At 47.1% G+C, this 143,353-nt stretch overlaps 1 protein-coding gene and 1 non-coding gene across 3 annotated transcripts; both read left to right on the forward strand.

The window, feature by feature from the left end:
- Positions 1-20,066: 20,066 nt before the first annotated feature.
- MRTFB (myocardin related transcription factor B) lies at positions 20,067-110,477 on the forward strand. 2 transcript variants are annotated; one of them, XM_012927508.2, is made up of 15 exons: positions 20,067-20,305; positions 68,713-68,778; positions 69,840-69,895; positions 71,012-71,087; positions 75,294-75,455; positions 76,569-76,747; positions 86,797-86,934; positions 91,577-91,824; positions 97,435-97,561; positions 99,049-100,041; positions 101,443-101,589; positions 103,107-103,259; positions 103,479-103,616; positions 107,054-107,114; positions 109,848-110,477. In XM_012927508.2, exons 1-15 carry the CDS (start codon positions 20,152-20,154, stop codon positions 110,345-110,347), a joined length of 3,198 nt encoding a protein of 1,065 aa, XP_012782962.2. In that variant the 5' UTR covers positions 20,067-20,151; the 3' UTR covers positions 110,348-110,477. The 2 variants fall into 2 exon arrangements, with proteins under 2 accessions (XP_012782962.2, XP_036348693.2); XM_036492800.2 differs by lacking the exon at positions 20,067-20,305 and adding an exon at positions 52,166-52,459.
- A 21,249-nt stretch (positions 110,478-131,726) lies between these two features.
- TRNAT-CGU (transfer RNA threonine (anticodon CGU)) lies at positions 131,727-131,798 on the forward strand. Its single transcript has one exon. It is a non-coding gene; the product is annotated as a tRNA-Thr (tRNA).
- Positions 131,799-143,353: the final 11,555 nt, after the last annotated feature.

Here is a 143,353-nt window from a genome sequence, read left to right on the forward strand (position 1 = left end):
GTTTTGACTCTTTGAATTAGCAAGAGTAGGGAAAATAATGCTAAATATTTTTGTTATAAAATTATTTGGTTAAAATAGCTTAGAGCAATTCACTCTGAATATTTTAATACAGACATTATTATTCTTTTATGACACAGTTCCATAGGCTCTGGGATTTCCCCCAAGCCCTCCCCCCAATATTGATTTCCTCTGTATTATTACAATAGTGTAGTTCATTAACAGTCATATTCCATCATTGCGGGCATGGACCATACAGAGAGTCCAACATCTTATTGTCCAGATCAATTTAACAGTTTCATTGGGAGTCCATCTTTGATCTGAAAGTAGAGATGGCAGAATATCATCCCCTTAAATGAAAATCCACAATATGAAATCAACAACAGGAAGAAAAATGGAAATTTACAACATTGTGAAGTTAACTAACATGCTGCTGAATGACCAGTGTGTTAGAAAAAGCAAGTTCTTAACCAAATCCTGTAACTGCTTCACTGACATCTCAATTTTAGTTTATACATAACCAACTGTTGTAAGCCTTAAAATGGTTGTAGGGTACTAGTCAGCTGTCTCAAGTCTTTATTTTTTCAGTAGTTTATAGTATTCAAGCGAGATTTTACTGAACTTTGTGAGTTTTAGGATAATGCAAACAGGCTTATAACTATAACAAGCCTCATATTAACACTTGAGGAGTAGAACAGTTTTAAGAGGGTGCACAGAGAAATCCTCAATAACTTAGTGAGGAGTAACTGATCTTTGTGTCCTGCCTAGTGAGGTATATGAGAATCCAAGCTGAGTTTTCCTTGTCTGTTCTAAGCTTTCCTTATTAATCTTTCACTAACATAGACAGTTTTTTAAGTCAGTGGTACCTTATTAAAGAGAAGAGAGATGGCCAAGTTGTCCGTGTCTACTTAATGTGAATGATTATGCTTGGCTTCTACAAGAACATAAAGCTGTTCTATAAACTTCTGTCAAGGCTCTAAATTCACTAGGAAATTACCTAGGAATCTGTATGTGAAGGGTGTGTTAGAAATGACACACTGCTCTGTGTTATCAGCAGTCTGCTAAGAACACCAAGCATATTCCATGTTTTGCCATGGGACATGGCTCGAGATTGTCATCATAAGTGAGCCAGGCAGTATCTCAAGTTCTGTTTCAGAGTTGGCCAAGGAGGGGAAGAAGGAAACAATAAGGGTCAGTGTGATTTGCCCTTTAATCTCAGAATCATTTTAATGATCCTTTGAGTAGGGCTGGTATCTTGGATCTCAACTGCCTTGAGATATAATAGAAACTTCATCACCAAGGCTGGACAGGTAACAGAGTCTGGGCTGGGGTCACCAGGAAAGGGTAGGGCAGGCTTATCTTCAGCGAGGTCCTGGGTCAGAGCCAGGCAAGCAGCTTTGAAGTCCGGTTGGCTGAGAGCTAGCACTCCTCCTGGACAGGATACGTGCGTAGGTGAAAGCCAGGGGGCAGCATTCATGGTGTCATTTCTGACAGCAGAAGTGGGGCAGCTGTGAGGGCAGCTGGAAAGCTGGAGCTGGATTCTCAAAAGGCAGCAGAGAACGGTGGAAAGCTGTAAAGACAGAAGAGCCTGGGCCCCGTGCTGCCAGCAGGTGGTTTGGTAACATTGGACACATCACTTTCACAGTTCTGTCTCCTCATTTATAGAAGAGGGTGTTGGAATACCTTGATCCCTGTCGAGTCTCAGAGGGCTATGATGCAAGAAGTTCGCCAATACAGCCCCAGGCCTCCTGCCTTAGGTTGGTGACTCCATCCACTCTGGGAGTTTGGGTTGAAGCTTATCTACCGGCTGTTCCTGGCTTTGCCCCTTGTTTTTACCATCCCATGGCTGACCCAGACTCAGAGAGATTTGCTGCATTGAATACTCCTTCATCTTGGTCACTTTAACCTTTCTTTGCCCAAGTTCCCCAGGAGGACTCTTCCTGCCCCTTCCCACTCCCCTTCTCCCCTCTTCTCCTCTCCCCCTCAGCCCCTAGGTCTGATCCCTGAAATACTGCTTTTCCCACCCTTGCTTAGCAATCACCAACCCGTTGTGGATTTTAAGGTCTGCTGTAGTCCCGTCCCACTCTATCCATCCAGTGTTTTCTCTCTTTCCTCATATCCTGCAATACAGTCAGATGAGTTTCATCACTGTTTCTATGAGCACTATTTCTGCTTTTTTTTAACCTCTGAATTTTGTTACCCCTAAAATACTTTTTCCTTTGTAGTTTGCAAATTGCAGAAGTCAAGAGGCAAGACAAGTGGGATAACGGAATGAAGATTGAGGATGGGGAGGAGGGTGGAGTTAACCTGCAGTGGACACTATGATTGAGAAGCAGGAGAGAAGGAAATGTGGATATTGAGTGGTTGAGAAAGGAGGTTTTAAGGAATCACACACATTAAGTGATCCTTGCCCTAGTATAGTAGAAGTCAAGTTCATTGGTTCAGAGGGAGACTGACAGAAATAGAAAATCTTCAGTTGCTGTTGACCTTAGGTTGAGTAAAAGATGTGAGAAGTGAATGAAAGATGTACTGAGAATCCTTGAGAATCTAGTTTGCCTTCGTTAATATGAACATGGACTCATGATTTTCTGGATTTGTTCAGCAGAGCATGGCTTGAGGGATCTAGTTGGAGAACTCAGAGTTGGGGATTGTTGAGTAGGCTGGTTTCCCCACTGTGCCCTCGGCCAGGTTCTGGATGGGTAAGAGCCATGTGAGAGCAGGAGAGGCCTGGTTAACTTGGAGGAAGGTGGCCCCAGTGCCACAGAGAGATAGCATGTCCATGCCTCTCCTGCTCTGACTTTGCCTCAATCCTCTGTCCTAACACCGCTTTCCTCAGCTCAGCCTGCCTTGGTTACCTTGCTTCCATATGGCATCGGAACAGACCATCTATAGGCGTCTGCCGCTGCCTGAATGTGTGCCTGCATGCTCAGCTGTCCTTCCTCTTACTGCAGGTGAATGTTTTCTATATTGAATGTCTTCCCTCCTTCCCTCAGAGCTTACTGCACTGACTTGGTGTCCTTCCACCCCATCCAGTTTTCCTTGTTTGGGGCAGAAATAGGTCAGTGACAGTGAGACTTAGTCAGCACTGAAGCTCTACAAGCATGTACAAAGAAGTGATGGTGCCAGTGAGCAACCACAATCACAGAAAAAGAGGGGCCAGAGATAGTAAGAACATTGTAGGGATAGTGATGGAGTGACCCTTGAAGGGCTGGTACGTTGGGGAATTCAGACTTTACAACAAGTGGGCTGGCAAACTAAGGAGTGGTGGTCATCTTGGATGATGAGAGCAGGTGCTTGGGTCAGGGGATGATCATGGGTGTGGCTGAGGAAGGGGAAAGGCGTGCTAAAGATCGGCCCTGAAGAGGGAAAGTGGTGGTATCTAAAGAAGAATAGTCACTGTTGAGCTTCAGGGAAGAGGCAGGAGAATAGTTTCGAAACCGTGGTGGAGTACAGTGATGGCGCTTCCCCAGTGGCCACGCTCAGTAGCCCATGGGTTGGAAGGTGTGGTCTGCCATGGCAGTCTCTCCATGACTCCACAGCCGGAGTGGTCACTTGGCAGTGCAAGGCAAATGTTTTCATGACATCTCACCCGAAGGCCGGGGGTGCCTGCTTCAGGCCTTCCGTGGTCCTCTCCTTGCTTCCATCCAGGTGTGCTGGCTGTTGGGTGGACATAAAGTGCACCAGGAATGTTCTTCCTTTGAGGCCTTCACGCTTGCAGTTGCTGTTGCCTCAAATACTGTTTGTCCAGAAATCTTTGTAGCTTGCTCCCTCACTTCCTTCACGTCTATGATCCGGTGTCTCTTTGGGCTTCTCTGGTACCCTTTCTGAAGTGGTAGTCTTGTCAGCCACTCAGTCTTTTTTTCCATCTGTATTGTTGTTATGTAGCACTTATTACTGGCTGACAGTGCTTATCTGTCTTTTATGGGCATACTTAATGGTGTCTTCCATGAGGGCAGAGATTTCTGTCTGGGTTGTTAAATCTTTATTTTTTAAAGATGTATTTTATTTTTATTTGAAAGGCAGAGTCAGAGAGACAGAAAAAGATCTTCTGTTTGCTGGCCCACCCACCAGATGGCTGCAGCGGCCAGGGCTGAGTTGGCCCGAGGCCAGGAGCCCCTCCCTCCCTGAGTTCCCCTTGGATCCAAGAACTTGAGCCATCCTCTGTTACCCTTCCCAGGCCTGACCTGCTGCCACAGGTGGCACCCACCATGCCTCAGCACCAGTCCCATCTTTATTTTTTTAATACTGCTTTTGCCCAGACACCTAGAATACAATTTGTCCTAGCTGCTCCATTTTTGATCCAGCTCCCTGCTGATGTGCCTGGGAAAGCAGTGGAGCCTGCCTGAATGTTTAGGCTCCTGCCACCCACATGGCAGACTTGAGTGGAGCTGGATTTGGCCTGGCCCAGCTCTGGCCTTTGCAGCCATGGCTGGAATTCAGTCTGTCTCTCTGTCTCTCTCTCTCCCCCCACACCCAAGTCTGTTCCTGGTAAATAATTTTTTTATATTAGTCAAGTATTGAATGACTGGGCAACTTTAACAATAAATGAATGGATGGATTAGTCAACAGATTCAGGAGGCACACTGGAGAAGGAAATGTGCTCATGGTAGGTGTTACAGAATTCTCGATCTAGGGTGGATTTAGGATGTAATTGTTATTGTGGGAAGTTGAAGTGGAGAGAATGGAAGGTTCCTGTTTGCTGAGGAAGTTGAGTTGTTGGAACAGTGGACAATTAGAATTTCCAACTTAATCCCCTAGAGTGATGACAGGAGAGTCCAGGGGAGAGGGAAGCTGCTCAGCCATCCCGAAGACTGAGGCCTTCAGGAGGGTTCGTGGTGTGCTGGGGGCAACAGATGCTTAAACACACACACAAAACACTGGGGGATGTTGTTTTTAAAAATCCTCTGGTCAGAGAGACAAAGGAGTAGGTGTGTGGTATTGCCCCATTAAACTTGGTCTTCCTTTCCAAATTCTTCTGGGTAAATTTAATTAAACATGAGTTTTGTTAATTAGTAGGTCTCTTGAATTTTTTTAGAATAATGAATACTACACATATAGAACTGAAATGTGTTAGCACTAGTTTTTAAAATGATGTGACTCTGGCATAGGCTCTCAAGAGTCTGTTCATAAAAGTGGTTGCTGTGGGTTGCGAGTTTCTTTGGATCTTTGGGGTGCTAGCATTTGCTTTTCAAACTGTCTTAGGTTCAAAATATAGAGTATGATTTATGCTGATGTATTTGTGGTTGGAAACTTTAGTGTTGCCAAAGTCTTCTCAATTGACATCTGAATATCTTAATTATGTTTCTGGTAAATTTGTTATTTTTAAGTGCCCTGCCAGACCATAGTGCCTTACAAAGTTGGCAGCATGCTGCTGGTGACCTAATTTATTATTTGAACTCATTGTGAGTCTAAATGTTTCCATATTCAATTATTGATTTTTACTCATTTGAAGTGCTTTTTAGGTGTGCTTTGTCAAACATTGAGGGAATATGCTTCCCCCTGACCCAGGAAGCAATTTGAAATATTTTTAATCCTCAGTCCCATATTTATTCTACTTGTTTTCATCCAGGAGACTTGTCTGGCTTCGAAGAGGAGTTCTCCTGGGCGATAGCTCCTTTCTTGCCACTTTCTGCCATCTTGGTACTGGCACCAAGTTTTGCTTCCCACCCTCAGCTTTCGACCATGACTTTTTCCCCGGGGTGTGGTTTCAGTGGGCCAGTGGTTTCTGATTGCCCTGTAGATCTCTGTTGAAATACCACCTTCTCAGGGAGTTTGTGGGTTCTTTTCTCCCAGGGACACTGTGTGCCTCTGTTGGAGATGCGATCATTGTACCTTCCCATCCTAACCCTTTACCCCTTGCAGTAATTGCATGCCTCCTGTCCTGGTGTTGCTTTACATCGGTAACCTCAGAAGCCACCACCTTGTCTGACTCATTGATCACTGTGCTTTCCAGAACCTAGGATAAATAGTGGGTGGCGTGAAGAAAGCTCTTGATGGCTACTTCTTGAGGGAAAGGATGAATGAATGAGCGTGAGCCACAGGTCCCTCTTCTTGACACCACAGTCCTGGCTCTTGACCACTTTCCTCTGCAGCACACGTGAGGCAGGTGTTTGTGGTGCTTGACGTGAGTTTGGAAGGGATCTGGTCTCCTCTGAGAGCAAATGGGATCGTACTTACCATGGCTGGGATGGGGACCTTAAATCTCACCTCCCAGCTGGCTTTATTTGGAATTATTGGGTCTTATGACCCATTATACATACTTGCTCCTCCTCTTTTTCTTTTTTTTAAGACTTATTTATTTATTTACTTACTTATTGGAAAGCTAGATTTAGAGAGTGAAGAGGAGATAGAATGATCTTTCATCCACTGACTCGCTCCAAAGGTGGCCACGGTTGCCGGAACTGAGCCAATCCAAAGCCAGAAGTCTGGAGCTTATTCAGAGTTTCCCATGTTGGATGCAGGGTTCAAGGTTTTGGGCCATCCTCGACTGCTTTCCCTGGCCACAAGCAGGGAGCTGGATGGGAAGTGGAGCAGCTGGGATATGAACCAGTGCCCGTATGGGATCCTGGCACAGGCAAGCTGAGGACTTAACCACTAGGCTACCACGCTGGGCCCATGCTTTTTCTTCTGTGTGACCATCCCAGAGGAGGAATTATGAGTTAAATAAATAAATTTGTGCCAGATGACTCTTATAGTTCTTTTCCCTAATCTTAGCACTTAGTGTGTAGAGATCACATTGCCAAATTTATAGATCTTTCGGGCAGTGTCCCTCAAAAATCGGTGTTTAGTATTCACATCTGTGTTAACCTGGAAGCTTCACAGGGTTGTTAGTAAGAATAATGACATATGCAAGTGTTTTGAAAAAAAAAAAATCCGCGGCCATTTTGCCTGATTTAGTGTAGCATTACCAAAGCATGTACTCCATCTTGTTTGTGTGTGTGATCCCTTTCTGAAATCCTGCATCCCAGCTGCGTTTTAGAGTACAGACTTTGCGGAAGAATATAATTTGATATCCATTGAAGTCAGGGCAGTTCCTTAAAATATTCACATTAAGTGAGGAAAATGGTCTCACGTCTGCTTAGGTGTCGCTTTAACTGACCGCAGATTTGATCAGGTGGGCCACAGCTGGATTGCCAGGAGCTCTGGGAGTGTGCTTTGGGGCCAGGCAGTTTCCACACAGTTGTGTGGTAGTGCGTATTTTGCTTTGCGGATTGTGCTGTCTCAGCACCCCTGACTGCCAGTCCCGGCCCCGGCCCCGGCCCCGGCCCCGGCCCCGGCGCCAGCTGCAGCCAGTCTCTGCCTCCTGGGACTCAGGGCCTTCCTCGCTGGGTCTCCTGCCTCCTGTTCCTGAGCAGCCAGCCCCAGAGTGATTGGGAGACATTGGTTCTTTGCATGACCTCCTTCAACTCAAGAGTCACCCAGTAGCCACAGCTCATTGTGATTGGACTCAGTTTACCTCTCAAGCCCTTCCATTGCCATGCCCCTCCCCTCGCTGCTATAGCCATGGTTCTACTCTTCCACAGCCCTCCCCCCTCTCCTGTTAACTGTACTTTTAGTCTGCAGTAGTCCTGGCATCCTGCCTGCATCCTCACTTTCCTTTTGTTACTAACTTAGTTTTCAGAGGTTGAGTTAGATGTCACTTCCAAGGAAAATTGGCCACCTCTAATTCTAGATCAGATCCCTACTTTTGTATTTGAATAGCATCTTGGACTCCTTTGGTCACTGTGATGCCATGACACTGTTAATCCCCTAGAGCACTAACTTATTTCGGACATGCTTATCTCAGGCCAGGCAGTGGGTGTAGTAGGTTATCTGTCGATGGTGACACTGTCAGATCCATGTCCATTCCAGCTTCCCGTGAATGCACAGGGGAGCAGGGGGTCACAGACCTTGCCACCCACTTGGGAGACCCAGATGGAGTTCTGCACTCCTGGCTTCAGCTGGAAGATTTCTCTCTCCCTTTTTCTCATTCACGGACTCATTCTGATTTTCAAACAGATAATCATAAAATGTTTATTTCATGATTTTGATGGTGGTGGTGAGGAGTTTAAAATGCTTATTTCTTAAAAAAGCAAAGTGACAGAGAGATTTGTCCCCTAGGCTTCCATCAGCTCCAACTTTGGCAGGCTGAAACCAGAACCACAAACTTCTATGTAGTTCTCTCATGTGGGTGACAGGGCAGACTCAAGTACTGCTGCTTCCCAGGGTGCGTATAACAGGAAGCTGGGATGGAAGTAGAGCAGCCATCTGCTGGGGCTGTGGGCGTCCCAAGTGGCAGCTTTCCCTTCTGGCCTGCTTCTCATCTCCTTGTGTTCAATGACCTTCTTGACCTTTGACTCTTCAGCGCTGACATTTGTCCTGCTTTAGCAATCAAGACTCAGCTCTAACTTAGTCCATATTTCTGCACCTCGGTGTTAGTCACACCAGGGCCTTTTTTGTCTGTGGTTGTCACTGTAAGCATCACTGAGTGGCAGTGAGCAGTATTCCTGGGTGTCTCTGTTAGGTGTGAATGAACTTACTACAGACATTGTCAGACATCCTTGGCAGGGCAGTCACCCCTGGGTCTCCATATAATTAGTTAATGAGGTGAGTCTGCGGTTACAAGGAAGGAAAACGGATGGGGAAGTGGTTGGATAGGTAAAGTGTGTCTGGCTCAGCCTGCTCATGACTTGGGTTGAGAAAGTAGCCAGTGATTCTGAGGGATCAAGGTTTTAATGGGTTCTAGTAATGGACTCAGGCTCTACTCCACTGCTTTGAATGACTCACTACTCCTTTTATGCGTTGGATCATGGCCCAAGGGATTCTTTCCTGCTATACTGTTGCAGGCCACAAATCTGATCTTAGAAAGCCAGCCAGGAAGGCTTTGATGAAGCGCTGTGCAGCCAACAGGCCCAGCCCTCCATTGCCAGTGAGAAGGCCATGGTGGATTTCGTCCCTGGGCAGAAGACGGTCCACCCTGCCTTTCCTGGCACGTCCCTTCCTGCCTGCCTTGCCTAGGTTACGCCTCCCTGTGTGGTTGTCCAGAACCTGTTCTGTTCCTTCATGGCATTATTCACATTCTTAGGGTACAGTTATTGTTTGGTGGTGTTAACTCCTTAGAGAAAGAATTGGTATTTCAAGTTTATTTGTGCTTCTCTTATCTCCTGGCAACATGACTGGTGCATGATAGATGATCAATATGAAATTTATGTAAAAATTGAAAAAAATTTTTGGTTGCTGCAAGACCCCATGTTCCAGTGGAGGAAGCAGTGCAGCCACATGCTGGGTCCTCTAGCAAGGCATCGAGTAAGGGCAGTGTTGGCTTTGGAAAGCGAGATGAGAGAAGAGTCTGGACTAGAAACATCCAGGCTGATTTTATGAAAAAAAGACAGACATATAGAAACTAGAGAGAAGAAATGTGATTCAGGACCTAGCTATTTTGGTGTATTTCAGCCTTTTTTTCCTAACTGTACAATAAAGGCCATTTCATATGCTGAAATATTTTATGAATACAGAGAGATACAGCATTAGGTTACTTCCATCTTCAAGCTTTGCTTCCTTTGCTTTACAATCAGGCTAACAGGTGATGTGAGGTGGGATAAACCTCGCACCTGTATTTGTACCTGAGTACTTGTCCCAGATATCTTCCTTTGTTCCTTCTGCAGAACCATCATCTTGAAGTGCATGGGTCTTACTTCTGTGCATGGCATGGCACGTACACGGCATATGTGAAAATAAATGTCTTTAGTTGGTTAGTCTTGAACTCTGTCAAGCATGGTATTACACTGTGCATGTTTCTTTCTTGTTTTGCTCAGTGTATGTATGAGGTACCTCTGTGTAGATTTGTGTGGCAGCCCTTCCTTTGGCCTTCCTGGGGTGTCCTGGGATTACACTGCAGTCTGTTCCTCCTGCGTCAGTGGAAGATTGGATTATTCCCATGCTTTGCTGTTGAACGGTATTGTGCACACTGTGCTAGCTGTCTCCTCCGGGGTAGGCGAGCTGCTGGGACGCCGGGTGTGTGTGTCTCCAGCTTCGATGCTGCCGGTCATTTTTCAGATGAGCTTGTGACATTTCAGTCCCCAGCAGCGCTGGGAGTTGCTGTTGCTGCATATTCTTGTAAAAGTTTGTAAACATTCAAGATTAGCTTGTGAATGTTTGCCAAGTGGGATGGTGCGTTTCTTTGGTTTCTAGGGAATTTAGGACTCATCTTTATACATGTGTGTGGCTTTTTTGGTGGGGGGATTGTTTTAGTTTCCTCTTTGTGATTTGTCTGTTTTTCTTTTATGTTTTTTATTGGATTTTTTTATGAATTCCTTAATCTATACTTAATCTTTCATTGATATTTTGCATTTCATATGTTTCTTGTGTTTCAAGTATGTTCTCCATGGTGAGGTGTTTTTCTGCTTGGTAGTGCATTTTGTTGTGGGGCGTTGTTACTATCAAGTCGTGTTTATCATTCTGTTTATTTATGAAGGTGCTTTTTGCATCCTAGTTGATGCCCTGAAATCTAAGTACTTTGGGATCATAAAGAGATCCTATCATGGTTTCTTCTAAAAGTGCATTCTGTGGGCTGGCATGGCAGTGTAGCACACTAATCCTCTGGCTGTCATTGTACCGCAGTTCACATCCCGGCTGTTGCATTTCCCATCCAGCTCCCTGCTTATGGCTTTGGAAAGTAGTGGAGGATAGCTCGAGTCCTTGGGACTCTGCACCCACTAGGAAGATCTGGAAGAAACTCCTGGCTTCCAGCTTTGGAGTGACCCAACTCTGGCCATAGCGACCATTGGGGGAGTGAGTAGGCAAATGAAAGTCTCTTCGCCTCTCCCCCCACCCACCACAATTCTGACTTACAGGTAAAATATAAAATTAACAAAAATCCCCTAAAAAAGTCTCTTCTGTTTTTCCTGTGTGTGATCTACATGAAATTTATTTGTGTAAGTACAAGACGGGGTGATTTTCCATGTGAATTGCCTAGTTGCCCAAGACGGTGTTACTGATTGTATATGCCGTCTTTTCCCACTGATTTGTAATATCTCCTTGTCAGCATTCAGGCGGCTCAGTCTGCATGGGTCTGGTTTGCTGGTCTTTTACATATTCATGTGTCGTTTCGACGCTGTTTGAATTGCTGTGGCTTGTGTGTGCAGTGTGAAGCCCTGTAGTTAGAGACTGGGGTGGTCCTAACTACTGCAACGTAAGGTCTAGCACTAGAATAGGTGTTGCACTAAGAAGGTACGTGCACCTGATGTTGGGAAGGCTTGCAGGGGGAACTTTGAGGGTCCAAATTAGATGAGCCTGGGAATTGGTGCGTCCTTGGGTTCTGGTAGATTTAACATTAGATGGGGCCAAGAGCTCATCACAAAAGTCACTAGATTTTTTTTCACAGTAGTAAGAGCCTGATGTGTTTTTGTTTGTTTTAAGATTTATTTTTACTTGAAAGACAGAGCTTCCATCTGCTGGTTCACTCTCCAAATGACCACTGCCACAGCTGGGCCAGTCTAAAGCCAGGAGCCAGGGGCTCCTTCCAGGTCTGCCATGTGGGTGCAAGTGCCTAAGGGCTTGGACCATCTTCTGCTGCTTTCCCATAGTAGGGAGCTGGATCAGAAGTGGAGCAGCTGGACAAAAATCAGCACCCTTATTGGGAGCCAGCACCACAGGTAGAGGATAAGCTTACTATGCCACCATGCTAATTGCTGAAGATATTCTTATGTGTGTGTTTCCCATACACTTGAATATACAAAAGTAGTTCAGAAAATTCATGGATTTTAATTTTTTTAATATACACTAAAATAAAAACATTTTTTTAGTTGTATTTGAGAGGCAGAGCAGCCAACAAGAATGAGCTCCCATCCACTTGTTCATTTCCCAAATGCCTGCAACAGATAAGGCTGGATCAAACTGAAGCCAGGGACATGGAGCAATCCTCTCCAGGTCTGCAGCTAGCTGGGAGGGCCTCGGCTGAACCGTCACTGCTGTCTGCCCAGGTCTGCATTGGCAGGAGTGGGGCCAGAGCACAGGCAGCTGGAGCGTCTTGGTGGCCCAGGTCTGCATTGACGGGAGTGGGGCCAGAACACAGGCAGCTCGGGCGTCTTGGTGGCCCAGGTCTGCATTGGCGGGAGTGGGGCCAGAACACAGGCAGCTCGGGCATCTTGGTGGCCCAGGTCTGCATTGGCGGGAGTGGGGCCAGAGCACAGGCAGCTGGGCGTCTTGGTGGCCCAGGTCTGCATTGGCGGGAGTGGGGCCGGAGCACAGGCAGCTGGAGCGTCTTGGTGGCCCAGGTCTGCATTGGCGGGAGTGGGGCCGGAGCACAGGCAGCTGGGCGTCTTGGTGGCCCAGGTCTGCATTGGCGGGAGTGGGGCCGGAGCACAGGCAGCTGGGCGTCTTGGTGGCTGCACTGAATGCTTGCTCCGGTGCACTGACCCCTCACTGCCAGTTCGCCTGAGCTGAGCTGCTCTGATAGTGTTTGCCTGTTTGCTGGAGATCTTACTACTGACCGCTCTGCAAACCTGCCCAGGTGCCTCCAGCTTGCATGACCTCAGAAGGTCTCTGACTGGCTGTTGTGACCATTTTTTGATGTAGTCTTCATTGGAAAACTGGCTCTTAATGTTGTGGGGTTTTTTTTTTTTTTTTCAGTTAAAGTAGCCTTTATTTTATTAGTAAAGCTTTAGGCTTACTAACCAACCCCCGCTTCCCCAGTTTTTATTGAATTGAATAAAGGAAGTGCATGCTATTTTTCAGTGCCATTATTCTTTGGAAGAAAAGCTTCAATTTAAAATGTTTGTCTGAACTGCAAGAGGTTTCTGGCAACTGCTCCTGCTTCTTCCAAGGATGAGTAACATGGCCTTTTTAGATTTTAAACAAGAGCAATGTCACAGTGCTCCAAGTATACATGGTAGTGCTTTTTTGTTTTGGTGACATTTTAACTCTCATTAAGTAAACACTAGTACAAATCAAGTAGCTTAGAGAAAAGTGGCTAGTATTCAAGTTTTTTAGTCCATATGAAGCCTCTGGTACTTTCTGTGACATTTGAAAAAAAAATGTTAAAAGAAGTGTGAGTGGAAAAATGACCATTGTAAAGGCCTTCTTATTATAAGCATTTCACGGAAGACTGAAGGGTATAGAACAGCTCTGCCCAGTCGGAGAGTCTGCAGGGCTAGAAACGTTCTGTTCCCTTCTGTCCGTTACATGCAACTGTTTACTGAGCACTGACATTACATGCAACTGTTTACTGAGCACTGACGTGACCACTGCGACTGTAGCACTAGGCTCTACATGTTCATTGAAACTGAATTACCTTAATTTTGAACAGACACACGCGGGGAGTGGCTCTTGTCCCGGGCACTCCGCCAGCAAGTCTCCTGTGTACAGTTCTACACAGATGTCGGCCTGCCTTTGTCCTCTGTCTGCTGCCTGTGTTCCTCTCGCCTTGCTGCATCCGTCTGGTGTTCGGCCGTCCGTGGCTGTTCTTACCTGCGTGCCCTGTTCTTTCTGTTGCTCCACGTAGGTGTTACATATACACAGTGCATTCAGTTTAGTAGCCACATTTTCCCTTTTTGGTACAAATCTATCTCATTTTTTCAGTGGAATGGCTATATCAACATTTAATCTCCTGGTGGGCAAGTAGGTTGTTTTCGGTTTTTCTCTTGGAATTTTTTAAGTGTTATACTTTTTCCTGTGTGTTCTCAAGATGTACTTTGCTGCTACTTAATAGATTATGCTGAAAACTGTGAAATCTGCTCTTTGTCTTATACTTTGGGATCTGTGGAATTCCCTTAGAATTGAAATAGATTCCTTTAGGATCCTTGAGTGCAACCTGGAGGACTGTTGAAGTTGGCAGCCAGCTTGGCAGTGACATGACTGCTAAGGAGAAGCAGCTGGGTGTCACATTGATGTGTATGCCGGTGTGTGTATGGCACTGGAGCCTTGGTGTGTAGTTCGGACTGAAACAGGGTCTAAAGACAGGAAGAGGAGTTGCAGTACAGACCAGGTGCACCTGCTCACCTGCTGGCAGGTGGGTGCAGGGACCTCTGTCTGCGCTGCCGCACCAGCCAGACCCTGTGCCTCCAGAAGGGCCGCTTTTGTTTTGTGGGCAGCTTAAAGGAGATCAGTCCTTTAAGCTCTAGGTATCTCTTAGATTTAAAAGAAAATGTTAATTACTGTGCACGGTTGAAAGGCAGTGTAGACTACCAAAGAGAATGGCTGAACTTGTGTGGACAGCTAGGAGGGAACCATGGGTATGTGTAGGGGAGCAGGAGCGTTCTGTAGCTAATACTGCAGTTTTGTCTGATTGGTGAGATCTAGAAATTTTCTAAAAGTTTGTAAATCTGCCTTTCCAATAAAAATAAATAAATCTTTAAAAATTTTATTTTTTTGATTTCAAGACTTAATTGTAGATGCTTTTAAGATGGAATTTGTGTTTGGTAACTGAATTTCATAATTTAAGTATGCTGTTAGTTCCTTGTTTGAATTTAGACAGTTTTTTTTCTTCTTTGGTGTTTTCCAGATGTAATTCAGGGGCTCTTGAAAGGGCAGGCACAACAGTTTTGTTCAAGTGAGAACATTTTTTGTTGGGTCTGTTTGGAAAAGCTACCTGCTTGAGTCTGTATTAAACTTGTGAGATTTGATAACCTTTGAGCTCCTTCAGTGTTTAGCGTTCCTTGTGTTTCTTGGTAATCACATACCGTTGCATTCACTAGTGCTTTATGTGACTTAGTCATATGAGCAGCAGGGTAGAGTGGAAGAGCTGTCTAGACGTCAGGTCACTTCAGTCTACAAGTTAGCACTGATTTCAGGACCACATTGGACCACGAGCCCAGTCTCTTTTTGAAAACAGTGCCATTTTTCTCATGTTATCTTGCCTCCATTCAGAAAAACAGGAATGAGTGAGTGAGTAGACCAATTGGAAGCATTCTGTCCTTTGAGTTTGTTCTCTGTGGCTCGTCTCAGTGCAGCCGTGTGCAAGGGTTGATTCTAGGGGTATTGATTGACTGCTTTCCCTCTTGTTGCATACATGGCAGATTTGTTTCATTTTGCAATATAAAATTGAGATTTATAATAACTCTCGGTTCATTCAGTCTGTTCTAGCCAGATTAATATTTTGTCACAGTTTGTCCAGATAAAGCTTGAACTTTACTATCCAGAGACTCCTGTGAACACTTCAATTAATGACTTCTAGACAGTCTTTATTTTTTTTTAATAGTTTGGTGGTAGAGTTCATTTTTAAAAGAAAAGTTTTAAGTAGTTAAGCAGACTCTGAGATGACAGCTTGTAAAATTCAGTCTATATTCCATCAAAAATGTTCCTGAATATCAAGCTAAAAATTTTTGAAAATGTATTCGTTTCACTTTGCTACATTTTTGTGAAGATTTCCTTAGCTTATAATTTTCTTAATTTGGAGGGATGTGTGGGAGTTTAAGGTGAATGTAATGTCAAAGTATAATAGATTAGAAAAAAAAATCTTCGATATGAAGAAAAGGTAATACTGCACGAAAATATTTTAAAATCTATGCCCAAAAGATCTTTCAAATCATTAGCACTAATGCTCAGACTTTGTGTATCTTGCCATTTAAAAGGGCTCTATAGTGCTTGTATCTAGTTTTAATTCAGTGTGAGCAGATTTTATTTTGTATGAATAATTTAAAATGAGAATTCATAGTTTAGAGACTGAGAGTCATGTTTTAATGTTTCTTAGGGAAAGAAGTAATCGCATATAAAAATTAACCAACCTAAAAAATCTTTGAAATCTACTTTATTAATGTAGTCATTACAGCTTTCTTAAGGCTTCCTGACTTTTTATATCCATTTACTTTTACCTTACTTGTATTTGCAGATTTAGAGTATGTCACCTTGTAACATTCTATTTTATGTTTCCTTAAACTGTTGTGTGAATCTCCTTTAACTGGAATGTTTAATCCACTTATATTTAATGTAATTACTAAGATGGAGTTTAGGGCCCAGCACAGTAGTCTAGCAGCTGAAGTTCTTGCTTGTACGCATCAGGATCCCATCTGGACACCAGTTCTAAACCTGACAGCCCCATTTCCCATCCAACTCCCTGCTTGTGGCTTGGGAAAGCAGTCAAGGATGGCCGAAGGCCTTGGGACCCTGCACCCCAGTGGCAGACCTAGAAGATCCTGGCTCCTGGCTTCAGATCGGACCAGCTCTGGCCTTTGCTGCTTTTGGAATGAATCATTTGACAGAAGATCTTCCTCTCTTGTCTCTTCTCTCCGTATATCTGCCTTTCCAATAAAAATGACTAAATCTTTTTTTTTAAGATTTATTTTTTATTTTCATTACACAGTCAGATATACAGAGAGGAGGAGAGACAGAGAGGAAGATCTTCCGTCCGATGATTCACTCCCCAAGTGAGCGCAACAGCCGGTACTGTGCCGATCCAAAGCCGGGAACCAGGAACCGCTTCCAGGTCTCCCAGGCGGGTGCAGCATCCCAAGGCTTTGGGCTGTCCTAGGCTGCCTTCCCAGGCCACAAGCAAGGAGTTGGATGGGAAGTGGAGCTGCCGGGATTAGAACCGGCGCCCATACGGGATCCTGGGGCGTTCCAGGCGAGGACTTTAGCCGCTAGACCACGGCCCCGGGCCCAAAATGAATCTTAAAAAAAAAAAAAAAAGATGGGTTTTAGTTCTACAGTTTTGCTACTCTTATTTATTGTTTCTTGAGTGTTCCTTTTTGGTGTTAATAGCATATTTTTAGGATGCCATTTTAATTCCCATGTTGATGTTATATTTGAAAAACTCTGTATTTTTAGTGGTTGATTAGGGACTGGAGTAGACTATCCTAATTTCCCAGTCTACTAAAAATTGGACTGTTTCCTTGTAATGGACAGAAATGTAAAAAACATTCAATACATTACATTTTATTCTGTATGTCATACTTCTCATGGCCAAAAGAATATTTAGAAAAACTCTCAGAGAGTGAAAACGCTTTTAAAATTTTTGGAGTGGAAAAAATTTTTTATAAAGATTTGTTCTGGGGGCCTGGCGGCGTGGCCTAGCAGCTGAAGTCCTCACCTTGAAAGCCCCGGGATCCCATATGGGCGCCGGTTCTAATCCCGGCAGCTCCACTTCCTATCCAGCTCCCTGCTTGTGGCCTGGGAAAGCAGTTGAGGACGGCCCAAAGCCTTGGGATCCTGCACCCGCGTGGGAGACCCGGAAGAGGTTCCTGGTTCCCAGCATCGAATCGGCGCGCACCGGCCCGTTGCGGCTCACTTGGGGAGTGAAACATCGGATGGAAGCTCTTCCTCTCTGTCTCTCCTCCTCTCTGTATATCCGGCTTTCCAATAATAATAAAATCTTTCAAAAAAAAAAAAAGATTTGTTCTTTTGGGGGGGGGGGGGGTGTTGCATATTTACAGAGAGAAAGACAGAAAAAAATTTTCCCATACATTGGTTCACTCCCCAAATGGCTGCAGTGGCTGGAACTGAGCTAATTTGAAACCAGGAGCCAGGAACTTTTTACCAATCTCCCACTTTGGTGCAGGGTCCCAACGGTTTGGGCCATCCTCCACTTCTTGCTCAGGCCATAAGCAGGGGACTGGGTGGGAAGTAGAGCAGCCAGGATGCAAACTGGTGCTTGTGTTGGGAATCTGGTGCTTGCAGAGTGCGATAAGGCAATTGTGCCATCTCACCAGGCCTGCAAATATTTTTTGTAATCCATCCATGATGTTATTAATAGTACTTATTTTCCATGAATTCTTGAAGACTTCTTGTATTACTTTTTCATCTAGTGTAAACCGCATAATAAGATGTTAAAACTTTTACTTTGGTAATATTTAAGAACAAAAATTAGCCTTTAGTATTCACTTAATTGTTTACATCTTATGATTGCTTTCATTTCTAAATATCTTAGCTTTTCATCTGCTATCACTTCTCTTTTAGTCTGAATGAATTCTTAGTCTGATGAGTACGTTTGTAGTATTGAAGAAAAAATTTGCCTGTGTTACCAGAAGGCATTCTCAGTGGGTTAGAAATTCTGGTGGACATGGTAGAAACTCTAGAATATTAGATGAATAGCTGAACTCATGTTTGCACTCTCTGTCTTTGATATGGTGGGCAGCCTGTCAGATTTCAATGCGGTCCTTTTTGTAAGCTGCATAGAGTCTGCCTGGCATAGTTCATGAATCAGCCAGAAACCTGGGGAAGAGTTTACACACTGTATTTCAGCTTATTTGTTTTGGGGAACTAAATAGAAAGTCAAGAACTAGATGTACACGAATCCGTGCTACTTGACTTTCCACAAAAGTATAAACAAAGGAAGATAATCTTTTCCAAAAAAATGATGCTAGAATTGGCTATTTATATCCTGGTGGGGGGTGGACATAGATTCAAATCTTATTGCCTATACAAAATTTGACTCAAAATGGATCATAAATTTAAAATTACAGCGTAACACTGTATCTAGAAAAAGCCATGGGTTATAAACTTTGTGACCTTGAACTAATCAAAGAATTAGTAGCTACAACAAAAACAAAAATTCATCAAATGGAAAACTGATGAATTGTACCTTATCAAATTAAAGGTATTTGCTCTTCACAAAGCCCTGTTAAGAGCATAAAATAATTAAGCCAGAGGCTGGGAGGAAATATTTGTAAATCACATATCTGATAAAACATGTGTGTTCAGAAAATTTAAAAAAACTATTGAAACTAAGAAGGAAACAAAGTAGTTAATTTTAGAAAAGAGCAGAACATTTGATCAGATACTTAGAGCTGAGAAGACAGAAGGTGGCTAATAAACACTAGCAGATGTGCGGCATCATTAAGCTGAAGTGAGACTCAGGGTTTCAGCCCTGACTCAACCCACTTCTTACTAATGTGCGCCCTCAGAGGCAGCAGGTGTCAATAGAGGTCCTCAGGCCGCCTGCCCTAACTCAGGAGACACAGAGGGAGTTCCTGCTTCCTGGGTTGGCCTGGCCCAGCACTAGCCATTGCAAGGATCTGGGGAGTGAACTAATAGATCTGCGATTTCAGTCTCTTTTATCCTCTGACATTCTACCTTTCAAATAAATGTTTTAAATGTAAATATTTGTAAAAAAAAAAAAAAAACTAGATGATTGCTGTGAATCAAGACGATTGCAATGAAAAAAAAATTGCCAATATGCAGTATTAGTAAAGATGTGGAATAAGTGGGATCCTCAGATCCTGATGGTGCAAGTGCACAGTGGTACAAGCACGTCTGAAAAAGTTGGACTCTTTATAAAAACATTGCTGCCGCGTCATCCAGCCATTCCACTCCTTGATATTTGCAAAAGAGAAATGAATACTTGAAACCATATAAATATGAACACAGACATGTTCCTACCATACTTATTTGAAATAGTCGAAAACTGGGAGCCCTCCCGAGTGTCTGCCACGAGGCAAATGGCTGAGTCACTGCCCCACGGATTGCCGCTGCGTCAGCAGGCAGTATCTTGGCAGAGCACCGTCCTCCCAGCATCCGCTCACAGTTCTCTTGCTGCCCACGTCGAGTCCCTGAGCCGGGGTCTCTCATACAGACTTAGGGTTTTGTTGTGTCTTGGGTACCTAACTGTTTTCTGTGTTAGAATGGACAGAGGCTGTGGCAAGCCAAATTTCAGTGACTTCAAAGTTGATTTCTTTGTCATGAGTGACAGGGGATCTTCAAAAATTATGTGAAAGATGCCTTATGAAAAAAAATTGACATGGTTCTCAAATATTTTCCCAGCAAAATTAATATACCTTTTAACTTTTTGAGGTTGGCACGTGAATTAGCTCAAAGTGCCACTTGCTATTGGATGCCAACTGATTTACACTTTATGTGGGGATTCTGATGGATTTGCAAGCCAGACTGTTTGCATCAGTGTTAGTCAAGTGTCGTCTCAGTTCATCTTGCATTTAAAACCGTAAATAACAATATCTGTATGTGTAATTTTATGGTGCAAAAAATACACGAATATCTTTCAGTTTTGATTTATCTTCTAAGTTTTTTTTTAATGGGAAGCATTAGACAGGAGCCTGAAATCAGCACGGTGCAAGTGAACTGATCATGGCCACACAGCAGTGACATTGGTGCTCATTTTAATACTTTTGTGCAAATTGGGCAAAAATAAACATACTCTCTACTCATGCATTCTTATTTTGGCAGTCTCTTCAACAGGCCAGGTTCCAGAGGTAACTCACACTCCCTGTCGCCAGTGGCTGGAGCACAATGGATCACACAGGGGCCGTGGACCCTGAGGATGAACTGGGACCCTTAGCCCATCTTGCTCCAAGTCCTCAGAGTGAGGCCGTGGCTCATGAATTTCAAGAGCTCTCCTTGCAGTCCAGTCAGCACCTGCCCCCTCTGAACGAAAGGAAGAATGGTGAGTTCTGCAGCAGGTGCACTGCGGAGTTTGAGTCAAAGGTCTCTGTTGAGCGTTACTTACTCCTCTTTGGTAATACATTTTTTTTTTGGTCTATTACATTCAGCATGCAGTTTGTCAGTAAGAACACCTCCATACAGGTGCTGCTGGTTTTAAGAAATGGGCAGAATTTCGCTTTCTGTCTAGTTCTGTTATTATTTCACCTGTCAGTATCTTTGGGAATAAAATTCAGATTTAACTGTCTTAGCACAGATTTCCTGCTGCAAAGGCCTTGGAAAGCATTTTCCTGTGCCACTGCTAAAAGGTAGTTGGGCCAGGGGAGCATGTTCTCCCCTGCCCGCGTCTCCAGTGTGGCACACATTAACGTCAGAACTGGCAGCACCTAAGCTCTCAACGCTCAGTAAGAAGGCAGAAACTTCTAATCTGAGCATTTATAGATAGATAGACCAGTCGACCCATCAGATTCTCATTCTTGAATTAGTTCATCCTTGTGTGCAAAGTGAGAACTCTCTGCTCTTATCTGTTCAGCATATATCCATCGATCACACAGCATCCCAAAGTTTCTAGGAAACATAAATGGAAATAAATGATAGGTACTCAACCTTTTTTTTTTTTAAGATTTATTCATCCAAGTACCGATGAAACTGTTACATAATACAATGTAATTAATGAATTAAAAATAAGATTTATTCATTTTATTACAGCCAGATATACAGAGAGGAGGAGAGACAGAGAGGAAGATCTTCCATCCGATGTTTCACTCCCCAAGTGAGCCACAACGGACCGATGTGCGCCGATCCGAAGCCGGGAACCTGGAACCTCTTCCGGGTCTCCCACACGGGTGCAGGGTCCCAATGCATTGGGCCGTCCTCAACTGCTTTCCCAGGCCACAAGCAGGGAGCTGGATGGGAAGTGGAGCTGCCGGGATTAGAACCGGCGCCCATATGGGATCCCGGGGCTTTCAAGGCGAGGACTTTAGCCGCTAGGCCACGCCGTGGGGCCGGTACTCAACTTTTAACACTTAAAAAGCAATTACAATTTAATGCTAAAATTTAAAGCACAAACATTAAGAAGTGCACAATTAAGAGTTTCAACTGGATTTATACACTTCCCAGTATTCTCTTGAATCTTAGGTTTTCCAAATACATTTTTTTAATTTCCATTTGAAAAGCCAGGAAGAAATGAAATCATTGGCTTTCAGAATGCTCCCGGTCAGTTTGCTCCTAAATTCTGAGTGCTTCTCAATTGCTGTCCTGACTGGAGAATGGCAGACATACTGCTATTTCTTAGTTCTTGTCTTGAGCATTGACTTGTTCTGCCTTGCGATGAGATGTTTCACTTTGTGTCTGAGTCTGGTTGTGGGCATAAGCCCTGGACATTTTGTTTGGCTTGGAGCAACATGTTGGGTGCGGTGCTGTGGCAGCCTCCCAGAGGCTGTGCTGAGCTGTGAGGGCGGCCTGAAGGCCTTCTGTTGGTTAGGACCCTGCCTCTCCCTTAGCTGGAAGCTGAGAGGAGCTGCCCCTTCTGAAACCAGACTAAATGTGATCAGTTTACATAGGCCACGTACACCAGTGTAGCATTTGAAGTCGTTCCCTGGAAGAAAACAGGAGTGGAAGAGGAATAGCATCAGAATACACAGCTGCTCACAGAAATGACTGTAGCAGAGGGGGGAAGTATGTGTGGGCGAGAATTTATTCCTCACAATCATTTATTCATCCTTTATAGCTCACCACATTCTCTTGCAAAGTTTCACAGATAAGCCTGAGTATAAATGAAACCTAGCTATAGCGCAGTCTCCCTTTACATTCTGTTGGAGAGATAAAGTAGTAACATTTAAGACTTTTTAGTTGCATTTTATAAAGCAATACAATAATACAAAAGAATCGCTTAAAAAAAAAGACTATTCAAAAGCCGAAGCGATAGAAAAGCAGATACCGGCCGTTAGCTGCTGCCCTCCCCAGATGGCCTCAGCAGCCAGGCCTGAGTCAGGCCGAAGCCAGGAGCTGGGACCTCCAGCCGGGTCTCCCACAGTGATTGACCTTTCTTTGCTGCTTTCCCCAAGGGTGCTGGCAGGGAGCTGGATGGAAGCAGAGCAGCCAGAGCGTGAACCAGCACTCTGGTGTGGCATGCTGGCATCGCAAGCAAGCGACTTAGCCCGTTGCACCAGTACCAGCCCCGAAGGCATTCCTTTAATGTACTCTCACAGTCCATGAAAACACTCCACTCACTCTACACCTGAAGCCTTGTTGTCAGTGGTTTCCTCACCAGTAGAACCCTATGCCTCATCTAACTAGCTCTGATTTCCAAGGTATATCTCTTCCTGTCTCCTTGGTTGGAATTTTACAGCAGTTTTTTTTTTTTAATACCTGGATTAGCTAACTTTAATACTTTTATATTTCACTCATAAGTATCTTTCACAAAACAGACTGTTTTATTAAAAACCTTGTTCTACAGTTCTGTCATATCAGCAACACAAGTTTAACTTGGCATTGATTGTAACATTTCACAAGAGCGGTTCTGTTGTAGAGTGTAGGTCATTTTGTTGGTAGACCATATCTGCACATGGTTTAAAATGTAATGGGTAGGGCCCAGCATGGTGGCCTAGCGACTAAAGTCCTCACCTTGCGTGCGCTGGGATCCCATGTGGGTGCTGGTTCTAGTTCTGCGGCTCCACTTCCCATCCAGCTCCCTGCTTGTGGCCTGGGAGGGCGGTCAAGGACGGCCCAGACCTTGGGGCCCTGGACCCGTGTGTGAGACCCGGAGGAGCTCCTGGCTCCCGGGTTTGGGTTGGCGCACCGCCGGCTGTTGCGGTCACTTGGGGAGTGGATTGTTGGACGGAGGATCTTCCTCTGTGTCTCTCCTCTGTGCATATCTGACTTTGCAATAAAAAATAAAATAAATCTAAAAAAGAATGTAATGGGTAACATAGTGAAAAGCATACTACCCTCAAAGTCTTGCCCCTTGCCTGCCCAATTATTTTCTCAGAATTAAGAAACTATTATTAGTACTTTTTTTTTTTAGAAAAAAGTAGTACTTTGCTATTTTTAAAAGTTTTTAAAATGTTTCTAACATTGTTTAGCACTTTCAGTTTTAAGGTTATAACCTGGTAAGAATTAATGTCTTGATTTTTTCTCCCTCATTCTCTAAAATATTTTTATTCACTTCATAAGTCATAAGTCCATATATTTAATAATATGGGGGGAATCGCTTGAGGGGAGGGAGAGAAAGTCCCAGATCCTATGGAATTGTATTTAAAAACAAAACCAAAACAATCTTTGAATGTAGTTCATTTTAAAGCCAGTGTGTTTTCTCCAAGAGTCCAATTGGTTCAGTTGCAGTAAATGAGAGTCTCAGATACTGTAACAGGACTCAGATATGAGATAATTCCCTCTTCAGAAGTTAAAAAGCTTACATGAAACCTAAATGTTATAGAAGATGTTGATCAAAGAAATAAAGTTTCAGATACGAGGATTAAGTTCATGAGATTTGTTGTATAGTGTGATGACTCACAGTTAATAATAATGTATTGTATTCTTGAAAGCTAAAAGAAGGGCTGGTGTGATAGTGTACCAAGCCTCTGCTTATGGCACAGCCCACCTCCACTTCCCATCTAGTTCCCTGCTTATGGCCTGGGAAAGCACCAGGATGGCTGAAGTCCTGGGACCCTGCATCCATGTGAAATAAACCGAGAGAAGCTCCTGGTTACCGATTGGCCCAGCTCTGACCATTGTGGCCATCTGAGGAGTGAATCAGCAGTTGGAAAATCATGTGTGCGCACGCTCTCACTTCTGCTTCTTCTCCCTCTGACTCTGCCTTTCAAATAAAAATCTAAGAGAATGAGTAAATATTTTTTAAAAAGAAATGACAGCAATATGTATTTAGAAAAATGCTAAAAGAATAATTTCAAGAGTTCTCAACACAAATAACAGTATTAATTGAAACGTTTAACTCAGTTTAGATACTTCAGAGAGTGTAAATGTTTTTCTTTTTTCTTTAAAAGATTTATTTATTTCTATTTGAAAGAAGGAGAAAGAGAGAAATCTTCTGTCTGCTGATTCATTCTCCAAATGGCTGGATGGGTTTGAAGCCACGAACTTGGAGCTTCTTCCAGGTCTCCCGTACGGGTGCAGAGGCCCGGGTGCTTGAGTCATCCTCTGTTGGAGGATGGCCCTTAGCAGGGAGCTGGATCAGAAGTGGAGCAGCTGGGATGGAGCAGCTAGGACTCAAACCAGTACTCCCATGGGATGCTAGCGCCCATAATCGGAAGCTCCACTGCTACACCGTGGCACCAGACCCTAGAATATACATATTTTAAAAAAGCATGTTGCTTAAAAATTAGGAAAATGTTAAAAAAAAACATGAAACCTGGGTTTTTCAGTTAAGTGAGCAGAGTATATTCAAGTAATTTATAGATCAAAGAACCTTAATTTCCAGACTTTGATTTTTCATGAATGTTGGTTGGGGGAGTCAGTTCTTAATTCAATGTTTCAGTCATCATAGTGAGACTGCCAATGTTGCCTTCCAAAGCGCAGTACAGAGAACTATCTAGATTCTATAAAATGTTCAATTCAGATTTTGGGGGGTAATTTTACTTTATTATTCCTAATAACTAATGGAGATATGTCAGTTTAGGATTAATGTGTACCTCATCTAGTAGTTTATAAATAAACATTGTTTAAGATATTTATTTATTGGAAATTCATAATTAGAGAGGAGAGAATGAGGGCTCTTCTATCTGCTGTTTCATTCCTCAAATGACCACATTGGTCGGGGATGGGTAGGCCAAGGCCAGGAATAGCTTCTTCCTCGTGTCCCATGTGGTACAGGTGCCCAAGGACTTAGGCCATCCTGTGCTGCTCTCGCAAGTTGATTAGCAGGGAGCTGGATTGGAAGTGAAATCTCTGGGACTTAAACCAGTGCCCATATGGGAGGCTGACACTGCAGCTTTGGATTAATGTGCTGTGCCACAGTGCTCCCCTTAATTAAATTTTACAAGAAAAGTGACGGCATTTAAGGAGTGATTCTAGGAATGTCTCTTATTTTTAATTAATATTTATACTGATAGTCACAGTTAGAATGGCAAGTTATTCCCACTCCTAGAGGACATGTTAAAGATGTTGAGTAAAGATGTTTCTGGGTATAGCTAAAGCAATCCTAGAGCTGGTGGCACCTGAAACGGAAAAGGAAAGCAGCCCTTTAAGCAGCTCACTTCCCCCAGCCAGTGAGCCCTTCACAAGTAGACAGAAACAAACCACCTGCCTTTTCCACAGCACAGTACAGGTGGAGCGCAGGGAGGTGGGGCTTCAGTTCAGAATGGTTTTTCCCACGTATTAGATCCATCTTTCTGTTTTCCTATTAACATACCTTCAAATGGTCAGCACTGGGAGTCGTGGGGGCTCTGTCACAACCCCAAGTTGGAAAAGCTCAGATGCCTCCTCAAGCAGGGAAGGGCATGGCTTCAGAAAGGATGAGGGGGCTGGTTTTCTTCAGTTACATTTGGGTTATCGTCAGCTGCTGTAGTTGTGGTCTGGGGCTTGCGATCACAGTATCTGCACTCAGAAGAACTTTGCCTAGCCATGGAACCCAGCCAAAGGGAGCTACTTGCCTTACACACAGAAAATAAGGGGCATTATGTTCACAGACAATCTTTTCCGTGGGTTTTACTTTGAGAGCTTCTCTCCACTCCTCATTAACATGTTAGGTTTACTGTCAGTTCAGTTGTTTAGAAATGCACAAAGGTGGTAAGCATTGAACTTTGACACAACTCTGTTCCTTATACAAATCCACACCAAAGCTACTGTGGCTGAAGGAGATGGTGGGGTGAAAATGTTTGTTTTTCTCTGGGATGATGGAAAATTCTCACAGTGTCTTAAATGGGAAGAAACTAAATATGTGCTGAACAAGAAACGAATCAGGGGGATTCTTGTTCTTGGTTGTAACTGGAGGTAACAGGGATGGAAGATTTTCTGCAAGGTTATCGGAATTAGCTTTGCCAGCACTGTATTTAAAATCTGAAGGACATAAAGATTTTGATAGACTTTAATAATTTCTTTCAGGAGTTAGATAATATAGACTAAAAAGGGAAATAAACTTGAGTATTATTTTCTTGGTCAAATTTTAAATGCTTTTAAAAAAATTGATCTTTGGGACTTGCAGCAGTTCGTACTGTTGTTATTTGAACTAATGCAAAACTGTGTGACTTTGTTAAGGATGAGGTGCTTTATTCCGTAGTGACCTTCATTGAGCTTACTATTGATAATATTTAGTTTCAAAATGTAAATAAGCACCTGTAACTCCATCCACTGTCTCTTTTTCAACTCTGGGGTTCTTACATAGTTAACTTCATTGTTGCTGGGGTTTGGTTTGCTGCATGCGTTGCTGAGCACCCCAAGTGGTGTGTGTATATAGAAGGGAGGACAAGATCTGTGTATGCGTTGACATTCTCCCATTTTTAGCTGACACTGAATTGTGTCCTCATGTAGAAATGCCCTGTGGATACTTGACATTTATTAAAAATAAGACTTAAAACACAATTAGTCATTATCTGTTTAGACCAGCAATGAGACTACATCATTTTAAATGCACAAAGATTCTTGCCTTGAGGGTTTTTTTTTAAAACAAGATTTCTCTAGTTACTGGAGCCATGGGAACAACTATTTCTTATATGGATTATCTGTGTTCACGAGACTGGGATCAGTCGAATCTTGCTTCGTAAGGAGTAAGCCACCTAACCCAACCACAAAGACCTGTTCTGGCAAATAAAGTTTTAAATAGAAGACAAAAGATACTGGCCATCTGTTCTCCTTCATCCCTCAGAAAGAACCTGCAAAGTATATAGAGTATATTGGGGAAAGGTGACCCTGGGTTGTTTTCTTCCTGTGTGGTTTTAGCTTACTTCTTAAGGCATCAGTAATAACCTACCATTCTCACAGAAAGCAGTGAGACAAATGTAATAGAACAGCAAACATATTGAAACTTCGTCTTTGGCTTGGTGATGAATTACTCACCCAGACTAACTAGCAAATGTTGTTAGCTGATGTTTGCATGACTCCTTGAAATCTGTGCTGTTGGCTGTCCTGCGCTCACCTGCTGCCCTGTCATTAACAGGAAGTGTAGTCTTTGGGGAGTCAGGACTGCAGCCTCCTCTGCTGACTCAGGCCGTGGGTGTGGGTAAGTCTGAGCAGCGCTCTGTGTCCCAGTGTGCCCATCGCAGTCTGCGCATGGTAGCTTCCAGCCCATGTGTCTTTCTCCTGGCTGCCCTTCCTCATTACATCATGTGTTCTGAGACCTCATCACTTTTGCCTTGCGCTATTCATTGGGCAGCAGAAACAAAGAACTGAAGATAGCTCCATAGATGTGGGTCAGTCATGTTGCTGTTGAACACATTCCTCATGGCTGTGTTGTTAAACATATATGCCAGCTCTCTCCATTAATCAGACTTTCCCCTGTATTTGAAAGGAATGAGAAATTGGCATAATTTATGTCTTCCTCAGAAATAATGTCTGAGACTATACAGCATGTACTTTTCCATAGTTTTTAGGAGTTGGCAGGTATGTGTTAATATTTTTAGTAGTATCAGACTATACTAAAAGGCAGTGTTTCAGCTTTTTTTTTTTAATTCAAGTTTTCATGGTCTTTGGTCTTTTATGTTGCTGTTGTCGTGAACAAAATGCTAATAGTCAAGTATCTTTTCATCAAGAAACTTTTGATATGTAACCTCTATGTTTAACAAAGAAAAGCGAAAAGGCTGATTCACAACTTGCCTTTGGTTCTTGTGGGCTAAGTTAAAAAACTGACCAGTTTTAGGATGTGAGCACTCCCCAGATGTGAGATTCATAGCTGCAAAGCAGAAGCCCTTCTCTGACAGAGCTGCAGTTAAGAATGGGGATTGGAGACGGCTCTAGCAAACCACCAGCACGTTGTTTAGAAAGGAAAATTTGCCACATCAGAATACTCGGCTCTCCCAAAGTGTTAAGAGATGAAATTCTGATGCTGTAAAAAAAGTATATTTCTTTTTATCTGAAAGGCAGAGCGAGAGCGAGAGCGAGAGCGAGAGAGAGAGAGAGAGAGAATGAGAATGAATGAATACGAATGGATGCAAGAGAAAGCCAGAGAGCACAGACTTGCATCTGCTGGTTCACTCCATTAATGCCCCGAACAGCCGGGACTGGGTTATGCCAAAGCCAGAAACTGGATGCTAGAGTATTTCATTACTGTTGTTACTGTTATCAAACAGATATTCTTTTATTTTAACTTTTTATCTGAGGGTCAGGGAAAGAGATAAGACAGAGTTACTGTCCATTACTTCACCTGCTGATTTCCACAATGACGTGGGCTCAGGCAGAGCCAAAGCTGGAAGCCAAGAGCCAGGAATTAAACCCAGGACCTTTGTTGTGGGATGTGGGCATCTTAACCATTAGTAGAAATGACCACTGTGAGCAGCACTTACTGAATAAGCATTGATAATTCTTACCCTGACATAATTCTTAGATGTTATGCCAATAGTATAATGAAGACAAATCAAAATGTAGGATGCCCTCATAAAAATTGCTGGTATCTATAGATCTTTAGAATTAATCATTCCCCCGTTACATATAGGGAAAATCAGTCTTGAAGATTCTTCAGATGACAGATGAAGATGTTAGTTTTGAGAAAGTCACATGGTCAAGTCTGGCAGATCTTACTCCACTGCATTAGCTGTATTCCATCAGGCCGCCCAAGGACTGCGGCTCATGTTCAGGTAGTGATAATCTTAGATGCACCCCCATAGGCTCTTGGGAGGACTAAGTGAAATGAAGTATTGAAAGTGGCTGGCACACCCTATCTAATTGGTACGTGCTCTGGTTACACAATGTTGCGTGTTTGCCCTAAAAGTGCCGTGGAAAGAGGCAGCCCACATGCAGTTAAAGCACCAACCTGGAACCGCCTTGAGTCCAGATTCTGGCGACGTTACTGCTAGCTCTGCAGATTTGAACACATTATTGCCATCTCTTTTCCTCAGTTTCCTCATCTCCCAAATGAGGATCATATGACTCTCAGTGCTCCGCTGGTTTTCTGTGTGGGTTAGCTAAGAGTAAGTTAGGCCGACTGAATAATACGCACATATGGTTAGGTTCTTCACTGTTACTAATATGCATGGTTTTTTGACTGCAGTATTTCAGTTCGTACTAAGTGAATATAGCTTTTCAGGGTTTCTGCTATGATGTTTTACAACCTGGTGTTTCAGTAGTCCTAACTTTTACTCCCATTTTTCTGCAATGGTTTCTGTTTAAAGAAGTCAAATCGATATGCAGTTGCTTAATGTTTTGTCACAAACCTTCATAGCACCTGAAGAGCAGCTTACCCAGTGAGCACCAAGAGGGCAGACGCAGTAGGCACGGATTTCCCATCAAGCTCGTCCCTCGTGGGCACTGCCAGTTCCCACAATCTGCACATTCCCTGGGCATCAGTCAGTGTCTGCAAGGAAGGATTTTCAAATACTAAAGCATGTGAAAAGACAAACGGGCTGAAACTCAGAGCTCTCTAGGGACTGTGACCTCCAACACAGACGCCATTCTGACATTTTCACAGGCTTCTGGAAGGCATTCCAGCAGGGTCATTCCATCTGGTAAACCCCTAAACAAATCCTCTGTCATCGAGGGTTGATCTACAGATTTTTCTCCTTAAGTACTTGTCCTGAAGAGATCAGTTGATGTAGTTGCTGAAACTCTTTTAAGGTATTTGATGTAAATTATACATGCTATATGGAAGACTTTTAATATTTTGAAGCAATAAAATAATTTTTAGTAATTTTGAAAAGATTTCTTGTTCTGAGTTGTCATCTAACTTTCTGTTTGATTCTAGGAAATCTTATTTCATAATCACCTCTTTTTTCTCATTAGCCCAACATTTAATGAGGAAGTCTGTTAAATTCAGATTCTTTTAAGAAACATACATATCTTAAAACATGTGTGTAAATTGTTTCAGAAATGTGTGAAATGTGTGAAAACAGTTCTAGTGTTCTAGAAAAATTCTGTGAAATGTTGGTGTAATGGCGTTGTTCAAGATGCGATTTGAGGTCATGGAGTTGGGGCAGTGCTATAATTATTTTTCAACTAGTCTAAATGCTACTGTGTATTATTTATTTCAAAAAAGGAGTGCAGTGCTAAAAATAAATAAAGTGGAACCCAAGAGATTGGGAGCCTGGCGCTCTTGAGGAAATGGATAATTAGCTTGTTTGGGTTCGAGTTGCCTTTAACTCTGAGTAGCTTCACAGAGGTCCCATCTGAAGCCTGTTGAGTAGCAAGTACAATCCAGCAGGGAACAGCAGGGAACAGCAGTCAACAGCAGGGAACAGCAGTCCACACGGGAAAGGGCCCCGCTTGATGGGGAGTTATGTGTGCTTTGTTTCTTTCTTGTTTCTTTCCACTGAGTCAATGCCTTCTATGAATCTACAGGTTTTAACCAGTAAATCTGAATTCTGTACAATCAAAAACTTATTTCGGGTCTGATTCTGTTCTAGGAATGTAATACATTTGGAATGAGTTTTAAAATGAGATAGAAACAAGCAAGTTGATTTGGGATCTCAGTCAAGCCCCTTAAAATTAGTAATGCAAATAAAGCTCATTTTATTATATTCTAATAGCCTGCCAGAAACCTGGGACATCTTAAGTCTCCTTGGTTTAGTGAAAAAAAAAAGAAAAAAAAAAAACAGATAACAAAATGCTTACTTATTAGTTACAAATGGTTATTGAATTGGTTATTGAATGTATTGAAGAATTGTGTGACTCTTGAGTGTTTAAAATATAAATAAAATGTTTTTAAAAGTGTGTGTTGTCATTTTTCTCAAGCCAAGAATAATGATGATATTTGAACAATATGAGAAACTGTTGCTTCTTTAATGTGTTTCCTAACAGATTTTTCTGTCTATACCTGTTGCGCTCTTCAGTTTTTCAAGGGGAAATGGGTTTGTTTGGCTACTGTTTGCTGATGAGCTAGTGAAATCTCTGGTGGCCTGACTGTGTACTTTTTTATTTGTATTTAGAGGTAGCATAGCTGACGGATTGTTGGGAGCTGTCAGCCTTCAACAGAAGCAAGAATCCTAGAACTTCTCAAAGTTGGGGTTTCATTTGGTTATCCAAGCACTAGGATCCTTCAAAGATTTGTGGAATTTGGAATGAAAAATAAGTTTATTTTGCTGCAAAAAAATTGAAATCTATATGCATGGTGTTTTCATGATATCTGTTTCCAATTAACATTTTTGTGACTCCCCCGTATATATGTATGAATTTCCCTCCTGCTTCCTTTGCTTTTTTTCTTTTAATTTTATAATCACATACCTCTAAAGAAGCAAATCCAAGTAAAAAATAGAAAAAAAATCACTGTCCCACAGGATTATAGACAAAGTCTGTGGGCAATCACATCCCCAGATGTACTGCTGCTTACTCTAGAAGGTGCCTGTTCCATAATCGTTAGATCCAGTTGGTTTAAGTTGAGTATTTTTACATCCTTACTGATTTTCTCTCCACTTACCACCACCTCCGACTCCCAGAGGATTGTCAAAAATAGGTCTGTACCACCCTTGTGAATTTGTTTTTCCTTCAGTGTTGTTGTTTCATGTCTTCTGGAAGTTCGGTTAGGTGTTCTTTTGTGAGCTTTCCCTGAATCCTTGGTGGTGATCCTTCTCCTGAGGTCTCAGTAGTTTGATATCAATGCTCCTCTAAGTTCTTGGGTTAGCGTTACCCAGGGTATTTTTCCTATGCTTTTAAGTTTTACCCCATGTGTATCATTATATCCGCAGTTGGTTATGTACAGCATATACATAACCAACCAATATGGTTGAATCTCCTAACGGTGATGGTTATATCACTTAGGCTTAAGGTAATTATTGTTACATCTGACATACTGTATGCATTACTGTGCTACAAATTCCACAGCTAAATAGATCAGGTTATCTGACTTCTCAGTTTCTGTGGGTCAGGAATTCAGGCATGGCTTGTCTGCACACCCCTGCTCTGAGGGCCCGCAGCTAGGGTGTTAGCCAGGGCTGGGTTTCTTCTGAAGGTTTCGTTTGAAAGGATCCCCTTCAAGCTTGTTTGCATTGTTCTTAGATTCAGTCCTTGCTGGCTGTTGGCTAGGGGCCACCCTGAGTTCCCCAACGTGGCAGCTGATTTTATTGAAGCTGGTAGGAAGGAAGTGTGCTAGCAGAGCAAATGTGAACATCTTTAATAAAGCCTCCTCAGCACTGCCTGCTGTTAGTCTGTTGGCTGGAAGCAGCTGAGTGAAGGGAAGAGCACTGCAAGGCGGTGAATACTGGCAGGCAGGGTCACTCGGTCCGAGTGGCTGCCTACCACAGCTGAGTATTCAGCTTGCTGCATGTTTTAATTGTCCAGTTTGTCCACACTGCCTTGGTTACTCATTTCTTGCCGTTTTTAGAATTAATCTGCTTTTGTTTTCACAATATCTTATTTGTACATCTTTTGTCCAAGTGTTCAATGCCTTTCTCCAAATGCAGGTCTAATATGCTCTTAATTTGTCATTTAATAAAATATTTATCTTAGACATTGTTCTTTTACCTCTAGACTTTCCATTTCGCTCATTTTTGCTGTGTCCATTTCTCATATTTGCTTTTAAATTCTAAGTGATTGTAACAATTGATTATAGATCTGTTTTTTTTTTTAATTTCTTTCCTTCTTGGGCCTGTGTTACTGACCAATTTTTCTCCTGTTAAGAGAGTCGTACTTTCCTGCTTCTTGGTAAGTAGGTTAGAGATTTTTATTGGATCTAACATTGTCGTTAACACTGCTCAATGTCTAGATTTATTTTCTCCCTTTAGAACTTCAGGCTTTGGGCAGTTGTTGTGTGGTTAAGTTATTTGGGATCCCCTTCTCGGCCTATCTTTAATTCTGTCAGAAAAGATCCAGGTCAGCATTCATCCTGGGGGTGATGCTTGGACTAGGGGGAGCTGAGCTCTTGGAAATCTGCTGAGGGCGAGTCCTCAGGGAGAATGCATTCATGGCACACATTCCCCCGGCGTGGTATGCACTCTGGGAATTACGTCACTGGTCATTGCTTGCCCAGCCTTTCCTGGTCTCACTGTTTACATGTGGTTTAGTTCTTAGCCCCAAGAGACCCGCGCCCGGTCTGGAGGCTAATTCCTGGGATTCTTTCTTAGCACAGGTGCTCCTTTTCAGAAATCTGCCCTGCAGCATCTTCATGTCCTTAGCGCAGCAACCCGAGAACCAGCCTTGGGATCCTCCTTGTACCCCGAGGTATATTAAAGTCAGGGCAATGGTTGGGCTCTTGTGTTTCCCTTCCTTTAGAGGCCATGGTCTGCACCCAGGGACATGAACTGTCCCCAGTTGGTGAAAGCCGTTGTTCCATGTATTTTGTCCAGTTTTCTAGTTGCTTTGGCAGGAGGTTGAGTCCAAGAAATGAGAGTCTAGAATTAGAAACCCAAGGGCTGTGTTTTTGCCCTGGAACAAGCCTCCTCTCTGGAGACATGTAGCCTCGTCCTCTGACCAAACTGTGCTAGCAAAGCCATCTTAGTTTTGGATGCAGCCAAACAGGCAGACCTTGCCACTCCATGTGTTTTGGTGAACGAATTGATGAAGCTGAATTGGGGTGCAGGACTGAGGCTGACAGCCATGGCCAGATTCACGGAAACACCTTGCACTGTCCTCACTGACACAGAATGGACGGAAGATGCCGTGGGCTCCTTGGAGCAAGGGACGTGGCCATTCAGTTGACTAAAGCAGCTTCCACTAATACCTCAGGGAGGGAATGCCACACTGGTTGGCAGCCATCTTTTCATGAATAAAGAGCTGATGGTTATGTTGTGCTTACAGAAATAATGGAAAATAATTTAAATCTCTGGACCTCAGCAGTTGGATTTTGTTTGAGGTAACCAAACATTGTATTTTTCTTCTCGTGTTTACTGACTAGGTTATATTAACTGGAAAAGCAGCAAAGACGATTGTGGATTCATTGTGAGTGGTTGGCCCCTGCCTCTGGGCCTCTGCCTGTAAGCAGAGGAAAGCTTGAGAGCTGGGGAGAAGTGTCCTGCCGTGAAGTCACAAGACACTCTGGCAGTGTGCGTTCACACACTCTGTTTCTTGCTCCGTGTGTGTGATACACTTTTTTTTAAATGTCACATGATGGGCAGTAGCAGAAAGGTTTGATAGCCTGTGATGTTAGGGGGGTTCTGCTTCAAAGCCATGTAAATGTTGAATTCCGTCTCCTTCACATTTCATAGATTGTGATTCTTCCATTTTTAACAGATTTTATTTCTATTTGAAAGAGTTACAGAGAGAAGAAATGACAGATAAAGAGATCTTCCATCTGCTGGTTCTCTCCCCAATCAGCCACAATGGCCAGAACTGAGCCAATCTGAAGTGAAAAGCTTCTTCTGGGTCTCCCATGTGGTGCATGGGCCCAAAAACTTGAACCATCCTCCTCTGCTTCCCCAGGCCATAAGCAGGGAGCTGGGCAGGGAATGGAGCAGCCAGGACATGAACCAGTGCTGCCTGTGTAGGATGGTGGTGCTGCAGGTGCAGGCTTATGCTACTACACTGTGGTGCCTTTTTGCTTCTCAGAGCTTTACAGACTTTACATTGGTATGGATGTGCTGGGATGGCATGTATCAGCCTAATTGTAGGAATACTTGGGTTAAGGTCTCATAGTCTGACCTCCTGAAGTGTCTACTTCCTACTTTGTCCCGGGCCCAGTGGTTCGATTCCTGCCTTGGTCCACAGGGCCACTCTTCGCTGCCTGTGTGAGAGTGTGGGCCGTCTCAGTTGCGAGTAGTCAGAATAGGGAGTTAGGAGATGAAGCGCAGCAGTCTCTGGCAGCAGAAACAGCGTGTGAGGCTCCTGTGTCACTCTGGCCTGGGAGGTGTTTTCCCGTCAGGCTCTCCCATTGGGTCCACAAGACTTGCTAACAGTACACGTGGAAGCCAAGTGAATAAAATACCACTCAGTCAATAGAAGTAAAAAGACTGATTACATTTTTGAAAATTAAGGTTATTGGTATATACTTTAGAATGTGTCATATTTGAGTTTTAGCAAACGAATTTAATATATATTTTCATTTTGTTAGCCAAAATGTTTGGAAAACAATTATTGTAATGTGGCTTAGATGTACTGGTACAGATAACACATTTTATAAGGTGGTGTTTCCCTGCTCTGCTTTTTATAGGGACTTTAATCATGTAAATGAAATCGCCTGTCACTTGTATTTTGACTTTCTTACTTTGTGTCTCCTCACAAAAACACTTCTCACTCCCTTAGGTGACATAGCCAGTCAACACAGATGTTTTTAGAGCTATCTACAAACAAGGTGCTGTGTTGGGTGTCGCCGGCTGTTTCTGCCTGTCCTTCCTCGTTGCCTGTACCGTAGGCCTAGAGCCAGCTAGTGAATAGCCAACTTAGAGCAGAGAAAGGGCTTCCTCCCCAATTAGGCAAAGGCATTGCACCAGTTAGGTGAACTCTGATTGTTGCCATTTTAATAGACCTATAAAACCTCTGAAGATCAGAAAGATTCCATAATCAAGATCACCCAGCTTGTAAGAAATTAAGAGATTGGCAGTAAAACTGCCTATATATGTTGATAAGTACCTATATGTAATGAAAAGTACCACTATAATGGAAAGATTAGTTTTATTTAGAAAACTAAGATGAAAGTTTCTTTAAGATACGATATGGATTTTAATTTATGCAAAGAAAGCAATTACAAAAAGTTATAGATGTAATTTTTATAGCTAAAAGTTAGTAACAATTTACTTTTTGCATCAGAAGGTCCATGGAAGGTTGAAGATATTTTGTAGTTACCCATATACTAAACGGAACCCATCAGATTACATTCTGTCTTAGTTCAGCCAACCAGCATGTGTACAGTGGATGCTGTATAGTTATTCAGATGGCTATTGATATGAATTAAGACAAATTTATTGATGTCTTCAAGATTATCTTTTCACAGTATATTCTCTCTTCTCAGAAACTGAATAAAGTGTTATCTTGTGCTTGGAAGAATTACTTCTCAGCCACACACCTGGGCAGTTCAGAACATAAACTGTAATCGAGGTCATGGTGTCCATTCGTTCTAGCCCAGTCCCTTGGGATGTACTTGACTCAGGGAATGAAGCCATTTTAACTTTAGTGGAAAGGCGTTCAGATAGTCATTTTCTTCTTTTCAACTTTTTAGGCACATATGTTTTCAGATTTGCCAGTTAAATTGTGAGCTTAAATATAAGTTACCCTGTTATGGCAATTTATTTTATAATTAAGTGTTTGACATTTAAAGACTAAAATAAAAGTCTACTTTTACTAGTTCTATGAATCATTTGTACCTTTTCTATGGAAAAATATAAATGGGCATTTTCCTCTTCTAATTTCCTCTACTCATGTAGCAATCTTTTTGCCTGTTCTTTTTTTTTAAAAAAATATATTTATTTATATAGGTGGAAAATTTTCACATATTGCAATGCAGATTTAGAAAGTTCCTCACAGTTCCTCTACCCCTCCACCTGCCTGCATTCCCCACCCCATCTCCTCTTTTCTTCTTTCTTTTGACTTCATATTAGTCAAAAGATTAACCCTCCACTAGGGAGGATTAACCCTGCATTAGGGAGCACCAGCACATGGTGAGTGTTCTCTAGGGGACTTCCTGCCAGCAGACCCCAAGGCCACTCAGGGGATGAGATGACGGTGTTTGGCCGCACCACCAGTGGGGACAACCCGATGGGACTTGTCTGTTTATTGTAAAGCCAACACAACTTACAGCCTAGGCAAAGGGTGGTCCTGACAGTCCTCCCACGCAGCAATGACACTAGAATTGGCTAGAAGGCGCATCTATCCCTTTAGATCCTCCAGTCATGTCACAGGTCACTGTTGTGCACATATGGCTGCAAGCTGTGCCTCAGGTCATGGGCAGGTAGGCCACATCATCTTAATCCAGTCATCTGTTAATGGGCATCTGTTGTTTCCGCAGCATAGCTATTGCAAACTGAGCTGCTGTTAACATAGGGGTACGGATAGCTCTCTCCTATGCTGGTTTCATTAATATATAGGGTAGTGCCTTGAGTTTTAGGACTGTTTTATTTCCCCCACTATCTTGCCTTCACAGTTTGAAGGTCAATACTGGCCTAAGTAAATTATTTTAACAATACTTGCATAATGATGGTTTTTAATTTGCTATTCCTCGTCTATTAGTTGGTATTCTTCTGAAAAGGGAAGTATTTCTCACCATAGACCCACATATACTTTATTTTTAAAAATTGGATTGATACTCTCCGGTACTGTTGTCATTTTTGTTGTACAAATAATCCTAGCTCCAGACACTCTGATCTGTTTCAAGGTTTTATGTAACTTTGACCCATTCCTTTAAAAAATTTTTTTGTGTGTGTGCTTCTCCACTTCCAGAACACAAAATTTCAGCATCACTTTATAGTGCACTGGCCTGATCATGGAGCTTATCATTTCTGTTTGGCCCTCGTTTGAAAACCAGATCTGGGGCTCGGCATGCTCACTGTTGGTTGGGTGTCTGTTTCCACCCTTTTGATTGGCAGAGCGGGGCAATGTTTGTATTTGTTTTCAAGTCGTGATTTCTGGGTCAGGATAGCTAGGTAGCCTTGAATATTGAAACCAGAGGATTCACTTTTCCAGAGAGGAAGACCTACTGTAATTCTAAAGCACTTCAGATGTGTACTCTTCCCAGTGAAACAGAAATAGTAGCAATAGATGACATCCGGTCACCTGATTGATTACAGTGGGGATTCCTGTGTGCCGCAAAGACTTGATGAAGGCTGATGGTGATCTGAGAAGCCGCAGGAAAGTGCCCTGTGGCTGCTTCAAGCTCCTCCATTGTGGCCAGCTGCCAGCTGGTCTGTTCCTCTCCTACCTATTGCTCCTGCGCTGTGCACAGGCACCACACCGCTCTCTCGGGTGGACATGCCACCCTGGTCAGCAGCTCCTCAAGGGATTCTGGTCTGCTTTGAGGCCAGAGGCCAGACAGCCCACAGATTGCAGTACCGTTAACACACTCCAGCCTCGCACAGCCCCTGCCAGCCCTTGTTCTCTCTCCTTGTATACGCGCTCACTGTCCTTCCCTCTCCCCTTCTTGCTGCCCACCTACAACATTGCATTCAGTCACTTCAAACACTTCTCCTGCCCGCCCAGCTGGCCGGTTCAGAGTGTTTGCTGGGCTGTCATGGAAAGCCATGGAATGGTTAACAACCTTGGCTGGCGGTGCTAAGCCTGGATTTGTCTATATTTTCTGTTTTTACATACTTGGTTATAGAGAACATTTTTTTGCATTCCATGTTTTTCATATGCTGTTTTTTGTGATTTAGGCTTCTCTGAGTGTTTTGCTGGAAATGATGTAAAAATACGGTTTTCCTGCAGCTGCAACCATTTGCTTATTTCTCCTTTACCAGAGTTGAAAACAAGGATGAGGACAGAATGACTTTTTTTTTCGTGGGTAAGACTATTATTTCCACATTGTTTCCTTCATGTATCTGGGGTAAAGGGGAATGTTAAGGGAGAAGCCCCACCCAGTCTCCCACCCACCCCAGGTCCCTGATGTGGGGCATGCTCTGAGGGTCTTGCTCAAGTGGTTTTTATAGTTCAACAGTTATGAATTGCTGCCAGTCTTGCTACTACTCCAAGCATGATGAGGTTGCTGAAGAATCCACTGATTGACATACTCCATCTTAGAGTCTCTGTTTGCCCAGTTTTTCACTGCCAACATATGGCTGAGGTGGTTGATTGACTTGTTCTGTCCTCTGTCTTTTCATGGTTAGGGTTCTGAGTCTGGCAGTTCAGTTGGGGAGATCCCAAGAGAAACTTTGTCTGAGGTGTTCCCAGACCATATTCTTGTATGTTCTAGCAAGAACAGGGCCCAGCACAGGAGGCCAAAGTGAGTTTAAAGGAAGAGGTTGTGATAACATTTGCTTTCTTTGCAAGATAGAACCACAACTTCCAAGGTTATACGTCAGTCTTACTTAAAAATTACCAAGAATAGGGCCTAGCAGCTGAAGTCCTCGCCTTGAACTCCCCGGGATCCCATATGGGCGCCGGTTCTAATCCCGGCAGCTCCACTTCCTGTCCAGCTCCCTGCTTGTGGCCTGGGAAAGCAGTCGAGGATGGCCCAGTGCTTTGGGACCCTGCACCCGTGTGGGAGACCCGGAAGAGGTTCCTGGTTCCCGGCTCCGGATCGGCACGCACCGGCCCGTTGCGGCTAACTTGGGGAGTGAAACATCGGATGGAAGATCTTCTCTGTCTCTCCTCCTCTGTGTATATCTGACTTTGTAATAAACTGAATAAATCTTTAAAAAAAATTACCAAGAATAAGGTGACCTACTCCTCTTGTCAGAGGCCGTTTATTTATGGAGTGATCCTTGGTTTGGGCTGGCCTGTTGATTCCTTGGGGTCGATGAGGATACGCTTCAGCTCCAGAAAGCTCCAGAAGTGACGTGGTACCCACTCAGTGTGTGTTGGATCAGGAGGCACAGAATGTCAGCCTGACACATGGCTGGTCATAACCAACTTTGGTCACTAGGTTGAGGTAGCAGAAAAGTACAGTAAGTATTTTACAAGGGAATATTTTGGTGCTACTCACCAGCTCTCGCCAAGTAGTTTTAGCAGCTGCTGCTAATTCTCATCTAAATCACTTGCACAGGTACTTGCTGAGTGGTGATTTTCTAGTCTCATCATTCATTTATTATAATAAATTGTCCTGACATTCTACTTTTTTTAAGATTTATTTATTTTTATTGGAAAGTCAGATACACAGAGGAGAGACAGAGAGGAAGATCCTCTATCCACTGATTCACTCCCCAAGAGGCCACAATGGCCGGTGCTGAGCTAATCCAGAGCCAGGAGCCTCTTCCTGGTCTCCCACGTGTGTGCAGGGTCCAAGTCTTTGAGCTATCCTTGACTACTTTCCCAGGCCACAGGCAGGGAGCTAGATGAGATGCTTGACCATGGGGACATGAACCGGCGCCCATATGGGATCCCGGCACGCGCAAGGCAAGCACTTTAGCCACTAGGCTATTGTACCGGGCTCCTGATATTTTGCTTTTGAAAACCTTCTCTTCCTCCCTCCACTTTGAGATCAGCATGAAATAATGGAGTCAGTGGGTTATAATCCGATGCTGTTCTTACTTGGATTTGCCTGTGATAGCTTCTTGAAGATGGGTCCCTGGGTCTGCCAAGTCGGTAACTCTTGGCAACTCTTGGTCCACCCCTTGGAGCACTTTTCTGGCTTCTGGACAACATATTTCCCACTGCAAGCCTGGATCATCATCTGTCCAAGAAGGTCTGGTTCCTTTGGTAAAGTGTTTATAAACCAAGAGCTGGGAACTAGTTGTATTCATTGCTTCTAGATGGGCTTGGTGGAAAGAAACAGAGAATCCATACAGATACACACGTCTGCTTCTGTCTGTGTGTGTTAGGAACCAGACACCCTTCCTGGTAGCTCCACTTCCACTGCTGAATCACAGGGTTCCTTATCATTTTAGCATTACCCCTTCTCGTATTTGTAGTTCCCTTCTCTGGTGGTAAGAACCTGGTTCCTGTTATCCACAGTTTGTAAGTACATGGACTTTATGGTTTGTAGAGTATATCTCATTAAAGCTTTTGTTTTTGTCTCTCACAAACAAGCAGCTATGAGTGTGCTGCTTCTCCTTTATTATGAAAGAGTAACATTGATACTGTTCTGCAGTTTGCCTTTGTTCACTTTACACACCCTGAAAACTAGCTCCTCAGGTCAGTTCCTGGAGATTTTCTGCACTTTTCTTTTTTTTTTTTTTTTTTTTTTTAGATTTATTTTATTTTTTATTACAAAGTCAGAAATACTGAGAGGAGGAGAGACAGAGAGGAAGTGGAGCTGCCGGGATTAGAACCAGCAGCCATATGGGATCAAGGCGAGGACCTTAGCCACTAGGCCACGCTGCCGAGCCCCTGCACTTTTCTTTACAGCTGTGTTGAGCTTCATTGTATGGCTGTGTCAAAGCCCCGGGGCTGTTCTCTGTGTAGGCTTTTAGCTGGTTTCCTGTACTTCGCAGTCACAAGCCACTTGGCAAATGGTTCTGTCTTTTCATAATGCTGATGTCACAGCCTTCAGGTCAGTCGTAGAGATGGAGGTTGCTGGGTCTGTGCAGTTTTGTTAGACCTCGTCATGTTCCTCTTGTAGGGTTTGGATCAGGGCACAGCCAGCTGTGTGAGGCTCCCTCCCCACCCCCAGCAACAGAATATGTGGTCAGACATTTTTACCATTTGACACTTTGAATTTCTGTGATTGTAACAAGGAGGATATTTTCATATGCTTAAGGACTATTCCAGAATCTTTTGTGCTGAGTGGTTTATCTGCGCATGGCACTGTCACGTTTTGGAACTTGGCAGTTTTTGAAGTTACTGGAATGTTGAGGTTATTAGCCCTATTAGTACTCAAATTGTCTCCTGTGGCATTTGCCTGTTGAGTCACAGTTAGAAGGAGATTCCCTCCGGATTCTGAGCACTCACCTGGATGACCCTCCCTTCCCCCCACCGGCCCACAGTCCCTCCCCAGCCCTGTGGGAGTTTATTTTTAACTGGCAAGACTTCCCCCATCTCTCCCAGGGCTTGCTTTTCTGTGTTGATGATTCTTAGGTGTCAGCTTGTTTTAGGGAAGATTTTATTAAGTTTGTGAATTAGCGAAAACTGGTATCTATATAATATTATCTTGTCCAAGAACAAACATTGTTTCTCTTTTGCTCAAGCCTGCTTTTGGGTTTTCAGCATATGCATATGCATTTCTGTAGTTTTTATCTTCCATCTCTCTCTCTTTGCTATGAATACAATTTTCTCTATTACTGTATTATGATTGGTATATCCAAAGGCTAATGATGTGTCTGTGTGTTTGAATTTATCTGACTTGAGTTAGGTCTCTTAAATGAATAAATTTGTGTGTGTGTATGAGTGTGTTTTAATATTTGGCTAATTTCATGAATTACTTTTGCGAATATGTTTGCTGCTCCATTCTGTGCCTGCCATCCGTCCAGGACCTGATTTATATGAAAGGTAGGCTCTAGACAGTGTCCCACGTTTGTCATAGTTCTTATAGTTATATTTGTGTTGAAATGATTATTTAAGGATTTGAATTTTTCTCTGGTCATTGCTTGAATGTTTGCCAGAAGTTCTATAGAAAATAGTCTTTTTCTAGAAATTCTGTTTTAGTTTGTGCTGTCCATGTGTACCATGAGTTAATAGAAAATGGGTATTCCATGGAACTATTGCTTTTTAGGTTTTTGTTTTTATTAATTTCCAGACACGTTACATTGAGGACAGTATGTTAGCCATGTATTTTGTTTTATAGAATTTACTGAAGGTTTCTTTGTGACACAGTTTGTTATTGTTTTCTGAGAGTATTCCATGTATATTTGTGATGTATCTTCAGGCATCAAAGTATGAAGTCCAATGTGTATTGGTAGGATCTCTTAGTGAATCACACTACTCTGGCCTTATTTTTCATCTACTTTTTCTGGCTTTTACTGGGAGTGCAGATGGATTGTTCTGTCATGGTTGTTAATATTTCCATTATTGTTGAAGGCTTTCAGCATTAAAAATGTTCTCTTCTCTTTTGTCATACAATAGTTGTTTTTATTGAATTCTACAATTTTTTGCTTTCAGGATCACTGTCCCTTCGCCTGCGTGATATGTAACATATCAGCTCACCAGAATCCCGTAGGCCTGTCATTCACTTGTTAAATCATGCCGTAAATATCAGTTATTACTGGTGGGATTTATTTAGAGGGTGGGCAGGTTTGTGTTTTTCAACTTGGGATGTTTAAGGGGTTATTTACTGACCCACTGATGTGCTGTGAGCCTTTAGGACAGTTCTGCTGCTTAGCTATTTCTAAGGTTTAGATTTCATCCATGTTGTTAAATTTAATTCTTCTTTATTGCTGAGTAGTAGCCCCTGGTGTGAACAAGACAAATTGTTTTTTATTGGCTCAGTTGTGAATGCATGAGTGTTTGTTGTGTTTGGCTGTTACAATAAAACTAACCATGAAGTTCAGTTGGAGAAAGCACAGTTTTTGCAAAACCTGATCATATGCCTTCTGTGTGACCAAATCTTTGTACATAGTCGCAAGTATAATTGGCTGTTCTTGATTTATATATGACTTTACTCTTCCTGGTTCACAACTGGGAAATAAACGTTTATCTAGAAATGAATGGATAAGCCAAGTGTGATGTAGTCATCGAATGAATTATTAGTGACAGAAAAGAAATAAGTATGGATGAATGCAGCCACGTGGGTGAATCTGAACAGCTCATGCTGACTTGAAGCCTTGAAGCAAGAATTCTACATCCTGCAGTTCCTATCTGCTTGGAACGTTAGAAAAGCCAAGCTAATATGTAGCAATAGAAAGTGGGTCAGTGATTACCCGAGTTAGGTAGAGCGAAGCGACAAAGGAAAGCTTGTAGAAATAATGAAAATGTCTTGTATTTGAATGTGAGTGAAGTTTCACAGGCTATTCCTCCATCAAAACTCAAACGTGTATGTACTTTAGATAGATGTACCGTACTCTCTAAATTACACCTAAACAAACTTGGTTTGCAAATGCTTGTCAGACACACCAAGAGAATACATGGAAGATAATCGTGGTTGGTAAGTTATTGTAAGGAAGGTGTTTATCCTGGACAACTAAATGTAAGAACTTAGAGAAAAGCTTGACCATGCGAAAATGATTGGGACACTGGACTAGATCTCGTAGAAATGAAAAAGTGAACGAAGTGCCATTGGAGCTCTCAAAGCTCACAGAAGTTACGAACGGATCTCAGAAACGTAGAGAGTATCTCGGCAAGTGCTGAGAGAGCATGGAGCAGCAGGTAGAAGCAGCAGCTGTGCTCAGCCCAGGCCCCGAGAAGTTTACCCTGGAAATGTGGTTGGAATGTGTTTTCTCAGTTCTCCCAAAGATGATGTAGCTTATGTCAGAAGTTAATTCATTATATACATGGATGTCTTTGGGCATGCGTCTTACTTCTCTCACGGAACCCGTAGGCTAATGATAGCAACCTGAAGCCATATTGCCTAGGCGAAATATCTGTGTTTTCACCTCTTGAAAAGTCTGTAGCTGGACAAGGTAACTTAACTTCTGTGGTCCTTATTGTAAAATGGAAATAGTAAAAGGTGGAGTAAACTGAGGAAACATGCAAAACACTTAAAATCTTACCCGTAACTGTAACGTGTTAGCCCATAACCTCATCATCTTGCATGTGATTGCGGTACAGAAGGCTAAGTCCTCTGGTGGCAGGTGTCCTTAGGGTTAGGAGTACAGAGGAGAAAGGCCTGACTCTGAAACAGGTAGCTATTGGAACTCATTCTTGAAGATCATTTGAGTACCATTTCTATGGGCAGAGAGCGAGCAGTCAACTCCAGGCAGAAGAAATTGAGTAAAGACAAGCACAACTCAGAGTGTACTAGAAGACAAGTTGGCAGTTAACCATGCTGCTCAGGAAGGTGAGCTGCAAGTGGTGATGGCTTGCTTGCCCAACTAAGGAATATGGGCAAAATGAAGCAGGTGGGAAGAGGCCCGCCGTCCTGCTCAAGTCAGTGACATGTTTATTCATGGACGCAGTGTTAACTGAGCAGTTGTTGTGTCCCCAGAATGGCTTTAAAGTACATTATTTGCAACTACACCAACTTTGACATACATGCTAACCCATTACTTGTTGAAGTTCTGTGGTTTTATTTTTTTATATATTTTTTCTGATCGTTGTTTTCCTGTTAAAGTCAAGCACAATCTGTCTTACCAAATTGCACATGTCTAAGTGGTATATCTGAATATCAAAAAGTATCTTAACTCTAGAAGGAAAACTCGTCTGGAAACCAAACTGCTGTTTAGAATACAAAAAGTTTATGACCCAGAGATAGGGGTGTGTGTGTGTATGTCTGTGTGCAGTGATGAGCACTGAGAGTTATAGCTGATACTAATGCAGATAATAAGATTATTAATGGAGAAGGTATAGAATGGGCAGTCAAAATCTTAAATTACGAAAGAGATGTATAGGAGAAATGCAAATATATTGGTAGGTGCCCAGGATCCCGTTGCAGGGGTGTAGGTGATCAAGCACAGATTTTTAAGTAGGTGGGAAGACCTCGAGTCCTTAACAGAGCACCTGGACTGCCACTAGCACACCTACCAAAGATCACTTGTTCCTTAAAGGTGGGAGTCGGAGGATGGAATACAGGTTGTATCTGAGGACCCCAATACTGTTAGCAAGCCTAGGGGCCACCACATTACTTGCTGAGAATAGATGAGAGAATGGTAGTGTGGTGCAAGTAACTGAAGCTAGAGCAAGGAAACCTTGCAGAGCTCACCTAAGGGCCTGGTGTGCTGTTGTTGGATTTGGACAGTCTCCTTCACTCCCTCATCTCTTGAGCTACATGCCCTTGTTACTTCTACCTTTGTTGTGAACCCCCACCCCCAGATGGATTCTTTACCCAGTTAGAGGAGACAAATACTTAATCCTGCCTTAAGATAATCCTTTGGAGCCCACTGGTAGTTGGAGGTACCCCCTCTTTCCATTGGAGTTACACAGTGAAGTCATGCTTCACAAACACAAGTAGAGACAGACCTTTTAGAAATGGTTAGTAGAGGATTTCATTTTTACTAGTGAAAAGTTGCCTTAATTATGTACAGCCGTAAACTCATTGTAGTTAGTAGTACTTGTAGTACCTGTACACTAAGAAGCACAAGTGGTGAGCCCAGTGTGGGAGTCTAGTGGTTAAATACTCACCTTGCATGTGCTAGGATCCCACATGGGTGCCGGTTGCTGTCCTGGCTGCTCCACTTCCCTTTAGGCTCCCTGCCTGTGGCCTGGGAAAGCAGTCGAGGACGGCCCAAAACCTTCAGACCCTGTACCCACTCAGGAGACCCAGGAAAAACTCCTGACTTCTGGCTTCGGATCAGCTCAACTCGGGCTGTTGTGCCAGTTGGGGAATGAACCAGCAGATGGAAGATCTTTATCTTTCCTCTTCTCTCTGCAAATCTGATTGCTTTTCCAATAAAAATAAGATCTTTTTTTTTTTTTTTTAAAGTAGAAGCAGCATTTTAGTTGCAGGAATGTGCAATGCCTATAAAAATACAAATCAGTATTAACTGGGACATGAAGCATGTTTGCATGAATGTGATTGCTGCTTGGCACCTGCTCCAGCACAGAGTCTGTACGGCCACATGCCGTGACAATTCCTTTCTCCCTGCTCTGTTGACATCACTACAGGATAAGTATTGCTTTGCCTGCTCTGGGCTTGAGTACATTGTCATCACAGTGTCAGCTCCCTGTATTTCTTCATTATTACTATTTGGCAACACTTGATAATAAAGTTGCCATCTAGACAATTGATGAGATTCCTCCCCTTACCCCACCATGTTTACAAAATAAAAAGTTTTTTTTTAATTTCTATAAAGAATTCATAAACACTGAAGACTCCGTTGTACTCTGAGCTTTGTGCCCTAGTGCTTGTTCTACTTTGGCTGACTGCTTGACCATCACCAGTTACTTGGGGAAGGAAACAGGAAAGGAGGTTTCAAGATTTGAAGGTAATTGGAACTGTTCTTAGAGGAAGCAAAGGAAGAGAAATGTAGGTTAGGGTATCAGCTAGTAACCTGGGGAGCAGAGGACTGTTCAACTTCTGTGTAGAAAACAGTGTTATTCGAAGTGTGTTCCATGCACTAGGACCTGTTACAGTCCAGTGTGCAATAGTCATGGAAATACAGAGTTTAGAAACTGTACATAAGTACCCGTGCTGCACGAGCCTGACTAGTGACTCTCTGTGCTTACCAAGCCGACATGCTACACGTGTCGTGCACAGTAGAAGCACATGCTGGTCTACAGATTAGAAATGTTTAAAGCTTTCCCTTAGTCACAGGCCCTTAGAGAAACAAAGGCTTGTGGAACTGTCTAAGAAAAGTACATGGTGATCAGAAGTGTCTTTGTTAAAGCACTGGACCCTATTCCTCAGGTGATAAGACTGTGCACTCCACCTCGGGTGGTCCCTAGCATACAGAGCGTCCATCGTAAATGCACACTGACTCCCAGTGAGTTCATGGGGTTTTTGTCGTTGTTTGTTTGAAAAGATTTATTTGAAATTCGGAGTTAGTGGAAGAGAGCGATCTTCCATATACTGGTTCACTCCTTAGATGGCCGCAGCAACAGCACTGGGCAAGGTAGGAGTCAGGAGTTTCATCCAGGCCTTGCACGTGGAAGGCAGAGACCCATCCTGTACTGTTTAGCAGGAAGGAGGGTGAGAAGAGGAGCAGCACAAACCAGTGCCCTTGTGGGATGCTGGCAGAGCTGATAGTGGCTTAACATGATGTGCTGCAACGCTGGCCCTAAGTGGGTTGTTTTTCTTTTTTTAGTAATTCCTTTATATCAGTAAAATGTTAACATAGCATTAAAATAAAGTGTTCAAATTCTGAGTTCTTAGTCCTAGTGATTCTTGTATTTCTTAACCCAGGACTCAAACCAGTGCCAGCGCTGCAGACAAATGCTTATCTGGCTGTGCCACAGTGACAGCCCCACTCCTCCATTTAATAATGAGTTTTTCCCAATATCTTTAAAAATCACATGAATTAGTACAATGCTTTTGATAAAGATTTGTATTCACTAGCAGAAAGACTTGAAATACCTGAACCACAGCATCTAAAAAAAAAAACTAAATAAAAAGACATAAGTAGCCATTGAGGAGCAATAGATGCCCAAGAGCTTTAGAAGATGCGCTAACTTGTCATTTAGGAATCGGTGATCTGGTTGATGTCTAGAACGCTTGTCTAGAGCCTGCAGAGCTGCAGTCTGTCTGCCCCGGCTTGTAAAGCTCGTTGTTTAGACGAGCATTGATTGATTCTGTGACTAAAAAGTAAACTGGAAGTATATTGTGAAAAATGAAAAAAGAGGAAAGAGAAAAGAAAGGAAGTACTATATTCTTGGAATTAAATCTGAAATTTAGGATAAGCTTTTAAAAACTTTGTTTTGTTTTGGTACTCTACATACTAGCTACAGCCAGTCAGAGAAACGTGATTTTTGCCTTTTTGAGTCTGGCTCGTTTCCCTAAATATAAAGGTCTCCAGTTCCATTTTGTTGCAAAGCATAGGATTTCATCCTTACTGTGGCTGGATACATATCTGCACACCACATTTTCTGTATTCTTATCACCTGCTGGACCTCGGAGCTGCTGCACTTGTGAACTGAGCTGTTATAAATGTGGTACAGACATATCTTTCATGTGCCGATTGGATCTCCTTTGGGTATATTCCCAAGAGTGAAATGGCTTCAACTTATGGTTGGTCTATTTTCAGACTTCTGAGAAATCTCCAGATATCCCTCCGCCATGATTGGACCTAGTTTTCAGTATATATTTTTTAAATGATGCAATGAAGGACTTTTTTCTGTACATATGTGTGTGTGTGAATAAAATGAAGACATTCTGAGGGATACTCTCTGCCTTCACAGACAATGCTATTTCTTTTTAACAGGAAAAAAATCTCATTTCACCATTTCCCCTTAGAAATTGATCTATAGTCATGTGATATTCTATAGTGGTATTTATTACGTGAAAAAATGAGAAGAATACAGACCAAACACATATTCTGCTTTAAAAAAAAAAAATAGGGTGCCCTTAGAGAAAAGCTTTAGGTGTAACCTGTCCTGCCATTTTTCTCCTAGCTTCACCCAGCCCCTGTGGATTTGGAACTGTAGATAGGGGTTTGCTGTGTGAAGGAACTGTTACAAAACAGTGAGATGTGACCACTGACCAGATCTTCTCTGCATCTCCTTGTTGAGAATTATAAGAGATGCACATCTCAGTGCTGAGTAGCTTATTAGCATTTGTTCATATATGATGCATTACTTTTACATCTTTGCATAATTGAAATAGTGCCCTATTGTAACTACTCTCTGGTTTTTCTTTACTGAAGTACAGCAGCGTCTCAGTGAAGAATCTTTTGGCCAGTGGGCTTCTAGGCTTATGTTCTCCCTGCTGAGTTTGTCTGTAGGTCCCTTGAGCCGTATTTGCTCATGCTCTGGCTCCCTGAAGCATTTCTTGGCTTGTAAAGTTTTCTCACGCTCATTAAATATCTGTGTTTGGGGTTGTGGGGACATCAACTTGATTTACTGTCCATTCTTTATCTTTTGGGTGTAGAGACACATAAACACTGGGAAGCAGATTTACAGCGCAAGTAACTTAATCACATCATTTGAAGTTAAATGTCACTTCTGACGAGACATTTGACAGTGAGCCAGATGACAGTGATACAGCACATAGGGTAGGGAGCAAAGGGGGACCTGCTGGAAAGCAGCGTGTGACAACAGTGGGTTTCTCTTACAGTCTCTGTCTCTGATTAAATCTAAAGAGATGTGGGGCTCAGCCAGACAGCTGCCCTGTGGAAGGGGTGGCTGTGCAGGCAGAGGAAGCCTCTGTACAGCTTGGACTGAAGTGATGGCATGGTGGGGTGTGCAAGGTGGCTGTGAAATGGGTAGCGGATTATGGGAGACCAGCTTCTCATGCTAGGAGAGGGAGCTGCAAATGTAGAAGAGGGAAGTGAGAGTGAGCTGGTGTCACTGGGGCAGGATTGGAAGCATCAGGAAGCACTCCTGATTTCCATAAGGATTTTTTAATGCAGTATGTTTGACTATAGTTATATATTTCCATTTGCTAATACTCAGAGATGTCAGAGTGTGTGTACACATGTAAGTTCACGGGTATCTCCTGCGGCTCTGACTACAGGAGAAGGTGGGAACAGTGATGCTCTGTGTTAGCATGTCCAGCAGTCACACTTTGGTGCCTGGAGTGGGCAGGTGCAAGATGAGCCCGTAATGGCTTGTGCCACAGACAGAGTACCGGCGGATTGATAGGGCCATGAAAAGAGACTGGGAGTCCCAAATCTGAGGTGATTTGAACATCAGAATAAATAACAATTGTAACACATTATTAGCCCATTGAATAAAAGAGGAAATATGAGTCTTTGTTAATATAAACAGGTAGATAAAATCCTCTCTGACAGTGTGTTAATATTAAATGTTGATGCAGATGGTTCCAACTTACAACAGTTTAAATTAAGATGTTTTAATTTTATGATGAGGTCAAAGGTGATACACTTTCCGAAGGAAGTAAAAACTGACCTTCAGGTTTTGAATTCTTGCTCTTTCCCTGGGTAGCTTGTTCTCCTGCCAGATCTGCCTCTAACAAGCTCTGTAACTGGTCAAGGTGTGTAAATGTAATGTGCAAATCATCAGGGTAACAAGGATTTGGGGGAATTAAGGAAGTAAACTGTATTGAATGATCTGACTTACGGAGTGCCCTCAACTTCCAGGATTCCTTTCAAAGTGCAGGCAGCAGGCTCAGAGATGCCGCAGAAGGGCTGAGGGGATTTGGGCGTGATAAGCTGGGGGCTGCTGTGCAGAGGTTTGGGCGACCCAGGATGAGCTTAAGTTGCTTTAACAGGGCTTTCAGTTGACAAGAAGCATGTCAAGTGTTGTGTAATAGTGTCCTCCAGAGACACTGGGGAAGAGAGAGCGCGCTGGCCTCTGAACCAGGCCCATCAGTGTGGTTGGGGAGAACTACAGAGCTGCTTCTGGCTGGGAACACGTGAGCCTTTCTTTATCTCAAAAGAGGGTCTTGTTGGGTGCACAATTAAAGTGAATCAGCATGCTTTCTTCTGTCGAGAAAATATGCCTCCTCCCAGTTGACGTGGGTCAGATTAATGGTGCTCTGTTGTTGAGCTAGGACTTATCTAGAATTCTGCCACCAGAAATTTTCCTGGTGCTCATTCTTCTGCTCTGATTCACTGACTCAGTCGTACGATGTGTGTGCTTGGAACTCGTACAGTCCCATTACCCTGCTGGATGGTGGTTACAAACCAGGGATCAGTGCGTGTGCCCTGGAAACGGAGTCTGCAGCTGACTGCTCAAACTGCCATGGCGGGAGTTAGAGCGACTCTTTGCAAAGAAGCAGCTTTCAACCATTTTTAAAAATTGGATTGCTGGGGCTACAGATGCGTTTGGTGCCTTAGGAAACGGGCTGCCTCCACCTTTTCCTGGAGTTACCAAGCCTGCAGGTTGAACAGCACATCGTGCGACCTGAAGGAGAGGTGCCTGTTGTTCAGGGCTCCTGTGAAATGAAACTTGGGCTGGCCTGCTTGTCCTGAAGTAGAGGCTCTGCCGTTACTAAAAGGGCAGAGACTTGCCTTTTAAAAAATCATGATGAAGTTGACTATTGGCCCACTAGTGGCAACAAAGGAAAACTGCTGCTGTGGTCTGAATTGCTGGAGAGGGCTGCAGTTTCATAGTGTGTCTCCTGTTGCAGAGTGTGTGGGCTGCACCAGGGAGAGCCCCATGCAGGGAGAAGCACCCTGCATGGTAACTCTGGAGGCGATGCCCGTGTCTTCCTCCAGATGTGCTGCAGGCATGTTTATTAAGTGCAGTGCCTCTGCTTGAGTCAGATGCCCTGGACAGCGTCTGTTTAGCTGGGGAACTTAATGAGGAATGGTGGTGCTTGGCTGACGGAAAGAAAGTATTTCCACAGCCTGGGGCTGTGTTTATAGAGCTCCCGAGAGGGACCACAGGCAGCAATTTGTCTCCTTAGGTATCAGCCGAGACTTCTCTTTTAACAACTAGAGGATTTATTTTTAACTGCTTGACTCAGTGCTTGTCAGATGATTCGGACCATCAAACTGCAGATGGAAGAAGCCGCCGCTCGCGCGTGCGGGGGAAGCTGCAGCGGCAAGGGGAAGAGGGGGATGGCTGGGAAAAGGGGAGGGATTTGAGAATCGTGCCTCCGAGGCCCTGCCTCCCCGTGTGGGAAGAGTCCAGGGCTTCCAGCAGCAGGAGTGTGTCTGCAGGTCAGGCTGGGGAGGAAGGCTGATGGCGGCCTCCAGCAGCTGGCAGACGTGATTGCCAGGTGGCAGGGGTGCTGTGAGGAGCTGCCCAGGAGCCACGGAGCGGGCTGCCTGGAGCTCTGCCTCTGCTCGGCCAGCGCTTTTCCTGCTTGATGCCGCCTGTGTCCGCAAGGCTTTCACCATGATCGATAGCTCCAAGAAGCAGCAGCAGGGCTTCCCAGAGATCCTAACCGCTGGGGACTTCGAGCCGTTAAAAGAAAAGGAATGCCTTGAGGGAAGCAACCAGAAAAGTCTCAAGGAAGGTCAGTGTGTCTGTGGACTAAAGGCCAACTGCCAACTTCCTTTGCCTGTCAGCCAGGCTGAGCGCTGTCTGTGGGCTTACCGTTCTGTGTCTGCGTTCCCCCGTCCACTCCTCGGCTGCACCTTCTTCGCCTGAGAGCTTGTGTGGTTCTCTGTAGCTGTTACTAAAGATTCAGTACGTGACACAACTTGGGGGGGGATGTTGCATAATTAAAATGGTAAAGGGACTTACGCCTTTCCACATTCTGGTAAAATCTATCTAAATTTATTTTGTATGTTTTCTCAAACTTTTTTTATTTGCATCCCCACTCCCTTTGGAGAGGCCATTTCCTTTTCAGTATTAGAACACTGGTTTTTTTGCATGTGCAAGCACATAATTCCAGGAAAATTGATTTTTTTCAAATCATCCTGTTTAACCAGGAAGATAGCAAGCCCTTAATTTAAGCCTAAAGTGATGGGCTAGTTTGTTAGAATGCTTATTGCATCTTTTTACATTTTAAAAATGACACTTTTTTTGAGCAAGTGAAGCATAAGGATACTGTCAGTACTGTTAGTGCCAGCGGCACAGGCACCTGGCTGACCTCCGCACGGTGCTGCCGGCGGCTGGATGGCGCTGCCTCCTGCCCCCGCTCACTTACTTGTGGCGCTAGTCTTCCTGTAGTAGCTGCAGCTCTAGGGCCGTGCTTTGAAATATTCAGAGTCTACAGAGAACAAGGTTTTCCCAAATGTGAGTCGTGAGGGTCATCTCTTCCAAGGCCTGTTGAATATGAGAAATGGTCTTCTAGATCTCTTTCGAAGGCAAAAGAGCAAATAGCCGCAGTAACACGTTTTCCTTTCCCTGCTCTGAGCTCCTGCGGTCATCCACTCACTCCCCCTCACAGGTTCTTGATCATCTGAAAATGTATGTAGGATTAATTCCCTAAGCAGCACCTTAAGCTTCTTCTCTCTCAGATGTTTAGAATATGATAATGTGGTAAGAGATTGTTACAAATTTAAAAGATTAGAAGAAACAATAGTGGGGTTTGCTGGAGTTGAGCTACTTTTGGGTATGAATAGAAAAAACCACCTAGATCAAAACAAATGACACCCAGTGGGGTATTGGTAACTGTTGCTAGGAGCCGGACAATAGGATTGCCTGGGCTTGTACACAGCCTGCCTTCCTCTGGGTTCCTCTGACCAGCTGGCCCGCTGAGTTCTTAGAGCACAGTTCTGGAGACTGTAGTTGAAGGAAAAGTCTAACGTTTATCCATTTATCATATGTCAAATGCTAACTCCTGTTAATATCATGCATTTAAAGCAGTTTTTGGTACTGCTTGGATACCTGATGAAGCAGAGGAAAATGGATCAGGAGAGATGAAAAGATCACACGGCATCAGAATATGTTTAAGGAACATGGAAAGCAAGGTTTGAATATATAAAGACAGGAATTAAGCATATGAACGGGGCCAGCAAAGCAAGAGTGAGAGCGTAGGTCCTTTTGCTGGTGAGTTGTGGCTGTGCTGTAGATGTGTGCGGATGTCACAGAAGCAGAGGTGTGCACTGTGACTGCAGCTGGCGGGGCTCTGGAGGCCCGGGTGGGCCAGGCGGCCTCAGCACTCCCTCTCCTCATCTGCACAATGGGAGGAAACGACACCTATCCAGAGTGTCAGTCCTTTGTTAATGTTTCCTTCTGTGTAGAACTGGAGATCCTGTGTCTATTCACAAAATAGAATAGTGACCTATGTGCTTTGTTGTGTAAATTCAAAGTTTTAAAGAGTCAGGGAGAGGATTTTAAGGTTTCACATCCTCCCAGCAGAAATGATTGAACAGTAAAGTTCTCGTCGTCTCAGTTGCCATGCACTTGATTTTGCTTTATATCTCATGCTTGCTACTTATTTTCTGCAACCCATTGGGTTAATTGTGAAACAGGAAGGGTGATCTGCTACCTCCAAGCAGATGACACTGAAAGCATCCCATCTGGATCTTATCAGCACGGGGAAAACGCAGAAATACATAGAACACTTTTTAAAATTTGGAATATTGTGAAAATAGTTTGACAGTGGCCAGCTTCTGTGGTGGCGGTCAGCAGATGGTGAATTTCATCAGCTTTAGGTATTGAGTCATCCCGTCGGTGTATTAATCCATGCGGTGGCAGCACCTTTCATTTATCAACCTAAAATGTCATAGTGTTTCATTAGATTTATTGCTGTTTTGTCAAAAAACGCAACTGCAAAAGTACTTCAGAAAGTTAATGAAAAGCAGAATTAAAAGATAGGTTTAAGTCACTACAAAAGAATTCAAGCCTGGGTCCTAAAACGGTCTTAAGCAGGGTCTTCAAAAATTCATGAAAAGGCATATTGTAAGAAAACTACCCATGGATTTCAAATTTATAGCAGAAAATAAGCTTATCATTTACTTCCATGTTACCATTACTTTTAAAGCACCTTCATATATAAATATTATTAATGCCTAATATTTCTGCTTCATGTATTAGGACAACTTATTAAAAATATTCTATTTTGGTTTTTACTCATTCTTGGCAAAGTTGAATCTGGTTTGAAAATGAAGCCTTTGGAATTTTCTTTTGTAATGTCAAAATGATGTATTTCTCGGTAGTGAAGGAGGGATGAACTCTGGTCCGTTTGATCCCAGTCGGTCGCAGACACAGGTATGGTCTGGTGCTCCTGACGTGTGTTTGCGCTAAGACATTGGGACTCTCCCTTGCTGACTTTCCTGCTTGTGTTGGGGATTTCAGAATTCCTGTGATGTTGGTGTGGACCATTGGCTGAAAACATTACGGAGAAAGAACAGACTTTGTAAGCAAGTAACTGTAGGATTAAGGAATTTGTGTCATATAAAAACAAACAAAAAAAATTAAGTAGTGCCTTGTAAAACTTGAAAAGTTCTAAATGCAGATCTCCTCTGAATAGCTGTTGTCACATTGCAGGGAACTGTCTGGGTCATAAAGTAGATCACCTCCCAATTTTGTTAATGCTTAGATAAACTTTTTGGTAAATGTCAGCCAATGTGCTATGTGAGATAATTTAATTATTTCTTGCTCTCAGAATAGCAAATATATGATGGAATCCTCCTGAGAAACTCAAAACAGAATTCTCCTTCAAGTTAGTTTCTTTTATCAAAGCAGCCATTGGGAAGCTCAACTTTTAACTTGTCTACGCAAGGCTTCATTTTCTCTTAGCCCAGCACACAGGAGATTTAATTTAATATCTGCAACTATAGCTAAAAAGGATATTATAAACCACTCTGACTTGGCAGCTGAAGAATTGGTAATTACAAATTTTCAGGAAAAAGTAAAATGAATTAGGGTGATTTAATTCAGGTAAGTGTTTAATAGGAGTCATTATAGAGATAAATGAATCATAAAACCAGTGCTACTAGCTGACTGCGTCTCATATTTATCAAGGGCAAAATGGCAAGCAGATGGAGTTAAAGAGGATTAAATGATGTTCACTGTTATTTATTTAAAGATTTATTTATTTATCTGAAAGACGGAATTATATATAGAGAGAAGCAGATCTTCTGTGCAGTGATTTATTACCCAGATGGCCACTATGGCTGGGACTGGGTCCGACTGAGGCCAGAAGCTTCTTCCTGGTCTCCGTCGTGGCTGCAGGGGTCCAGGTGCTTGGGCCATCTTCCACTGCTTTCCCAGGCCATTACCAGAGTGCTGAATTGAAAGAGGAGCAACTGGGACACAAATGGGTGCACCGTGTGGGATGCCAGCGTTGCAGCTGGCAGCTTTTACCCATATGCCAAGGCACTGTTCCCAGTGTTCTTTTTAAAAATCTCTAATAGTGAAAATCAAATACCACAGAGAGAAAAATAAATTTGTGTTAATTATTTTCAATAAAATTGCTGTTACTGAATCCCCAACACATAATGTTGTTTTTTTTTTTTATTGTTAACAATCTTTACATAGTTAATTACGGTGTAAAGGTTTAGGGGCTATAGGGATGTGGGTAAGCTTTTTATGTCCATATTGTTTCCTTCATGTATCTGAGGTAAAGGGGGATATTAAGGGAGAAGCCCCACCCAGTTTCCCACCCGCCCAAAGTCCCGGATTTGGTGCATGCTCTGAGATACCTGCCCAAGTGGTTGTAATAGTTCTCCAGTTGTGAATTGCTGCCACTCTCGCCACTCCCAGCTCGATGATGTCATTGAAGAATCCATTGATTGTTATAGTCCATCATAGAGTCTTCATCCGCCCAGTATTTCGCTGCCCAACATATGGCTGAGGTGGTTGATTGACTTGTTCTGTCCTCTGTCTTTTCTTGGCTAGGGTTCTGAGTCCAGCAGTTCGGTTGGGGAGATCTGCAAAGAAACTTTGAGGTATTCCCAGACCAGATTCCCGTATGTTCTAGTAAGCACAGGGCTCGGCACAGTCCATCTCCACGATCAGCTGGTGATTGCAATTGCTGGGTTGGTTCTGCTCTCAGTCCTGACTTGCACTGGAACCAATGGGTGTTGTAGTCCAGCCTGGTTCTGTCCAGCACGTACTCGGCCCTTTTATCAACTAGTGGGAGCTGTAGCCCAGTGGGGGCGACCCACAATAACCCCCTCGAGCCCCGCCTCCCACCCTGGCCTGCCAATGTGCATAGCTGACTAGTCCAATCTATCCCGCATCCCATTTGGCTTCTATATCTATCAATGGGTATTAAAGCTTAGTTCCTTCTAACCTACTCAACTATCTAGCCCTCACGGATGTTGCTAAGTGCCTCTCCATCTAGCCACCCCAGCCCTCGTCCTAGTTCTGATGTCCTCCCATGGAAGTAGTGACCCAAGAGGGGGGAAGCCACCACTTCCTTAGTCTGGTCTGTCCCCATCCCTGCCCATGCTATCTAGTGGGAGTAGCTGTCCCCCCGCTGGCTCTGCCCTCTCTCTTCCTGGTTCTCACGTGTGCTGGTTGGGTGCTGCATTCAAATCCAGTACAGGTAACCTCACCTTGGCTTTCCGTCTTGTGCACTGGTTTTTGTTGCGACCAAACCCGGCCCGACCCACACCCCGTTCTGGCGCCTGGGTTTGCCAGTGGACGACGTGAACCGTTTCAGCCTGGTCCACCCCTGACCAACACATAATGTTTTAAGCATGCAAAGGGAATTTCTTTTTAAAGACATGCCAGCCCAGTGTGAGCTGCGGGCTGTCTGAGGCAGCTCCCCTCCAGGAAGTGACCCAGGGGTTTGGCCTCTTAGTGCTGTGGTGGCAGCCGTGGAGATGTGGTAGGGCCACACTCCCACTTCAGCCACAGCAGAGTAATAGCAGCTAACATGAAGTGTGTGAGAGTTAAGGTAGGTTGCCAGGGAAACAGTGTGTTAGAACCTATCTATAGTAGATTTACTTAGGAAGAAAACATTTGAGATATTCTGAATAATGTAAGAAGCTAAATAAAAAAATACCTGTCCCACAGTGCCAGCACATACTTAAATGATGGAAGTTATCTCATGCCTGCACTGTCCATCAGCCGCATAAGGCTGTTTATGCTTAAAGTCATTCACATGAAATAGAATTCCTAAAAGATTTGCAACATGGCCACATTAATCCCATTTCAGCTCTCTGGTCACCACGTAGGCCTGGCAACACTGCATTGTCACAGAACACACTGCTCTGCACTCTCCTCCCTTCACCCCAGCTGAGGCCTGGAGCCTCAACATCTCAGTGCCATTTCTGAAGGAAACCACTCACAGCTGTCAGCTGAGAAAAGTGCTCTCCCTCCTGTGCATGCCCGGTGACATCATCCATACCTTTTTATTGCATCCCCTTAGGTGTTGCCAACTGTACACCTGTTTTTCACTCCAGGGCTTGTCTGTCCTCACTGTGGGAACACGGTGGTTCTTGAAGATACAATTGTTCTTTGTCTTTTTCTGTCCTTCACTGCCAGTGTCCTGCGTCTGCTAGACATATTAGCATGCAGTAAGTACTCAAGAGTGCTCCTCCTGCACTTTCTTAAAAGTTGCATTCATTTGAAAAAGTTAGAGAGTGAGCAAGGGAGAGGCAGAGATTGTCTATCCGTTGATTCAGTCCCCAGATGGCCACAACAGCCAGCACTGGGCCAGGCACTTTGTCTCCCCCATAAGTACAGAAACCCAAGTACTTGGGCCGTTTTCCACTGCTTTCTCAAGCACGTCAATGGGGAACTGAATGGGAAGTGGAGCAGTCAGACTGGTGTCACAGGTAGTTGCTTAAAATGCCATGCAGCCAACCCCACCGCTCCTGCCTTCCTGAAGGCACTATTCAGATATAATTTATAATTCAGCGATAAGTTAGCAGCTCAGCTGTACCCTAATGCTGGGGTGCTACGGGTGTTGCTGAATGTAGCAAGCCGGCCTGATCTGCAGAGAATGACCTGACTCCTGTGCGGTAGCTACAGTTGTGATGCGGTGTCTGCTTCCTCTCAGCGGCCAGCCCAGCAGCTCCTCCTTCTCTGGTTTGCTGCAGCAAGGAGTCTTTGTGTAGGCAACGAAGTGGTGGAGTGCTTTGATGGAGCTCCGATTCTCCCGGTGATGCAAGCCGAAATCTGCTGAGCCGTGGTGAGGGAAACCATACCAAGCAGGCAATTCAAATAGGGTTGCAAAGTGCGTGGATTTCACAATGTCTGGTTTTATATTTTTTAAGGATTTTTCTTTGTTTTCTGACAACCTTCTCCTAATTGGAAGTGTTGTGTAAGTGAATTAGCACAAAATTTGTGCTTTTAAAATGTTAATTTGAAAAGATACAGCCCTTACAATAAATTCAAGTAGGGTATAGATGGAAAAGATAAGATTCCTCTTCCCAGAGAGAATATATTTTTAAATGGATGCCTGCTACTTTGGAAGTGAAATTATGTAATTAAATGTTTAGTGGAAGGAATTTTATTTAGCTGAAGTGTGAGTGCTTCCCCAGAGCAGCATACTGCATTCTGTAGCTGCTGTAGTCTCACCCAGCCTAAACACGCACTCGCGCGCGTGCCGCTAGCGGAACTGTGCGTGCTTTCATCGAAGTGAGCGAGCGTAGCAGACCCAGAACCCCTGCTCCACCTCCTTGCCGCCTGCACTGTCTTCCAGGGTCTCCCATCTCCCATCTTAGTCAAAGACACCTCCATCTTCCCCACGCCTGCACCCAGCATCTCAGCCAGATCAGTCCCTGCCAGCTTCCTTGACCTCTTCCCTGTCACACAGTGTCAGTGTGTCTCAGAAATACTCCATCCATCTGCAGCTCCATGCCAGCCCAGCCAGCACCCTGGGGCAGGCTCCTGCAGTCCCCACAGGGATCTGCACCTGCAGAGACCATACCACCAGTCCCGGGTCCCCCCCCTCGCCCTCCGCTGAGCTCAGGGAGTCCTGCAGTCTTCCTCAGCTGGGCCACCACTCCCACCTTCAGGTTTCCAGTGTGCCTGGTATCAGATCCAGATGCGCATGGTAGAAGCTCTGCCTGTGTCTCCACGGCATGTCCACACTCACCTTCACCTCACAGTTTTCTCCATCACCACACCTCTCCTGCCACCTTGCCTGTCCACCTGAGCGCCCTTGCGACAGAGCCTGACAGGCTGATCCATGCATGCCTTTCATGTGGTTTTTCGCTTCCCCTGTGGAGAGGCTGAGTCTTGTGCCCACAGCCAGCAGCCCAGGGCTTGCACTTCTGAGAGCTTATTCAGGGTGTCCTGCCTGGGCTGCCATGGTTGGCTGAGCATCGCCTCAAGGAAGAACGGTAGGGTACATCAGAACTACCATGCAAAGCACAGGTGCAGGACTGCAGTGGGAACTGCCTGCCACTTCCCAGAGCAGTCTGAGCGTTCCGTCCCTGATGGTCAGCGAATGCGAATGCAGTTCTCATCCAGAGAGTCACTGGAGCTATGGGCTCTGGCGTGCTGGAGTCACCCCGTATTTTGGGTATTGAATTCAAAGGGTAAAACCAGGGGAGTGTCCACCTTAGAGTCTAAACACTGCACGTTTAGAAAACACGGCATTGTACTACAATTTGATGCTCTGTACAGCAGGATAAATATTTAGGGCTAACTGGTACGGTACTGACTGCATCACCATACACAGTTGCTGTGATACTAATTGTGACAGTTCTGTGTTACCTATTGCAGTAGGCAAGTTGCACAAGAAGGTGTGTGTACAAGTGTATGTACAAATATGTGTGCCCCATTTCTGAATCCACAAAATGGGTAGAAAATGTAAGTTATTAAGCCTGGATCAAGTGACCCAGGAGAGCATGTGCTTACTATTGTGGGGAAAAAATGGAGGTAAACAATACTTCTAACTGTATTCAGAGAACCCACTGCAGAAATTTATACTAAGTGTCAGAAGCTTACATGCAATGTATGTTTACTGATCCCTCCGTATTGGGAAAACAGAATTTTCCCATAGAGGAACACTCTGTCATGGTGGGCTATAAAACGTTTCCCCCAAAGTGAAAAATAAATAACTTCTTTTAGAATCACATAGGTAAAAAAAAAATGTGGAAGTTCTGGGGAGACCCAACATAGTCTTGCAGATCAGAAATGGTTGGAAGAAGTGCTGGGACATTGTTGTAACCTCTGCGTCGCAGCTCCCCAGGCAGGATGGAGAGCACTCTGCCCCGAAGGCCGCTTACCTTTGTTATGCTTTGACTTGGCCCATTGTGTACTTTGTTGCCACTGCTGATTATCCACAGGAGACTTTGTTAAGTGTGTGTGTGCCCATATGTCTGTCCACCACAGACCAGGCTTGTCTCTGCCACTCTGTACAAGCCTCTGATTTGGCTTCCTGTTGTTGTAGTATGAGAGATGCACTCTAAATTCATTCCAACTTTTGACAGAGGAGAAGGGAATTTGTGTGAAGGTATGATCAGTTTAAAGAAACATGCTCTGTTTTTAGCACTCTGTTTCCATAGCAACAGAAGCCACAGCCAAGTACAGAGTTATCAGAGCTCCTGTAAATTTCCAAGGCTGAGTGTCGAAAGCATTGTCTTCCTGACCCCACCTTGCATATTAGTGCAGGAAGTCCGGAGTGCTTGCCTGGCATACTGACAGTCCCCTTGGTGATTTGGTTTGACTCATTTTAGCCCCTCAGTTTCTAGTGGCGGGGGCAAGCTGACTTCTAGATTGTGGACCCCCCTCATGACCAAAGGCCAGGGGTTTAAAATTGTGCGCTGATGTGCTTATGAAGGACACGTTGGGCATTCTTACACTGGTATGAGAGATGGTGTTTCCAGCTTAGCCTACGGCCCAACTTTTCTACAAGCACTAATTTTGCACAGGTTTTTAAAAAATTAGTTCGTTGCTGCTCCTTTCTTAGCCATGAAGTAGTCGAATGTGGAAGTTCCTGATGAACGTGTTGCTTGGTGTGTGCAGCGTCTGAGGCCGGAGGGAGGTGGGAGTACTCAGGCTGCAGCCGCTCGGGCAGGTAGCGCTGCTCATCCCAGATAACTGCTGTTTCATTTTTGGCCTCTTTGCCTTCTGTGTTATTTTTTATTATTTATTTTTTTAATTGCTTGCACAGTCACCTTATTTTGAAAACGTAACTGAAACTCTGTGGTCTTTGATTGCTACTTTTTCTCACATGTAAGATATTTAAGTGATTTTTGTCACAGTTTGCTTTCAGTGCCCAACCTTAACATCAGTTCAGAATACCAAATTCCAAATTCATACCATGAGGTCAAACAGTGTTGATTTTGTCCTATGATAATTATTTGTAATGTATTTTGTTTTTAAGAGGAAATCTGTTCTACTTTTTTGGTTGCTTGGTTTCACTCTCCAAATGGCTGGAAGGCCAGGCCAAAGCCCGGAGCCTAGAACTTGGTCTGGGTCTCCCACATGGCTGTGCTGACCCAGGCGGCCCAAGTTCCTGGCACATGAGCAGGGAGCGGAGCAACTGGGACTTAAACTGGGGCCACATCCCTGGCTCACCCTCCTGTGCCACATTGCTGGCCCCAATTGTTTAATTGCAGACGTAGTATTCTCTTTTAGAAAATAATAACTTGATTTTAACTCTATACCATGTAAAATTAACTGAAGTGTGTTTATTAAAACTTCTGTATTTGCTAAGCGTTACGGAAGATGCTAAAAAAAATGTAAGGATGGAATATACTGGAGGAAAAGGAAGCCAGAAAACACCTAGATTTCAGGGTGATGTAGCTGTTAACTACTTGCCCGACAATTAAAAGATCAAGTCACTATTAACTGTTGGTGGAATTTGATGATGAAACCAGCTGGGGGGTGAAAAAAAAAGCTGAAATTTGATTGTAAAGAAATTAATTTCTTGAATTAATTTCTTAAATTCTACTGTGTTGTCTTTTTGATTATCGAAGTAAAATTTGTATTGCATAAGATGAACCATTTAAAGTGCTAAATTCTGTGGCACTTTGTATATTCACGGTATTGTACAGCCACTGCCTTTTTCTAGTTCCAGAGCGTTTCCATCACCCCAGAAGGTGATGTAGCAGATCATCAGTGACCCCTCGTCCTTCCTGCTCAGGCCTTTTGGGTCTGGCCTGTTTGACGTAGCATGATGTTTTTCTGGGTCCTCCGTGTTGTAAATAAAGGTCAACAAGTAATGCCTTTTTGTGACTTAGTAATATTCCCTTGTGTTACGGTCCCGCACTGATCTGACAGCTGAGCAGCTGCTGTCTTCTGGCTGTGTGAATACTGCTGCCAGGGACACATGTGTGCCTGTTTTCAGTCCTCCTCTTGTCATCTAGGAATGGGTTGATTGGCTGCAGTTCCTGGTGACTGAAATTTGAGGGAGGAGCTTTAGAAAGAACTACCGAATGCTCTAATTTTGTATCTTAGTCTTTTTCCCTAATAAAACTAATGTCATGTAGAGCCAGTGAATGATTGGCCCAGAAGTTTCTTGACTGACTTCTCTGGCCCCAAGGCCTTTGTGGAGTGCAGCCCTTCAGAAGTTTCAGTAATTGCCACATTTCTCTTCCCCCTTTTTCTTGTCAGTCTGCAATGATGTTTCCAATTTCTTTGGCTTTAACACCGACTTTCCCTTCATCCCCCTTTCTGTTCTCTGAGGAAACCCAAACCATTTATCTGGGCACAGCCAGGACCTCCCAGACCAACGCTACGGAGCTCGCTGCAGCAGGCTCCACTGCTCGCTGCCCGGTGCTGTGCTGGAGGATGGACAGAACCTGCTTTAAACGGCCTAAGAAGCTGCTGCCTCTGATCTTGTTCATTCGCTCCCGCTCCTTCCTTCCTTCTCTCCCTCTCTTCACCTTCTCTGCCTCTTGGTCTGTTATAAACATGCCCAAGTGTTGGCCCCAGTCTCCCTCCTGCCCTGCTGAGCACTGCCTGGAAAGCATGTTGCCACTGTCTGCCTTCACCCTCTCCTTTACTCCTTAACCTTCAGTCTTCAACCTGCCGAAGCGGAAGCTGCTCTTCTGCGTGCTAAGACAGCACTTGCCTAGTGGCTCGCATGCCTCCGTCCGGAAGCTCCTCTGCACACGGTCTCCTGGTTCCTTTGCATTGCTCCCTTCTTTGCTGTGACTTGACATGACCTTTTAATTGTTGGCTTTGAGAATCCTGGCCTCTCAGTGCTGGGCTTTTTTTGCCCTCTGTGTAGTCTCTGCCTGAGAGCACTACTAAATCCCAATTTCCTGCCAAGATGTACCTGACGGAAATCTGGGCTCATAGAGCAAGTGGTTTTTGTACCATCTCCACTTCAAATTCAATCATCAGTCATCTAGCCAGGCACCTAAGCTTGAAACCCAGAAAGCCAACTCTTTCCCCTTCAAACTCAAGTTCCAATCTATAAACACACAGGATTGAGTTGGAGTTGAGGAAAGTGTTAAGCCCTATGCTCCAGGTTTCTATCCTGGAACATCAGAAAAATTTTAACAAATTTATAAATAAATGTACGAGTTAGAGGACAAAACTGACCTGAGTTTCTGACTACTATCTTTCAAAAGTGCTACTCGATCCCTCTCGCTAGTGCTTTGGATGTCTTACAATACCTTGCTGCTTACTGATTTTATAATATTGCACCATTTCATGCCCTTAGAGAAAAGGAGGTGATCAGTGTTTCTTCAAGCATGATGCTATGTGTCCTAGAGAAACACACAACAGTAGGAAAGTCTCATCTTGTAACTGTAGTTGGTGCAACCATTGGGATGGCAAAATGACCCCATCAGTTTTAAATCATTAGAAAAGTAACCTCCAAATATATAATCAAAGTATACCTTGTGCTTGTACATTTCACTTTAAAGACAGAAGAAGAATGTGAAACATGCCTTCTTAAATCATTGCGTTAGTGGGGCAGGCAGTGTCTCTTTCTGAGTTCCAGGATCAGAAGGAAACCCCAGGGTGGAACCTATTCCCCTTTGCCTGCAAAATAAACTGTTCACAGAGGTCAGTCCGTGAGTCTCTGTCCTTATGGTCCTATATTTAGGGAAAGGAAAGTGGTTGTCTTTACTGAGTGTGTGCAGTAAGCATGGCCATGACAGTAATAGCACCCACCACCACTGATTTTTAAGGAGAAGTAACAATTCACCAGTGTTATGCCTTTTCAATGTAAATTTTTTTTAAAATGTGGTTCGTCCTCACCTGCTTCAACAAATACAGTTCTAACTCTGGCCGCTAAACTGCCACTGGGTAGAACAAAGATTGAATAGAAGCTAGTCAATCCCTCCTGTATCCAAAGACAAGAGATACAGGAGGGTGCTGGCTTTTCTGTTGCCTGTTTCTGTGGGATCAGGCCCTGATTTAGTGCTAGCTAAACAGTACACAGCAAGTGTCTGCCAAAGTCCAGCCATTCATTCTAATACTTGCAGCTATGTTTGGCAAATAACTGAAAGCGGGGTCTGTGCTTTGGTCTGGCCAACACACATAAATTGTAGAGTATTCTGCGATCTCCATCATTGTTTTCTCCTTAGATTCACCTGGCCACGTGACTGCTCAAGTTTTGCGTTTCTGTTATCTTTTTTTCTTATCCCTCATGGTTGTGCAGTTTATTCTGTCCATCCTGTAATGAAGGAATACACAAGGTCCTCTCTCCTCAGTCCGCTCATCGTGGCTCCTCATAACTGGAATCTGGCTATTTATAAAGAATGTCCAAGACCGTGGCTGCCTGCCATTCTGTTTCCCAGAAACTATCGCTTCTGCCCAGTCTGCGTGACATACAGTCCTCAGGTGTCACCTTGCTGACTTCCTGAGCCAAAGCTGTGCTTTGTTTTGGCTTATTCACCTCATGCTAAACTGCTGTCTTGTATTAAAAAGCTGCACAATTGTGGGTGTGTTTTATTTTTTCGGTAGGATCAATAGCACTTTAATTATATCATTAAAGAAACATTTCAAATTTTGTTACATAGAAGAGAATAGATACACCATCTTTGAAAAGTAGCTGACAATTTTGGATTGGAGTATTTGGAATATAAGTATTATGTAGAAGTTATTGTATTTTAAAGTTTTTACACTGAAAACTGATTATAAATTTTGATCTGGAAGCATGTTTGGCCATTTTAGAAGCCAAGGAAAGAAACTAAAAGAGGATACTTTCTTGGCACATAAACTTTTATTTGTGGTGCAAAGAATATAATTTCTTTTTTTTAAGATTCATTTATTTTTATTGGAAAGGCAGATATACAGAGAGGAGGAGAGACAGAGAGGAAGATCTTCCATCCAATGGTTCACTCCCCAAGTGACCGCAACAACCGGTGCTGCACCCATCCCAAGCCAGGAGCCAGGAACTTCCTCTAGGTCTCCCACGCGGGTGCAGGGTCCCAAGGCTTTTGGGCCATCTTCAACTGCTTTCCCAGGCCACAAGCAAGGAGCTGGATGGGAAGTAGAGCTGCTGGGATTAGAACCAGCGCCCATATGGGATCCCAGCACGTTCAAGGCGAGGGCTTTAGCTGATAGGCCACCACACCAGTCCCAAGAATACAGTTTCTTTTTTAAAATATGTTTTTTGTTGAAAGGCAGAGTTACACAGAGAGGGAGAAACGGCTCTTCCTTCTACTGGTTCATTCCCCAAATGACAACATGGGTGGAGCTGGCCCTGTGTGAAGTTAGGCCCCAGGAGCCCTTTCCAGTTCTCCACCCACTTCCCCAAGCAGTTGGGTGACAGGAGCATGTTCTGTTATTTCTTCTTAGTCTTTAGTTCCTGATGCAACAGTTTCTTTCTAAATCCTTGGAATTTCCAGGAATTTAGCAGCACTTTTTATCTGCTCATGAGACGAGTGGCAGCTGGAAGTCGATCACCCAACAGACCAAGGCCTGGTCAGAAGGAGGGTGACTCCTGGAAGGGCATGGATGCTCCACAACTTGCCCACTGCACCTCTTCCATTTGGCTATTTCTGAATTGTGTCCTTTATAATAAAGCAGCAGTAGTGCTTTCCTGAGTCCGGTGAAGCCATGGTAGTGAATTTCTGAACCTGAGGAGGACTTTATGGGGATCTGCCGGCTTGCTAGCGTGGGCAGCCCATATTGGTAACTGGCATCTGACTGGTGGCTGGTGTGATGGAGCCCTTCACCTGTGGGAGTGGAGGCTAACTCCAGGTACACAGTGTCCCGGTAGAATTCACTTGTTTAACCTCGAGTTGGTTTAAGAAGAGTGGAAAATCGCAGTGGCACTAGAAACAGATCAGAGTGACATTCTGTTCCTTTGTTGCAGCAGGTGACTTTGCAGATTGGCCTGAAAGTGTGATTTCTGGTCATAAGGGATTCATCTGCTGAACTGGGGAAAGGGCCTGAAATGACCAACATGCAATCAGGAGATGTTTGCAAGCGTAATGAGCTGCTATCATTAGTGTGTGCTTTGCAAATCAGGTTGTTACAAACACATATCTCATTCAAAGGTGTCATTCACCCCCATAATGTGTTTGGTGCATATGTCTCACAAGTATGTGTGGTACTGCTTTTGGTTTGATTTGGTATATTTTAAACAAAAAGCCAAGATTGTTGATATTTTCATTACCTTTGCTTTTACTTCTTTTTTTTTTTTTTTTTTTTGGATCCCTTGAAGAAAACTAGCAACCGCAGAACATCACGTTCCAGGAGTGTCAAGCTTTGAGCAGGACAGTTTCTGCTCTGAGTTCCTTTTCCTGGCATTCTGCCACTTGAGTATGACCATCTTAAATGTAGACAGCACTAACTTCATTCCCAGGAGAGTGCTGGTGTGTGCAAGCATGTGGGTGCTGTTGGATCCACAGATCACTCCTGGGTTATTTTGTTCCCAGTGAAGACCAGTGAGAACCTGCTGTCCTCAGTCACCTGGAAGTCACAGGGGAAAGAGCACTGTGTTAGAGTCCAGTTGATGCAAAGGATCTCAGAGCATCCTCATGTCAGAAAAGTGCACGTTTTTCAATTTGTTCAATTGTCATGTGGCTTTTTGTAACAGGACCATTATGTCATTTGCTTTGGTTCTATACAGATCATCAGTGAAGCTTTCTGATCCTATGACCTCCCCCCAAACAAAAACCTAAAGCCATTGTTTTGGTATCCTATAAGCAATAGCATTCATATCTGCTGATGACAACACATGACTTTAAAAGCCGTTTTGTGACTTAGACCTGTGTGTGTCTAACACTGTGCCCTGGCCTGTGCTTACCACGGACCCTGTCAGACACAAGGCATGGCAGCGCTGCAGGTTCTGCTCCTCATCCTCAGAGGGGAACAACTGCCTCTGTGCCCGCATGAAGAAACATGGGAGGTCGTTTTTGTTTCTAAACTATTTGTGAGCCTTCACCTTAGTCACTTGAACCTTAGTTTCCATCTGTACTTTGAAACAAAAACCAAAGTAGAAACAAAGTTAAAAATTAGGCAAGCCAAGAAAAGGATTTTTCAAATTCACTTTCTATGTTCCTCCCTTTTGAAATAGGCTCATTTTCTAGATGCAGGCATATGCTTGTAGATGCTATGAAATGAATCGGCTTGAGAAATCTAGGGAAAAAAATAATTTGGTTAAATTTGGCAGACTAGATGTCCACATTCTGTGACATATGTCTTTTTGCCATCTAATAATTTACAGTGTTTATTAAGGTAGTTGTTGATCTGTGGCTTTCCTGGAACTTGTAGGATGGGATTAGCTTCAATAATTGCGCAGAGGTTTATTGAATTTCAGATTCTGTGAGTGTGTTTAAGAAATGCCTAGCTTTAGTCATCAAATTGAGGTTTAATCTGAATAATCTTTAGAATCCACCAAACAGGCAGAATCATGAGATTGTGTTGTTTTCACAAGTTGGTATCCTTGCTCAGTTCTGAAACAGAAGTTTACTAAAGCTTCATTTTATACCTTCCGGGATCATGAAAGTTGGTCCCCTAGTTGCCACTAAACTCCAGTGTGCTGCTTTCTGTTGACAGTGCTCCAGCTAAGGCTACAGCAGAGGAGGACAAGAGAGCAGCTCGTGGACCAGGGCATCATGCCACGTAAGTGTGCTGGGGCGGGCGGGCGGGCATGTCCAAGGACCGGTACCCCACAGTGCTGTCAGCTGCGTCCTCTTACCTGTCCTGGAGTTTACTCCTCCTAGTGGATTCATTAAGAAGAACCAGGCATCAGTTTGGTCAGGCTAAGCAAATAATTTAGAATGCATGTTAAAAACAAGATGTGGATTTAAAAATAGGCTTAAATTTTTATATTATACAAAGAGTATTCATAAAGCATTGTAATTAGGCTAGCATCTGTTCTTCAAAATCTAGCATGTGTTTTAGTTTACAAATAATTGAATTATTACTTTATTAGTGATTCTGATATTTACTTGTAAGTAGCAGGTGAAAAGTCAAAACTTTAATCTTATTTAATTCAAGTTTTTGATGCCGTAATCTGTATGAGTATGTATCAGTTATTTACAGGACTGATAAATACTTTATCTGTAATTAACAAAATCTTTCTGGTCCTAGTACAGATATTTTCTAAATATACGCAGAATATTCAAGGGATATTGTTGACAGATGATTAATTTTAGAATATTTGTCTATATTATCTTCTTGAGTGCACTAATCACTAACTTTGGTGGTTTTGTATTTTAGAATGGAAGTATGGTTCTTTTATTTAAGCCATTGGGATTATTTGGATGTTGTAGTCATCCCTGAGTAAGTTAGTGCTCAAGGTTAGGTCACTATGAGGACATTTGGGTTCCTTCCAGTGGCTTCCATGGCAGAAAGAGCAAGGCCTACCAAGGACGCATAAGACAGTACCTTGGGCAGTGGGAACTTGCCTTAACAGTGATCAGAACTAGCCTGCTACTGTGTTGCCCTTGTGTACACAACTCTATAGTGTCCACTTGGTGTTTTCTGATGTGTGTGAAATACATAATTTTAATTTTGTAGCATTTAAGGTTTTAACATTAGCTAATCTCTTGAGGGGACTAGTAAGTAATGGATTTGCAGAAGTGAATTCACAGAATTGTCACTGTGACATACTGTAGTGTTGGATTAAAGTATGAACTCCTCTGTTTATACTGTGGAAATTATTTATTTTCTCCCTACAGCTTTGAAGAGCCCAGCGGCATTCCATGAACAGATAAAAAGCTTGGAACGAGCCAGAGTAAGGCATTTCACTTGAATTAGGTTCTACTTTTCTCCTTTATGCTAAAGTATAAGTATCCATTTTACTTTTAAATAACAGAGAAAATAGCATCTGTTTTCAGAAAACAAGGCACATAGGGTTTGTATTCTGGGGTTGATCTTGGAGGTTTGCAAACAATGCATGACTTTCAAGTATTTTTTTGTGTTTTAGATATTTGTTTATTTGAAAGAGTACAGACAGGCAGAGACATGCCACAGAGAGAGAGAAAGAGAAAGTCTTCCATCAATTGGCTGACTCCCCCAATGGCTGCAAAGGCCAGGACTGAGACAGGTTGAAACCAGGAGCTTCATCCTGGTCTCCCACCTAGATTCAGGTGCCCAAACACTTGGACTGCTTCTCAGGTGCATCAGCAGGGAAGTGGATTGGAAGCGGAGCAGCCAGGACTCAAACCAGTACATATAAGGGATGCTTGGCACTTCAGGCAACAGCTTCATTACCACAACACTGACCCAAAATCATATTGTTTTAAAAGTTTAATGCAATCCTAAATCAGAAAATATTATTACACTTGTCAATTCATGAAATAGATGTTAAGGATTTTAAGATTTATTTGTTTGTTTCTTTGAAAGACAGGGAGGGAGGGATGTCCCATTTGCTGGTTCACTCTCCAAATGCCCACAACAGCTAAACCAGCCACAAGCCAGGAACTCCATCTGGTTCTCCCAGGTAGGGGACTGAAGCCCACATACTTGGGCCGTCTTCTGCCTCCCAAGTGCACTTGTAGGAAGTTGGATCAGAAGCTTGGTACAGCCAGGGCTCAAGTGAACAAGCAGAGGTGAGCTCTGTGTGTGTCTAATTGCCTCTCTGATAAATCTTCATCTGCTTCAAAATTAGGAACTTCTAACTTTTAAAATTAAAAAAAAAGCCTACTTTATACCATCGTATACTTTGAGATTTGGAAAGCTGCAATTTAAATCATTTTGGATAATAGATACTTTGTATACTTATTTGTATTGTGCCTCCAAGAGTCATGACCAAAAGGGTATACCATTTATTTAAATAGAGTAGTTGAAACAACCTTAAGACCACAATAGAAGTAAACGTTTTATATTAATTCTTTTTTTTTTTTTTAAGACGGAAAACTTTCTGAAACACAAGATCCGGAGTCGACCAGACCGCTCCGAACTTGTCAGGATGCACATTTTAGAAGGTAAAGCTTCCTTATCTGGGTACACTGCACGTTTTCTCAAGAAAAAAGAGAGAATCCCACCATTTCTGTGAACTCCTATTTTTTCTTTATTGGAAAGTCAGATATACAGAGAGGAGGAGAGATAGAAAGAAAGATCTTTCTTGATTTTTTACTCCCCAAGTGGCCACAACAGCTGGAGCTGTGCCAATCTGAAGCCAGGAGCCTGGAGCCTCTTCCAGGTCTCCCACGTGGGTGCAGGATCCCAAGGCTTTGGAGCATCCTCTACTGCTTTCCCAGTCCACAAGCAAGGAGCTGAATGAAAAGCAGGGCCACCAGGATTAGAAACGGTACCCATATGGGATCCCAGTACGTGCAAGGCGAGGACTTTAGCTACTAGGCTACTATGCCGGGCCGTGTGTACACCTGTTTTAGTAACTTTTTACACCTCGGGCTGACATCCTCCGGAGTGGATAACAACATGAAGACCCAAAGGTAAAATGTTATGTCAGTTAAATGGAGAAGGTTGATGGACTGACTTTTTCACAGCAGCTGGTACCATAGGTGCCTATACCATACTGTTCTAGAGAATAGTATTTTGATTCGGAGGATTTCTTTATCAAGAGAGACAATTTTTGTACCCTGCTCAATAAACCATCAAGGATACAGGAGCCACAAGTCTGACCATAAATTTTCAGAAACTTGAACCTTATTCATTTCCACTTGGTGCAGTACTACACCCAAGATTTTCTCTTTGTTGCCACTTACTACAAAAATCCAGCTTGTTCCCCACTACCATCATAAGCTACCCTCAACCTCCAGCCGCTCACCAAATTACCCCAGTGATCTAACCCTCATCACTTATGGTGATCAGGTAGACACAATTCCATCCTAGCCTTAACTAAACACATGCGTTACACCAGGATGTTTTTCCTCTCTAAAGACGAAACATTCGGGAAAGCTAGTACCTCCTCCATAGACTGCTGAGTTACATTTCCTTTCATTGTTTGGCTTTTCTGACTAATTTGTTGAGCAAGACGGGAGCTTGATCCCATGATGGTCTTGTGTGTGTTAAGCCTCTAGAGAATTCAGAAGGAATCGGAAAGCTGCTCAGACACGTGAGGACACTTGTCAAGAGAAGGAAGATTTGTTCTCTCTGGACCGAATGTTAAATCAGAGTTAGTGCTAGAGTTTGATTGGTATTTCAAAGGAATAATATCCTAAAGCTCAGAAATGTCCGGAGTGGCCTCTTGAAGTGACACTGTCTCTGTCATATAGGCTGGACAGGTGGAAGCCTGCCTGCTTGGAGCTTTCACTCCAGTGACAGAGGCAGAAACAACTGAATCACATTATGATTCAGTCTGTGGGAACAGAGAGGCTGCTGTGAGAGAGAAAAGGCACAGGCTGATGGGACATTAATAAGTCCAGAGTTCTGATTTCCGCTTTCTGACTCCAAGTAGGGTCTCCTCTAGGAGCTGACGGGCATGTGACCGTCCTCCTGGTTCGAGGGAAGTGAGGGGTGTGTGTCTGTCTCTGCTTTGGATTGTGTTTCCAGAAGTCCACTGGAATAAAAAGCTTTTCCAGAACCCCCATGGTAGGGTGGAGCAGCTGCCAGCTGCCAGGGTCTAGTGACTGCAGAGAAACAAGCTCTTGATCAGTAGCCTGGTAAAGAGACCTTTCTGTCCCCGAGAGGAGTTTGACCCGACAGGGATGGGTAGCAACAGTGCTGTCTGTCTCAACTTGCCTTCTCACGATAACAGGCCTTATTATTTGTATTTTATAATCATAGAAGATACATTTAATTTTTCAAAAAATCATATTTGCTTAACTTTAAAAAGGGTTTCCCAACATTTAAAACCTAATGGTGTTTAAGAATGAACCATAAGTGTTGTTTTTGGACATCTAGTCTCAAGTTGGGATTTTTAGTAAGAATGTATCATCTTTAATTTTCAAGTATTTTCACAATATCACCCCTATCTGCCCTCTGACATTAACACAGTTTTGATTGAATTAGATATTTGGCAGGCAAATGCCTAGATTTTTTCAGTTTTTCAGCAGCCAAAATCCAGTCTCAACCTTGTGGGAACGGGAATGATTACAAATGAAAGAATACCAGAGTGCCAGGCTCTGCTTATCTGGGGAGTGTTTTCTCCCCAGACTTCACACTGTCCTCTCAGGGAGAGGACGAACAATAGAAGGCCATCCTACCTAAACTTTAACAAAAGCATTGAACCTTAGGGTAAGGGCTTTATACGAAGGTATAATTCCCTGCCATCTTCCTGTGTGGCTATTTTGTCTGAAAAGACTGAGACCACAGTTGGGTATACAGGAAAATCATGAAGAAGAGGTGGGCACACTTTCTCTTATAACTTACGAAAGTGCATATTATTTGACATTGTTTTATCGAAGGTAGGGTCTTCTTGGAGACCGCTTTAGTGAATGGAGTTCGCATCATCTTCCTGCATAAAACACAGCCATTGTACTCCTGCATCAGCTACAATCTCTATTTAGGGTGCAATGAAAAATTATAGGCACTTGAAATACGAGTTTTTTAAAAATATTTATTTTTATTGGAAAGTCAGATTTACAGAAAGACAGATCTTTCATCCTCTGATTCACTCCCCAAGTGGCTATAATGGCTGGAGCTGAGCTGATCCAAAGCCAGGAGCCAGGAGCCAGGAGCCTCCTCTGGGTCTCCCATGCCGATGCAGGGTTTCAAGACTTTGGCCTATCCGTTACCGCTTTCTCAGGCCACAAGCAGGGAGCTGGAAGGGAAGTGGAACACCCGGGACCTGAACTGGCACCCATATGGAATCCCAACACATGCAAGGCGAGGATTTAGCCACTAGGCCATCGTGCTAGGACCACAATATGAGTTCAAAACCATATGTTTTTCTTAGGCCCGGCGGCGTGGCCTAGCGGCTAAAGTCCTCGCCTTGAAAGCCCTGGGATCCCATATGGGTGCCAGTTCTAATCCCGGCAGCTCCACTTCCCATCCAGCTCCCTGCTTGTGGCCTGGGAAAGCAGTTGAGGACGGCCCAAAGCTTTGGGACCCTGCACCCGCGTGGGAGACCCGGAAGAGGTTCCTGGTTCCCAGCATCGGATCAGCGCGTACCGGCCCGTTGCGGCTCACTTGGGGAGTGAAACATCGGACGGAAGATCTTCCTCTCTGTCTCTCCTCCTCTCTGTATATCCGGCTTTCCAATAATAATAAAATCTTTAAAAAAAAATCATATGATTTTTAACTTTTTTGCCAGATCATTATTAATTTTACAAATTAATTTCACAGTGATTTTTCTTCTCATCTTTGTCAAGCCTTTCCAAAGCATAATTTAACTTTGATTTCTAAGACATAACTTTGTTTTGTTAAATTACGTATTTATGGTTAGCAGTTGCAACAGAAGTGAACCAGTTTGTGGACAGGCTCAAGTGGCAAGTGTCAGCCATGTCCTGCTGTCCTTGGAATGTAGAACAGCAGTGAGTCCAGTTGTAGGACCCAGCTGTAGGACCGCAGGCAAGCAGTTTTCAACTCAGCTTCGAAGCAACACCCGCTGCGTCATCATTTTTAATGAATTATAAATGATATTTAGAACAATGGGAAAAAGAATGACCAAAAACAGAGTAATCAGCAGAACAAGGCAAATGAATGAGTTGGGCTATTTATAGTAGTTTCGTAAACTGTGTCCTGACTCGGTGCATGTGTGTAGGTGTGAGTCGGTGTCTCCAGAGGACCATTAATTCCTGTGTAACTGAGTGTTCCTAAGAGACCCAAGTGACATAGTCGTTTGTACTCAAGGTGACTGACTCTCACTCAGACAGGGATGAATCCAAGAATGTGAGTTGAGCTCTCCCCATGGACTTCACGACACAGCCACATGCAGAGCTGTGAACTTGACGAGCCATGGCTCTCCTTTGTCCTGTGCATCCACCTGACGGATGTGAGTTGGACCTCTTACCACAAATGAACAGTAGCTGCGTCACAATTTGACTTACAGTCATATTAATAAATGGCGATGTTCCTTCTGCATAGACAAGCTAAAGCTGTCCAGCAGTAAGAAATATAAAGTGTGGGCTGGAGCTTTCTTAAATAGTCATTTTCTTTTTCTAGAAATGTATTGAGTGCACAGATGTGTTTAAACCAGTTAAAATTCAGTTATTCAACCTGAAGCAGCATTATGAAATCAGGATTGCCAGTTCACGTAGTGATTAAAACTATGCTTCCTCTTTTAGAAACATTTGCAGAGCCATCGCTGCAGGCTACTCAGATGAAGTTGAAAAGAGCTCGGCTAGCGGATGACCTGAATGAAAAGATTGCTCAGAGACCTGGTCCCATGGAGCTGGTGGAGAAAAACATCCTGCCTGTGGACTCCAGTGTTAAGGAAGCGATTATAGGCAAGACTGAAGTTTACTGTTTTCTGGGAGAAAGTGAAATGTGGAGCTTTTAGATCAAATCCGTTTAATGAAAAGGCCAGTAACTTGGCATAGGTCTTCTTTTCTGGGTTAATTAGAAATAGATTCATCCTTCCTGTGGTTCTTGTTTGTGTGTAGGTGTTCTGAGATTGACATTTGCCAGCTAACAGCTGTATGGTCACAGCGGAGGCTGCAGTCTTACATCCTCTCCCGTGATCACGTTTGCCGAGTGTACTGTTTAGGTTGTTATTTAATGTTGTTGCAGACCTTTCATTATCTTTATCCCACTCTGGGAAAGATAAATAGGACAATAGCAGATGCATATTATACATTCATTAAAAATGGTGGAAACTGTCCGTTTTAGCCATTTCTGACCTAGTACTGATGCTTCTCTTTCTGCCATAAGCTTTAGCAGAAAGCTTACTCAGTGAGCAATGTTGAAAAGTCATCCTTCTTTAACAACTGCTAGTTTTCATGACTCCCAAGGACTTCAGTTTTTGCATTACTAAGAATGTAGGCAATGTGTAGTCAAAAATTCTAAGCAGTAGAGTCACCCTTAATTCCACTGAATCTCAGAGATGTGCCCCGGAAGCTCAGAGGCTGGTCCAGCTGGGCTGCTCCTTGAAGTAGGAATCTTCAACAGGTATCCGGTCACAGTACTGCGGTTTCTTTAACATCTGGCTGACAGGACTTGCCGCCCCGGCTAGTGCCTGTGTCTGTGTGTTGAGTAGTCCTGCTTCCCTGCCCCATCCCTCATTCTATTGTCCCTTATTGCCTGTTTGTTGGTGAAACAGATTGGTTTTGTCCTCTGGCATGCTCCACATTCTGGATGTACTGGCTGTGTTTGTGTCCCCTGGTGTCATTAAAGACACCCCCTCCTGTCCCCTCTCCTTCCTATAACTGTTAGATTCCAAAGCTTGATCCAATTCCGGTGCCCCTCTCCTCCATTTGCATCATAAGCAACGATGTATTCTTCCACGAGGAAGCACCTCGGGTTCTTCTGTTGTTTTTAAGCAGGAAACAAAGTGTCTCCTTTGGCCTGCCAGGTCTGGTATTCCAAGGACAGCCTAAGTTAAGAATCCCCTCTTTGTCCAGGTGTCGGGAAGGAAGACTTCCCCCGCACTCAGGGTGATTTCTCATTTGATGAAGACAGCAGCGACGCCTTGTCTCCGGACCAGCCGGCCAGCCAGGAGTCACAGGGGTCAGCTGCGTCCCCCAGTGAGCCAAAAGTTAACGACTCGCCATCTTCTGTGACTGCAAACACGCCAGCCCAGGTATTGTCTTTCTGGTTTTCACCCCAAAACAGAAACTGTGCCTTATTTTCTATATATCAACATAGTACATTTGCACCAGAAGGAAAAACTCATAGTGCTAAAAAATAGAATTGGGTTTTTTAATCTCCAAAAGCCAGTCATTGTTGAATTTTTTCAACAGATTCTTATATATTATTTTTGCTCATTCTATACATTTTAACTTTATGATTGTATAACTGCATTAAAAAAATCTTCATATAGTATCATACTGCTCTTCTTTCGGAAGTGGGCCTCCCAGGCGGTCTGGGGCACTCTCTCTTGCCACTTAGGGCGCTTGTGACTCTATATGAGTTTTAGCATAGATTTTTAAAAAAAATTTCTAACAAGTGACAGAGGAAAATTTACTCTGTTAAAACATTACAGTAGTATAGTAAATCTGTAAAGAGAAAAACACAAATTTTTTGAAGATTTATTTCTATTTGAAAGGCAGGGTTACAGAGAGAAGGAGAGACAGAAATCTTCATCTGCTGGTTCACTTCCCAGATGGCTGCAATGGCCCAAGATCAGCCGATCTGAAGCCAGGAACCAGGAATTTCTTGTGGATCTCCCATATGGGTGCAGGAACCCCCAGGACTCGAGCCATATGTTTGCTGCTTTTCCAGGCCACAAGCTGGATAGGGTAGCCAGGAAACGAACTGGTGTCCGTATGGAATTGTAGCACATGCAAAGCACTGAGCCATGCTGCTGAGTCCAGCTTTCTATTTTTTAAGACTTATTTTTTTTCTGAAAGGCAGATTTTTTTTTTTAAGATTTATTTTTATTACAAAGTCAGATATACAGAGAGGAGGAGAGACAGAGAGGAAGATCTTCCATCCGATGATTCACTCCCCAAGTGAGCCGTAACGGGCCGGTGCGCGCCGATCCGATGCCAGGAACCAGGAACCTCTTCCGGGTCTCCCACGTGGGTGCAGGGTCCCAAAGCTTTGGGCCGTCCTCGACTGCTTTCCCAGGCCACAAGCAGGGAGTTGGATGGGAAGTGGAGCTGCTGGGACTAGAACCGGCGCCCATATGGGATCCCAGGGCGTTCAAGGCGAGGACTTTGGCCGCTAGGCCACGCCGTGGGGCCGGGCCCTGAAAGGCAGATTTTTACAGAGAAGGAGAGAGCAGCAGTCTTCCACCCACTGGTTCATCCCCCAAATGGCTGCAAAAATTTTATGATGCCAGGCTTAAAACATCTTCTGAACTTGACCCTGGCTTCATAAAATTTTTTAACTGAAAATGAATTTAGCACTTTTCTACTTTACCCAAGTCCACCAAGGTATGAAAGTTTGGGGATTACAAAAAGGCTCCATGTCATTTGTTCACATTCGAAAACTTACTTGTTTATAAACTCAGTGTTTAGTATCTTCTTCACTGCACTCATTATCTGAAATCAGTTTGTTACTCCAGCTGTAGTGTGAGCCTGTGACAGAGAAGGACCCCTGGTAAGGCTTCAGCATCTAGCACAGGTCCTGGCTGAGGACAGTGCTCAGTAAACACTGAGTCATGTACCTAGAAAGCAGGTGCACATGGGGTGCTGGCGGAGTTTGGCCAAGTCCATCCTGCTTCCCTTGGTGAATAGAGCAGCCCAGCTTACATCCAGTGGTGTTAGCAACAAGAGGGCAGGTTTCTCCTGTCAGCCTCACAGTGCCGGAGAACTACGGCCTCTCCTCCTTACTGGACCTGCCTGGGGAGGCGCACGGCTCGGGGGCCATCCCGAAGTCCTGGGTCTGAGCAGGAGGAAGGGAGCCCAGGCTCCAGTAGGTTCTCACATACTTACTGCACTCTGATTTGAGCTTTAAAAATAGGGCTAAAAAGAATGCCAAGTATGCAATGAATACCATTAAAAACCAGTTGTGCTTAGCCGTTGAAGTTGTTTGGTCTGTGCCTCTGTCTGGGTGGGTCAGGATGTCAGATGGCTATTAGCATAGCCTTAGCTTTCAGAACCACAGGATTTCTGTCACCTCAGGCATCTGCCATTGGATGCTACATGATAATTCCTGCTGTGTATGAGATGATCATTCTTCTTTTCCCCACATTACATGTAATATTAGGGGCTTTAATTTGTCCTTAAAGCTCTCCATCTTCAAGATTAATTTTTGTTTTTATTTGAGAGGCAGAGAGACATAAAAAGAGCTTCCATGTGCTACTTTACTGTTCAGATGCCCACAGTGGCCAGTGGGCCAGGCCAAAGCCAGGAACTTAATGACAGTCTCCCCTGGGGGCAGCAGAGCCTGAACTGCTGGAGTCAGGGGCACAGCTGGCACCTAACCCAGGCACGTACACGTGGGATGCCAGGGTTCCAAAGTGGTGTCTAACTGTTAGACCCAGATGCAGCACCTTTAGCTGAGTTTGTAAGTGAGAAACTGTAACCAGAGATGCTCCCTTTTCACCCAGTGGGCTGACATTGCAGAATCCCTGAAGCAAAATCAGAACAGTAGCTGTTGGGGCCCACACCCTGGTGTAGTAGGCTAAGTCACCGTGTGCAGCTCCGACATCCCTTATAGGCACTGGTTCCACTTCCAAGCCAGCTCTCTGCTTATGTATGGCCTGGGAAAGCAGCAGCATAAGGCTGAAGTCCTTGGGTCCCTGCAAGCACATTGGAGATCCAGAGGAAGCTCCAGGCTCCTGGCTTTAGATCAGCCCAGCTCAGCAAATGTGTTCTGGTCATTGCCAATACAACACCTACAAAGCTCTAGGTAACCCCTGAACTTAAGCATTAACTTTTGGTCACTCCTTCAGTATCGCAGCTGTACCAGTTCTGCCTACTGTGGGCCAACTGTTGATTGTCAGCAAGGCTGACGCGGAGAGACGCTCTGTGGAGAATGTTCACACCCGCTACTTTCCCAGCCGAGAAAAGAGGAGCTAGCAGGGCTGACACTCCAACCTCTCTCCTTGTGTTTCGTTCATAAATCTCCTTACATTTATGAAGTCTGAAAAGATCTTTGTTTTCCTTTTCCTTGGATAATTGAAGCAGCATATCCCCAGCAGCTGCTATCCTCATGCCAGAGGAAGAGTGTTCGGTGGGGTGTGACTGTGCTGCACATGTGCTACTCCTGTTTGTTCCATTAATCAACGCTAGAGGGAGCGCTTCTCGATGGTGATGCAGTCTTGGGATTCCAGTGCTATCTGGAGGTCGTGATTGGATTTCCCTTTGGCACAGTTTGTCCTTTATTTTCACTGCTTGTAGAATTTATCCAATCATCTCACTCGATGTACCTAAATGTATTTACTCTCCCATTTGTAATTTAAGCTGGAAATGGCTCCTCTTTAGACATCAAGATAATAGAGTGCAGGAAGCTGACCTCACTTTATTTTAGCAATCTCATGCCACACACACAGGTCCAACACACAGCAGGGACAAGAGGTCAGCTGAGGTTTTCCTGCTATAGATCATGATCTCAAGCAATCAGTCTCACCACTGTTTATTGAAACAGGCCCTGTAAAGAAAGATAATAAAAGGGCAGCATCAATGTGTTTAGGGTATTCTTTGAGATTCTGAATTTTTGTTTAAGTACAATTTCTTTTAAAAAAAATTTTTATTTTTATTGCAAAGTCATGTACAGAGAGGAGAAGAGACAGAGAGGAAGATCTTCCGTCCAGTTATGATTCACTCCCCAAATGAACACAGTGGCCGGTACTGAGACGATCTGAAGCCAGGACCCAGGAGCTCTTCCGGGTCTCCCACGCAGGTGCAGGATACCAAGACTTTGGGCGGTCCTTGACTGCTTTCCCAGGCCACAGGCAGGGAGCTGGATGGGAAGCAGGGCTGCCGGAATTAGAACCGGCGTCCATATGGGATCCCAGAGCATTCAAGGCGAGGACTTCGGCCACTAGACCACCGCACTGGGCCCTAAAGTACAATTTCATTGTAAGAATTTGATGGTGAATTTAGAAGATACTGTAGTTAAGGGCATGTGTGTTTGTGTTTTAAAAGTTTAATTCATGTGAACTAGTCAGATGAACAATAAAATGGATACCATGTTTCCACTTGGCTTGTTCTTGTCACAGGCAGGTCAGGTTCAGAGGCTCCCCCCAATCCCCCCGCTTTTTTTAAGATTTATTTTTATTGGAAACGCAAATTTACAGAGAGAAGGAGCGACAGAAAGGTCTTCCATCTGCTGGTTCACTCCCCCAGAAGGTTACAACAGCCAGAGCTGAGTCGATCCAGAACCAGAAGCTTCTTCCAGGTCTCCCACATAGGTGTAGGGTCCTGAGGACGTGGCTGTCCTCTGCTGCTTTTCCAGGCCATAGGCAGGGATGGGAAGTGGAGCAGCCGGGACATAAACCGGAGCCCATGTAGGATGGTGCTGCTTGAAGGTGAAGGATTAGCCTGTTGAAGCACAGCCCCAGCATCCAGAGGCACTCTTCAACAGCTCAGCCCTGGGTTGGATTGCATTGCCTTCCTGTTGATTGGAGCCATGTGTTCCTATGTATCAGTTAATCAGTTTGTGCTTCATATTGAATGGCATGACTTAAACATGTTTTTTTTTTATTTCTTTGTCCACCTTTTTAGGGCATATAATATCCTTAATTTTTTTTTTCAAAATACAACTAGACTAGAGGGTTAAGTCCTGTTTTTCATATTTCTCAAATATGAAAAATAGTCTATGAAAGAAAGCCTAACATGTAACATCCAGGTAAAGAGATTTTGTCAGGCATTTTCTAGTAATCTCTTAGCTGAAATGCTGATGAACTCACAATGTAAGAAAATTCTTCTTTGAAATGTGTATTTCTGTGTGGTCTGTGAATGGCTAAAGCTGTTTATCCTTGGATCTTATGCTTGTCTTTTCAATTCTGATCAAACTACAGTTGGAACAGAATTTACCAAAATATTGCTGGAACACATCGTAAATCAGAGCTCCATTTGTTTTGTATTGAAGCAATTCTTGAACACTGGGGAAGCCATTGAAAGTTAACAACAGCTAGCATATGTGTGCATCAGGCATTGGTCCTTGTAGTCTACAGACTTTTTTTTTTAAGTTATTCCTTAGGCTTTTTTAGTCAGTCATCTGCAATAAACACTCATGTTTAACTGTAAGGGGAGTCAGAATTTGAGTTCATTTTCAAAAAGGTTTGTTGGTCAACTACTCTTGTGAATTTTAACAAGCTTAGGAGACTTTAGTGTACCTTTTGCTTGTTGTGTCAAGTAACTTTCAGACATATGACCTGTTGCCAAATAATGCACAAATCTTCAGTTTAAGACAAGGTCTAGTAAGCCATATACACATATATTAGATGATCAAAATGAGGCTTGTATTACAAACACTCCCACCTAAAGGCCTGAATAGGGCTTCAGACACAGTGTCCTGATTTCTGTTGTTACTCTTAGTTATGCTTTATATAACTTCTTGGCAAGAGGACTTTGCCACTGTTAGGGCTTAGATTTTGAATTGGTTTCCAGCCTTAACTGTGAAGCCGTGTTCTGTCCCATTTCTGAGCTCTATTTCCTGTGACTAATAGCAAAGTACCTAAAATAGTACATTTTACAGAATGGATTTTGCCTGTTTTTTTTGAAAATATAAATAAATAAATAATAAATAAAAGAACAGCTGGCATTTCCTGAGCACTTACAGTGGGCCAGCGACTGTACTGCTTGCTTCACCATGTGACCCGGTTACAAGATGTCATGACAAAGGGACAGCTTGGACTAGGACCTTGTTCTTATCAGGCCGACAGTTTGAGATTCTTCTTAAGATTGTTTTCCAACACATCGCGTTTTGTCATCATATTAACATTGTAGTTGTTCCTATGAGTCTTAGCACATATGTAACATTTTCTCTAATCGTAAAAGTATACACAATAATCACAACTCACTTACTAAAAATAAAAATAGTTCTAATACTTTTCATTCTCCCACATCCTGACCTATAATCATAACCTGTGAGTCAGCAACATGGTCATAGCAAACTTCAAATAAACATTCTGCTGAATTTGGAGACTATAGCAGATAATAATGACAGCCTTATAAAGTGAAGGGTATTTTTAATGTAAGGAAGATGTGGGCTCTGAATTTTCTAAAGTCAGTCCACAATGTTATAAGGAAATTTTTGAGTTGATTTGTCCATGAATTTGTCACCCAAATAGTAGAATTATGGTGACCTAATCTATCACCTTGTTGCTGTAACATTATTCTAATTATAATACACAGTTGTTATGATAGAACTATCAAAAATTAGAACCACTAAATATTCACCTTTTAAGAGTTTATGAATGTTTCACATGCTTAACACTGTTTCCCAATTGATGGAGAATCTCATTTGAAAGGGCAACACTTGTCAACTAGATAGAGGACTAGTAAGGTCCAGGCTCTTGATGGAAATGCTCAATAAACTTGATGGAAGTAAACTTGATGGAAATGCTAAATAAACTTCCGACTGACTAAAATAACTATAGAAGTTCTGGAAATCAGTCAGATGTCTGTGCCAACCAGCAGAATTCATGCTCAAGAAAAAAGTCACATCCAAAAAGCAAATTTCATGGTGGATGTACTTACCCTTGCCCAGTCCTTCTCCCACTCACTCTCTGTACAGTTGGATGGCATAGTTCCCTCCCTGAAAACCAAGGGAACAGAACTTCTGTACCCCATTCTAAACCAGCTGCAGGCTGCCTCAGAGACGGGCCGTTCTCTCTCCCATCTCAGAGCTGAGGCGTGGGACAGCAGCACAGCTTGGCTCTCAGGGCAGCAGAAGAGGACAGCAGGCAGGAAGAACAACCTGCAGGGCAACCACTGACCTGCCACAGGCAAGCACAGAGGCCCTGGGGAGGACAGGCACGTCTAAGAAAACCAAGCACAGAAGCAGATATCTGTATGTAAACAGTCCCAGACAGAACCCTTGCCCTCCCAAGACCTAAGAAAACATAAGGCTCCACCCAGGCCCGATCCCAAGGCTACAGCCCAAAGCCAGAGAACATTTTCCACGCCAGTCTGCACAGACTGGGAGAGGTGGCTGCTTTTCCCATCGATTTTCAAAAGAAGTTACAAAGAAATAGGGAAATACACTCCTAAGTATGTCCAAAAGCTTTTTAAAAAAGAAATGTGTATAAACAGAAGAAATCAGGAAAACAATGTGTGAACAAACAAAATATCAACAGAGGGAGAAATTACAGAAAGCAGATTCTGAAGTTAGTGTGTTGGAAACGACCACTGAATCGAACGTTTCATGAGGGGAATCGAACAGCACATTCAAACAGGCAGAAAATAGAGTCTGTGAACTTCAAGTTGGCTGGTTTGTAGCTGAGCCTCAGCATAGCTGCAAACCAACATGTATATGTCCTAGGTCCAGACGCTTGAAAATGAGGGGCCACATGTACTTTTTACTACAGTTAAAATAATGCACCTTTTAAAGCTGATACATCTGTATCCTTGCCAAGCAGAACAGTCATATACCAACTCAGTATCCACCAGGGACCCAGTGCAATGGTTCAGTTGGTTAATCCTCCCCTTGCAAACACTGGGATCCCATCTGGGCACTGGTCTGTGTCCTGGATGCTCCACCTCCCAACTGTCTCCCAGGTTATAGCCTGGGAAATCAGTGGAGGATGGCCCAAAGCCCTGGGACCCTGCACCCATGTGGGAGACCTGGAGGAGGCTCCAGGCTTCAGATCTACTCAGCTTGGCTGTTGTGGTCATTTGTGGGATGAACCAGCAGGTGGAACATCTTTCTCTGTCTCTTCTCCTCTCTGTAGATCTTGCTTTCCAATAAAATAAATAAATCTTACATATATAAATATGTATATATATGTATATACATATATACATTCACACACACATATATATAAAACCCACCAGATTCCACTTCACTACATCAATTCACTTTAAAAATTTTTTATTGGAAAATAAGATCTATAGAGAGGAGAGGCAGAGAGATTTATCCACTGGTTCACTCCCTAAGTGGTCTCAACAGCCGGAGCCTCTGCCAGGTCTCCCATGCAGGTGCAAGGAACAAAGGCTTTAGGCCATCCTCAACTGCTTTCCCAGGCCACAAGCAGGGAGCTGGATGGGAAGTAGAGCAGCAGAATTTTCTTACTGTTTCCACTCTCCACTCTCTGAGTCATTCTGTGAGGTCTGGACTGGTAAAGCAGCTTGCAATGACGTATACCTGCAATTCCAATTTAAGCATTGGACTCCTCTCCATAATCAGCTGTACAGTGGCCATACAGTAGTTGTACACTAGACTGTTCTCCCTGCTGTAAAAATTGACCCAAATTGAGTGTCCTAATTTTCGAAACATCTGAAGGTGAGAGAAGGGTAACATGGACTATGTCTCATGTTAGTAGTTTGTTTTGTGCTGCTGTGACAAAATGTAAGAAGCAGAACCTTTGAAGAGCAGAGGGGCTATTAGTTCACAGTTAGGGAGGCTGAAGGTCCTGACCCGGCAGCTCTGCCTGTGCGGCCTGTGGTGAGCATGCCAGCCTGGCAGGCACCTGGGAAAGGCAGTGTCCATGCAGAGGTCAAGTGGGGAGACAAGAAGCCCAGGTTCACACTTCTCTGGCAACCTGGGCTCTCAGAAATCAACTGTATCAACCCCTTCCCAGGGACCTAATTAGCGCCCCACCCCTGAGATCCCACCCCATAGATGGGAACCTCATACTGGGGACCATGCGCACTAGATCCTTTGGGGACCCTGCAGAGATGGAGTCACTGGCCAGCATTTCTCATCTCACTCCTGAGGGCTGGCTAGGCTGGTTCACGGGGAAGCTGTTGCCTCAGGGCTGTGTGAGGACAGGAATCTGACTGGAACATGGCATTGGGTCTCTTGAGTGAGGCCTCTCCTGTCATTTCTGCTGGAAATGAAATTGAGTATACCCACATTTACAAAATCAAGTCCTCTTTTATTGTCAAAACTTGCTTACAAATAGTTGCTCAAAAGCTAAAACCCTTGGCAGGGACTCTCCGTACCATTCACTGCACGTAGTGTCAGCCAGCTTGAGAGCAGGGCCTTGCATGAGTAAGGCCACAGGAATGTCCGTTCATTAGTTAAACCAATAGCTATTGAGTGGCTAGTAAGAGCCAGGCTTCATAGTTCTTGCACTAATAGTCCTCAGAGTTTTTCAGGTCATTTATTTTAAGGAGGAAAAATAGAGTTTGCTATTTTAAAAATCAGATACTTCAATAAGACAATGAATTTTGGTCATTGGTGTGATGAATTCGAGAGTTTTTTTAGGAAGTGGAAACGATAAAGGCAGGCATTTTTCCTCATGATAAAGCTGGTAGTAAGTAAGCAATCATCAATATGTAACATTTGGCTAATTTATGGGAGTAGTGATATCTCTTTCCAAGAAATAGATACTTGGACTCTCTTTAAAGTATATCATTAATGAGAACTGCTAAAACCTAGCAAAGCCTTCTGCCACTTTCTCTGTTAAGGTGTAACTCGCATTTGCATTTTGTTGATTAAGGCTTAGATCATGAACTACCTTCCTTGTTGAGATGGCGCTACCGGTGAAACGGGCCAGTCTTATCAGGGTGTAGCCTTTGCATCCTCTCATGCCGTGAGGAGTGCAGAGAGGTGAGTGAGAGGAACATGCTGGGCCCTGGTGCAGACCGGAGCAGGAGTAGCGATGCCCACCAAAGGGCCTGTGGGCAGAGACACTTCCTGCCAGCAGAGTTGGGCGTGGCAGAGATGGGTGGCCCTGTAATGAAGACTAAATATCACGCCTCCATCTACAAGGGTTAGTATGAGCTAGACAGAAAGAAAGCCTTCAAATTTAATGTGTTATTTTGGTGATTTTTGCAACAGTCTTGGACTTTTTTCCTGCCTCCTCCTACCACCCCCCAAAATTATTTCTGACCACTCTTCTGCCAGTCTTGCCGTATTCAGGTTTAGCTCATCATTGCCGTTGAGGCGAAAGCTAAACAGTTGATCCCGCAGAGGTAAAATGTTCTGCCACCTGGGCCTCAGGCAGGAGAGTGAATCTTTCAGTTCTTTTCTAGTGGACTCTTTAAAGAGTAAGTCACTCCCTCAACCTTGTGGTTTACAGATTTACAGTCGTTGATCTCATACTAATTTCACTGCCTTTTCCTGTAGTTTCCTTCAGCGTCGCAAGTAGTTCATGAGTTCTTGAAGACGCCTCCTACTGCAGATCAGCCTTCTGCCAGGTCCCCAGCTACTGTCCTCCCCACAAACACTGTGTCCGCAGTGAAGCCTGGCCCGACCCTGGTGAAGGTGGGTACCTGAGACGCGTGGGCTGTGTGCCTTGTGCCCTGACTCTAGAGCCCGTGAGTGTGGAAGATGGGGGAGCTGTGGCTGAGCTGGCCAGGCTGCCTTCAGCCCAAAGCTAAATGAAACCACAGAAACCCTGGCTTTGCTGGGCCTTCATGCTGGAAGCTGCCACCTTTTAGCAAATGATCCAGTGTCCTGTAGTCAGAAAAACAGTGCAAGACTTAATCTGTGAGGATACTTGGAAAAAGAAGTGAAAAGATAAGTGTGATTTTGCTGCAAAAAATTTTTGAAACCTTTGCATATTTCTTCCTATGGTACATTTTTCATGAACGGTTTTAAAACACTTTATATGCAAGGATTTCAGTATTTTTGAACTAAAATAATCTTTTAATGCCGTTACCCTCCTGTATGAAACTATGATGCATGAGTTTGCAGGCATTCTGTTTTCAGAAGCCCCCAAGCCACGAAGATGGAGTGACAGATGGAGTCAGGCTGGGTAACACGAGCACAGCTCGTGGGCGGGAGAGGGTGGCATGGCTAGGGCCTTGTGCACACAGTAGCAGGCTCAGTGGTATTGCAGATATACTGTCTGCCAGGTTAAAGGTTTGACAGGTGCACGTATGTTTTTTTAATTTGGCTCATTTGGCTAGAGCAAGTTGGGTCTGTTGTCCCTAGAAGTTTTTCCTTGATCAAAATAATCAGAATAAATCCCCAAGAGATTAACATTTTTAATATACAGTGCATGTTTAAAGTTTTAAAAATTATATTTAGAGCTTCTAAATAAAGGGGGTGGCTAGAATAAACTGAAGAAGAGTTTCATCGTTTCCGAGGCAGCTTTTGCCAACAACAGCAGATCCCAGACCTCAGGCTTGTAGCACTGAGAGAAGGGCAGAGCTGCCCAGGCGCTTCCTGCCTCCCTCGTGAAGGGAGCGGCCGGGAAGCCCCAGCCTCCCAGGTTGCAGTCGGCTCTTGGTGCCTTCTCTGCTGTTACCGTCCCCTCCTGAAGGAGACAGCAGCTTGCACGTTAGCATTGCATCCCTGTGGTGGGCCTGTGCTCTCCAAGCAAGTCAGACGTGTCAGGCAGCTGAGTGGTGCTTCCTTCAGAAGAATACATTTGACCAAGAGTTAACCAAGCTGCCAGGTGTGGCCAGAGCATAGGTACCATGGAGCCTTGTTAGGCTTCTCATGGCCACTGGGGGGAGTAGTTCCAGAAGGGGTTTGTGCTGAGGGGTTATCCAGAGGAGGGGAAAGGCAGAGGCAGAGATGAGGGAGGGGTGTCATCCTCGCTACAGGCAGCAGCAGTCGCCAAGATGGTCAGCAGGGGTCCAGTTCCCCAGATGCGTAAGGCTGGCATGACAGAAGTTACTGACAGACTGGAGGTGGGCAGCGCAGTGGGCTTGTCCTATTTGTAAAAGCAACTAGGACGTGGGAGTGGCCATCTCCTGGGAGGGGCAGGAGCACACCTGCAGTTAGCAGCAGCTGGACAGGTGAGTGCGGCTCAGGAGAGCTAGACGGGGAAGTTCTCATGTGTACCAGGCACTTACAGCCAGTGAGTGCAGCAGTATTACCTAGAGTCTTCACATAGAGTCCTTGAGCACTCCAGGGTGTTAGGGAAAAGGAAGAAGACTGGGGAAAAACCGCCAAGGAAGTAACAAGTGTTGGCCCAGAAGCCAAAGGCAGCCCTTCCGGGAGGAAGCGGAAGTCAACCACGTCAGTGCAGCTGTGGCTCTGCTGAGCGCAGTGCTGGGAACTGACTTTGGGTTTAGCAATGTGGTAGTCAACAGCAACCTGCACAAGAACAGCTCCTACTGAGTTAGAGCCAGAATATTCTTTGGAGGGCCTACGTGAATAACCCAGGAGCCAGACAGGAACAGCTGGAACGAAAGCCAGAGGCTCCAGCTCATCCCCAGCCACAGGAAGGAAAGCCGCCTGCATGACCAGGTCCAAGTCCAGGCAGGCAGTGGGCCTTGGGGAGCTCCACACTGGCCACCAGCCTCTCATCAGTGCTTAGGAAGCAAGGTCGTCAGCAGACAGGGCGGGAAGAGGTGCTGAAGACAAGAGGGAGGATTCGAGAAGAGGGAAGCAGATGGTCCAGAAAGATGGAGTAGGATGGCCAGGTCATGCTGAAGAGCCCTTGAAATCAGGCACTTAAGACTGAGACTTGTCCGCATGGTTTTGTTTTGCTCACGGTGCTTTCAGGTATTTGAGTATAACATACAGTCGACCAGTGGCTCTCCACAGGGGCCGTTTTCCCCTACCACAGGGCATCTGGCAAAGTCTGAAAACATTGCTGGTTGTTAGAGGGCACAGGATGGCACCTAGTGGGCAGAAGCCGGGAGGGCTGTTATTCGTGCGACACATGCGGGACGGCCACATGCAGGCACTGTCTCATTCAGAACGCCAGTGGAGCCACTGTTGAGAAACCTGAGACAAATAACCGGGTTAGGGTTGTGCCAGGTGAATCTGACAGAGGGCGGGCCATGCACATGTGCAGACTTCAAGAAGGTCACGGAACACTGTAGTGATAGTAAGTTCTCTGGCCTCCCAGAAGCCTGGCAGGCGGGCTGCAGTGAATCAGCACAGCAGGCCGTGGGTTGGGAAGTGAAAAGGTGCAGCCCCTGATAGCTGTAAGACCTGGGTGATGGCCACGCTGCAGGTGGCTGGGGCAGAGAAAGGGGTGTTTAAAGAAAACGAAGTAAAGGACCTGGCACCGGAACACGTGAAGGAGCACAGGCAGGGCAGCAGGAAGTGGGCGTGGCTGAGGCGCCCGAGAGGGGGCCAGGTCCCGGGGCGGGCCCTGAGAGCAAAAACCATGTCCAGCACACGTTTGCTCTTATAGCTCCTTACTTAAAGGTGTTGGAAATCGGCTTCCAATTACACAGATGATGATTTTGTCAAGTGGCCTGCTGGAGTTGTATCCCAGCTGGCTGGGACTGCCAATCCCCATGTGTAAATACTCCAGACCATCAACAGTGTCACACCAGCCGTGTGACATCACTCACTGAGAGCAGCAGCCACTCCAGAAGATGCACATGTGTGGCCGTCAGGAGTCAGGTAACACGGCCATGAGAACCATGTCACAGCACTGTTCTTTCACAGTGGGAAGGGAGGGAAGCATGCTTCTGAGAAACACAGTGACGTGAGCTGTTAACACCTGCCTAGAACTCCCCGAAGGACATCGGCGCTGACTGTCCACTCTGCGGAGTTTGGCGGGCTTGTGGTTTGGGGTCGGTTTGATTTGTTTTGTTTTTTGCAATTTCCTCTATTAGATGTGAACATACATAGAACAATCCTACCAATAGTCCAATAGTTAGCTTTTTATTTATTTCAAAGGTAGAGAGAGAAATTGCCCATGTTCTGGCTCACCACCCCCACCTCTAGCTAATGCCCGCAACAGCTGGGCCAAGCCACACGAGAGCCAGGAGCCAGGAACTTGGTCTGAGTCTGCTGCGAGAGTGTGCAGTGTGTGTCAGCAGGAAACTGTAGTCATGAGGCTGAGCAGGAGCCAAGCCCAGGCCTGGCACACACGAGGCGGGCGTCCCAGGAGGCTTCAGACTGCTTGCCCTACTAGCTGCATTTCATTTAGCATTTCCCAGAGTGTTCCCAAACTCAGCTTGGAAAGAAATTCCTGGGCTTTGTTTGAATGGCTTTTATTTGTAAGTGAGGTTATAAATACTTAAAAAGTAGAAAATTCTGTGACTTCAGTTGAGAATGAAATAACTCAAAAAGTCATCTGGTTCTTAATCCTAAGACCAGAGATGAGTGGTCTCAGTACGATCTTCAAAGGGAAAACAAGATTTCCTTTTCAGATTTTTTTTTAAGATTTATTTTTATTACAAAGTCAGATATACAGAGAGGAGGAGAGACAGAGAAGAAGATCTTCCGTCCAAAGATTCACTCCCCAAGTGACCGCAACGGGCCGGTGCAGCGCCAATCCAAAGCCGGGAAGCAGGAACCTCTTCCAGGTCTCCCACGTGGGTGCAGGGTCCCAAAGCTTTGGGCCATCCTCAACTGCTTTCCCAGGTCACAAGCAGGGAGCTGGATGGGAAGCTGAGCTGCCGGGATTAGAACTGGCGCCCATATGGGATTCCCGAGGCGTTCAAGGCGAGGACTTTAGCCGCTAGGCCACGCCGCTGGGCCCTCTTTTTCAGATTTTGAATTTGTGGTCACGGTTCTCTGTTATCAGTTTTATGCTCATTTCCTTGGAGACAGGTCTGTGCTGCTTTATTCTCACTAGAGGCATTTTTCAGTTTTTATACATTCTCTTGTAGGTTTGTTTAATGTTATGAGGTTAGTGAAATACACTTAGTCTTCCCCTATTGTATATTTGATTAACAGCTATTTGTCAGTAGGCGATAATACAGATCAGCACTCGGCACTGGCTGTGTGCGGGAGACCCACAGTAACTGTGGGTTGCGTTGAAACACATCGCGGCAGGCCACGCATCTCGCCCCTGTCCCAAGGGGAACATCCGCAGGGGAAGGAGCCTCGTGTCCATGGCGCTTGCAGTGTGTTTAGTATCCCGCTTTGCAAAGGGTCCCTACCAGCTTGCAAGGTGCATTGCTTCTTAATTTCAAATTAGAAATAGATTTCATGTGGCAAAATATCTTAAAATATTCTTTTTTTTTCTTTTGCTCAAAAATAGCAAAGCCACCCCAAGAATCCAAATGATAAACATCGTAGCAAAAAGTGCAAAGATCCCAAACCCCGGGTCAAGAAGTTGAAGTACCACCAGTACATACCTCCGGATCAGAAAGGGGAGAAGAACGAGCCGCAGATGGACTCCAACTACGCCCGCCTGCTGCAGCAGCAGCAACTCTTCCTGCAGCTGCAGATCCTGAGCCAGCAGCAGCAGCACTACAACTACCAGACCATCCTGCCTGCGCCCATCAAGTACGCGGCGACGGGCGGGGTCGGGAGCAGGTGGCCCCGGGTTGCTAAGGGTCACAGGTTGTGATTTGTGCCCCATGGTTATTTCCGTTTTGTGATCAAAGCTTACATAGCATCTGAAGTCCACAGAGAATGGTCTGCCTTTCAGTCCAGTGGTTTATCCTTCAGCATAGGTTCTGAACGCACTCAGACAAGCCAGAAATGGCCTTTTCACAGACACTAAGCTAGGAAAGGTGGCCAGTCAACATGAGCTACTATGGGAGAAGCCTTAAGAGGGATAGACTTGGTATAAACCACAGAAAAGAGGAGACCAATGGGGGTGAGAACTGGCAGGGGTCAAAAGAACATAACGGAAAAGGCACAGTGCTTCTCTGCAGGGGGTTTGAGGGGCCCTTCACGGCACAGGGCCATGAGGGAGCCCAGGGGCCCCTGACTCCTGACAGCCACAAGTGTGCATCTTCAGTGGTGTCACATCAGTGGCCCAAAATTGGCAACAGTGGGAGTATTTATGCCATGGGAACTGGGAACCCCTGCCAGCTGTGACATAATCACATAACTGGAAGCTCATTTTTGAACTTTCAAGTAAGGATTTCTGAAAAGGAACTGTTTGCTGGCTGTGGCGGCTTCTTGTGACTCTTACTGTCCCCCCACCTCGGGACCTGGCCTGTTGTCCATCCCTTGCAGATTCCTCGGCCACCCCCACTCCCTCTCACTTCCCGAGTGCTTTCAGCGCTCACCCTCAGTCATTGCCACAGCCAGGTCCTTGTGCTACTCCGATCGGCTGTCTAAACGTGCCAGGCCCTCTCCCGGCCGCGCACAGTGTGACCCTAACCTGGGTCCTGTTCTTGCCTGGAACTGCACTGCTGCTGTCGGGGCATCTTGAGACAGAGGTCAGGTGGTGAAAGAGGGGTCCTGAGGCTGGGAAGGAAGAGACGGCCCCTCCGTGTTTCAGAACAATTATGTCTGGAGGAGAATAAGGAATAAAAGGGACAGTTCTAGTTTCTGATGTTGGATTCACCACAGGACTCGCATGGTTAAGTTTAGTTCTTTAAGAAAGGTGGCTTCTAGATACATAGTCCCAGTGTGCTGCTTCTGAGAACCAGGAGCAGAACTGCAGACGGCCTGGCCTTCCCCTCCCTCATTTCCCTCACTTCCAGTCACTTCCCAGGACGAAGTACTATTTGCATTTTGCACTAGAAAAGAAATGGTAGAACAAGGTGCTTAACCGCATCTTAAGAAAAATTCTGTGTGCGCTTCAGCCAGTTTATGACCATCTGATTTGTAGCGACTTTACTCCTGTTCCTACAGGTGGCCTAAGCATTCCTCCTAGATGACCTGTTTTCTAGAAATAGTTAAAAAAATATATCCAGGTTAAAAAAGCTTCCATTAAAAAAAAAGCTGTTTGCATATGAATGATAGTTTTTTTTTCCTGAGATTCAAACATCTTGCGGAAGATTAAACTTATTAGTCATTCAGACTTCACTGTGAAGTCCGTAAGTCTCTCACATCGGAGCGTGGAGGTGAAGAAGGCACGAGATGTGCAGCACATCTTTATTTTAAGGGCACGCAGGCCTGAAGGAGCTGTTGACATTGGAAGGAAACCAGGGAAGCCGTGAAGAACTGGAAGAAGATCAGAGGCAAACCGCCTCTGCCAAGCCACTTTAGGCAGCAGCCTCCATGCCAACCTCTGCCGTGGGCACCCGGATGGTGGTGCTGATAGCAACCATGGTGGCCAGGGTTCCAGGCCGACCACCACGGAACAGCGTGCAGCTCTGTGCTCAGGCCACATCTGCCCCCTCGCCTTCGCCGGGAGGCTAGGAGGAATTGGCTCTGTGGATGCCACCTTCAGATTAGGAAACTGTTCAACTAAAAATTCTACCGATGAGTTTTTGTCGATTTACCTATGACACAGTCCTTTTTTGCAATGAGAGAATTTGGCCACATGGAGCTGGCTTTGTGGCCACGTGTGTTCATGTGAGGGTGGGCAGCTGGAGAGCCACAACCCTGTCCTTCCATCCCCTGCGGTCCCTGTGGTCACCTCACATGCCTACCACTGCAGCAGCCAGCAGCCGTGCGTAAACACTCAGCGACAGGAGGAAAGGGGCGCTCCTGCTTCTCTGCTCTGTCCCACCACACAGAAGCTGAACACGAGCATGCTTCAATGCCCAGGTGATAAAAATGGAGATTTGTAAAGTATCATTTTTCTTCACAAAATTCCTTTACAGGAAACTGAGTTTGGAAATCCTATAGTGCCCATCGAAGTGAGAGATTACCAACGTCTCATCATTCTTTGGTGCCATGGGAAGGCTGGAAACCTGAAGAGCCGAGTTTTGTACCGGCCAATGTGCCCACACCACCCGCCACCGAGCAGCCAGTGGGGCCAGGCAGCGATCAGGCATCAGCTCATCCCCTCCTATTTGGCCTGTTGATTTGAGAGAAAGCTAGATAAACTGATTTCTCAGGTTGAATTAAATATCAAATCCCAGGAGCAAATGCAGTGTTGTAGACTGCCAACCAAAAAGACAGAATGAATCAACTCGCTGCCTTAAATCTGTGTTCTTCAGGGCTGCTGGCAGTACCCGGGAAGCAGGAGGTTGCTCCTCATGTATGAGGAGGGAATTACATGCTGAACATAAACTGCAGTCACGTTAAGCCTCGTGGGGAGGACAGATCGGGAGACATCTAGAAGGCTCCTTGGGGAGCCAACACTAACATTGGGGACCCAGCGCAGTAGCATAATGGTTAAAGTCCTCACCTTGAACACACCAGGATTCCATGTGGGCGTTGGTTCTAATCCCGGCGAACCTGCTTCCCACCTGCTTCCCATCCAGCTCCCTGCTTCTGCCTGGGAATGGCAGTCGAGGACGGCCCAAAGCCTTGGGACCCTGCACCCACATGAGACCCGGAGGAAGCTCCTGGCTCCTGGCTTCGGATCGGCTCAGCTTCAACCATTGTGGCCGCTTGGGGAGTGAACCATCGGACGGAAAATCTTCCTCTGTGTCTCTCCTCCTCTCTGTATATCTGCCATTCCAATAAAAATAAATAAATCTTTTTTAAAAAAAGATAACATTGAATACTGGCTTAAAGAAAATGTTTTCATAAACTTAATATGCAGTCTAAGAGTTTAATTTGTAGAAAAGAGATAATGGCATGTGAAAGATTTGCCATTTCATCCAAACTCCAGTATTTTGTCTAAGACTTCAAACATTTAACTTCAGTAGAGTCCAGACAGACTAGATTTTAAAGGCCCCGGATGAAGAACGTGCTCTTGACAAAGCCAGCACTGGCTTCCACCAGAGCTTCCAGAAACTCCTTACAGAAAGCTCAGCCAATTGCAAGGCTCATGTGGGTTTCATTCCCTCGGGAGAGGACCTGTCCTCTGAGAGCCTGGGAAATGAGTCTGTAGCGCCTGGCTTCAGCGCTTCAAACCTAACACACCAGCTGCTTGTGAATGAACTGCTTACGTTGAACGTACACTGGATTGAAAACCTCAGAACCGGAAATGAAATATTATCAGTGCTCTAAAAGCAAGCTTTTGTGATTATCGTGGCTTATAACCCTATAGGTTTTTTAAAAAGGATGAAATTAAAGATGAATGGATTTTGGAAGTCAGAGAGAAGGAAGAGATGGAGACACAGACCTTCCATGCATTGGTTCACTGCCCGGGTGGCTACAGCGGCCACTGCTGAGCCAGGTCAAAGCCAGGAGCTTCATCTGGGTGTCCCACCTGGGTGACATGGACCCAGACATTTGGGCCATCTGCTGCTGCTTTATCCAGCTCCTAACTAGGAGCTGGGTGAGAACCGGAGCAGTTGGAACCCAAACTGGTGCCCATATGGAAGGCCAGCATTGCAGGTGGCACTTGAAGCTGCTATGCTGCAATACCAGCCGCAGCTTTGCATGTTTTTAAACTTACTGCGATCTTATGGTACACTCGGGTGTCTGGCTGCCTTTGCTGGACACTGTGTGAGATGCAGCTTTTTTGTGCAAATAACAGTAGTTAATTTTTATTTCTGCTTAGTATTCTGTATGTGGTTATATCTTGTCTGTCATACTTTTGATGGACACTTTAGTTTCTTCCAATTAAAGCTACTGCAGGGCCTGGCGGCGTGACCTAGCAGCTAAAGTCCTCGCCTTGAACGCCTCGGGATCCCATATGGGCGCCAGTTCTAATCCTGGCAGCTCCGCTTCCCATCCAGCTCCCTGCTTGTGGCCTGGGAAAGCAGTCGAGGATGGCCCAAAGCTTTGGGACCCTGCACCCACGTGGGAGACCCGGAAGAAGTTCCAGGTTCCCGGCTTTGGATTGGCGCTGCACCGGCCGTTGCGGCTCACTTGGGGAGTGAATCATCGGATGGAAGATCTTCCTCTCTGTCTCTCCTCCTCTCTGTATATCTGACTTTGTAATAAAAAATAAATAAATCTTTAAAAAAAATAAAGCGACTGCAAATAATGCCATGTTAAATATTCTCATTTGTATCTTTTCATACATGTATGTAGAGCTTCCTGTTAGGTATCTGTTGAGGATTGGAGTTGGTACGCTATAGGGTAGGTGGTAGGTGTCGGTGTTATTCAGCACTGTCAAGCAGCACTTCGGTTAGCCATGTGTGTGCATGCTGGTTCTCATATTGGTGTCGTCGGTGTTCTTCACTGGAGTGGCTCTGAGGTAATGCGAGGCTGCTGGTGCATGTGTGTGTTGCATTTTGCATTTTCATTGTTTCTGGTAACTAATGAGGTTCAGCCTTTGTTCAGTGAGTGGCCTTTGGAAAAACTTTCCTATGACGTACTTGCCCGAGACCCCCTCTCTGTCCACTGGGTTGGTTTTTTTTCTTACTGATTTGTAATGGGTTTTTGTTCTGTTCTGTCTTGTTTTATCTGGGTTTGGAGGCTTTGTTAGGAACGTTGTCGTGCTCCGTGGCTTGACTTTTCAACTCTCCTAAATGTGTCCCTCTTTGGTGTTTGTTGAGTCCGGTTTAACAAACCTTTGCCTTTCCAGAGGCTGTGAAAGTATTAGCCTAAGTTTTCTAATAAAGATTGTATTTTTTTCTAGCTTGTGTTTAGGTTTTGGGTGATGGTGGGCAGGGAGGATTCATCCACAGCCATATTTTTTTCTTTTTCCTGTCTAAATACCCACTTTGACCCTGCACCATTTAGTGGAAGACTGAGCGTTTGCCCACCAGGTTACAATATCAGCTTTCCAGTAACTTGAGGGCCTGTGCATGAAGAGGTCTGTTTCTGGAATCTCCAGTCTATCCTGACAGGAGCACCACACCATCTCCGTCCCTGGCTTTGCGTACCTGGAAGCAGGGCGGGGCGGGGAGCTTGGGGAATGCCTGGTAGTGTAAACCTCCTGCACTGCTGGTCTTCCTCACACGCATCACAGCCAGTTTGGCTCCTCTGCGCCGTCACTTGGTGCCTAGAACAGCCTCTTAGTTTCTGCCCAACAAAACCAACCCCTCAAGGATGGTACTGGGGTCTATTCTGAGTAACAGCTTTGCAATCTCAAGTGTTACAACCATGACCATATTTTTCTCTTCACAGTTGATTAAGTTATACAAAGAAGCAATGTCAGATACATAAATTTATTGTAAACTCTAATTTTTTTTTCTTTTGAAGAAACGACAAAAATAACAACAGTGGGAATTCAGCCTTGAACAGTTCCACGTCAAACACACCAAGACCAAACACATCTGCTCCTGCGAGAAAGCCAGGACCCCTGCCTTCCAGCCTGGATGACTTAAAGGTGAGGATGCCGAGGAGGGCCAGCTCACCCCCAGCACTGCCAGGCTCATCCAAGGTAGACACTCCACTGCACTGGCGGTGTTATTGCTTCTGCAGAGGTGCATTCTCCCTTTCCTGAGCTGCTTTTCAGATGAGCATTTGCTGAGCTTGCAGCCCATGTGGGCACCAGCCAGCTTGGCTCCTCTCCAGAGGCTCTGCTGTTGTTGCTGTTTCCCGCTCAGTGCCAAGTGTGAGAAGCAGGAGAATGCCATAGTGTAGTAGCTCAGCTCCAGGCCACTCTCTCTAGGTCTCTGTCCCAGTGTGGCTGTTTGCTGTGGTCGACGACCTCTGCCCAGTCTCCTAGTCTGTAAAATATAAAATCATCACAGTAGTGAGTGGCAGAGTCCCAGGGTCCTGAGAGCACTAGGTGTAAGAGTAGGGCATTCCCAGCCGTGTCTCACACATGGTTACTGTTCAGTAAGTGTAGCTGATGTCATTCTTGCTGCTAGTCCTTTAGACAGATCACCCTGCGAAACCCCTACTCTGTCACTTCTGTAGGTGCATGTGTGCATGTTAAAAACAAAAAGCAAACTGACCCCCAGCTCCCTGTGTGCGGTAACACCTGGTCATCTGACAGAGACGTAAGTACCAGCACTGTTAGAAAAGCAGTCGCACAATATCCTCAGTTTAGGTTTTGATGATTTCAGATACCCACCACCAGCCATGGCCTGAACATCAGAAATTCTGAGGTTCTAAATTCAGTGGCCTGGGTCCCATGGTAAGCAGTCGTGCTCCATCCCACCATAGGTTGTGAATCTTCCCCATGTCCAGGGTAGCACTCTTACACGCTACCCACCCGTGGGCATTTGGTAGCCATCTTAGTCATTGGCTCAGCTATTTAAGTGTTACAGTGCTTATAGTCCTGGTAAATTATTTTACTTCAAAATGACCACCAAGCACAATGAAGCTGGCCATTCAGCTCTGCCAAAGAGAAAACATAAAACCATAAAACCTTTATGTATTCTCTCATGTGGCTGCAGGAAGAAGTGGGAATACAGTACAGTATCTTGAAAGACACCACAGTTACATACCTGTGATAATTGTTACATCTCTTTCTGTGCCTTATTAATTACACTTTATCCTATGTTGAAGATCAAGGGGACACACATACACAGTGCCCATGGTCTTCAAAATGCATATTATGAAAAAACTGTGTGGATTTCAAAAAAAATTTTTGTACCAAAAATAAGTTTACTTGTAGACCTTTTTGGAGTGCTCTGTAGTTCCAGGCATCAAATAGGGGCCTTTTATTTAGGCTTTGCTTCCCACCTCTTCTGGGCATTACTGTGTACCATAGACTACGGGGCATTACTGTGTACTGTAGACTGTTGGGCTTTATGGTGTACCATGGACTACGGGGCATTACTGTGTACTGTAGACTGTTGGGCTTTACGGTGTACCAAAGACTTGTTCAAAGTACCCACGGATCTGTCTCATTTGTGCCTCCAGGTATCAGAACTGAAGACAGAACTCAAATTAAGGGGTTTGCCAGTGTCAGGCACCAAACCAGACCTCATTGAACGCCTGAAGCCTTATCAGGAAGTGAACAGCAGTGGTCTGGCTGCTGGCAGTGTTGTGGCAGGGTCATCATCGCCCATCGTCACTGGTAACCCAGAAGTCACCACAACCTTGCCAGTTACAGCAATGCAGAACACCGTGACCAGCACCACCAGGTCAGCGTTCAAGGCAGAACCGCCATCTGCCGGAAGCAACCATGTGGCACAGGCTGACGGGGTCCCCTCTCCGCTGCCCATCTCACCCTCACCCTCCGAACAGTCCAGCCTCAGCACCGACGACACCAGCATGGCCGACACCTTCCCTGAGATCATGGCCATCATGTCACCCTCGCAATTCCTGCGGTCCTCTCCCCTGAGGGTGGCCAACAGTGAGGCGAGCCTGAGCCCCGCCAGCAGCACCCTTCCCAGCCCAGAGCTGGACGCTGCCGAGAAGGACCGCAAGCTCCGGGAGAAGGAGGAGCAGATTGAGGAGCTCAAGAGGAAGCTGGAGCAAGAGCAGAAGCTCGTGGAAGTCCTGAAAATGCAGCTGGAGGCGGAAAAGCGCAGCCAGCAGCAGCAGCGGCCCGTGGAGCCCCAGCCCGGTGCCCCGGCTCCGAGTGGCCACAGCTCGGACCAGAAAGCAGGCTGCATCAGCCCCTCCATCAAAGACGAGACCACACTCCCTGACTGCTCCAACTCCGGGGGCCAGGCCCTCGTTGCCAAAAATGCAGTGGTCATCAAGCAGGAGGCCCCCATGGGCCAGGCGGAGCAGCAGAGCATCGTCCCGCAGTTCTATGTGAGCTCGCAGGGCCAGACAGCACCTGCTGTAGTTGCCCAGTCCCAGGCTTTGCTCACCACCCAGACTGCTCAGCTACTGCTTCCCGTGTCCATCCAGGGCTCCAGCGTCACCTCCGTGCAGCTCCCAGTAGGCAGCCTCAAGCTCCAGGTCAGTGGCAGCGCATCTTGTAACAGTTTGCCTTCCAGCACATGGGGAGTGCAAGCTGCCCATGGTGAAACTGCCTGGGCGGTTTAGATAGCACAGGGGTGTCACGGGTGCACATGACATGGCTTTCAAAACACACAGGTTACTCTGCTACCTTACTACTGTTCAAGGATTTTAGAAAGAGAGGTCTTCCATCAGCTGGTCCACTCCCCAACTGACTGCAAAAGCCAAGGCTGGACCAAGCTGAAGCCAGGAGCTCAGAAATCCATCCAGTCTCCCACATGGGTATCTGGGTTCCAAGTCCTCTGGCCATTTGGCACTGTTTTCCCAGGCACAATAGCAGGGAACTGAATCCAAAGTGGAGCAGATGGTACCTGAACCGACACCCATCTGGGATGCTGGTGTTACAGACCAAGGTCCAGGTGATGTGGCCTGTTTTTCTGGGTAAGGCAGCTGGACCTGCTTCCTTAGGTTTCCTAGGTCGCTGGAAGACAGAGCTGGTGTGTGTGCAGATGCCTCCACCAAGAAAGCTGTGACATAGACAGAGGAGTGAGACTGGGGTCTAAGCTGTGTGTAAGGGGGCTTCAGCAAGTTAATGGAAAATGAAATTTAAAGGTACATTTATTACCGTGCAAAAGAATTGAAATCCATCCGTGCAAAAATTCTTCAGAATGCTTCTACAAAAAGTAAATTCTGGAAAACTACATGGATTTTATAATTTATTTGCACCAAAATAAAGTTAGAATTCCATTTCCCCCTGACCTCTGAAGCACCTTCCTCTTTCCTGCAGCTTGGTTTTATGTGCAAAAGCAGACCTCAGGGAATCAGAACCCTAGCCTCACTCACCCCAAAAACCTGCCAGGGCAGAAAGGAACCATCTTGAGCCCTAATAGGCAGGGCTCTGGGCCTGTCCCGGCTCACCTAGAGAGAGCACTGTAAAGTTGAGCATCTACTTGATGTTTAAAACAAAATTGCTGGGTCCAAATCTTCGAGTTGCTGTTCTAGGAAAAAGAGCCATGTTTTATCCTGGCCCTGTGGACAACCTGACATGTTACTGGCTCCACCAGAGAGTGCACCTGCTGGAGCGTGATGGCCAAAACATGGGCTATTAGGCCTCGCAGTTCCTTGTTGTTACCTAATGAATTCTGGTATCTGCTGCATAGTATGTATTGCTACTCTAGGCTCTCAGTATTTCAAGTTTCTAATTTTCAAGTGAAAATCCCAGCCACCCCTGAAAATAGCTGGCTTGTTGCTTCACTGTGGTTTAGAAGCATCAGGGTCAGGTATATACAGGTGAGTTATTTCATCTTAGATATCATTCTCATGTGACTGGTGCTTCTACATCTAAACTCTTGATTCCAAACCTGATTCTGACCATTAAACTGTTTTTGATTATTGTTCCAGAGCGCCCCACAAGGACTCCAGCCCCAGCCCCCCATAGCGACCGCTGCCCAGGTCCCTCCTGCCGCCTTGTCCCCAGGCCTGACCGTGCCGCAGAAGCAAGACACTTTCCAGCAGCATGTGCTCACTCCGCCGCAGCAAGCCAGAAAGGTGGGTGCCCACACACTCAGCACCCCTGGGCCACGTGCTGCTCCTCCCAGCAGCTGCTCTGCAGGCTCCCCAGACACCTGAGCTATGGAAAGAACTCTTTAGATCACAAAGGTGGCTTCACAGGCAACCCTTCCCCTTTCCAAGTAAATACAGAGTGAATTCAACGTGAGTATTCCCAAGAATGCTAAGTTTTAAAGTGAAATGTTTTTTCAAATTAAACGTGTGTTGTTAAGTAGCCCCTCAATCCAGCAGGTGGAGCTCTGCGCACATCTCCTTGCCAGAAAAATGTGAGCCCCTTAACTAGGTGCGGCTGTTGTAAATTCTTGAGAATTATTTGTCCCCCCAAGTTTTTAATCTTTAGCATAAGGGGTGTGCCTCAGGGGATTGTGAACGGTCAGGTTGGACCGCCTCAGCAGCCAGAGTCCCAAGGGAGGAATGCCAGTTGTGTGTTAAGGAGCTGGGCAAAGCGCCATGATTGGTTTAGTGTATTTCCTCCCTGAATGTTCACATCTTAAGATGATTCCTTTAGTTTGCTGGAAGACAGGAAGAACAGTTTATTGACAGGCTACGGAGTCCTTACATGACATATACATCATCTGTTTAAACATAAGGCGATTCCCTGGGAGTGGAACTCGGCATCCGCTGAGGATGTTCTGTTGGGAGGACATCTTCGCCATGTCTGTGGGAACCTGAAAGAAAACACATGTGCCATGGCTGGAAAAGATGATCGTCAGGTCCACCAGAAGGAGGCCCCCTCCACCCACCCCCCGATTGCTCCAAAGAGGGAGACTGCAAGTTAGCACGTGGGTGCAATTCAAGGAACTGGAAAGTTGAGTGCAGCCACGGGTAGCAGAGAGAGGCGCCAGTGCTAAGAAGCCTTTACTGCCAAGCAGTGACTAAGATTTCACCTTCTCTGCAGGAGAGCCCAGGAATGTAGTGGGATATGGCTCAGACGTGCTCAGCTATAAGCTGCGGGTTCCTGGAGGGAGGGAAGCCTGTGGCACCTGGGGAGGGCGTCAGGGACAGCTGCCTGATGCGACAGGTGTTTCTTCAGCAGGTGAGTGCCGAACAGGGAGGCAGAGGTGAGCACGGCGCCTTTCAACTTGGATTGTAGAAATGAGGAACGAGGCAGAGCGGGGAACCTGGGGTAGTGAGAGGAAGAAGGAAAGTTGGATTTGGAGCATCTAAGAGTTGCTGTGTTGGGGAGGACTTGGGAGTGAGGGTGGAGGCCGACGGTAGGCTCTTCAGCTGCCACTTGAGAGAGAACCGTGAGGAGCAGCATCACCATCTGTGCTGCCTTCACAGACAAGCTCCTAAAAAGGGACCAGTCATACCAGAAATACCTATGGGCAAGCAAACCAGGGTCCACCGGCTGGTGTGGTAAGAAACGCCCCTGGTTTCCATAGCACCTGCATGGTCGTCTACAGAAAACACTGGCTCACTGCAGCTTTAAGACAGGGCTCCCTTCACTAGGAGAAGCACAAGAGCTGACTGACTGAAGTGCTTCTTCACAACAGGTTTTCACCAACTCGGCCCCTAACACAGTGCTTCCGTATCAGAGACAGCCGGCGCCCGCCACACAGCCACCCTTCGTCAGTGCCCCCGCTCCCCTCCAGCCCAGAAACGCTGCGCCTCCATCCTTGCAGAATGGGCCACCCCCACCCACCAAGGTAACCCCCACTCCCTTGGGCTGGAGGCCTGGAGGGCGGCGTGGCAGTGGTGAGGGGAGAGATGCTGACAGCACAGAGCTGGGCGATGCAGGCTGGCTGCGCCGTCCTGGTGCCTACGGTGCCTTCTGTGCTTTGGCTGTTGCGGGCAGCACAGCAGGTGGGCGAGGGCGGGGCCGCTCACTGCCAAGCTCACCTGGGCTCCCCTTCTGTTTGCTGCAGCCCAGCTCACCCCCTCCACCCCAGCAGTTTGTCGTCCAGCACTCCTTGTTCGGGAGCCCAGTCACCACGACAAAAGCCCCTCCCCGCTATGAGGAGGCCATCAAACAGACCCGCAATGCCCACTCAGCCCTGCCAGAGGTGAGTGAGCGAGCTCGGGAGCCCCACCGTGCGTCCTCTGCTCATCCCAGATCCATGGCTTAAGGCCAACTTGTTTCCCTTCCTCCAAAACTTGCTATTTGTCTTGTAAATTGTCCTCAGGGCTAGGGATGGATGTAAGGTGCCCAGGGCCCATGTTTTATACTGATCCGTCTCCTAAATCCACCATTCGTCAGGCCAGCTGCAGACAGACACTATTCAATCTGGTGGACATGCATGGCTGCCCACAGATGAGCACATGTCACTTCGCAGGTGACCTCCTGGCTCTTCAGTTTCGACAATGCCTAATGCGCATGTGCCACAAGCAGGGGACTGACTGCTGCTCTGAGCCTGCTTGGTTTCTATTGCTAAACCCCAAGTAGCTGCAGCTCCTCCAAGGCTTGGGGACAGAGCTCCTGTCAGTCAAATCTGACCACAGCACCTGTCATCCACTGCTCTAAATATCCCTCTTAGTCTCTCTGGCCTTCTCAGCCTTCTTCCAAAGCTTCCAGTTAGCTTACCTTCAAGGAAGAACCCCAGGTTCGGGGAGGATGCTGGGAGTGTGCTCCAGGCCCTCATGGGTGCTGCCAAGTGGAAGAGACGTAACAGGTCTAAGCCCACTGTTTGTCATTCGCTACCGCAGCACTGTAGCAGATGACTCCTAAGGGATGTGGGGCCAAGGACTCGGCACTTTTGGCAGCAAGCAGCAAACCAAGGCTTCCTACTTTGGCCTTGACCTGCTCAGTTGTCCTAGGGACAGTATGCGCAGGATGACCAGCAATGCCCAGAGAGAGCAAAGCCAGCTCTTCCAGCTGTAAAATGCCCCTTCAGACTCCTCAAGGGCTCCTAGCTCAGATGGAAAAGACAACTTCTAGAAATAGGGTGAGCTATCTGAGTAAGAACGGGCAGATGGTGTGCTGGAGGCCACTGCCCCATCCCATGGTCGCTTCTGAAGGGGCATCAGTTATCTTCATGGGGAGCACAGGTGAGCCACACACCAGGAGCTTAACTGCAGTTAGAAAACACCAGAATGACACTCACCCATGCAACACTGCAGGGTCACGAATGCTGCCCACTGGATCCAACAGCTGTCTTCTCCCTAGTTTTTAACATAGGCCTGGGCTCATGGTCATACACAGAGGGCACTTGTGAGATACCACATCCTGGGAACGTATGTTTCCTGCAGGGTCCCAGCAGGGAGCTACCTGGAAAGTGGAATGGCCGGCACTCACTCAAGCCAACGTGCATATGGATGCAGGCAGTAGCATAACCCATATGCCATGACCCCGAAGGAGTTTTTAGGAAGTAAACAGAGCCTTGGCCCTATCATCCAAAAGTTTAACATAGATAGAACAGTCAAGGGGGAAAGAGAGTAGGATGGATAAATAGATGTGAAAGAATGGCCAAAAATCCCATAGATTATGAGGAGACAAATTTACAGCTTGGAGGTGCTCAGTAAGCACCTCACAGGCTAACTAGAAGGCCCAGTTACAGCACAGTCATTATTCAAAGGCAAGGATAAAGACAAGCAATAAACATGGGCAAAAGACCACCTGAGTAGTGTCAACTGTGGAAATAAGGGAAGAAGTGACTGTTTGGAAGTTGTAAGGGAGACAGTTCATCAACCAGCATTCTGCATCAGGAGTGAAAGTGAGGGGAAGGCATTTTCTTACAGCAGGTGAGACTCCCCTTGGACACTCACATCTCCTCTCAGAATACCTCACTTTGAGTCCTGCTAATGTGCACCCTGGGTGTGAGAAGTAATGGCTCAAGTGACTGGGCCCTTCCACCCTCGTGGGAGATCCGACCTGAGATTGGCCTGATCCAGCCTCAGCTGTTGAAGGCATTTAGAGAAGTCTCTCTCCCTTCATGCATGTATATCTCTTTCAAATAAAGGAAAATAAAAATATTTTTTAAAAACCCTGTGGAGCCGGTATTGAGGCATAGCGCGTGAAGCTTCCGGTTCTGACAGCAGCATCCCGTATCTGTGCTCCTTGGAGTCCCAGCCCAGCTCCCGCTGATGCATGTGGGAAAGCGGGCAATGACCCAGACACTTGGAGCCCTGTCACTCACCTGGGAGACGGGCTGGCGTCCCTCGCTAGCGTGAGTGAAGCAGTCGGCAAAAGATCTTTCTCTCTCTGCCACTCTTACCTTTCAAATAAAGAATGGAAGACGACCCAGTGAATCTTTTTTCTATGCAGTGGTACAGCAGTAAGTTTAAGTAACTGCTAAGGAAAAGTTAAGAATGTGCACAATATATTATTATATAAGAATCAAGAATATAATGATAGCTCCATGTTTAAGACAGTAAGGAATGAACCAAAAATGACAATAATAATGAAATGGTAAAACCAAACTTACCATTAATTACTGAACATTCTGGCCACCTAGGGACAAGAACTTTAGGCCCTGCCTCAGCAGCTGCCACCCACTTGCCAGTCAGGTCAATAAGCCATGCTTATTCTCCGTGGCCATTCTCCAGCCAATCCCCGAGTTTACTGTAGCCCAACTAATGTCTTGACCAAACCATTTCTGATTCCCTGGCCCACAGAGAGCGTGACACTAGGTTTTGGGACATGTTTTCAGTGCAGTGATAGATAACTGACACATGCATCCACGAAAAGCATGTCCAGTACAAAGACCTGGGGTGGAAGCAGATGGCTGAGGTCACATCCACACTGCCAACAGCAAGCAGAAGATCCTGAATGTCTTCTCCAAGAAGATGCTCAGCATCACTGGTTGTTGAGCAAATGAAGACTTCAGTGCAGAACCACTCCCCATACAAAATGTGGTGAGACTGTAGAATGCCTGGAGACCCACAGCTCCCAGGGTGCACAGAGACGTACAGTCCTTGTTGAAGAGTTTGGGCCTGTCCTGTGGACCTATTCAGTCCACTCCCAAGTGTACCCAAGAGAAAAGGAAGCTCAGGTCTTTACAGAACAGCGACTTTTGTAATAGCAGAATCCTCAGAACCAAAACGTCCATCCGAAAATGAATGGATAAGCTGTGGCATTTCCACACAGTGGAATACTACTAAGCAGTAAAGAGGAATGCGCTATCCTAAGATGTACCCTGTAACGTCAATAGGTCTCCAAATAAGTAGGCTGAGTGAGAGGAGCCAGTTCCTCTTTTCCCCAGAGTATACCCTGTGTGACTCCTGACATCAGAGTAATCCACAACGAAAGAACTGGGGGGAGGGGGAGGTGGCAGGAGGGAGGGGCATGTTCATGATCTTGACTGTGGTCGGCGATTTCCCAGGAGACTGGCAGCGTCAGAACTTACCAAATGGTAGACATAAAACATGCAGCCGCTTGTGCGTCTGGTATGATCATCTTTATGCGTGCACACCTAAATGCAAGCGATTAGAACTAGGTGCTCCCAGCAGCGTGACGCTTCCAGGCTGGTAGGAAAGCAAGCTGACTTCTGTCTCCTGCTTGCAGGTTCCCAACGCCCACAGTCAGCACATGGATGACCTCTTTGACATCCTCATTAAAAGCGGAGGTAGGTCTCACGGCCCAGCTCCAGCGGGTGCCAGCGGACACCAGCTTGCAGCTCTGCCCAACACCTGGAGAAGCTGCATTAGAACAACCTGCCACAAAGAGAGGCCACGCATCTGATTCCGCTTAGGACTACAGCTTGGCATTACATTGATCTGTAGCCAACTAAGCACTGCCAGATGGCAGAACACAGCCATGTTCTAAATCCACGTGGAAAACTTCCAAGTGCCATAACGGGCTGAAGACAGTCCCGCCGTGCCCGTGCCTGGGCTCTGATGGCACTACTGAAAGTGCAAGGCGGTGAATGAAGGAACACCTCTTTCCTGTCGTATAAAGAGGGATGTTTTAGTCACAGAAAAGTCAGACATCTCCGCCTCGGCTGACCTGTCTTCACAAAGGAATATAAAATTGGTATTTTTGAAAAAATCCCCAAAGGCTATCTAGCATTATTTTGAAGTATTCTTAAATTACCCCATGTAAGACATTTTATTTGAATGTTTTTAATTGCACTTGAAATTTCTCCATTCAGAGCAAGTACTATTTTATATGGACTTTGGTACTCTAGTGATAATGTTTGGTCTAATATGGAGAAATCTTGATATTTGATTATAGTCATTTCCAAGCAAATAGCATTTTTGAAATTGTTCTTACAGAGTTATCTACGCCCATGACTATCTAGACTACAAAAATCCCCTGACGTCCTGTGCTGCTGGCTTCCCATACGGGCACTGGTTCACGGGCTGGCTGCTCCATTTGTGAGCCAGCACCCTCCCTTGTGCAGGGCAGTACAGCCCCCGTTCCCTGGGGCCCTACTCCCATGTGGGAAACCTGGAAAAGTTCCAGGGTCCTGGCTGCAGACCAGCCAGCTCCGGCCACTGCAGCCGTTTGGGGAGTGAGTCAGTGGCTGGAAGAGCTCTCTGTCCTTCCCTCTCTAATCAGCCTTGATCTTTATTTGAAGTCTTTGACACACACACACACAATTTGGGACTTTAAAAAAGAAAAGAAAAAGGAGACATCTCCATACACTGACTTCAGGAGTAAAAAAACAAAGTGTTTCTACCAAATCTGGTAAAGATCAGATCCTCATCTTCTACAGATTTATTATTTTTTATTTATTTAAGAAGGAGAGGTTTATCTGCTGCTTCCAGGTCCCATGGGGGTGCAGGTCCAGGCATTTGAGCCATGTTTTGCTGTCCCAAGCACATCATCAGAGAGCTGGATCAAAAATGGAGTGGCTGGTTCTCCCACATGGAATTCTGGAGTCTTAGGCAGTGGCTTAACATGCCATGCCACAAGGCCAGCTCCAAAGACCAGATTTTTAAGTGGTCAGTAAGAATTATTTCCATTGCCTAAACTTGGAGATTTAGAAATAACTGCAAATTGTCATAAAGAGGTAATTTGCTTTTGACAAAATAACTGTTAGGGGATATTAGTTCATCTTTTTTGTATAGTTATATCAATAACAATGAAGATCAAGGTTGAAATTCTCAATTCAAAACTAGTAACTTAGATTGTGTTTAAAGCTTCCAACACAATCCCAGAGATGACTATAAATAATAAAAAGGAGGGCCTGGCGCGATAGCATAGTTGTTAAAGTCCTCGCCTTGCACACGCCAGGATCCCATATGGTCGCCAGTTCTAATCCCAGAGGCCCTGCTTCCTGTCCAGCTCCCTGCTTGTGGCCTGGGAAAGCAGTTGAGGACAGCCCAAAGCCTTGGGACCCTGCACCCACAAGGGAGACCTGGAAGAGCTCCTGGCTCCTGGCTTCAGATTGGCTCGGCTCCAGCCGTTGTGGTCACTTGGGGAGTGAACCATCGGACAGAAAATCTTCCTGTCTCTCCTCCTCTCTGTATATCTGCCTTTCCACTAAAAGTAAATAAATCTTAAATAATAATAATAATAAGGAACAAACTGCCTTTAAAATACATGCAATACATAGTTAATACATTTATGGGAATCAAAACGTAAGTCCTTCTCTCTTACCTATTCATGCTTGATGACCATTGAGCTCCAAGTGCAGTCTTAATCATCATTCCTAATTATATGCATATAGAGGAAACCAGCTGTATCACACAGTGAACTGGCCACCTCATTCTGTGCCTGCCTAGGGGCACACCAGCACCTGTGGCAGACTATCCAGTAACCTGCACTTCTGACAGGGAATAACACAGAACTGGCACCTAATTAGATGCTTGCCAAATTGCAAGCTTTGATTTAAGCTCAGAAAGTGAGACAAGCATGTGATCCACCTGCTAGAACAAGGCCAGAGCACCCTGTGCTAGCCTTGTCTCAGAACTCTGAACCTTACACAGAATGTATACAGCTGCCTTGGGCAGAGTTCCAACTACAGTGATTAGAAAGTCGATCTGTCCCAACCTTAAGGCTGCCCTTGGTATCTACACAGACCCAGGGTCTTCATGTTGCCACTCATCTTGCGTGATGGCAGGGTCATGGAATAGCTGAGGCCCAGGCCTATCTTACAGTCCTAAATGACAGAGTAGGGACTGAAGAGAAGAGTCAAGCCACAGATTCCTGTCTGGAGGCATGGAGCTGCTTTTTTTATGTTAATAAAAAGAACTCAAAGTTTTACCGAAATACAATAAATCCACCTGTTAAACGACCCCTAAACACTATCAAGGATTGTCCCTGCCCAATATTCCAGTAGCATGCAACGATAGCTAGTTAAGCAAAATGTTTCAGAGGTCACTATTAACACAGTAATTGCTTCAATTTACAGAGATTACTCTCCCTATCAAAGAGGAGCCCTCTCCTATTTCCAAAATGAGACCAGTGACCGCCAGCATCACCACCATGCCCGTCAACACAGCAGTGTCCCGGCCACCGCCCCAGGTCCAGATGGCACCCCCTGTCGCCCTGGAGCCCATGAGCAGCTTAGAGAACCAACTAGAAGCTTTCCTGGATGGAACTTTACCCTCACCCGGTGACATTGCTCCACTGCAAAGCAATGGCGAAGACCGAGAGCCCTTCTCCCTGATCGAGGGCCTCCCTCCGGACCTGCTGAGTCACCCGAGTGTCTTGGACCACTCACACTCACCCATGGAGACTTCCGAGAGCCAGTTTGCAGCGGGCACCCCCTGCCTGTCTCTCGACCTCTCAGACTCCACCTTGGACAACATGGAGTGGTTGGACATCACCATGCCCGGCACATCCTCGGGGCCAAGTATGTTCTCTGCTGACTTTCTCGACCCACAAGACCTCCCGTTGCCGTGGGACTAATGCCACAGGGTTCTTGTCTTGGGGCTCGCCGGGTTTTAGAACAGGAGGAAGAGGCTAACAGGTCGGCTTCTGGAGTTGGAGCCATAGTTGCATTGTTGCAATTAAAATACATTGTCACAGAACAAAGGGATGGGAGGTGATAGCCTGGAAACCAAGTGTGAAGCCCTTTCATTGCGTCCGCCAGTGAGTTTCTGCAATGCAGTGTAGCGTGGGGCCTTCTGCAACACTAGACAAAGATGCAGCTGCTTCTCGAGCCTTCCACGCCGCAGGAAGAGTGCCGCGCCAGGATTCTACACGCGGTCACTTGCGAGGCTCAATCAGGCAGACAGCTACACTCCAAACCCAAGGCCAGTCAGTGGGAGGGAGGTGCCCGGGCCACTGGTGCACTTCCTGGGGCCACAGCAGGGCTCCGGCCAGAGGGCGCTGGCCGGCTCCGTGACAGCCTCTAGCTGAAGACTTTGGGTTCCATTCAGAAACCTGTGTAGTTTGTGTTGTAGTTAATTTTGTGATTTTTGGAATTGTTTTATACTTAGATTTCCAAAGTTAAGCTTAAATGGGAGAGCTTTCCTTTATAATCCATAGATGTCTACAAAATCCTGACAGAGGCACTGCCCTGCACGCGTCCAGGTGCACCGACAACAGACAGGCCGGGCTGCATCCGCTCTGTCCATTGGACAGTCTCGTGGACGCTCTGACATCATCCCTACAGCCGACACAGGGGTAAAGAAATGGGTGGCCAGGGGTCTCCCTTGTTCCTACTAACCCAGCTCTCTCAAGAGTACTTGAGCCACATGTATTTCTGTGTGTGAAGAGTTGCTGACTTTCAGGTAACCAGATCCATCTCAAAGAACCGGGACGAGGCTTTGGCACAAAATGTCATTCTGAGCCAGAGCGTGAGCAGAGTGGGAGGTGAGGGGACGGTCACTCGTGAGCCGAGGACAGCCCCGGACGTGCACGGTCCCTGCCCCAGCAAGGCTGGCTGTCCTCCGTGCCCCAACCCCTGGCCAGCACGTCACAGGCTCCCAACTGGATGGCAGTCTGTCAAGCCGAACGTTAGAAAACTGGAGGTTTTACTTTTTTTCTTAATATATATAGGGGGAAAAAGTTATTATGTATTTGTTGAGTAGTTTAAGAATTTCCTAAATGCCAACTCACAGCATTTCCAAAATCTAGTCAGTTAAATATGATAATATAATATGTAATTATCTGCACAGAAAACTGAGCTCTAGCAGAGTGTCCTGTCATAGTACCATGCTACCATGCTCTCCTCCTCACCCCGTGTGACCCCAAGGTCACAGCCTGGCGGACGGTCCCCAGCAGCCTGCCGGAGGCACCTGACCCACTCTGTACAAAGGACTTGAGGATAGCTTGGCAGCCAGCAGCCTGGTCTGTGCGTGCATCCTGCCTCTGCTTCATGCTCTGCTGGGGGCTCCTACAGGGGACCTACGTGTGGAGAAGGCAGAAGCCCCCACAGCCCGTGGTGCCCACCTTGGTGGGTCACGGAGAGTCATGCAACACACAGGGTGCAGTAACTCTGTTGACCAAACCCTTCCCGCCGCCACCCATCCCTGAGCAAGCCCAGTGAGCTGGCCATGGGGGCACCCTCGGTCAACTCTGTCTCCTCCGGGGGCCAGCCCTTTCCTCAGGTCAGCTCTTGGCTGGGGCTTGTGGCTCCGTACTTGGTCTCTGAGCATCCTCTTCATCAAATGTCAGTGGGACAGGAGGCGGCCTCGGCCCGCCTAGTGCTGTCCCCTCCTGCCCGGTACCTTTGCTTTGCCGTAATCCTCACTTGTGTACGTGGCTACTTCTCTGCTCCTCTGGCACAGTGGAATCAGCCTTCCCTGCTGGACGTGGGTGTGGGTCATCTCCTGGACTGGGACGAGAGGCTGCGTCCCAGCCAAGCTCCCCTCCCCTAAGGTGTGGGTGTCTGGTGCATGTCAGCAGGCACCTGCTAGGGCCCCGAGACACCCAGGCCACTGGGCAGTGCTCACAGCATGTGTGCGCAGCTGTGTTCTGAGTTTGTGGAGTCTCTTGCTTGGATACTACTGGTGTTTCTTTCATAGGGATCTTCTTGTGATCCTAGAGAGATCTCCTTTAACTGCCTTTTCTCAAACCCACATGGCTCTGGGATCTGCAGACAGACACTCCTGGACTTGTCAGAACTGCTAGGCCACCAGCAGTAGTGACGGACCGGGGCGGGCAAGGTCACAGCCACCAGACGGCGCCTCACAGACCAGTTCCTCATTTCATCACTAAAGGTGCCCCCAGAGCATTAGGGGCAGAAGCAGACCATAGGAGCCGAGCTCTGGCTGGGTCCCTGCGAGGACAGGCATGCCCTCGCACAGGGCTGTGAGCACTAGGCTGCCTCTCGGGGGAGCATGGCAATCTTTGTAGAACAAGGTCAAGAGCAGCTGTTCAGCATCTGCCAGCCGAGCCGCACGGCTCAGTGTAGCCCAGTTCTGCTTGCTGGCACTTACACACGAATGGCGAGTGCTGGCAACAGACACCAAATGCCCGTCGTCCCCCTCCCTGGAGGCTTCAGTGAGTCCAGAACTAGCGACAGTAACTGGAAGGTGAGGGTTCTTAAGGACCATGGCTCCTGAGCACACACGTGTACCTGCAGTGCAGCCCCTCCCCAGCCCCCCAGCTGCATTTCAGTTTCCTCCTTATGGGATTTCAGCCAGAACTGGAAAATAACTCAGAGCACACGTGTGCTTTGTCTGGGAGTCCCACCTTGACTCACTCGCCCCTCCCCATCTTCCTGGCCACACTTCTGTGTCTCTGGTAACAGCCTGGCGCTGAGTGGGCCCATGGCTGTCACCACTCACCCTGCCCCTCACGTCCAAGGAGATGCCCTGTTACAACGATCTATCCGCACTCTGATTTCAGGCCTGTAATTCAAAAAGCTGCACATGTTTACAAAAAGAGCTCTTACCCTACACACGCTGCTCTGTGAATCCTGATGGAGAAAGTTCTGTGACAACAGAATGGCCATCTCAGACCACAAGGTGCTGCCTAGGGCCAACCAGAGGCCGTGACGGGAGCCGCCGCCACAGCCGCAGGTGGAACAGAGCTTGGTGCCAACCCCTGGGCCGGAGCTTTCCCCAAGGGTAGAGAAATCCCCTCAACTCAAAACAGTTACCTCTGCATGATGCTGTAAGGGTAGGAAGAGAAAGCATTTAGGAAAGGATTTAGTCTCTGTCAAGTACTGGACCTCAAGTTCCCAAGAGTAATGCACACTTGTTTTAAAAGGAACCAAAGGCATTGCCAAGTATTTGCCAAAAGGAGGCACTTTTTATTTAAAATTTGAGACTAGTGAGATCTCAAAATCAGTCCCAAAAATAAGGTATTATACACTTAAGGTTATAATTTTCACAAAGATGTAGATATTTCTCTATCGTCTTCATGTAAAATAGCATAGAGCTGTTTTAAGAATACATACTCTGTAGTAAATATAAGGGGTTTCCCCCCTTGTAGGAATTAGGTTTCTTGCTTGCAATAGAAATGCGATGCTAGGTGTTTCTCTTCTTATTTTCATCATCACGTTATGTCTTAGCATCTCACTTTCTGAAAACAAGAAGAAAGACACCAGTGCACGGGGCCCTGCTCGTTGAAGCAACAGTGATGGCAGTCGGGGGGTCCATTCGTTGTTGCCTTCGTGTTTTTAAAACAAAAACCATGCTGCCTTTGTCCCTGCTGTTTGCGCCTCTGACCTCGCCCCCGCCTCCTGTCTGGGTGCCATCGTGTCGCACACGCGCTGTACGCAGGCGGCACACACGGTGTCTCGGGGCATGCGCGCCTCCGTCACCTCTGTTGTACACAGCAGCACTTATTGTAGCTGGTCGGGACATGTTTGATATCTCAGCGATTTTGCATTTTTTGTGTCTCAAATAAAAGACATTTTGATGTACTGTGATTCTTGCTGTGCAGGGGGCTCGGGAGCCGTCATGGGCCCGTGGTGGGACAGGGAACACCTGGGAAGTGACTCGACCAGGCTGCTCACCAAGGTGTGGGCTGTTTGAAAGAGAGACTACAGGCCCAGAGAGGAAACACTCCCAAACGCCCCCCAATAACCAAGAGCCAAGGTCTCAATCTGGGACTCCCATCTGGGTGGCAGGGACCTTCGTATTGGGAGTGAGTCACTGTAGGGTTGTGGCACAGTAGGTTAAGCCACCACCTCTGAAGCCGACCTCACATGAGCATGGGCCTGAGTCCTGGCTGCTCCACTTCCACTCCAGCTCCCTGCTAATGCTCCTGGGAGAGCAGCGGAGGATGATCCAAGTGCTTGGGCCCCTGCCACCCACGAGGGAGACCTGGATGGAGGTTCTGACTTTGGCCCAGCCTTGGCCATTGCAGCCATTTGGGCAGCGACTCGGAAGATGAAAGCTCAGTCTCTCGCTCTGTGTGTGCTTTTAGCTAATTCTGCCTTTCAAATAAATCTTTTTTAAAAAACTAGGCAAGGCTTACCTTCAACGCAAGTGTTGCAGATCACATGTGAAGTCAGCCCTTTCTCAGCCCAGAGCTCTGAAGTACACTAGGGGAAGCCTTAGGGTGGAGCTGAACTGGAGCATATCAAGCTTTATACCAACCTCACAGTGTACACGTGCCAGGAAATAATACACATGATTAAAAACTGGCCCCCAGGGGGCGCACCCTGTGGTGTGGGCACTGGTTTGAGTCCTGGCTGCTTCACTTCCCATCCAGCTCCCTGCTCATGGCCTGGAAAATGAATGGAAGGCGGCCCAGTCACGGGCCCTTGCCACTCCTGTAACAGCCCTGGCTGGAGCTTCTGGATTCAGCCTAGGTTGGCCCAGTCACGGGCCCTCTGGGGCGCGAGCCAGCAGACGGAGGACCTCTGCCTCTCAGACAATCGCAAAAACCAACAAATTTGCTCCCAGGCCCAGATAATCCTTCCAGGTAGCCAAGCTGCAAAAGCAGCGGTTCAGGGCAGATGGTCTCACGGGCCATGCTTCTACGAAGCAGCATCCTCTTGGCTTTGAGGGAACAAAATGATCAAAAGTAATCTTGCCAATAGCTGAGGCAGAGAGCTGCAACCCGCTAGTGCACCCCACAGATGCCAACCAGGAGCCATCCAAGGTCCCCCAAGGTGTGTGGCAGGAGTCTGCCACAACCACAGCCTTTCTATCAACTCTGATGCAGAAAGCACAGAAAGAGATCTAGCCCCCGGTAGATAACGGCGGAGCCTTCCTCGTTTATAACACTAGGGGAGCCAGAGAGTCGCCCCTCAGGCAGGAAACCAGGGAGCCCTGAGCACAAGCTTGGGGTGCTACAGCATACATCACCAGATCCACCCTCGCTCGGGAAGACATGCACGATGACTGCTCACGTGACCCAGAGGCAGTTGTCATGGGCCAGATACCAGGCGCTGAGTCCCCGGGGGGCACAGAGGGCAGTAATGGGTCTGCAGGAGGCCTGGGAGGACTAGGGACCCTTCTGCCACCAGCTCTGCCCACTCAGTAACATGGCACCCTGAGAAGCTTCTGGGGCCCCGAGCTGATGTCCCCAGCACACTGGGCCTGTATCACATGGAACGCAGCTGGGACCGTGTCCACAGCGCATGCACACGCCGGGTCCTTGGCTAAGGGTGACTGGCTATCCCTTTCATTGGATACAGTTGTGCTCCGAGGCACTCTGCCCCCCAAAACCCCCACAAGAAGCTTCCGAAGCCCTGCCTGAATGTCGGCTATTCCTGGAGCTCCTGCTCAAGAATTTGAATGTATTTTCCATCAGAGAGATTCAATTTAAGAGGAAACCTTCAAAAAAGGGTGTGGAAGGTGCAAGAAAAGATTTTCAAGCAAAAATATTGTCACATCCGCACGTTGGGGCATGGACTGTGCAGTGCTACACTAACCCTTGGGATGCGCATGATCCCACACTGTCACACGAGCTGCAGCCCAGGACCCTGCTAATGCGCCTGGGACCCTAACACCCACTCCACATGGGAAACCCAGGACAAGCACTGAGCTCCTGGTGTTGGCCTGCCCAGCTCTGGCTGTTGCAGACATTTGTGGACTGAACCAATGGACAGAAGAGTCGGTCTCTGTGTCTGTGTCTGTGTCTGTGTCTGTGTCTGTCTGTCTCTCATACTTACTCCCCACACTCCCCATGGTTCTCCTTTTCAGGCAGACCAATAACAAACATTTGTAAACGCATGCATAGTTATTTCAGGCAGTTTTTGAAGACTCCCTTGGATGCATGGATCTGAGTCTTTCAGCACCAAAGAAGTTGTAAGCTCTTTGCTGCGAGCTGCCCGAAGGACCCTCCCATAGGCCTTTCTCTCCTGATGTATTTGGAAGGCATGGAGAGCACTTCCACTTACAGCAGGAGCTGCGCCAAAGCCAGGAGCCACTCAGTCAAGGTCAGCCCACTGCAGCCATCAGTAACTTCCACACCTTTCCTTGCCCAAAGTCAGACAGAACCCTGCTCCCATCCCCACCGCCATTCACAATGAGCAGAGTTGCCAGCAAAATTCATCCACACGTGACATTTTCTAGATAAGAGTGGGCTATTATGGTTTTTTCACAAGTCTCATCAGAGTGCTAGAAAAATCTGCCACACTCCTGAAGCAGGTGGCCTTGGTTTCTCACTGAAGTCAGTTCTGGTTTCTTACCTTGGAAGGCTAACCAGGGCCTCCAATCCTCCAGAGATACAGAGGTTGCCACTGGAAGCCCCAAACAAGCGCTGTGGCCAAAGGTGCCAAAGCCAGCTCCGGGCACACCAACCAGAGCACGGCTGCAGACAACACAGCAAGTGTGCCAACGCCGTGCACCTTGGGCCGTGTGCCCAACACCCTGTGTAGTTCATCCCATTTCATCCCAAGTCCACGGAGCGGACACCTCATGAGGACTGGGTCAATGACATCGCCAAGGAAGCAACATGGTTTTGAGACCAGCCATCAGAAAAAATAGAACCCAGGTCATCTGGTTTAGGATGTCAGGACTGTGATGAAGTAACTTAGACTGGGCAATTTATAGACAGAAACACCCACTTACAATTAGAAGTTCAAAGCGCCTGGTCAGGGCACTTGCAGGCTCAGCGTCCAGTGAGGGCCTCAGGGCTGCTTCCCAGACGCTGGCTTGTCATGTCGCCAAGTCCTCCCCTGCAGGAAGAGACAGATGCTGTGTCCCTCGTGGTAACACTTCCCTGGCACCTCCCCAAGCCCCACCTCTTAATCCCTTGCAGCCCGAACCTTGTCTCTGTGCAAACATTCACTCTCTGCACCATTCCTGCAGCTAGGGCACCCACAGCCTCCTGCCTTGGTTTAGACACTTTGCCACGACCACTGAGGCCAGCCTAATTCGCTCATGGCCATCAGGAGGGTGCCCAACTCCCCTCACTCTCCTAGGTCTCCCACCTCACACCCCTGGATAGTCCAACCAGTCAATGGCAGACAGAACACTTCCCCCTCTTCCCCCAGATACAGGAAGAAAAAAATATTGGAATTGTCTCATCCACTTTTCTCCAATCCTTAACCCTTCCCACCCTGATCCGTGGTCCACTGGGCATACATCCTTCTCAACTATGTAAACATTATCAAAAATAAATCTCTAAAAATAATGCAGAAAGAACCAAGGTTCTGGGACTGGAGTATCTTAAGGACAACCCCACCACCTGGCGTGTGTGGGACAAGCTGGCTAAATGCAGCACAAACTCTGGGCCCCAGGAAGTAGACTTCTGGGGTGCAGATCTCTGACAAGCACAGATGCACAGAGAACTCATGGGGTGGGGGGGACAAACGCAAGGCCACAAGAGCAAACAAGCCCGATGCTTTGACCTGGAGAAGCATCCACACAGCAGCCGACACGAATGGAGTCTGTCTTTGTTGATGTGAAAAGACTCCAGAAACAAAACGCCAAGCAGCAAACAAGCAGAGAACGCAGCTCACGCGACTCTAGGAAGATTTTCAGGTGGGGCTGTGAAGTTCTGGGGAGGGGAGCAGCGCTGTGGCGCTGTGACTGGGCACATAGCAGAGTACTGGATGAATCCCGGCTACTTCACTTTCCACCCCGTTCCCTGCTGACGCACCTGGGAAAGCAGCAGAGAAGAGGGCAAGCCTTGGGACCCTGCACCCATGCGGGCAATGAGGATGGAGTGTCCGGTTCCTGGGTCTGGCCTGGTCCAGACCAGGCTTTTGTGATCATCTGGAGAATGAGCCAGTGCATGGAAGACAGATTCATTCTCCCTCTCGCTCTCTCGCTCTCTCTCCCACCCACACCCCTCTCTAATTCTGCCCCACCTCCTCTGTCTTTCCCTCCCTCATTTTCCACATCTCTATAACTCTGCCCTTCAAACAAAAAAAAAAATTAAACAAATCATAAATATATTTTTATCAATATATTTGAAAGGCAGAGGTGGGAGAGAGAGAGAGAGATCTTCCATCTGTTGGTTCACTCTTTCACATGGCTGCAAGGACCAGACGTGGACCAAGCAAAGCCGGAAGCTTCTCCCAGGTCTCCCACGTGAGCACAGGGCTCCAAGAACTCAGGCCATCTTCCGCTGCTTTCGCAGGTGCAGTACTGGATCAGAAGTGGAACAGCGGGTCGGAAACAGGCACGCAGACAGGGTGCAGGCACCACGGGCCTAGTCCACGGCATGCCACCAGTCCCAGTGAATTTATATAGATATACATGTATTTTAAAGATCATTTTTATTTGGAAGGCATATTTACAGAGAGAAGGAGAAACAGAGAAATATCTTCCATCCATGGTTTCCTCCCCAAGTGACCACAACAACTGAAGTTGAGCCGATACAAGGCCAGGATGCTCTTTCAGGTCTCCCTTGTGGGTGCCGGGTCCCAAGCACTTGGGCCAACCTCCATTGCTTTCCCAGGCCACAAGCAGGGAGCTGGATAGGACGTGGAGAACCTGGGACACGAACTGACACTGAAATGGAATGCTGGCGCTTGAAGGTGAAGGATTAGGCCCTTGAGCCACAGTGTCAGCCCCCATGGATTGTGTTTTTCAAAAGGGGTCCACCCAGGGACAGGGCCATGTTATAGTGCATTAAGCCTCCTCCTGCAGCACCAGCATCCCATAGTACGCTGCCTCGAGCTGCTCTACTTCCAATCCTTCCTTCTACTTCTAGCCTGGGAAGGTGTCAGAGGATGGCTTAAGTCCTTTGACCCCTGCACACATGTGGAAAACCCCAAAGCACCTGACTTCCAATTGGATCAGCTCAGGCCACTGCAGCCATTTGGGGAGTGAACCAGCAAATGGCAGATCCTTCCAGCTCTCCTTATTTCTCTGTAAAATAAATGAGACAGACAGACGGACAGACAGACGAGGGAGGAGCCAGGGGAGAGCACAGCGGCTTTTAGCAAGCTGCCTAGAAACCCAGTCCAGAGGCAGCATTTCACGACACAATCTGGATCATAGTGACGTCAGGCTCACAGCGGGATCTGGGCAGGGGACTAGGAGTCCATGAACCATCACGGGGAAAGAACCTCCTTGGTGCCCCACCCCCAGCCTCAGGGAGGGCTGCATCCATCACGGGATAATGCCACCTCAAGGTCCACGAAGGTAAGGGGCAACTGTAGCACTCGCCGGCAGCTGCACATGCACGTGATTAGGTAATTAAGGGCAAGCAGGTGCTCCCCACTGATCCAGGCAGAGGGCTACACCTCTCCTGGGACGCAGACACACCCCTGACACTGCTGCAGGCTTGGGGGGTGCAGATTCCCAAAGCCAAGCACTCCTAGGTGGCAGGAAAGTGACTGCTCCTGTCCTCCACGGGCGGGGCAGGCTCCCCATGCTCCCAGTGACTGCGGCAGACCTTAGCACAAAGGCCACAGAAATCTATGACTGTACCATAGGGCGTGATGGTGCCTCCAATGTATCTCACACCAAAGACCCAAGGGTCACGGACTGCATATCGGCCCGTTGCGGCTCACTTGGGGAGTGAACCATCAGGCGGAAGATCTTCCTCTCTGTCTCTCCTCCTCTGTATATCTACCATTCCAATAAAAATAAATAAATCTTTAAAATGAAAAAAAAATTTTATCTCATGGATGCAGAACAGACATTCTTTGCATCAGTTCAGGGAGCCAACTCTAGGACAGACCACATGGTAGGTCATAAAGCAAGCCTCACAAGATTCCAAAAAATTAAAATCACACCATGTATCTTTCTTGACCACCATGGAATGAAGCAAGAAACCAACAACTAAGAAAATTTATAACATGTGCAAACACATGGAGACCAAACAACACAACCCTGAATGCATAGTAGGTCATAGAAGAAATCAAAATGGAGATTAAAAAATCCTGCATATGAATGAAGATGACATTACAATATGTCAAAAGTTATGGGAGACAGCAAAAGCAGTGTTGAGAGGGAAGATGAGGCCTGGCAATGGTGGCCTAATGGCTAAAGTCCTCGCCTTGAATGCACTGGGATCCCATATGGGCGCCGGTTCTGGTCCCAGCGGCCCCACTTCCCAGCCAGCTCCCTGCTTGTGGCCTGGGAGGGCAGTAGAGGACGGCCCAAAGCCTTGGTTTCAGCACCTGCGTGGGAGACCCTGAGGGGGCTCCTGGCTCCTGACTTCAGATCAGCCCAGCTCCAGCTGTTGTGGCCACTGGGGAATGAACAAGCCAACAGAAGATCTTCCTCTCTGTCACTCCTCCTCTCTGTATATCTAACTTTCCAACAAAAATAAACCTTTTTTAAAAGAATTATCAGCAATTACTACAAAAAAGCTATATATCAACAAATTTTAAAAGTCTAGGAAAAATGGATATGCCTATGTCATCTTGATTGTGTGTTAAAAGGCAGAGTTAGAGGGAGAATCGGAGATCTTCATTTACTGGATCACACCCTTAATTGCTGCAGCTGCTGGAGCGGTCCAGGCTGGAGTTATGTAAACTTAGCTGCTCAAGGGCCCGATATGGTAGCCTAGTGGCTAAATCCTCAGCTTCCATCCTCCGGGATTCCATATGGGTGCCTGTTTGTATCCCAGCTGCTGTATTTCCCATCCAGCTTCCTGTTAATGGGACTGGGAAAGCAGCGGAGGGTGGTCCAAAGCCTTGGGACCCTGCACCCATGTGGGAGATCCTGAAGAAGCTCCTGGCTCCAGGCTTTGGATCAGCTCAGCTCTGGCCATTACAGCCATTTGAGGAGTGAACCAGTGGTCGGAAGATTTTCCTCTCTGCTTTTCCTTCTCTGTAAAGCTGCCTTCCCAATTAAAATAAAATCTTTAAACTAAAAACTTTGCTGCTCTAAACAACAGTTCTGATTCTAACCACAATGAAGCAACAGGAATAAGACATTTCTTGCCATCGAAACCATCAGAACCAGACAGAATGGTCCAGTATGAAAGGTGTCAGGTAGCAAGTCACAGGAGAGTTAGCTGGGCCAGCGCTGTGTGCACTGGGCTACATCATTGCTTATGATGCCAGCATCCTATAGAGCACCAATTCCTGTCCCAGCTGTGCCACTTCCAGTCCAGCTCCCCGCTAATGTGCCTTGGAAGCTGCATGGAAGACCCAGACAGAGTTCCTGGCTCCTGGCTTTAGCCTGGCCCAAGCCCAGCCTTTACAGCCATTTGGGAAAGAACGAGTGGATGGAAGATCTCTGTGTGTGTCTCTCTCTCCTCCCCTCACCTGCTGTCACTCTGCCTTTCCCATACTCCAATCAAACTACCCTAAGGAAGTGAGACACGTGACTCAGTGCATACCAAGGATCCTAAAGAAGAAATGTGGGCTTCTTGTAGAAACCCGGCAGGGCAGAAGGCAGGCAGGTGGCATACTGAAAGCGCTGAAAAGAAAAACACTTGCAAATTCTGCAGGGGCCCGGCGGCATGGCCTAGCGGCTAAAGTCCTCGCCTTGAAAGCCCCGGGATCCCATATGGGCGCCGGTTCTAATCCCGGCACCTCCACTTCCTATCCAGCTCCCTGCTTGTGGCCTGGGAAAGCAGTCGAGGACGGCCCAAAGCTTTGGGACCCTGCACCCGCGTGGGAGACCTGGAGGAAGAGGTTCCAGGTTCCCGGCATTGGATCGGCGCGCACCGGCCGTTGCGGCTCACTTGGGGAGTGAATCATTGGATGGAAGATCTTCCTCTCTGTCTCTCCTCCTCTGTGTATATCTGACTTTGTAATAAATAAATAAATCTTTAAAAAAAAAAAATTCTGCAGCCGCAGCACAGGCTTCGTTCATAGTGGAGCTAGACAGGAAGACACTCCCAGACTGACCAAACCCCCGGGAGTTCACAGGCACAGCCCCTCTGTGCAAGGGAGGCACTGGGTGGTAACGCAGGGCCCTGGGGCACACTAAGCCCTCGGGTAAAAAAGTACATGAACACTCCCATCATCAGGCTCCTTAGCTTTCCTTTCCGAGCGGGTTTTAAAAGGCAAAAACAACAAATAATTACAAGTCCGTGTGCACAGGCACAGGCTACGCGCAATGGGTGGCGCCTCGGCTGTGGCACGGCACGTTAGGCTGCCACTGGCAGCACCAGCTGCCCTTTGGGGCACTAGTTGAAGTCCCGGCTGCTCTGCTTCCAATCCAGCTCCAGGCTGATGCAACTGAGGAAAACAGCAGACGCCCCCCCAAGCGCTTGGACCTCTACGTCCACACGACAAACCCAGCTGAAGCTCCTGGCTCCCTGCTTTGCCCTGCCTCAGCCCTGGCCTCTGTGCCCATGGAGGGAGTGAACTAGCAGATAGGAGACCTTTACTTCTCTGTCTCTGTGTGTTCTTAAGTAAATCTTTTTTAAAAATGCCATCAGTCAGTAGCAAAGCTTGGGGAAGCCTTGGGAGTAGCCCAGTCCCAGTAGTTGAAGCCATTAGGGGAGTAAACCAGCAGGCAAAAGATCCCTTGGGGGCCGGCACTGTGGAACAGCATGTAAAGCTGCCAATTGAAATGCCAGCATCCTCTACAGGCACCAGTTCAAGTCCCAGCTGCTCCACTTAAAAAAAAGATGTATTTATTTTTTATTGGAAGGCAGAGTTACAGAGAGGAGATACAGACAGAAAGATCCTCCATCCACTGGCTCACTCCCCAAAAGGCTGCAATGGCCAGTACTGAGCCCATTCAAAGCCAGGAGCCAGGAGCTTTTTCCAGGTCTCCTCTACGGGATCTGTGTGTGTGTAAGTTGAGGACCTAGCCACTGAGCTTGCACTGGACCCATGTTCCACTTTTTATCCAGCTCCCTACTAATGGGCCTGGGAAAGCAGTGGAGGATGGCCCAACTGCTTGGGCCCCTGCATCCATATGGGAGACCTGGAGGAAGCTCCTGATTCCTGGCTTCAAACTAGCCTAGCTCCAGCTATTATGGTTATTTAAGGAGGGAAGTAATGAATGAGAGATCTTTCTCTCTCTTTCTCTCTCTTTCTCTCTCACTATACCTTTCAAATAAACAAGTAAGGGCCTGGTGCAGTAACCTAGCGGCTAAAGTCCTCACCTTGCATGCGCCGGGATCCCATATGGATGCTGGTTCTTGTCCTAGCTGCTCCACTTTCCATCCAGCTTGCTTGTGGCCTGAGAAAGCAGTAGAGAATAGCCCAAAGCCTTGGGATCCTGTGCCCCTGTGGGAGACCTGGAAGAAGCTACTGATTCCTGGCTTTGGATGGGCTCAGCTCCAGCTATTTGTGGCTATTTGGGGTGAACCAGTGGATGGAAGAGCGTTCTCGCTTGCTCTCTCTCTCTTGCTCACTCTCTCTGTAATCTACCTTTCCAATAAAAACAAATAAACTTTTCTTTTCAAAAAAGAAATCATGGGCCTGGCGCGGTAGCCTAGTGGCTAAAGTCTTAGCTTTGCATGTGCCAGGATCCCATATAGGCACCGGTTCATGTCCCAGCAGCCCTGCTTCCCATCCAGCTCCATGCTTGTGGCCTGGGAAAGCAGTTGAGGATGGCCCAAAGCCTTGGGACCCTGCACCCATGTGGGAGACCCAGAAGAAACTCCTGGCTCCTGGCATTGGATTAGCTCATTTCCAGCCGCTGTGGTCACTTGAGGAGTGATTCATTGAAGGGAAGATCTTCCTCTCTGTCTCTCCTCCTCTCTGGAGATCTTTCAAATAATAATCTTTTTTAAAAAAAAAAGAAATCATGTTATTACCGTGTTTTAAAAAATTGATGTATCTTTATAAAAAAATAATGAATAAAAAAGATCTCTTGCGGGTAGGCAAGTAGGACGGACGGACGGACACACTGTGGATTCCGGTAGATGCTTTTATCTGGATGGACCCAGCAGCGCCTCCCTTGAGAGGAGAGCTGTGTGTAGTGCTTGTAACTTCTCTACATGTTTTCCCTGGGTTCAAATGGCACGGAAGCAAAGCCGATCAGCTCCCACTAATGCACCTTGGCAACTGGCAGACACCCGGAGGGAAACGCCAGGGAAAAGCCCTTCAGACTTGCAGGGCCACGGGCTGGCATCCACCAAGCAGTGGCAAGGGTGGCAGCTGCCCCTAGAGGACACACACAGAGCCCTTGACGAACCAGGCCATGCCAAAGAACTCGATACTGTCACAAAACTCCATCAAGATCAGATCTCATGTCTGATGTTTTCATACCTGACTTTTACATAAATATTTATAGTGTTCTGGGTGTAAAACAAAACCCAGAGGGGGAAATGCAGACGGCATATTGTTGAGTTAATTTATCATCATGCCCCACACCAGCTTCCTTCCACCTCCTGTCTTCCCCGGACTGCGCCTGGCGACCTGCAGTAACCGACTCCCACGCTAGAAGCTGCACACAGGATGATGGTGTCTGTTGACACCGGGTGACATCTTTAAACACTCTCAGCTTGGCACCTACACCCCACCCTCCACTGTGTGTTCAATTACAGCTCCATTTCCCAGTTCTGCAAGAGTGGTGGCCACCACACCAGGGGGTAGCGCTACACACCGGTCAGCATGCCTTCCCTGGGACTGTGCACCTGTTACGCAAAGCTGTTCCTGGCTGTCACTCACATAAGAATGATCTTAAAATCTGAGGGTTAGGGAAAGGTATCTGTCTACCAAATGACATCCTGGGTGATCCGAGCTAAGGCTGCAGGGTGCTGTGTGCAGAAGGCCAATCAATGGCTCTCTCCTGCACTGAGACACACACACACAGCCTCCATCACTCATGAGATGATCGTACCACTTTGTGTCGAGTGACACTAAAGCAGAGGAGTCACCTTGGGAAGGCAGTGGGTCCTCTTGTTTCTACTAAAGAGCTCTCGCCCTCTCTCCGCGCCCCCTCCTCTCCCGGCGCCCCACGACAAGCAGGCCCTGGGAGGCCAAAGTGCAAGAGCAGCTCTGACTGTAACGAAGGAAAACAGGAAGCGACATCGGAGGCAGCCAGGACTACAGGAATGTGTGAAACTGCGTCACAGTCACCCCTGCAGTGAATGCAGTGAGCGGAGAGTGGGCTGGAGCCTCGGGGACAGGGCAATGAGGATGGCGACACGTCACCCACAGGCAAAATGCGATGCCGTTGGTGGGAAGAAAACCCATCGACCTTATTTCCTATGGACAAATCTGTCAGCAGAGTGGGCAGGACAGGTAATGCCACAAAATAAACGCAACCCACAAAGGGGATTTGGGGCCAGCACTGAGGTGCAGTGGGTTAAGCCCCGCCCACAACACCAACGTCGTGTAACACCAGCATCGTGTAGCAGAGTGCCAGTACAAGTTCACACTGCTGCTCTCTGACCCAGCTCCCTGCTAACGTGACTGGGAAGGCAGCGCAAGATGGCCCCAGGGCTTGGAGGACCCCTGCTACCCACATTAGGAGGCCAGGCTGATGCTGCAGGCGCCTGGCTTCTGCACTGCCCAGCTCTGATGGCTGCAGGCATTTGGGGAACGAATGAATGTATAGAAGATCTCTGTTTCATTCTGTCTTCCCCTCTATCGGTGCTCTGCCTTTCAAATAAATATCTTCTTTAAAGACAGGGAAGACTAGGCAGGGAGGTGGGGAAGGAGCCTGTGCCATCTGCAGGCACAGTAAGAGGAGGTGCGAGGGGGTGCTCTGCGGTTCCCGACAGCCCTGGGTGCTGTCTGCATGCTAATGTGGAACCTCAGATGATCCGGTTCACCGCTCTAGAGTTTATGGTGGGGAGGGGGTGAGGAGATAGGAAGGGAACAAAACTTATATTATGCATAGCTGCCAAGTTGATTTTGTTCTGGCTTTGGAATGAACCAATTAAACAGGTTTTCGTTCCCCCCAGTGGTACAGATTTCAAAGGCAGATTGGCAGATGTGACAGCTGGGAGTGTCATACAATGGTAACATCTTTGCAGAAAAAGAGATCTCATCTGTGGGACACCCTGGGCTCCGTTCTCTGGTGAGGACTTGAAACACGAATCACCGACTCTGCCCCCTAGTGGCAGGAGTTTAGCAAGGCAGGAAGTACATACTGTCACACCCTGCAGCGCCCAGCACATGCACAGCTGTGCACACACAGGCACACGTATTCACACGCATGTGCGTGTGTGTTCACACACGTGCAGACACACATACATGCACACTTGGACAGCCTGGAGGGGAAGTGAACACAATTGTGCTAGCCCTCCTCCACTCCACTGCGGAAAAAAAAAAGTCACAGGAAACTCCCAACATGAAATTCCAGAGAAAGGAAACCAAAATCAAAGACGCAGGGCACCAGTAACACAGAGGCGAGAAGTGATCTTTTAAGCCACGGAATTCAACTCTAAGCAAAACACACTCCCTGTCAAAACCTTAACAGGCATTCTGCAGAAACACAATGACCGAACCAGTCTGGGGAACATGGTGTGTAAGCGCCCAGGAGGGGTCCCAGCCCGTGACTGCAGCACCCCCACGAGGCTGCCGTGCCTGGCACCAGGGCGCACACTCGGACCGACTGCACGGATGCAGCCAATCAGACCTAAGCCAAGGGACCAGGAGAGCGACAGCGTTTCAGCAAATGGGGCTCAGACGACTCAAGATGCACACGGGGGCATTACCAAAAGCAACTCCATGTGCATCGCAGACCAACACAAACCAGAAGCTAAAACTCTGAGTTCTGGAAGGAAATAGGAGAAATGTTTTGCAACCTTTTTATTTCATTATTTCTTTCAAAGAATACAGGGAGCGGGGCAGGCTGGGAAGGGAACAGAGATCTTACATCTGCTGGGTCAGTCACTCCCCCAAAGACCTGTGGCGACCGGGGCTGGGCCAACCCTAAGCCCCTGGAATCTCCTGTGTGGGTGGCAGGGGCCCACCATCTACCACTTCTCAGGTGCCAGGACCCCAACCTGGCAGTAGGATATGAAATGTGAGCGTCCCAGAAGGCAGCTTGCCCCATGCACCACAGCACCTCCCCCTGGCTAGTATTTCTTAGGGCATAACACAGGGACTGACACTGTGGCTCTGTAAGTTCAACCACTGCCTGCCACGCTGACATCCTACAGGGGCGCCAGTGTCTCGGCTTCCACGTGCCTTAGTACACAACAGAGGATGGCCCAAGTGGTTGGACAAGAGATGAAGCTCCTGCCTTCCGTCTCCCTCAGCCCAGGCCATTGGAGCCATTGTGGGGAGCGAGCCTGCGGAGGGAAGACTCTCTCTGTAACTCTGCCTTTCAAAGAAGTAAATAAATAAATCTTGAGAGAGCATAAGACAGAAAGACACGCAGAGTAAAAGAAAACTACCAAAGCAAATTGTCCTTATCAAAACTAAAAACGTCTACACTTCAAAACACATCAAGAACATAAAAAAGCAGGCGCAAATGGCATTTCAAATCTAACATTCGGGGGAACAATAGTGCATCACTGATGTGTCTTTGGCCTGAGTGAGAAAACACAAATGGAAATTAAGGACTTGGCACATGCCGGGATCCCATATGGGCGCCGGTTCTAATCCCGGCAGCTCCACTTCCCATCCAGCTCCCTGCTTGTGGCCTGGGAAAGCAGTCGAGGACGGCCCAAAGCCTTGGGACCCTCACCCACGTGGGAGACCCGGAAGAGGCTCCTGGCTCTTGGTTCAGCTCCGGCCACTGTGGGCACCTGGGGAGTGAACCAGTGCATGGAAGATGTTTCTCTCTGACTCTTCCTCTCTGTAAATCTGAACTGCCTTTTCAATAAAGATAAATCTTTACATAAATAAGTAAAACAAAGCACATTAAGCTACTGCTGTAGCACACCATTGAAGATCACACGCCAGGGAATGATACCCAAACATGAGAGAAACCTACCGACTCAAACCTGCTCACAGCCACACCCCAGGGCCTGCAGCCACAATGTACAAAGAACAGGGAGGACACAGTCACAGGACAGACAACACGCAAGGAGGATGACCCGGGTATGAACGGTTCAGGTAAACACTTCACAAAACAAGATCCAACAATGGTGCCAAGCCCAGGGAAAAGCGCTTAAAACCATTAGTCCCCAAAATGGTGAGCAAAACCCCACCATGGCAGAACAGGTTACGTTAAAAGCCACCATGGGCAAGACGCGAGGCCCTAGAACTCATGTATTTCTGGAGAGATTAAGCCAAACCAAACCAAACCGTGTCGTGGCATCACCCGGCCCCACAACACACACTTCCTCCGCACCTGGCTTTGTACCGCCTGCCCAGGGACTGCCAGTCCTCCGTAGTGCCCTGCCGCCACTCAGGCGTCCTAGTTATGCTTAACGGAGGCTGTGTCTCCCACCCCTGCCCTAGTGACCCGGTCAAGCGCAGCATGCAGGCCAAGGAGCCTAATTACCTGCGGGGGCTGCCCACGGGTTCTTTCCTGTTGCAAGAACAAAAAACGACTCACTCCAAGACCACCACCGACCAGCGGCTCTCGCGGCAAGGCCCGGAGCTGGGAGCGAGCAGAGCTGAGGAGGGGGCGAGGCCTGCGAGAGCCACAGGTGGCCTGCATCCCAACATAATTGCACCAAGCAGACCCAGGTGTAAGGAGAGAATGCAGGTGCAAGTCCTCGAAGCTTGGGGGTTCGGGGGCAGGATGGAGGCCCTGGGTAGAGACGCCTGGGGTGGAACTGACTCCAGACAACTTTCTGAGAGCTCAATTATGCCCTCCTTTTCCCAGAAAACACACACACACACACACACACACACAGAGTTTACATCAACTTCTGAGAAGTGCCCACATTTCCTGGCCCTAAGGGCGTGGGGCCCAGGTGAGGGTTTCCTCCTTGGGAAACAAGCGCCAGGGCAAGCAAAACCTATAGTGCCTACCTTTCCGCAGGAAGGAACTGTAGCTCCTTATGAACGATTCTGAGCCAGGCACCTTTATGGCGCGGACAAAACGAACAAATCAGCAGTTCGCAGTCCGGTCCTGTGTCCAAACTTCAAACGCCCGGTCCCAGGTTCCAGCCTCGGCCAGCTCCGGCGCCTCGGCCAGCTCCGGCGCCTCGGCCCAGCGTTTGGGAAGCCTGGGCTAGGTTCGGTCAGCGGTCCTTAAGGGCCCAGGAAGTGGTTCCTTTAGCAAGGGGGAAAGCCGAGTCCTCGGCCCTAGACAGGCGAAGCCGTGGCTTGAACGTCTGGAAACGCAGGACCGTTCCTCCTTATTTATTCCTTCAAGGACCTGCCTGGCGCAGGCGCCGTCGGAGACAAGCGCCCAGGACCACCCACCACCCAGGTGTTCATCATCCGAGCCCGCCCAGCGTCCTGCACCTGGGAGCTGCGGCTTCTGCAGGCCAGTTCCTGCCATGTGACCTACCTAGTCCAGGGCTTGGGGTGAGTCGTGTCTCCCACCCACTCGCCCTGATACCACACGTCCCTTCCATGCGCCCTGTGCACCCCACAGTCAACTTCCTGTTTTCCTAGAGAAGATGAAGCCGTGCCAAGCGATTTTCACGTACTGTCTTTTAGCAGGAGTCCTTGTTCTGCACAGGAACTGTTACAACCCCGGGGACACACAGGAGGGCGGCTGTATGACTTCATTATCAGGGAGAGGCAAGGCACCTTGACATAGACCATCTTCTCCAAATCTTGTGTTTCTGTAGTCCCCTCCCCCACCCCTTTAAAAAAAAAAGTTTCATTGGAAAGTCAAGATATACTGAAAGGAAGATCTGCCGTTCCCTGATTCACACCCCAAGTAACCACAACGGCGGATCCAAAGTCAGGAACCCAGAAACCCAGAGTCTCTTCCAGGTCTCCCACACAGGTGCAGGGTCCCAAGGCTTTGGGCCGTCCTCTCCTGCTTTCCCAGGCCACAGGCAGGGAACTGGATGGGAAGCGGAGCTGCCGGGATTAGAACTAGTGCCCATATAAGGACCCCGGTGCACGCAAGGCATGGACTTCAGTCACTAGGCTACTGTGCCAGGCCCTTCTAAACTCTAACTTAGGGTCATCCCTTGTGCCTGGAGAGGAAATAACCACGCCTTCTCCACTCACCTCCCTCCTCCCCCAAACTCTGGTGTTTAGGGCAACTTGGTGAACACAGCTTCTTACTGAAACAAACAAAAACGCACAGGCTGGCCCACTGGGATTGCCTACAGCCCCAGTGTCTCACCTGGGTGCCGGCTCCAGTACCACATGCCCCAGTTGTCATCCAGCTCCCAGCTATGGACTGGCTGAGCACAGGCTGTCTTAAGGCTTTGGGCCCCTGCACCCATGTGGGAGATCAGGAAGAGGTTTCTGGCTCCTGACTTCTGGTTGGGCCACCATTTGGGGAGTGAGCCAGAGGATGGAAGATCTCCTTCCCTCTGTAACTCCTCCTCTCAGATAAACATAAGCGAATCTTTTTAAAACCTTATTCCTTTCTTTGAAAGGTTGGGGCTGGGATGAAGCTGAGAAGCGGGAAGAGGGGTGTGATGGACTCAGCCCGGGGTGGTCCCACAAGGCAAGGCAGGGATCCAGTGTCCTTGGAGTGCTGGCCACTCCTTAAAAAAGTTGTTAATACTTACACATATATGTGTGTATATATGTGTATGTGTGTGAGTATATATATATATATATAAAACGCTCAGGGAGAGCCAAGCCCCACAGCTATTACAGAGAATATGGTAAACCTCCAGCGTGTCACCACTGCACAATGACGCTGCGGGTACTCCAGTGCTAATGTATTCTATCACGTCATACATGACACGGGTGCGTCACAGAAGCCTTTAACAGGGAATACCTGCTGCTACCGGTTGCGCTGATGAAACCGCATTTCCTCGCGCAAGTCATTTACTTAGGGACAGAGGACATTGAAGCCGGGGCACGGGGCCCTCGCGCAGCGGTCACCGACCAAGCCCAGCGGGGCCGCCCTCGGGACGGCCGGAGCGCGGATTCGAACCCAGCGCTTCCTGGTCCTGGCAGGCGCAGCTCTCCCTTCCGGACGCGGAGTCGGCCGGCGGTCGCGCGTGCGTGCGTACGTACGTACGTGCGTGCGCGTGCATACGTGCGTGCGCGTGCCGATGCGACGGCGCCGCGAGCGCAAGGGAGCACGGCCAGGATAGAGGCTCGCCCTACCTCCCCGCTAACGCAGGCGCGGTGGCCAAGTGGTAAGGCGTCGGTCTCGTAAACCGAAGATCACGGGTTCGAACCCCGTCCGTGCCTTACGTTGGCTCTTCCCCCTCGGTGGGGAGGAGACTTTTTAGGGCGATGACGCCTCCTCCCTAAAAGGAACGCTGCTTTCTAGATCCTCTGGATCATTTCTCTGCACTCTCATATCAGACCAACTGTTTTCCTACCGTTTGGATTCACAGACGCCTTCTCTGTTCCTCTTCCGCGGAAGGTCAACTTTCTGGGATGCAGATGGGGCCGGGCCCCTGGGAGGAAGGTGGGGCTGTCCCAGGCCTGGTGCGCCGGCTCAGCTCAGGCACCAGCCGCGGGAGGAAACCCGTGTCCTGAATCCCGAAGCTTCCCTGGACACTGCATTCACGGGGCGCCCTCCGGGACGCACGCACCACCCCTGGTGGCCCTCAGGTGGTTAACCCCTGAGAACACAGACAAGCCAATCCCCCGAATCTAGGGCAGGGTGACCCTCCACCGGGACACGCCCCTGGGGGGACCGGCCTGAGTGCCCGGCCGTGGCTTCACCCCCGGTCAGGCCCACCCTGGCTGTTGCAGTTAGATTATTGAGTCAACCAACAGGTAGGAGGAATTCTCTTCTCTACCCACTCAAATAAGTTAAAAAAAAAAAAAAAAAACCAACTTTGAATAGGATTTTGAGTGTCTTCACCATAAAGACATTGTTCTGTTTTGGTTTTTTTAAAGATTTATTCATTTTATTACAGCCAGATACACACAGAGGAGGAGAGACAGAGAGGAAGATCTCCCATCCGATGATTCACTCCCCAAGTGAGCCGCAACGGGCAGATGCGCGCCAGTCCGAAGCCGGGAACCTGGAACCTCGTCCGGGTCTCCCACGCGGGTGCAGTGTCCCAATGCATTGGGCCGTCCTCGACTGCTTTCCCAGGCCACAAGCAGGGAGCTGGATGGGAAGTGGAGCTGCTGGGATTAGAACTGGCGCCCGTATGGGATCCCGGGGCGTTCAAGGCGAGGACTTTAGCTGCTAGGCCACGCCGCTGGGCCCCACATTGTTTTTTTTAAAAGGTTTGTTTTAAAAAGATTTTTTATTTCTGCCTGAAAGATTTACAGAGAGAAAGAGAGAGCTTCCATCCACTGATTGCTTCTCCAAATGGCAACAATTGCCTGGACTCGGAAGCCAGGACTTCTTCCAGGTCTTCCAAGCAAGTGCAGGGGCCCAACTACCCAGGCCACCCTCCACTGCTTTCCCAGGCTGTGCACAGCAGCGGGTCAGACATGGCCCACCTGGGCGGCCTGCGCTCCAAGGTGGAGGATTAGCCTGTTGAACCATGGCGCTGCGCCCTGCTAAAAGCTCTTTTTAAAGATCACTTATTCATTCTCATTTCACTTGAAAAGAAGACCCAGACAGCGATTTTATCTGCTGGTTCATTCCCCAGATGTCTGAAACAGCCGGGCAGGGCTGGGAGACGCTGGATTCAGGAGCCAGGAACTCCTGCTGCCTCCCAGCTGGAAGGGGAGTTAGAACTGGAACGAAATGGCTTCCCTGGGAGGTGTTAAGCGCCCCTGATTGGACACTGCACAGTGTGTATCCTGGTATTAAAACATCACATGATACCTCCTAAATATATACAATATTATATGTCTGTTAAAATAATAAATGTTTAAAAAAAAACCTGAAAACTGTCATCTTGGTTGAAATCTGGGAATGCCATCATAGTCATTCTAAAGCCCCCTGTGCCAAGCACTACAGAGCCATCCTGACTTCTGGCCCTGTTTGCATGCACGTGGGGGAAGCCACGTTAAGAGACGACGAAGTCACAGATGAAGAAAATGAGAGGTGGGTGGCACAGAGTCCTCAGGAATGTCGTGGGACCTCGGGGTGAATGACGGCTGTTGGAGCGGAGTTGGGTTTGCAAAAGCAGCGGTGAGCCAACAGCGGCTGTGCACGAGCCAGCTCAGCGGTGACACCTCGTGGCCGCATCAGGTAACAGCACCTCTGGGTCCAGTACACTGGGCCGGCTCCAGCAGGTGCGGAGAACCTGGAACTGGCTCTAACTTCTGGGCTCAGCTGCCCCGCTGCAGATTGGAGCGACATGGATCGGTTCAACTTCTGTTAGAGCTTTGAAGACAACATTCCCAATAGCGTTCCGTAAATGGTAAACCACCTGCCTCATGTCAGTTAGGGATTGCCTTACTGCTCTGAAGGGGGGTGACGTTGAATGGAGCCAGCTGAGAAAAGCTGATGCTGCGTTTTTAAAGATGTATTGAAGTATAATCGGGCTATACAATTTGATATTCAGCATCACAGTACTGACTGGAGTCTAGGCTGCTCTGCTTCCGACTCAGCTCCCTGCTACTGTGCCTGGGAGAACAACAGAAAATGGGCCAAAGGGAGCAGGGCCCTGTACTCAGGAGTCCAGATGGAGTTCTTGGCTTCTGGATTCTGCATGGCCCAACCCTGGCTGGCAGGAGCATTTTGGGAGTGAACAGGTGGATGGAGGATATTCTTTCTCCCTCCCTCCCACTCTCCCTCCCTCCCGCCTTCTCCCTCTCCATGACTCTTTCAAATAAATAAACCTTCAAAACATTTGAGAGTCACACAAGCACAGAGACATCCAGGGAGCGTTCTAGCCACAAGCTCACCATGGCTAAGAATGCCATCCCGCTCTCCCAGACCACTTGATCCATCCCCATCAGCAGGAACTGGAGTGGCTCAGGACATGGAGCTAGGATCCAAGTCCAGGCACCCTAGTGAGGAGTGTGGCCACCCCACCTGACTGTGCGGCTAAGCACCCTCCAGCTTCTCATATATGTTAGCTGTTAGATCCGCTGTTGTAAACAGATCTCTACAGCTCACTCCTCTTGTATAGCTGTAACTTTAGTTGACAGCCTGCTTTGTAAACCTAAGCACACCTGTGTGCATATCGCTTTGGTTTTTTCCAATCCACCCCCCATTCCTGACAGGCTAACCTCCTGGCCAGTGTGAAGCCAGCCCTGGGCCCCAGGCTGTTGAGAAGGGATGACTGCAGCCGGGCTAAGAGGTGAGTAACAACTACAGAAAGCACTAGTAAATTTTTTCCTATTATCATGTCACCGGCAAAGAGAAACTGTATCAGTGGGGATGTCCTGTTCAGAGAGCAGCGGCTTGCCTGCGGACCGGCTGTGGCGTGGACACCATGCCAAGGCGCGCGCTCCAACCTTCCAGCTGCCCAAATTCCCAGGCAGGCCTTGCAGTCCACGCTGCCCTTGGCCAGCCTCCCACCTAGGCTGCCCCCCATGCCCTTGGTAAATACATTGTATGAAGAATGAGACCTGCGCTGCTCCATGAGGTGGGGGCAGTGGTTTGTGGACGTACAGGGGCCGAGAAGTACATTTGGAGACCTAAGTGGATTCCAGGCGGGAGTAGCATCAACAGAGCACACGGCAGCGTGGCCCTGGGACGGAGTGAGTCGTGCTGGGCGATCACCAGGCTGGCGCTCCATGGACAGTCTCCCCAACCCTGCTCCTGTCAGCTTGTGCCTCTCACGACATGCAGAGCCCACTCTTGCTCCCAAACGAACCCACGAACCAGCGCTCCCGTGAGATCTGCCCCAGTTCTGGAAGTGATCCCACTCCATGTGTGGGCAGGTTGTCCTCCCAGGACAAGGATGTGGAGGTACGGGGATGGAACAGGTGTAAGACGGCCCTAGGTCGGCAGGGGTGTCCCCTGATGGGAGGAAGGGGTTAATGCAGTCCTCAGAGACCCCAAATACATCCCTTCCACCTCTCTGGCTTTCTCCCCCGCCCCCATCTCTTTCACTCTCTCTCAAAATTTATTTATTTATAAAAATGGCAAAGCATCAAAAAGAGATCTTCCATCTGCTGGTTCACTTCCCAAATGGTTGCAACAGCCAGGAGTGGGTCAGACTCAAATCACAAGTCTACACCACCACCATCCAGGTCGCCCATTGCAGGTGCAGGGGCCCAAGCACTTGGGCCATCACGTACTGCTTTCCCAGGTGCACTGGCAGGGAGCTGGATGGGACGTGGACAGCCAGATCACAAACCAGCACCCACATGGGATGCCAGCACCACAGCGGAGGCTTAACGCACCATGTCACAGTACAAGCTCAAGTCATCTGATTTTTTTTTTTTTTAAAGAGAAACAGGAATCTGGATTTCTTTTTTCAAATATAAATTTCCTCATTTAAAAATGTTCCCAGCAAGGGGAAACCCTAAGACGGACTATGTCAATCAGTGGACTCTGCACCAGCCTCATCATACCTGGACTGTTGCTGATGATATGTTGGTGCTTCTAATTGATCGAGGTGACGCTCTGCTGGCTCTGCCTACAAACCTGAGAGGGCCTCCCTAAGAGGCGGTTGAACTTGAACTGGACAAGTGGGATGCTGGACTCTGTATGGTGTAAACTTTTAATTAGGGAATCTCAACGGAACTTGAGCTGTGGTTATGCATCAAGGTGAAGGAATTCATGATGGGGGAAGGGTTTGGGGTGAAGGGGGGGGAATCCCAGTACCTATGAAATTGTGTCATGTAATGCAATGTAATTAATGAATAAATGAATATTTAAAAAAAAAATATATATATATATATATATATATGCCTCAAAAAAAAAAAAAAAATGTTCCCAGGACCTGGTGCAGTAGCTTAGTAGCTAAAGTCCTTGCCTTGCAGCGCCAGGATCCCATATGAGCGCCAGCTCTAATCCCAGCTGCTCCACTTCCCATCCAGCTCCCTGCCTGTGGCCTGAGAAAGCAGTCGAAGATGGCCCAAAGCCTTGGGACCCTGCACCTGCGTGGGAGACCTGGAAGAAGCTTGAGACTCCTGGCTTAGGATTGGCTCAGCTCCAGCTATTACAGTCACTTGGGGAGTGAATCATCGGATGGAAGATCTTCGTCTCTCTCCTCCTCTCTGCATATCTGACTTTCTAATATAAATAAATCTTGAGGGGAAAAAAAAGCCAAGCCCTTCAGCAGCCTTTGAGAGCCTGTGCCATCCGCCTCCCGCCCCCACCCTGAGAGGGGGGGATCCTGTCCACGCCCATCAGGAAAACTGCACGCCCTCCCTCCCTTCTCCAGCCAATCTTTGTTATCCACCTCGTGCTCCAGGGCGATGGGTCAGGGATACAGACAGGCACCCCCAGAGGCCTAAACACCCAGACACTGCCAGAGGCCGTGGGCAGAGAGGGGACTCTCCTAACCACAAAGGTGAGGGGGCGTGAAGGTGTCTGCCCAGATGGGGACCCTGGCCAAGGCCCTTTGTTCTCTGCCAAGGGAGAGCGTCTCTACCAGCCTCTTGTCCCTCTGGAAGCTGTGACAGTGGCCATCAAGTGGACACCAGCGTAAGGGTTAATTGTAAAGGTGACTGTTCTGGACGTCTGGACTGTATTCCAAAGAGACACCTGCATCCTGGAGCAAAGCTCCTGCTTCCTGAAAGAGCAGGAGGCCGGCAGGAGACTGGGATAACCTTGGAGTTTTTAGATTTACGGGAAAGACCGCTACCTTCAAGGCATGCTGTTTCATTACTGTCTGCGTTGGAGTGATATGATCAGGACTCCCAAGCCTATACGTTGTAAATTCCTGTCGCATGCTTTCTATTCTGTGTCACTGTTAGTCCCTAATCATTGCTCAGTGTCACGTAGCTTTTGATTCTTTTATTATAAAAACCCCATGACTATTTCCTTTGGGGCACTTCTTGCTTATGGCAAGAGGTCGCCCCTTGGACTAGACATTAAAATCATCTCACTTGCCTTGGAGTCTTGCTCGGATTCATTGAACCCCAACACACCAGACTGCCTATCATCCTTTTTCTTTTTTTTAAGATTTGTTTTATTTATTTGAAAGGTAGAGTTACAGAGAAGAGAGAGATCTTCCATCTACTGGTTCACTTCCCCAGTGGCTACAACAGCTGGGTCTGGGCCAGCGAAAGCCAGGAGCCAAGAGCTTCTTCCCAGGGACCCAAACATGCGAGCCATCCTTTGCTGCGTTTCCCAGGCTCCCTGCAGGGAACTGGCTTAGAAGCAGAGCAGCTGGAATCAGAACCTGTACCCACAGGGGATGCCAGGGCTACATCGCCTAGCGCCCAGCCTAAGGCACCGTGGCCGGCACAAACAGTGCTCACAGCTGCTTTGGTAATGTTTGGGATTTTTCTGGCAGAGCCCTCAGGAAAACCCTCAGACAGACTGGTAGGGTGAGGCCTGCACCCGCCCTCAGCTGGAACTCTGGGTTTTCCCCCAGCCTGTGGTGCTCCTTCTGCCTGGCGGGGGTGGGAGTGGGTGCCCTGGCACCATCCCAGGCCGTTAGAACCTGGGGTGCGGGTGGGGCTCCTGTCTGGGACAAGGTCAGGGTGGAGGCCTCCGGGACTTCCAGCCCAGCAGCACACAGCTCTCTGGAGTCTCACAGCCCTTCCGCGGCTGGCGCTCAGCTGGCTAGCTGCTTGAGTCACGGCGAGCCCAGCCAGGCATGGCAAGGGGCAGGCCTCAGAGGAATCTGGGGGCATCTCTGAACGGGCTTGACTGCCCACGAGAAAGCCCTGGCCTTGGAGGCCTCTGACAGGGCCCTGCCCACAGGCAGGGCCAGGCCTGCCAACGCCTGCCCGCCTGGGCCTGCTGCCTCCTTCCTGCGGCCATGATGGCTGGGCTGGGGCTGGGCGGGGCGTGGGGAGCGGAGCGTCAGGTTCCTGGCAGGTGTGGGTGCAGACCACCAGGCGGGACCCTGAGCCTGCTGGGCTCCAGCGGGAGAGAGCCACTTGGATCGCCGCCTCCCTCCACAGCTGTTCCTTCTGGTCCTCATTTTCGGCTCCCACACCCCCTGCTGTAGGTGAGGCGACCCAGGCTGGGGAGGGCTGGTGCCAGACACTCCTGCAGAGACAGCCGGGCTCCTTTCACTCCTCTCCAAGTGCTTCAAGGCCAGAGAAACTTGGAAGTAACCAGAGCTTTCTCAAGCGGCCTCTCCCTCCACCGGCCCCAGCAGGTGATTTGGGCAACAAGAGGGACTGCCCTAGTCACCCATAGTGCCCCCCACCCCCGGCAACAGATGGGTTCCCGAGCCTGCAGCAGAACTGCCCATGGAGTCGGGTTCCCCTCCGCCAGACAGGGAGGCCCCATGGCCCCAGCATCCTCCTTGTGCAAAAAAAGGGGCAAGCAGTGGGGAGGGGGGGACGCCATGAACAACGGCCCTAGTGCCTCACTTTTCATCCAGAAGGTGGGGCACGTTTGGGAAGACGCCATAACACATGGTACACCTGATACAGACACAGGTACTTCCAAAAGTCCGTGGAAAGCGGAATTGGGTGTTTATTTGGGTGCTGACATTTTGTGCCAGCCACACAGTTTTCCATAAACTCATTGCCGTAAACTTTCAGGAGACTCCCTGGTGGCAGGCCCTGGAGGAGGAGTGAGGAGTTAGCCGCAGGGATGGGTTTTAGGGAGGGTCTGACCTGCCATAGCCTTCCTCGCCCCCTCTCGAGCACTGCCCTCCAGTTTCCGGAGTCAGGGTCCCCTGACACAAAGGAGCTCAAACCACAGGGCCTGTGGATCAAAAATCAGGGCAGAGGCTGCGGGGTGGCATGCCTACCCCACCCCCGACTACCCTGAGAAGGCAGGAAGGAGGGCAGGCAGAGCGGGCTGTGTTTGCCCCTGCAGCCGGCACAGCACCCCTGGCTCCCTGGGTTTTCTGCCTGTGACACCCGTTGGCCAACAGAGGACAGCAGATACATTTTTTTAATGATCCTGGGAGCCTCGGTCCCAGCAGGTTGGCACAGGGACGGACACATCAAGTTTTGGTTCCTGGGGTCCTCTTTGGGCCACAGTGGGGGGGGCACTCCTGCCATGGAGCCAAGGGGTGCCTGTAGGAGTGTGGGTGGGGCCGAGTTGGCAAGCTGGACTGAGCTGGGAGGGGCTGTGAGGCTGGGGCGACAGCTCCAGAGGTGGGGTGTAGAGGGCACCCTCACACCCCATCCCACCCCCCACGCCGAGTTCCCCCAAGTCTCCCAGGCAGGAGGGAAGCCGCATGGACTGGGGAGGAAGAGGCACAACTTTAATTTTTGGTCGGAAGAAGGGCGATATTTGGGGGACTTTGGGGGGAGTCCCCTGAAGTTTCAGATGTGAGGCTTCCAAACTTCATCCAACAGGGCAGGAGCCCCTGGGTGGGTGGGTGGGTGGAAGAGGTGGGGGCCTGGCGGGCCCTGCTCCCCCACCTGCACGTGTGTCCTTGGGGGACAGCTGGAGGCGGGGGCAGGGCGCTGGCGCTGCCGCGGGGCGCTCGATCCCCACGGTAGGCACCCCCCTTGCCCGCAGTCCAGGGATGCCTCAAGCACCTTCGGAGGAACCTGCAGGAGGGCTGCGGGACACGGCGACTCGCTCGCCTCGCTGGTTCCCACCCCCTCCACACACACACACACCTCCCCACCCCACCCCCAGTTTGGAGAACCCCAAGCTCTGCTCCGGCAGGTCGCACTGACGTCGCCGCCGCATTTCTAGGAATGCCCCTCTCGGCAGACTTAGCTCTGAGCACGGTTTCTAGGAAGGCCCCCCGGCCCCGGCCCCCCACCCCCACGGCGGCGGCGGCAGGCGCGCTGGCTCGGCCCGGCCGGGGAGGAGCCGCCTGGCCGCCTGGGCCGCCGCCTGGGCCGCCGCCGCCTCCCCGGCGCGGCCAACCCCGGGCCGGCCCAGCCCCCGCCCCGGGCCGGCCCGAGGGCGCTGGGGGGGCGCGGGGCGGGGGCCGGGGGCGCGGCTTTGTGGCCGCTGCGGACCGAGCGAGGAGGCCGGCTGCAGCCCCGTCCGCGGCTGCTCGGCTCGCTCTGCAGAAAAGGATTTTCGGCGCCCCCCGCCCATCACTTGGATCTTGTCTGGGGAGGGGCGGGATCTTTTTTTTTTTTCCCCTGTAAGTATCGCACCCGCACCCCCACCCCCACCCTCCCGCCGCCGCCGCCACTGCCACGGTGAAGGCTGCTCCGGATCAGGGCGGAGGCTGCAGGGCCCGGCGGGGCGCCCCCGCCCCGAGCACGCCTGCCCAGGAGCCCCGGAAGACGCAGTCCCGGGGGGCTCCCTGCAGTCCCCCAGGGGCGACGGCGACGGCGGTGAGTGTCCCTGCTGGTTGTCCTGCCTGTCACCCTGATCCCGAGCCAGGGCAGCGATCGCGGCAGGTGGGTGCCCTGGCAGCTGGGGCCGAGGGGTGCGGGGTGGGTGTCTGAGGGGTGGCTGCGAGGCGTTGGCCCCGGGGCGTGGGGCGCGGGGAGGGGCAGCGCGTGGCTCTCCTGGGACCCAGCGCGACACGCTGGTCTTACCGCCGCTGCCCCGATCTCGGGGCGCTAGGGCTGGGCTCCCCTTGGCCAGAGTGGTTCCCCAGAGGGGCGTGTTGGGGTAGCTAGGTGGGCCGCGGACAAGGCTATCCCTCCCCCCCACACACCTCCCTGGTGCTCCCCGAACCTGGCCACCCCGCCCCCAGCCGGAAAGCCCGTTCGCGAAGCGGACACGCTGCGTGGCCGCGAGCCCCACGCCGCGCCGGGAGCAGGCCGGTGGCGCGCACCGCTCCACGTGCGCCCCGGGGCTAGCTGCTGGCACACGGGGCCGTCGGGGGCCCGGGAGGGCGGGCCACCGGGACCCCTGGAGCCAACAGAGCAGCCCGGGGTCGATCGTCCCCAGAGAGTCCCCGCCACCCCCACAAGCAAAGTTGGCCGACCCCTTGCCTTGAAGGAGGAGGAAGAGCCGGTGGCCAGGGTGCTCCGCAGGAGCCAAAAAGAGAAAAATCCGGTTCCGGGGTGCAGGGTTGGGGTGTCTTGGATCCGAGATGACTCCAAGTTAGAAAAAAAAAAGTTAGAAGAAAAAGAAGGAAAAAAATGGCATTTTTATTTGGGCGGGGGGGGGGGCGGGGAGGTGTTTCTGGTTTCGCCGGCTTCCAGTCCCCACAGGGCAGCGTTGGAATGTGTGGCTTGGAGCCTCTGAGGACACATCCATATTTATAATTTATTTTTAGGAGAAGTTGTGAAAAAGGGAGGGGGGTTCCACGGGGAGAAAAGGTGTGCGTGTACGTACGTGCGGAGGGGGTGGGGGAGTCGCCTTTCCAAAACCCAGAGACTAATTGAGCTATTACGATGGAAATCATTTCCCCCAATCTGGGCATGCAGCAAATTTGACTTTAATGAGTGACAATTAAGGGCGTAAATAAGGAAACTATTTAGCCAGAGATCGGGCAGAAGCGAGCTGGAAGGCCCCGCCTGCCCCCATGGCGCTTGGGGAGCCCTGGCATTGCCTGGGAAGCTTTCAGGCCCGTCGGGATTGGGGAGGGTGGGGACGGCTTGGTGACCTTCCCTGCTGCGACTCCTCTTGGTTTTGGGGATGTGGGGTAGGGAGGGAAATAAGGGAAAACCAAGCCATGATTCCTTTTAGGAGCCCGGATTCCCCCCATAAACCCCGCCTCACCGCAGCGCCCGCCCCAGCCCCAGCAGCTGTGAGAGACATCTCACTTCTCAAGAAAGAGTTCGGAGGCCGTGGGCCCAGAATCGGGGTTTTGAGGGCGAGATGAGTTTATGTTTTATCCAACTGGCCCACAAAGTCCCGCTTTTGGGGTCATTCGGAACAGCGAGGGATGGTGGCCTCAAGCGGCCGGGCTGGTGGACGGTGAGGGCGCCGAGCAAAGCTGGCAGCAGACCAGAGAGAGCTCTGCCACTCTGCACGGGCCAAGGCTTTGGGTGGGATCCGTATTCTACACGTGCCTTCCCAGTTCAGTGGACCTGTGTGGAATTTTTTTTTTTTTTGAAGGCTTCTACGGGCCCCCAAAAGATAGAAGGCAGCTCGCCTCCCCTGGCTTCATCCCATGTTTAAGCAGATGGGATCCAAAGTGAAAGGATCCACTGGCTCTAGCCGTTTGTGACCCTCCAAATCTCACACGGTGGCAATCATGGCTGTCATGATCTTAGCTTTCTTTTTGTGGGGCCAAGGACCGGCCAAGCAGCTTATACTTTGCTTCCATCTGTACCTGCTGTGTGTCTTCGCCACTGTATAGGTTTCATGAGAAAGTCTGCCCCAGTGCCACACAGGTGGGGACTAGGGGCTGGAGGGGATACAAATGAATTCACTGTAGCAGGTCACGCCCGCCCCTCCTCCCCTGCCCAGCCTGCACTTGGAACAGATCTCCACACAAACTTAACTGCAAATGTGGAGTTAAGTCCAGCAGAGAAAAGTGAGTTGTGCCTGAAAGAAAACTTGTGTGAACTGAGTCCCTGGTGTGAGACTCAGTGCTGGGAGCCGCACAGCGCATGTCCACGCAGGTGACATTTGTGATGCTTTGGTGGAAACGTGGAAACGGCTCCCTTCCAGAGGCCCTTCTCTTCGCTAGGGGACACGAGGAAACAGCAGAACTCCCTGGAGGCCTCCACTCCAGTGTGGCTCGCGGAGCAGGGGGACGGTCACCCTGTGAATGGTGTCTGTCACCACCCGGAGCTGACTGTCAAATCCCATTTGCTTGGCTAAATAAGGATCTCTCAGCAAATTAGCCTCTAATGCTTCCTCAACAAATAGGGTGTTTGAGGGGAATGAATGAGGCCGGAACACTGACCCCGGACTTCCGTCAAGGAGCAGGGATCTGAGGGTTCGGCCAGCTGCCCTGGGAAGGGTGGAGAAT

The sequence above is a fragment of the Ochotona princeps genome, chromosome 24 (assembly GCF_030435755.1).
Source record: "Ochotona princeps isolate mOchPri1 chromosome 24, mOchPri1.hap1, whole genome shotgun sequence".
NCBI lineage: Eukaryota > Metazoa > Chordata > Mammalia > Lagomorpha > Ochotonidae > Ochotona > Ochotona princeps.

What these genes read in the sequence shown, in the direction of transcription:
- MRTFB (XM_012927508.2), top strand. Translation starts at nt 20,152, where the DNA reads ATGGATCACACAGGGGCCGTGGACCCTGAGGATGAACTGGGACCCTTA. An exon ending in CCAGCCTGGATGACTTAAAG is followed by an intron (nt 97,562 to 99,048) that starts GTGAGGATGCCG and finishes TTGTGCCTCCAG; the next exon opens with GTATCAGAACTGAAGACAGA. An exon ending in CCCACTCAGCCCTGCCAGAG is followed by an intron (nt 103,617 to 107,053) that starts GTGAGTGAGCGA and finishes TCCTGCTTGCAG; the next exon opens with GTTCCCAACGCCCACAGTCA.